The sequence below is a fragment of the Octopus sinensis genome, linkage group LG10, assembly GCF_006345805.1.
Source record: "Octopus sinensis linkage group LG10, ASM634580v1, whole genome shotgun sequence".
NCBI classification, from domain to species: Eukaryota; Metazoa; Mollusca; class Cephalopoda; order Octopoda; family Octopodidae; genus Octopus; species Octopus sinensis.
In genome coordinates, this window is record NC_043006.1 from 74,732,750 (window position 1) to 74,867,749 (window position 135,000).

A 135,000-nucleotide genomic window follows, 5' to 3' on the forward strand; every position below is an offset into this window, starting at 1 on the left:
TCCCCCTTATGTTATATATATATTATTACTTAGTAAATAAGGTTCAGCAAAGATTTGCTTTACCACACGCCGAAGTTTAGAAATAGCAACCAAAAAACGTTAGCTATTTCTTCTACGTTAAAAAGGGACTCCCGTTTTCAAGTATTTTGGTTTTTTCTGGGAGTCCCTTTTTAAAGTAGAAGAAATAGCTAACGTTTTGTGGCTGCTATTTCTAAACTTCGGTATGTGGTAAAGCAAATCTTTGCTGAACCCTGTTTACTAAGTATTACTTAAGTTTACTATGAAATGGTCCTTTTTTTCATGCCGAATTCTACTTGGTGAAATTATTGATTACTTCTCAATTAATTAATTTTACCCTTTGTTATTATATATATTATATGTATTGTAAACACACATATGTATTATGCATATAGGCGGACACATGATACGCATACGCGTGCGTATATGTGGTTGAGAAGGAAGCAGACAGCAGAGACAGACAGACACATTGATATTAAATTATCACTAATGCGTATACATGTGCGTCTACCAGCGGATACGAAATATACCAGCGTATTTCCACGCACACACATACTTTGTATTGAAACATGTAACTACTATTAATACTGATACTAATATTATACATTCGTACTGTTGTGAGTTTATTTGACATTTTTCTCCACTTCTTCGTAGACGTTGCTTCAAAATAAACATCTCTAAAACGTTACACAAATTTACCGTTTCCTGTATCAGCTACATACAAACATGTTCACATATACACTCACACACGTGCTCGCTTGCACACACACACTCACTCATTCTCACACACACACGCACGCATATACACACGCACAAACACACACACGTGCACATATTAGAGTTACCTAATCGTTAGACAATGAACAGAAAATAAACAGAACTTAAATTTTCTTACACCTCCAGACACACACGCGCGCGCATATGTGTAGTGTGTGTATATATATATTATATATATATATATATATATATATATATATATATATATATATATATACATATACACACACACAAACGCACATCGCGCATATATACAAACACGCACGTGCACACGCCACACGCCTTGTAGAAATGTCGCGTTCTTCAGCTTCTTCAAGCACCATCGCTATCACTATAACTGAATAGCTATGATATCTGTTACCATTTATACATACACACCTATATATATATACATACACACACACATGCATCAAATACATACATACATACATACATACATACATACATACATACATACATACATATATATATATATATATATATACACACACCACACACTACACACATACATATAAACCATAATATATATATATATATATATATATATATATAAAAACATATATAATATATATATACACACACACACATACACACATACCATATAACATATATATATATATATAATATATATATATATATAAGTATATATATATATAATATATAAAAAACAATATATATATATATTATATACACATACACACATACATATAAACATTATATATATATAATATATATATATATATATATATTATAATATATATATATATTATATATATATAATATACAGATACAACTTGTATGTATGTATGTATGTATGTATGTATGTATGTATGCATGTATGTATGTATGTGTGTATGTATGCATGTATGTATGTGTGTGTGTATGTATGTATGTATGTATGTCTGTATGTCTGTCTGTATGTATGTATGTATGTATGTATGAGACGACATACTTATTGTTTATTCCTCAATCACCAGAATCTACCACATTTCATTTCCGCAAAGTAACCAATAGACAGCACAATAATTCCACCTAGCCGTCACTCGCGAGCGAGAATTGCCTGGCAGCTTATACCATGCTTTCGCAAACTTCTGCAGGTGCCTATGTAGTCGTGGGTAGGTATAGACTTCCTTGATCTAACCCATAGATCCATCCTTGATCTAACCCAGTGGTTAGTCCATATGGTCCCTGAAGGTCCATATAAGATTTGGGGTTGGGGTCCACGCAGCAAAATAGTAAATTGAGGACCCACAATAGCATTTTAACCCTTATATACTCTTTACTCTCTTTTACACTTTTACTTGTTTCAGTCATTTGACTGTGGCTATGCTGGAGCACCGCCTTTAGTTGAGCAAATCGACCCCAGGACTTACTCTTTGTAAGCCTAGTATTTATTTTATCGGTCTCTTTTGCTGAACTGCTAAGTTACGGGGACGTAAACACACCAGCATCGGTTGTCATGCGATGTTGGGGGGACAAACACAGACACACAACACACACACACACACACACACATACTTATATACGACGGCCTTCTTTCAGTTTCCATCTACCAAACCACCAAATCTACCAGCTAATTTCATGATCACGTTCCGTTGATCGGATCAACTGAAATCCTCGTCGTCGTAATCGACGGAGTGTCTGCGTGGTAAGAAGCTTACATCCTAACCACATGGTTCCGGGTTCAATCCTACTGCGTGGCACCTTGGGCAAATGACTTCTACTATAGCCTCGAGCCGACCAAAGCCTTGTGAGTGGATTTGGTAGACGAAAACTGAAAGAAGCCCGTCGTATATATATATATATATAATATATATATATATATATTATATATATATATATATTATATATATATATATATACATCCATGTATGCATGTATGTATGTATGTATGTATGTATGTATGTATGCATGTATGTATGTATGTATTTGTTTGTCTGTGTTTGTCTCCCCACCATCACTTGACAGCTAATGTTGGTGTGTTTACGTCCCTGTAACTAGCGGTTCGGCAAAAGAAACCGATAGAATAAGTAATAAGCATACAAAAAATAAGTCCTGGGGTCAATTTGTTCGACTAAAGGTCGTGCTCCGGCATGGCCGAAGTCAAATGACTAAAAGAATATATATATATATATATATTAATCCCGTATAGGACGCCACACTTGGTTTGGCAATTATACATAAAAAAAAAGTTTTGTTTTATATGGAGGGAAATACGAATTCACTTGTCTTTATAAATGTGGATATGCTGGTTGGCCTTTATATCTTTCGATGTCGCTTGATCGAAAATATAAAAGGTAAGTTTTCCTAGTATTTCTATATTTATGGGAAATATTATGTTGATAAGGAAATGAACCTTACGATTCTAATCCAGAAACGTACGCCCATAGTTAATCCGAAGACTGTGTGATTTCATTGTTTTTCTTCTTTTTTTGCCATATGTGAGTTACAAATATTGTTGTCTGTGGAGACTTATTTTTGTAGTAAAAGGAAATAGTAGTCTGTTGGCTGCTATTTCTAATATTTTCGGTATGTGGTTTAAGCAACTTGTTGCAAAAAACCCTTATTATATATGGAATGGAAGCACTCCGTCAGTTACGACGACGAGGGTTCCGGTTGATCCGAATCAACGGAACAGTCTGCTCGTGAAATTAACGTGTAAGTGGCTGAGCACTCCACAGACACGTGTACCCTTAACGTAGTTCTCAGGGATATTCAGCGTGACACAGAGAGTGACAAGGCCGGCCCTTTGAAATACAGGTACGACAGAAACAGGAAGTAAGAGTGAGAGAAAGTTGTGGTGAAAGAGTACAGCAGGGATCACCACTATCCCCTGCCGGAGCCTCGAGGAACTTTAGGTGTTTTCGCTCAATAAACACTCACAACGCCCGGTCTGGGAATCGAAACCGCGATCCTATGACCGCGAGTCCGCTGCTCTAACCACTGGGCCATTGCGCCTCCATCCTTATTATATATATACAAGGGGGTGCCGAAAAGTTCCTGGCTTTGTGCAAAAGGAAATACAGGAGGATCAATCAGTTAAATACGATTTTATTCAACGTATTCCTCTCTCAAATTCACGCACTTGTTGCAGCGGTCCTTTAGCTTTGTTTGTTTTTTTTCGGTTTTTTTAAGCCCTGTCAAAGAACGCGGAAGGTTGGGCTTCATAGTAGGCCTTTTGCGATGCCCTTAAAGCCAGGAACTTTTCAGCACTCCCTCCTCTGTTTGTGTATATATATATATATATATATATATATATAAAATATTATTCGAGACAAAACCACTATTTTGCAAAACAAACAAGGAAAGACTTAATCAATACATAATTTTTTGACTATTTATTAAAATTTTATGTTACTTAGCGGTTCGGCAAAAGAGACCGATAGAATAAGTACTGGGCTTACAAAAGAATAAGTCCCGGGGTCGAGTTGCTCGATTAAAGGCGGTGCTCCAGCATGGCCGCAGTCAAATGACTGAAACAAGTAAAAGAGTAAAAGAGTAAATTGATTAAGTCTTTCCTTGTTTGTTTTGCAAAATAGTGGTTTTGTCTCGAATAATATTTTATAATATTTTACTATAAAATCGATTTAATCCTAAATCTGATTTTTTCCCTGTAAATTTGGATTTATTCCCTAATATTTATTATTTATATATATATATATATATATATGTGTGTGTGTGTGTGTGTGTGTATATATATGTGTGTGTGTGTCTGTATGTATGTGTGCATGTCTGTCTGTCTGTCTGTCTGTCTGGATGGATGGATGGATGTATATGAATATATATATTATATATATATATCACGAAGTGTTGCTGCTCGTGCAATGGATATCAGTAGGTGTTTGATATTTCTTTTAATTCTGACTAATCTTTCCACTCCGTTTTGAAATTTAACGTATGTCAAAATGTGTGTGTGTGTATTTGTGTGTGTGTGTGTGTGTGTGTGTAAGCGTGTATATATATATATATACACACATATATTATATATGCTTATATAGTATGAGCTTATGTATCGAAGTGCGCATGTATATATGCATGTACGTACCTCTGTATGTTTATACATGTACGTATGTGTTTGCCTATACCTATATACGCCTCTCTCTCTCTATCTATCTATCTCTATCTCTCTCTCTCTCTACACACACACACACACACACACACACACACACATATATATATATATATATATATATATACATATATACACACGCATATATCTATATATTGACTCAGAGGAATAGTGTTCAGAAAGAGTGGGACGGAAAGAATGTGACGTTGGCAAAAACCACAAAGGATTAAAATGGTTTACTGTATTTAGTTACGTCGTAATTTTGATTCCGAGTGGAATTCCAGTCAGGGCTTCTACCTTAACAGTTTTATAACTACAATTATTATTATTATTAGTTTCAAGGGGAAGGGAATTTGTGGGAAAGGGTGTTGTGACGGAAGGAAGTTTTTAGCAGGAAATGGGTCAATCAGTCAGCATAATAAAGTTAAAAAGATAATTTTCAGAATCTATCCACACACCTACATCGTACCATTCCCTTGAAAAAATTGATTAAGAAAATCAAAATTTTCGTTGTTGTTGTTATTGTTGTTGCTATTATTATTATTATTATTACTATTATTATTATTATTATTATTATTATTATTATTATTACTGTGTGAGAGAGCAGTGCATGCCATCAAAGTGACACTGGGGTAAAACATATGAAGCCCTGTATACCCATCATGAGTACCCACCTGATAAGTGTACATCAGACACAGGCATCACAACCATATGTGCGCGACATGGTGATCTCATATCAAGATAAACAGCACATGACCTTGCAGGTGGGGCCCAGTTAGAGTCGTCTTCAGGTCGAGTAGCCCATCCCGCTCAAAAGGTCCCTCAATAAGGGTTGTTTAAGGATGTTGAACGAAACACCCAAGTTTCCAGAGGTGAATTATTCAAATCCCAAAGAATTCCTCTCAACTCATGGCTATGATGCTTCCCCACTACTTCTGCTCGTGATCAGAGATGCACATATCGTCAGCCACTAACGGACATGCTCAACTGGTTAAGGTCAAGCAACTGTCAAGCAAATCTGTGGTATTGAGCAGAATATTTGCTGTAGCCCATCTTTTATACCAAGACAAAAACAATGTACATGATAACATTCCCCTTTTGGGAGTTTCATATTGTTTAATTCTAATTGATTTTTATTGTGTTACACGCGGAAAACTCTTAGTATTGTCTTGTGTTATTATTATATAGAGCAGCGAGCTGGTAGAATCGTTAGCACGTCGGGTAAAATGCTTAGCGGCGTTTCGTCTGTCTGTCTGCATGTTCTGTGTTCAAATTCTGCCGAGGTCGATTTTACCTTTCTTTCTTTCAGGGTCGATAAAATAAGTACCAGTTGAACTCTGGGGTCGATGTAATCGACTTAGACCATCTCCAGCAATTGCTGGCCTTGGGATAAAAGTTTAAACCACAATTAGTAAGACGACGAGCTTGCAGACTTGCAGAATCGTTCGCACGCCGTACAAAATGCGTTGCAAAATTTCGTCCATCTGTACGTTCTGAGTTCAAATTCTGCCGAAGTCAACTTCGTTTTTTATCTTTTCGAGGTCGGTAAAATAACTAGCAGTTAAGCACTGGGCTCGATGTAATGAACTTGCGCCAAATTTCAGGTCTTGCGCCCAGAGTAGAAAGGATGATGGGTTGGCAGACTAGTCAGAGCATCAGGAAAAATGCTATGCTGTTTTCTTCATGTTACAAGGTTTGGGTTCGTGCCCTATATTCTTCCTTCTAAATTTCAATGATCTACATCAGTGGTTCGCAAGCGTCTTCATGCTGCTTCCCCCTGGACACCGAAGTCACATACCTAGCACCTCTCCTCCACTCACCACAGACACAGACCACTTTCTGCAATAAATTTAAAACAACTGTATTTCACAAATAAAACTTATCCTAATTAACGTATTATTTCGTTGTTTTTCACATCCATTGCCCCTTTTGACTTCACCATTATCGCCCCACTTCTTCAACGCATCCCTCTGGATCTTTTCGCCGCTCCTAGAGGGGTAATATCGCCTACTTTGGGAATCACTAATCGACATAATTCTTCTCTAACCGTATAATCTAGACATATACTTTGGCCTTCACTATCGTCAAGCATTTCTCCTGGAGAAAGTACATCCTCAGCACAAATAAGGCCGTATCCCAACGACCAATCCTTCTCTTCAGAACTAGAAAATGCTTCAGTCTCTGACAGTTTTTAATAATCTGCAAAGCTTAAGCGAGTCCCACCTCACCTAAGAGTTTATACTCTTATTCGGCATCATGTTACTGACACACAGACAGACATCTTATATTACATCCAGAAAAGAACTACTTAACTAACCGGGATAAAGTCATTCACATAAGCGCTCCAACCTTTGAATCACAGGTGCACTGTCTCTTCTCTCTATTTTTTCTACAACTATTACAATGACCATTTCCCTCTGTTCTGACTGGTTCCTGTGACCTTCATTCACGTTGTTACCAGCCCACTGATATTTTCTCTTCTCATCACCCTTGTTGTCTAATCCCTCCAGGTCCGGTATTAGTCTCTATACCCAGTCCTCTTCTAGAACGTCCAGCCTCTGGAACTGCCTCCTTGCTCTTGTCTTCCCACTTAAAAATATCGCTCTCACGATGGCGGAGCTCCTTCTTGACAAGCAAGTATACGCGCGCGCACACACACACACACATACACATAATGTCATAGGAATATCGAAGCTTCGAGATAACGTAAAAAAACTTGTTTCGAACGGCTGAACTCGATTCGATTTTCGCTCCTTATTGAGGTCTCATCAGGCGTCTATATCACTGAACTCATCCCAAAGAAACAAGCAGCCGATCTATAAATAAACACAGAATATCCAGCAGCTTCAGCGAACTGGTGCTACGAATTTACATACGATAAGTGTCTAACATATCATTTAATATCAGCGAAACGCTATTCTCGTATCCCACGCGATATAGGTGAGTCACTCGAATGCCTTCATAAAAACGAACACATGCATAAGATATTTCCCTATAACATTTTTTTTAAACATTGCCTCTCTTAATCTTATAATTTGAATCCAGTGGCTTGAGAAAAATAACGAAAATCATATATATATGTAATTGTATTATGTCTACTCATCCTTTAGTTTCCACACATATATAAATGTGTATTTGTGTGTGTATGTGCGTGTATATATATGTATATATATATATTCTAGCAAAAACTGTCTGATGAACGGCAACGAGAAACTCAGAGTAACAGATTTTGTTGAATTTTCTGCTGCTTTAAATAAAGTATATATATATATATATTGTGTGTGTGTGTGTGTGTGTGTGTGTATACATACATACACAAGCATACAACCTGTATCATATACGAGTATGTGTGTATATGTAATATATCCACGTATATACTTTCACCAGTCTTTCAGCTTACCTGTTTTACCTGAGACAATATTTAAACGTGATACGTTTTTTCATTTCATAGTTGTCTGGAATTAGGTATGTGACACCACACACACCTCTATAAACACATAAATATATATATACATACGTGTGTGTATACACACACATATATATATGTATGTGTGTGTGTGTGTGTGTGTGTGTGTGTGTATACATACATACACAAGCATACAACCTGTATCATATACGAGTATGTGTGTATATGTAATATATCCACGTATATACTTTCACCAGTCTTTCAGCTTACCTGTTTTACCTGAGACAATATTTAAACGTGATACGTTTTTTCATTTCATAGTTGTCTGGAATTAGGTATGTGACACCACACACACCTCTATAAACACATAAATATATATATACATACGTGTGTGTATACACACACATATATATATGTATGTGTGTGTGTGTGTGTACACACACAGACACACATATATAGTGCTGCCTATGAATGAGACTTCCAATGTGGATGAAATAATATATTAAAGGAGTAGTGTGTGTGTGTGTGTGTGTATGTATGTATATTCTTTTATATGTTTCAGCACTAAAGCTGTGGCCATGTTGGGCCACTGCCAATACACGCACGCACACACACACACACATATATACATACATACATAATTACATACATATATATACACATACATATATATATATATATATGTAGATGGCCCTGCTCGATCTGTAGAAAAGGTGTAGGTAGAAACTCTATAAGATGCACCAAGTGTAAGCTATGGACACATAAGAGGTGCAGCAATGTCATAGGAAGGCTAACTAGGAAGATGGTTTTTGTATGTGGCAGATGCTCGGGAGCATTAACCTCTGAAAATCTGCAGAAAACAACTTCCGTCACTTTCCAGGGGGAAAAACTAGAAGTAGTTGATAGCTTCCGTTATCTTGGTGACCAAGTCAGTAGTGGGGGTGGGTGTGCTGAAAGTGTAACGGCTAGAGTAAGAATAGCCTGGACAAAGTTTAGGGAGCTCTTACCTCTGTTGGTGACTAAAGGCCTCTCGCTCAGAGTAAAAGGCAGACTGTATGATGCATGTGTACAAACAGCCATGCTACATGGCAGTGAAACATGGGCCGTGACTGCTGAGGACATGCGTAAGCTCGCGAGAAATGAAGCTAGTATGCTCCGTTGGATGTGTAATGTCAGTGTTCATAGTCGACAGAGTGTAAGTACCTTGAGAGAAAAGTTGGACCTAAGAGGCATCAGATGTTGTGTGCAAGAGAGACGATTGCGCTGGTATGGTCATGTGGCGAGAATGGATGAAGATAGGTGTGTGAAAAAGTGCCACACCCTGGCAGTTGAGGGGACCTGTGGAAAAGGTAGACCCAGGAAAACCTGGGTCGAGGTGGTGAAGCACGACCTTCGAACTCTAGGTCTCACCACGGAAATGACCAGAGACCGAGACCTATGGAATATGCTGTGCGTCAGAAGACCCGGCAAGACCAGTGAGAACAATCAAAATCAAATCATATATCAGAAAGCAGGGGTTAAGTGACCCATCTGTTCGTGTCCACTGTCAGCCTCGTCTGGCACCCGTGTCGGTGATACGTAAAAGCACCATTCGCTCGTGGCCGTTTGCCAGCCTCGCCTGGCCCCGTGCCGGTGACACGTAAAAGCACCGTCCGTTCGTGGCCGTTTGCCAGCTCCGTCTGGCCCCGTGTCGGTGGCACATAAAAGCACCGTCCGTTCGTGTCCGTTGCCAGCCTCGGCTGGCCCCCGTGCCGGTGACACGTAAAAGCACCGTCCGTTCGTGGCCGTTTGCCAGCTCTGGCTGGCCCCGTGTCTGTGGCACGTAAAAGCACCATCCGTTCGTGTTCGTTGCCAGCCTCGGCTGGCCCCCGTGCAGGTGACACGTAAAAGCACCGTCCGTTCGTGGCCGTTTGCCAGCTCTGGCTGGCCCCGTGTCCGTGGCACGTAAAAGCACCATCCGTTCGTGTTCGTAGCCAGCCTCGGCTGGCCCCCGTGCAGGTGACACGTAAAAGCACCGTCCGTTCGTGGCCGTTTGCCAGCTCTGTCTGGCCCCGTGTCGGTGGCACGTAAAAGCACCATCCGTTCGTGTCCGTTGCCAGCATTGCCTGGCCCCGTGCCGGTGACACGTAAAAACACCATCCGTTCGTGGCCGTTCGCCAGCTCTGTCTGGCACCTGTGCAGGTGGCACGTAAAAAACACCCACTACACTCGCGGAGTGGTTGGCGTTAGGAAAGGCATCCAGCCGTAGAAACACTGCCAAATCTGACTGGGCCTGATGAAGCCTTCCAGCTTCACAGACCCCAGTTAAACCGTCCAACCCATGCTAGCATGGAAAACGGACGCTAAATGATGATGATGATGATGATATTAGAAAAACATGTGTCATTAATACAAATCTGTAAATACACAACCATCCAGATTTCTGAGTACCGTATTTTTTCTAATATATAATACCTGTACTTCACCTCCAAACCTTCTAATACACACACATATATATATGCAACAGGCTTCTTTCACTTTCTATCTACCAAATCGGCTAACATACCTTTGGTCACCTCAGCTCAATTATGGAAGTCTCTAGCCCTAGGTAACATACAGTGGAACTCGAACCATGCAGACCCAAATCTACGTGTTTGCGAAACAAACTTATTATACAATATTTATTTCTTTATTGCTCGCAAGGGGCAAACATAGAGGGGACAAACAAGGACAGCCAATAGGATTAAGTCGATTACATCAACCCCAGTGCGTAACTGGTACTTATTTAATCGACCCCGAAAGGAGGAAAGGCAAAGTCGACCTCGGCGGAATACGAACTTCTTAATAACACAATATACAACCAGACCAGCATCATGCGAAATGCTGATATCTACTTATATATAAAAAAAAGCAAGAAATGATAAATGGATATAGCAACTGAGTGACCTACATAACTACAGTCATTCATGTGCTCCTCTGTGTGTGTGTGTGAGTATTCGTGCACGTACAAGTATCATCATTAATGGGCTGATCTCTGCCAGCAGGGTAAGTAGTTAAGAAGCTTGCTTTCCAACCATCTGATTCTGGGTTCAATTCTCACTTGGACAAATCCCGGGCCAACTAAAGTATTGTGAGTGAATTTGGTAGACGGAAACTGAAAGAATCCCGACGCATGTATGTGTGCGTGTGGCTTCCAAGCGAGGTAATAATTTCCCTGAATATTGAACAACAAACAACCTAAACATGGTTATGCAGTGAACTGCAAAAAAATGAGACTATTTTCTTGCAAACCAGAGCACACATGTGAAGATGTAAGGAAATACAAATTGACATCATCATCATTATTATTCAACATTCGTTTTCAATGCTGGCATGGGTTGGACGGCTTGACAAGAGCTGACAAGACAAAGGGACCCAACAGGTTCTATAGTGTTTCTGCTTGGTTTCTACAGCTAGATACCCTTCCTACCACCAACCACTTTACAGAATGTATCGAGTGCTTTATACATAGCATCATCACGTCACACACATGCAGCAGGTTTCTTTTAGTTTCCATCAACCAAATCTTCTCATAAAGGTTTTGGCTGGGCCAGGGAACCTGAAAGTACAATTAAGTGAACTTTTTCACCATACAGCCATGCTTAACAAAGCTAATATATAAAATATGATCAAAAACAGACACAAGGTTACAAAATGCCATTATTTATTTAATAATATTTTTCATAATTCTTTAATATGATACAAATATTGAAAACTCAACCAATATGGTGAATATAAGAGTGGATAAAGAAGATGGATGAATACAAAAAAAAGAAAGATGGTCAAAGAATGGATGACAAGAAGAACAAAGATGATAAGATGTCTTTGAGAAGAATCTCAGAAACATTTTTGGTGAATGCAATAATGAAATATGAAGATGCATAGAATAGTTAGCAGATTTAGAACTTGAGACTGAAGCCAGGCCCAACAGCTGATACACCTTTCGCTGCAGTCGCCATGTGGAACCCTCCAGGAATTGCAGCCTCATCACAGCCTTCTTCCTGCAAAATAAAAAGGAAATAATACATTTTTTTTATGGCAGGGTGGTGAGAAAAAGTGAAGAATAGAAAAACTGCAATTCATAGGTTACTTTCAGGAGGAAGGAAACAGAAAAGAAACTCAAAATATTGTTAGATCAGAGCTCGACTGAAGGCTTGCAATAGAATGGGGCCCACTCAAGGCACCTGCCCAAGTGCCAGGTGATTGTGTTAAACAGGGTGATGGATCAGGTCTATCAATCTATGACAAGCAGATCAAACATAAACAAATGAACAGGTTTCTGTACAGTTTATGTGTCCAGCTAATTTTACTCACAAGGCTCAAATCAACCTGAGACTAAAATAGGAAATAATTGTCCAAGGTGCTGCACAGAGAGATTGAACCCGGAACTATGTGATTAGGCAAAGTAAACTTCCTAAACACACAGCCATACCAGGACCCATCAAAAAGTAATATCTACTTATTTCAGCACAAGGCCATACTCTTTTAACACAGAGACAGGGTACAAAAGCTTACAAGCATTTAGGATGGGGGCAGAATACAGATGCATAGATTTTTAGGGTAGGGGCAATATTACTAAGCTGCAATTTGTTTGTGTTGATTCTAGAAAGATGAGGCATAAAGCTAAGACACACACACAATGATCAACACAGTTTCTGTCTACAAAATGCACTCACAGGGTGTTGGTCAGTCTGGGGTTATACTTAAAGACACTTGCCCAAGATGCCATGCAGTGGGACTGAACCCAAAACTATGTGGTTGCAAAGTGGGCATTTTAACCACAGGGCCATGCCTGTTTAAAATAAATAGTAATAATATATTGGGATCGACTTAATTCACACTGGGCCCATTGTATATATTTAAGACCTTACACCTATGTAAAAACAATAACTTTTGTTACTTAGCAGTGTAAACAAACCTACACTTGCTTGATTACAATGAAATATCATCATTTAATATCCATTCTCCATGTTTGTATGGGCTGGCAAACTGGAGGGCTGCAGCAGGCACCAGTCGTCTGTTTTGCAAGGTTCTATGACTGGATGCCCTTCCTAATACCAACCACTTTACAAAGTGTACAGGATGCTTTACACAAGGGGCCGGCATAGGTGCTTTTACGTGGCACCACCTCGGGTGATCTTTTCATGTGGTGCCAACATGAATGCTTTTGTACATGATGCCAGCACAAGTGTCCTTTTGCAGTTGCGTTTTTTATGTGGCACCAGCACAGGTTCTTTTTGTATGAGGTGCCAGCAAAGGTGCTTTTTGTATGTGGCAACAGCACAGGTTCTTTTTTTATGTGGAGCCAGCACAGGTTCTTTTTTTATGTGGCACCAGCACAGGTTCTTTTTTTATGTGGAGCCAGCACAGGTTCTTTTTGTATGAGGTGCCAGCAAAGGTGCTTTTTGTATGTGGCAACAGCACAGGTGCCTGCTCATGTAACGCCAGCACAGGTGCTTTTTACATGAAAAACAGCATGGGAATGGTATTAATAAAGCCTTAATAAATAAATCATGAGAACTAGTGTTAGTAAGCAGTGAAAGCTAGAACATACATGAAGACTGACATGGAAATCCAACAAATGAACTTTATGAAAAAACACTTACAATTAACTTGGCATATGCCTTGCCACCAGATGGCGGTTTTGGGGAGTTACCATGTTTACGTGGTTGCTCACTTTTAGCTGGCCATGTCGGAAACATCGAAGGACTTACAGGGGCTGGCGATTCCTTGAAATATTCATGAGATTTGGCTTCTTCAGCTGTTATTCTTTTGGAAGGATCAAACGTGAGAAATCTAGAAAGAAAAACACAGCAAACACTTAAGATTAGAAACACGGAGAGAGAAAGAACATCTTGGTATTTGCTGCTACACAAAAAGAACTATGGTGAATTTAGTTAATAGACAGTCATAACTAGGGGACACACAACACACACCATCTCCACTGCCACCACCATCATTTATAATCATCATTTAACATACACTTTTCTATGCTTGCACAGGCCAGATGAAACTTGTTGAGGCAGATTTTCTAGAGCCGACCCATATCTGTTCCCAAGCAAAGTTATATTTCACCAAAGCCAATGAACAACCTCACTTGTATGACAATGATGCACATGTGATGTCAAGACATGGAGACACACAAACACAAACACACACACGTATGCAAAACACAGATGAGAGGTTTCTTTCAGTTTCAGTCTACCAAATCCACACTCATAAGGCTTTGGCCACCCCTAAGGCTATAGCAGAAGACATTTACCCAAAATGCTACACAGTGGGACTGAACCCAGAATCATGTAGTTGGGAAGCCAGCTTCTTAACCACACAACTGTACCCGCACCTATACACACACTGTAAATTAGTTGGTGATAAAGAAGGGCAGAAATAGTGAAATGCATGAATGAGATGTGGAGTCCACAAGCCACAACATGGGTTGCCGATCTACACAGGAGGACCCAAGTAAGAATTGATGCAGAGTAGAGAAGATTCTTTAGGTCTTCTCATGAGACAACCTCTCTAATGCTGTTGGTGGTTTGATAAATGGCACCCAAGTCACACTGTAAAACAGGCACAACACTAGATATCTTTTATCTGTTATTTGTTTCAGTCACTGTTTTATCATGATTGTGAGCTCGACATTCTAACCACTGAGCCATGAAAAAAATAAATAAATGTAAAACTCAGATGATGATGAATTCAAAGGACCCAGTTAATCCATGCAGAACCACATATATGAACAGTTAATGACAAAAAAAGCAGAGAACTACTTACTTGTTAAGGAGATCAAATCCCAAATCTGTGAGGTAGGATCCAAAACGTACACGTAGCTTGTTGTAGGTATATTCCCCAAAGTTGACTTTGCGAAACACAGGCAGTTCACTAACACCAGGCCAGATTTTTTCATTTGGTGTTCCCAAATCCTGAAAAAAAAAGTCAGGTATTTTTATTAACGAAAGTCGTCAAAATTATGGTATTTTAGCAATAATGAATCTGATAGAGTGAGAAAATGGAGACATAATGAGGCATACATGACATACCAGCATACAAAGTTGTGAGGTCAGTTGTACAGATCTCACTGTACTAGCTGAAATGCTATTATGGGGATGCTGGCGTTGGAGGAATCGGTGGAACAGCTGGAGTGCGGTGGTATGGACATGAGTTGAGGAAGGATGAGGATCATGTTCTGAGGAGAGTGCTTGAGTTTAAAGTGAATGAACTGCAAAAGTGATGTCGACCAAAGAAAACGTGGAGGAGGAGATAGAGAAGAATGAGGATGCCCCAAACGGGGCAAGATGGTGTGAGAGCGGTTGCTGTAAGAGCAAGGTAGATCCAGCCACCCCCGTTAACAGATTTAAAATATTGGACATCAATCGATCGATTTATAAACCAAAAACAGAAATTAGTGATGTTATTTACTCAGAGATGCCATTCACATGACTAACCAACATCTCAACATATTTTTATCTTCTTTGTAACCAACTCACCTGAAACTGCCTTTGGCTCTGTAGTACGAATGTCTTGTTTTCAAAAGCTCTGAATTAAAATCTTCCACCAAACCTTAGTCACAATTTATGTTTTTAACACTAGCTGAATGATAACTAAATTATTTTACTAAATTCTTATATCTAAAATTAATTGAAAGAAATACAGAACATTTCAGCAGAAATATGGTAACAAAAGAGTTAATATAGTGAACACCAAAATTCTATCTAGAAACACTAATATGATGAAGCAATAAAAAAAAGAGGGAGAAAAGAAAAAAATATAAAAATATTAGCTAAAACAGTGCTTCTCAAGCTATCTGATGCGGTGCACCGGCATTGTTTTTTTCCAATGTGCCAGTAATATTAATCTATACTGGAAACAATGTATATAATGGATTCACTGAAGCTCCAGCGTCTGGCGATGGACTTGGTAAACACCCACAAAGTTATCAACCACCTCACCAACAACAACACTGAACACCTTTTTGATCTCCATGTGTCCAACACACATGGACATGCCTACAAAGTCAGAAAACGGCACAGCTCCATGACTTTCGGAACATTTTTTCACGCTCAGAGTTGCTGAAGCATGGAACAAACTGCCTGCGTCAGTTGTTGACTGCCATGACACTGCATCCTTTAAGGCCCTCATGCTTTCCGAAATCCGCCGAAACTACACCTGATTGTCCCCCTTCCATACTCATACACATATGTGTATGTCATGACTCATGCACTGTTCTTTTCCTGACGCTTGTACATTACCCTATGTACTATACATACACTTTAGATGAGTTGTAGTGCACCTGAGCACTGTACACAATGTTTTATTATTATTATTATTATTATTATAATAAAAGTTGACAATTTTTTTTATCTTATATTTATTTTGTGAACAAATAATCCAGTACTACATAAGCTGGTAAGTTTTTTTATTGTAGTGCATAAGGCGAAATTACTGAAATTATGTTACTGTTTCTTTCTCTTCTGGAAACTCATCGTGTACCGGCAGCTGATGGCTCACAGACCGGCACCAGTCTGCAGACCACCACTTTGAGTAGTACTGAGCTAAAAAACTAATACTATTACAAGTAGTCTAGCAAGTAAGGGAGACAAATGCAGACATGTTTCACTCTTATGAGACCTCCTCAGAAAAGACTATACTTTGCCATACCCTCATCATCATTGTTTAACATCCGCTTTCCATGCTGGCATGGGTTGGACGATTTGACCGAGGACTAGTGAACCAGATGGCACAGTTTCTACAGCTGGATGCCCTTCCTAACGCCAACCACTCCGAGAGTGTAGTGGGTGCATTTACGTGCCATTGGCACGAAGGCCAGTCAGGCAGTACTGGCAACAGCCATGCTCAAATGGTGTTTTTATGTGCCACCTGCACAGGAGCCAGTCCAGCAGCACTGGCAACGACCTCACTTGAATATTTTTTTCACGTGCCACTGGTACAAGTGCCAGTAAGGTGACACTGGTAACGATCAGGCTCAAATGGTGCTTTTTACATACCACCAGCATGGAAGCCAGTCAGCTGCTCTGGCAGGATGCCAGTCATGTAGAGCTGTCACAGAATTTGATGACATGGAATAAACTTTACTGAACTCAACAAAGAACAGATCTCACTATACTAGCTGAAATGCAAACTTTAAACACCTACACATGTACAATATTGTATATATAGTTAGTGATTCTCTCATCATTTCTATAAAGTCTAACAAGTCTGAAATATGTCCAGATTTATCTTCTATTTTTTTATTTTTGCCAAAATGAATAAAACGATAAACTATCATTAAACTAACTGCATTTTTCTTCACCACATAAGTCTTCCTATTTAGATTTTTCACAATAATTGAATATGTTAACACTAATTTTACAAGTCAGGAAGACCAGAAAAGCTCCAAGCCACACCTGTAGTTAGTTTATAACCGTCCACTAATGCATTATCTAGAAATCTTTCATCACTTTATTAGAAACAATTTTGGCTGAGTATTAATTTCTCTAAATCCCTGGAGCTGAAAACTATGTCTGGCCAGTTTAGCTGCGCAAAAAATCTTACAGCAGACTGCATCTAATACTGCAGATGTGCACTTCCAATGATGTATTAACATGGAAAGAAACTGCTTACCTGGGGCACAATATATTAAGTATGGGACATTAGTGGCAGCATATATAGGAGAGGTTTAAGCTTGTCTTATAAGAGAATTGTGTGAGTATATGAGCTACTCGAATTTTCTTTTGGGGCAAGCTCCTTAAACCCCTTTATTTTGTGAGACAACCCTTGGTTCCGTGAAACAAATTTCTCATTTTAAAGCGATCTAAATTAAAACCGTCCATCAAAATTTGTAACCCTTCAGTGTTTAAACCAGCCATATCCGGCTAAGACTGGTTTTATGTTCAAACTGGCAAGATCTGGCCTTTCATACCAACACTGCAATACCATTCTTAAAATAGACAGCCAGATTATCAATATCCCAAAGATACAAGATAATGTGAGAGGAATCTGAATGCTAAAGGGTTCAGGGATTAAGGTTTCAAACACTACTTAGTTCTCTCTTACTTGTTTCAGTCATTTGACTGCGGCCATGCTGGAGCACCGCTTTTTGTCAAGCAAATCGACCCCAGGACTTATTCTTTGTAAGCATATTACTTATTCTATCGGTCTCTTTTGCCGAACCGCTAAGTTACAGGGACGTAAGCACACCACCATCGGTTGTCAAGCAATGTTGGGGGGACAAACACAGACACACAAACATACATACATATATATATATATATATTATATATATATATATATATATACGGCGGGCTTCTTTCAGTTTCCATCTACCAAATCCACTCATAAAGCTTTGGTCGGCCCGTGGCTATAGTAGAAAACATTCACCGAAGGTGTCACGCAGTGGGAATGAACCTGGAACCATGTGGTTGGTAAGCAAGCTACTTACCACACAGCCACTCCTGCGCCTATTATTATAAAATTATTTATACCAGGTTCTTTATTATTTTCAAAATTAATTGAACCAAAGTATTTCAACAGAAATATGACAAGAAAAGGGTTAAACCACCAAAGAACACGGCAATCAAATCAAGCACTGTCATTCTGGGAGAGTTGGCTCAGCTCCAAGATATGCCAAGTGGATTCCCTAACACTTATACCTAATTGTCATACCAACACCTTCATATGTCAAGCTAGTAGCATCGGCTACCACCTAGCAACACCCAGATGTAGATAAAAAGAGCTCAGCTACTTCAACAGCCTGTGAGAGCAGACGTCAAGACAAAGATATTGCTGAGTTCCCCTACCCACCCCAATGGCTACATGCTATGATGCCAGCAGTCAATGACGAACATCAGGAAGAAAGAGAAGTTTGGGGCTGCAATGACAGAATGGAAATATACGACAACACAGAAAATACAGGTCAAATAAGGGAAAGATAAACAAAAGCATATAACTAAGAGAGCATAAAACATATAATAAAATGCCCTTTATATCGCTTTCAGTTACCTTTGGAAATCAAGAATTTTACGGGATTTCGCTTTGCCCTTATTAACCTTTTAGCATTTGGATTACTTTGTCAAACATCATCATCATCACAGTTTAACGTCCGCTTTCCATGCTAGCATGGGTTGGATGATTTGACTGAGGACTGGCAAACCAGATGGCTGCACCAGGCTCCTATCTGATCTGGCAGAGTTTCTACAGCTGGATGCCCTTCCTAATGCCAACCACTCGAAGAGTGTAGTAGGTGCTTTTACGTGCCACTGGCACGAGGGCCAGTCAGGCGGTACATGCTTGTTTATTTAAATTGGGTTTGAATTCATCATGAATTATCTTGTAGCTTTGAGATTTCAATAATGTGATAGTACATATTTAGATTGACATTGTACGTTAGATGTGAGAGGCTGAATCTGGTTGGCTAAATGTAAGACAGGTACACTATTTTAGCCTGATATGGCCAGTTTAAATTCTAAAGAATTAAGCTAGTTTTTGTAACATAACTTAAAGAAGGGTTCTTGTGGGTTTTAATTTAGATATTAACACTTTAAAATAGGAAAAGTGGCATCATAGATGCAGTGGCGCATTCAAGCAAGTTTGAAGTGTTTGAGGGGGGACATTTGGCAAAAGCAACTGGATCTGTGGAACGTAAAGAACTGGATTCCTCATTGAGTTCTCACTCGTGAATTTCTCACTCGTGAGTTTCTCATCAAAAACATGTTATCACTTCTGCACCCACCCTATTCACAAGATGTAGCACCTGCAGACTTCCATCCCTTTCCCAAGAAGAAGATGCTGCTCAAAGGTCATCATTTCAACACTGTTGTCGAGATCCAGAGTGAATTGCAGAAGGCCCTCGACTTGCTTACGGAAAACAACTTTCAGGCCGGATTCCCAAAACGGCAGGAACTCTGGGACCGGTGTACTGTCGTGTAAGGTGACTATTTCAAAGGAGATGATATTGTTGTTGATGTTGATGTACTAAGTCAAGTACATCAACATCAACAGCAATATCAAAATCAAATGAAATAGAAATTGTAGATGTGAGCCCCGTGCCAGTAGCATGTAAAAAGCACCATCCGAATGTGGCCGATGCCAGTGTCACTTTGGCTGACTTCCGTGCTGGTGGCACATAAAAAGCACCATCCGATTGTGGTCGATGCAAGCTCCTCTGGCCCCTGTGCTGGTGGCAAGTAAAAAGCACCCACTACACTCTCAGAGTGGGTGGCATTAGAAAGGGCATCAAGCTGTAGAAACACTGCCAGATCAGATTGGGGCCCGGTGCTGCCTACTGGCTTCCCACACCCCAGTCGAACCATCCAATCCAACACATGCCAGCATGGAAAACGGACATTAAACGATGATGATGATGATGATGTTAAAACCAAGGGAAATAAAGTATTTTTTATTAAAAATTACTAGTCCTGGAACTTTTTGATACCACCTTGTAATTAACAAGAAGCAGATTGCCAACATATAAACATTGCAGTGGGCATCCAGTCCTGAACAACACTGCAACTATTTCAAGGACAAGAGGGAATAAGGTTTCTCTCTTTCTTTCTTTTTCCTTGAAGTGTAACAACTTACCTTGAAAATTCTGGTCAGCTGGTCAACTTCAGATTTGCCTGGCCATAATGGCTTCATAGTGAGAAATTCAGCCATAATACATCCAACTGACCACATATCAATGCATGTTGTGTATTCCTGCAAAAAAAAAAATAATAACAATAATAGCGGTTCAGCAAAAGAGACTGATAGAATAAGTACCAGGCCTACAAAGATAAGTCCTGGGGTTGATTTGCTCGACTAAAGGCGGTGCTCCAGCATGGCCACAGTCAAATGACTGAAACAAATAAAAGAGTAAAAGAGTAATAACAATAATAATAATAAATGACACTGGCATCAGCTACGACTACAGTTTCACTTGGCTTAACAAGTCTTCTCAAACACAGCATATCACCAAAGGTCTCGGTCACTCATCATCGCCTCTGTGAAGCCTAACGTTCAAAGACCATGCTTCACCACCTCCTCTTGTGTATTCCCGGGTCTACCCCTTCCAGAGTTTCCCTCAACAGTTAGAGATCAGCACTTCTTTACACAGTTGTCCTCCTTCATATGCACCAAATGACCATACCAGTGCAGTTGTCTCTCTTGCACAACATATATATATGTATGTATGTGTGTGTGTATATATATATATATATAGGCGCAGGAGTGGCTGTGTGGTAAGTAGCTTGCCAACCAACGTCATGGTCCCGGGTTCAGTCCCACTGCGTGGCATCTTGGGCAAGTGTCTTCTGCTATAGCCCCGGGCCGACCAATGCCTTGTGAGTGGATTTGGTAGACGGAAACTGAAAGAAGCCTGTCATATATATATATATATATATATATATATGTATGTGTGTGTTTGTGTGTCTGTGTTTGTCCCCCTAGCATTGCTTGACAACTGATGCTGGTGTGTTTACGTCCCCGTCACTTAGCGGTTCAGCAAAAAGGGACCGATAGAATAAGTACTGGGCTTACAAAGAATAAGTCCTGGGGTCGATTTGCTCGACTAAAGGCGGTGCTCCAGCATGGCCGCAGTCAAATGACTGAAACAAGTAAAAGAGTAAAAAGAGTAATATATATATATATATACTGTATCACTGTATCAACCAAACAATTGAGTGCTGTTGTACACCATTGGTCATAATGTGCTTACTTGCAGTGTTGTAGCTTTCAAATGATGCCACCCGACTGGCTATGAAGGCTGGCCTATGGTGCATAAGTGACCAAGATCACAACATTCTCCCTCAATAAGAAGCTACTCCATCACAGGGTAACACTTTTACAGCTGAGTGAACCGGAACAATGTAAAATTGAAGTGTTTTGCTCAAGAGCATAACACACAATCCAATCCAGGAATTTAAACCATGATCTTGTGATCATGAGTACAACACCCTAACCACTAGGCCATGTGCCTTCACAAACACACACGTATGTATGAGTTTTGTGTGGGGGCACACGAGTGTGTCTGAGTCCCTTCATCCTGACATCATAAGATAGTTGTTAATGAGTATCACTATCATACAAGTGATATAATTTATTTCCTATCCTTTACAGAAATATTTTCATTCATGGGGGAAACATTAGCTTCTTTGGAAACAAGTAGTTTGGCACCAGGATGTGCCAAACAACTGTAAAAAATTTGCTTCAACAAATCCTGCCCAGCTCATGCAAGCTTGGAAAAATGGAAATTAAAAATGACAATAATATTGTTTTCAAATTTTGGCACAAGGCCAGCAATTTCAAAGAGAAGGTAAGTCAATTACATCAACCCCAGTATTTAACTGGTACTTATTTTACCGACCCCCAAAAGAACGAAAGGCAAAATCATTATTATTGGTTCGTAGTATTTTTTTTTCTGTAGTTTCAGCTCAGAGCTGCAGCCATGTTGATGCACTGCCATTAAAATATACAAAAATATATTACAAAAAAATGGCACATATACTGTAAATAATTCCAAAATAGCAAAATAGAAAACATCAAAATAATGAAATCAAGCAGATAAATAATTTTTTAAAAAACCCATTTCTCTTCATTTTCCTTTTTCTGGATTTATACCCCAAAACACAGATCTGTTTATCCAAGCTTAGAACAGGTTCCATGTGATGTTTACCGAGACAGACAAGAAACTATTTTAAGTTTTTCATGCTGATTAGCAGATTGCAATCATGCTGAAGCAGTTTGTGCGCTTCTGAGTGGTCAGTGAAGCTTGATTTTTATCTCTAAGCCCAACTAGTGATTATGTAGGAGTAGCAGTAGTAGTAGAAGCATATATCTTAACTTATGTAATTAATTTTCTTCAACTGCATCTTAGACGCAACACAGGTGAGTTTATGCATAACGGAGCTTTCATAAAATATAAACTCACATTCCACTTCTGAATGCTCTAATAAATAAATAAATAAATAAATAAATGAGAAAAAGAAAGAAAGCAAGAAGGAAAGTGATCTGTTGTTGCTTGTGTGCACATAACATTCTTCACAGCCAGGTATTGCTCTAACTTGGTTTCTAATGGGTTAATATGAAGAAAGCTATCCATTTTAAAAACATTTCTGTTAATAATTCAAGCAAATATCCGTGTTTTCTGAACAACTGCAGCCATGTTGCAAAAAGTAAAATAGATACATAAATAAAATAAAATTTAGGCACAAGCATGGCTGTGTGGTTAAGAAGCTTGTTTTGCAACCACATAGTTTTGGTTTGGGGTTCAGACCCATTGTGCAGCACTTTGAGCAAGTCTCTTCTACTATAGACCCTGGCTGGCCAATGCCTTGAGTGAATTTCATAAACAGAAACTGTGAGGTAACTGCATGCGCGCCTGTGTGTGTGTGTGTGTGTATTTAAAATTATAAATTAGGGTATCTACAAGATATTCTAATTTATAATTTTAATAATTATTACCTTTGAAGGTTATTTTTTCCATGCTGACCACTTGATAAAATTGTTATTATATTTTTAAATTAACGATCTTATCCTTATTTATATATATATATAAAAGGAGGTGGAAATAGAACAGAAATAAGTCTAAGACATTTCAATTTAAGAGGAAATTTAATAAAAATGTTCTTGGTGCCTCAGACAGAAGATAAACTGTTTTTCTTCAAATTTTTATAAATTTTTACTGATATTTGATAAGAAGAGATTCATTGAAACCGGTAATATTTTCTTTATATAAGAATTTTTAAAAAATCATTTCCATTAAATTCCCTCTTAAATTGAAATGTCTTAGATTTATTTCCGTGCTATTTCTACCTCCATCTTTTATAAATAAAAATTTAATTTGTATAGATCTCTAATCTTTTTCAACTATATATACATATATATATATATAATATATATATATATATATATATATATATATATATATACATATGTAGCATATTCAAAATTCTGGCATCTGTAGGTTGTAAAGAAACCTGTTGAAGAGGAATGGTCTTTTAATAAGGAACTGCAGCAGAATCTGATCTAAACAATGTCTTGGTTTAAGATGAAATTTCTTAAAGCTTCTTTGTGGTATTTGATGGATTTCAAACTGTCCAACCTCTCCAATACAGTTTCATGATTTGTTTAATTTCCTCCGAAATTTTAACTTTAACAAATAGTTAACCCCTAAGTATTAGATTGGCCAGTTTTGTGGAGCTGACAGGGACTACTCCAACAACAGGTAGGAAATACAGCTTCTCAATAAGGTTTGAATCAAGCTCCTTGTTACAAAACAATAACTAAAGATGACAGGTATGGCTGTATAGTTAAGAAGCTTGCTTTGCAACCCTGTGGTTTGGGGTTCAGTTCCACTGCATGGCATCTAGGGCAAGTGTCTTCTACTATAGCCCCAGGCCAGCAAATGCCTTGAGAGTGGATCTGGTATATGGAAACTGTGTGGAAGCTGGTCATGTACATGTGTGTGTGTTTGTGTGTACACATAGATGTATATATGTATACGCTTGAGTCTGAGCTTGTGTTCATCCCCTGGCCCCTTCACTGCTTGCTAACTGGTGTTGGTTTGATTATATCCCTTTAACTTAACAATTCAGCAAAAGAGTCTGAGAGAACAAGTACCAAAAAAAAAAAAAAAAAAAAAAAACCCCCAAGTACTGGGTTTGACCAAACCCTTCAAGACAGAGCTCCAGCATGACTGCAGATCCACGTCTGAAAGAAAAGCCAAGTAAAAGATAAAAGTTTAAAAAAACAAACAAACAAAAGAAACTAAAACCACTAACCTTGGTGCCCAGCAGTAACTCAGGTGCTCTATACCATAAGGTAACTACAACTGGTGTATAATGCTTCAATGGGGATCCATATTCTCTGGCAAGACCAAAATCGCCAACCTTAAAAGACAAAAAAGAAACATATAAATGATTATTTTATTTTTCCTTCAATTTCTGAAGTATGCATTAATTACAATTGGTATCCAGAAGATAGAAAGTGTTAGAATTAATTCCATTGCCAACTCTCACCTGTTTCCAATTAAGGTAATATTTCTCTTGTGATCAGGCATGTTTTCATGGAAGATTGGAAAGCCAATGCAAGTAGACAGAAACAGACACACATACACACAAACTCTCTCTCTCTCTCACACACATGATGGGCTCCTTTTCCACCGATAGAATCCACTCACAAGGATTCAGTCAATATGGGGGTTATAGCATAAGAAACTTGCTCAAGATGCCACACAGTGGGACTGAACCTGAAACCATGTGGTTGGGAAATAAATTTCTTACCACACAGCCACGCCTGCACAGCAGAATCCCAATACAGCTTCTGCCGACCAATTCTGCTCAGAAGATGCTGGTCAGCTTGAAGCAATAGAAGACACTTGCCCAAGGTGCCACGCAATGAAGCAACATTTAAGACCGTACAACAGTTATGACACCAACTCCATACCTATGTATCTGTATTTCACAATGCATAGGAAATAACTAAAACACTAACCTTGAGAATTCCTTTGTGACTCAGTAACAAGTTTGATGTCTTTAAATCTCGATGTAATATCCAGTTGTCGTGGAGGTGAGCTACAGCTTTGAGGAGCTGGAGCATCAGTGTTTTCACTTCACCTGTAAATGGAAGAACACTGCTTAAGAACAAATATAATAATGAGAGAAAATTCATTCTGATATCTTCTGTACCAAGCAAAATGCCAGCAGCATTTTGTCCATCTTCACATTCTTAGCCTAAATTCCACTGACAATGACATACTTTTCATCCTTTTTGGGGTCAATAAAATACCAGTTGAGCACTAGGGTCAATGTAATCAACTTACGCCCTGCCTTGAAATTGCGACCCTTGTGCCAAAATTTGAAACCAGTCTCCTAGGAACTAGCTTACTGCACTGGATGAAGGTGCTGTGCTCCTAGACTTTATGGGTCCTCCAAGATTGTAGAAATGCAGAATATATAATGTCCTTTACGGATAGATGAAAGAAAAAAATTAATCATGCAAACATCATTTTTTTTCTTTGTGCCATAAACAGAGGTCAATTTTGCCCTTCATGCATCAGTTTAAACCTTTAGCATTTAACCTGGGCATATCCAGCCAAAATACTCTACCTGTTTTAAGTTCAAACTGGCTGGATCTGGCCTCTCACACTTACCCTACATTCTGGAAATAAACAATCACATCATTGAAATCTTACAGCTACAAGATAATGTATGGCTAATTGATATCAATTGTACTTGTACTAGCATTCACCCTGGGTGGGTTGAGTCAGCTTCTTCTACCACCCTCGAGGCATCTTGAACCATGGCAGCCCATGCACAACGGTCCTGCGCCAGTTCACTGGAGATAACGAGCCAGTCACAGTTCCATTGGCGCAGGCTGATGTTGCCATTGTATTCACCATTGAGAATTCATGGAAGAAGTTTCGTGGGAATATGTGTATTTGACAAGCGGTCCCCAACAATCCCGCATGTAGAGACATCCTGTTTGCCGCAGATTGTCAGCAGACACAGGTGCAGAATGACTGAGGAGCCGCCGGTTGCCGAAACAGACACTCCAAGGATTTTCACCAGAGCCCTGTCTGCCGGGTTGTGGCCCTAATACCACTCGGTGTCAGACCAATCCACCTTGGGTGGCCTTACCAGGAACTGAAGTTCCTAACGGCATAGCTCTGACACTACCTGTTGCCAGCATCCCCATCACAGTGAGGAGGGGATGGACTTTGGGGACGCGATATCAATTATCATCATTTAACATCCATTTTTCATGCCAGCAAGGGTTGGATGGTTTGACAGTAGCTGACCAGCTGGAGACCTGCCCAGGCACCTATTGTCTGTTATGGCCTTCCTAACACCAACCACTTTTACAGAGTGTACTCTGGGTGCTTTTTATGCAACACCAGCACAGGTGCTCTTCTATGTGGCACTGGCATGGGTGCTTTGCACATGGAACCAGCATGGGTGCAAAACAGGTGCTTTTCAGGTAGTACCAGCACCTGCAAAACAAGGACTCACTGCCTGAGAGAGGGAGTCAGTGAGGCATGGTTGCATACATCCATCGAATCAATGTGAATAAATAAGCATAACATTTCACAGAGTAATATTAATGCTAAAAGGTCAAGGAAGTGAACTGGTGAAATTGTCAAAGGCTCAGACAGGATACCAAGCCATAGCTGTTCAAGCTCTTTGAGGTCTGAGGTTGAATTTTAAGATGACAGATGAAATATTAGAGGAAGATTTGGCTGGTATCTCTAACAGGTCCATGCAACAAAATATAAACCTGATTAATGGTGACTACAAAGAAAAACAGTAGCATATGAATGATACAGTAAATACAAAACTACAAGACAAGAAGGAGTTAGAACAAAAACAAGAGCGAAAGAGAAAAGTGATCCTCACCAACAAGGAATGGTTGTTTCATAGTTTCCATTAGGCCTTTTAAATCATGTTCCACATAATCCATCACTATGTAGATCTTGTCCATGTTACTACCAACAACAATTTCCTGTAAAGTTAAGAAAAAATAGATGCAAATTGTAATAGATGTTTGCGCAAGGTGTTTTGAACCCAAAACCAAATGGTTGCTAAGCAAATTCCTTAACCACACAGCTATGCCAGCGTTTTAAGTGAAATCTTTAGTAAATGACTATAAGTGTATCTCAAGCCTCAAGTGCTTGGATTCCATTGGTGAAGAAGCTTTCATCTTGTTGGTCAAAAAAAGGTCATCAACAGCAGATATGATGTCAGCATCACTATGATACTGGTTCCCAGTCAAGTGCTTTTTCATGTTGGGGGACAGATGACAGTCAGTTAAGGCCAAATCAGAATAAGGAGGATGATCAACCAGTTCAAAGCCAAAAAGGTGAACTGATGAAATTGTCAAAGGCTCAGACAGGATACATGCTGGCATAACAGGACAGGACACCAAGATCCAAGCCAGTCCTTATTTAGAGTTCCTGCCCTCCTAGATGCACTAGAGAACCACACCTCACTCGTATGTTCTATTAGTTGCATGGTTTCTATGGCTGGATGCACTTCCTAACACCAACCACTTTACAGAGTGTACTGGGTACATTTCATCATGACAACAACACCTAGGAAGATGTTATGTCCTCAATTAGGCTGAAGAAACCTGCTTCATTTTATATCTTCTCTGTTTGTTCACTAATCACTTTACAGAGTGCACAGGGTATATTTTATTAAGATATCAACACTAGCAAACAGCAAATAAATATCAACAAATAAAACAATTACAGGGATTGATGTGACCAACCATACTCTAACTACACGGTGGTGCGACGAGCTGGCAGAAACGTTAGCACGCCGGGCGAAATGCGTAGCCGTATTTTGTCTGCCGTTACGTTCTGAGTTCAAATTCTGCCGAGGTCGATTTTGCCTTTCATCCCTTCGGGGTCGATTAAATAAGTACCAGTTACGCACTGGGGTCGATATAATCGACTTAATACGTTTGTCTGTCCTTGTTTGTCCCCTCTGTGTTAAGCCCCTTGTGGGTAGTAAAGAAATAGGTGGTGCTTGGTCATAGCCATAATCCAATTACTGAAACCAGTAGAAGACTAAAAGAATCTTAGTTGATTATTGGTTACTTACTCTGACTGTGACTATATTTGGGTGTTGAGCTTTCAATAAGGTATTAATTTCTCTCAAAGATGTTATAGGGAAGCCTTCTTTCTCTTTCTCCATCTTTAATCTTTTCAGAGCGACAATTTCATCTAAAAAAAAAAAACGTAAATGTAGTACATTTATACATACATGTGTATATTTATATATGCAAATGAATATTTCAATCAACCATGAAAAATAATTATATAACATGAATCTAAATGTTGATTAAGATATTATTTTTCTACTACTTCAAATTAAAAACAACACAACAAAATTGTTTCTTGTAAATGTTTAACCTTCATCATAAATAATATTGTAACATCAAATATCATTAACATCCAATTTTCTATGCCTACATGAATCAAACAGAATTCACTGGGGTAGAGTTTCTATGGCTGGATGCTCTTCCAGCCACCAACCCATACCTGTTTTCTGGCAAGGTAACCCATGGCCAAACATGTCTTTCATGGAAGACTGGAAATGAGCAACACTGCTTCTATGATAGTGATGCCTGTTTACAACCATTGCAAAATGTCAAGACAAGGGAACACATGATGATGATGATGATGATGATAAAGATGACCACAAAAATATACATGACAGGCTTCTTTCAGTTTCCATCTACCAAATCCACTCACAAGGTTTTGGTCAGTCCACAGCTATAATTGAAGCCACATGCCCAAGGAGCTGTGCAGTGGGGCTGAACCCCAAACCACACAGTTGGGAAGCAAGCTTCTTGACCATGCAAGCATTTCTTTGCAATCACAAGTGCAGCACCTAGGACAAATGCCTTATCCTATTACATCAGGCTGACTGATTGGTTCCATGTGAGTGAAACTGGTAGCCCAGAAACTGAATGGAAGTCCATCCCATTTTCGATAAGCATACAGCCAGAAGCTTTCAGTGGTTTCATCACTCCTGATGTGTTAGAATCAGTGGAATGAAAATCCTTTATTTGGGAAACAGGTAAGGATTGGCAACAGGAAGAGTATCCAGTCACAGAAAATCTGCCTCAACAAGTTTTGTTAACCCTTTAGCACTTAAACTGACCATGTCCAGCCCAAATATTCTAGCTGTTTTAAGTTCAAACTGGTGCAATCTGATCTCTCACACCTACCCTACAATGTCATTCCAAAAATAAACAATTACCTCACTGGATTCTCAAAGCTACGAGAGAATGCAGGATTAATTCAATAAATGTGAATAAATAAGCATTACATTCAACAGACAAATAATAATAATAATAATAATCACCACCATCACCATCATCATCATTACTATTATTTAACATCTGTCGTCCATGCTGTTATGGGTTGGACAGTTTGACCAGGGCTGGTAAGCAGAGGGGCTGCACCAGATTCCAGTCTGATTGGCATGGTTTCTACAGCTGGATGCCCTTCCTAACACCAACCACTCCGAGAGTGTAATGGGTGCTTTTATGTGCCACTGGCAGGGGTGCCAGTTGCATGACACCAGTATCTGTCACGACTATGATTTCACTCGGTTGGATGGATCTCCCTTTGCAAGCAAAGGATATTGCTCAAGGTCTCAGTCATTTGTCATTGCCTCATGGAGGCAATGAAATCTGAATGCTAAAGAGTTAAACCCACACCAGCATGGAGAAACGAATGTATGGTGATGGTGACTCAAAGAACTTAACCCATTACTAAATTAAAATGTGAATATCACCAAAAAGCAAAGACTAGTGAGGTAAGCACTAGAACTTGAAGCAAGGAGAGAAATGGAAAGAAGGTTTACCAGATTTCTTGTCTTTAGCTCTGTAGACCACACCATAGGTACCTTCCTCGATTCGATTCAGACAGTTAAACTCCTCCACACTGCGACAGCCCTGGATGGCCGGCAGATAGGGGGGCAGGTCTGAGTCATCCTCGATGGGGGACGCAGGTGGACTTCCCTCCCTGAAAGGTGTTTCTTCATGTTCAGAGGGCTGCACTGAATCGGTACCACTTTCATTTTCTGAGTGGTCATCAAATTTAGACTTAGGATCTATATAAAAGAAAAAGAGGAAAAAAAAATAATAAATAAATAAATAGAAATAGAAATAAAAATTAACATAGAAGTGCTGTTGCCAACAGATATGCATTTGGCTAAGACTCCAAAGATGTGAAATACTATCAAGAAAAACCAAAGTTTTAGTTTGCAACAAGGAAAAATTACCAACAGATCTAGATTAATGTACACCATTCCACACTGTCCTAGAAGTTCTATGATTCTAGATACAGTATGATCCTAAATATGCTACAGTACTTCATTATACAACCATAATACACTATAAAGTACATTAAAGGTTTTCATAAGCCAATATTGTGTTCTACTGTGTTAGCAGTGCTATTAAATCACATGTTAAGGTCATCTCTACAGATTTTCCATAGGAATTATGGCCAGCACTGATTTCTGTTACAACATTTCAGATCCAAAATGCCAAATGTAAACAAACAATGAGATTGAAAATGGAAAATGGGTAATGGGCATATATACCATATTTCGGGAGTTTCTGCTCCTCCATTACACACCTCCAACCCCATTAATCATCCACAAACTCATTGCTTAGGTAGCCACAACATATAGCGGTGCAACACTATTGGATATATACATATTCTCTTCTACTCTAGGCACAAGGCCCAGAATTTTTAGTTAACATTGTCATTGCTGTCTTCTTCCTTCGTTTTCCAAGCTTCTCAATTTTGTGCCAGTCCAGGCTTCATAATAATAGCCATAAGTGTAAAACAACTAACCCGCTAATTGTGTCCCACCCCTGCCCACCACCACCACTCTACAACTAGGATGCCAATTACAGAAAATGTGCTGCAATGTGGAAGTCAAGTGAAAGCAGAACAAATCGACCCACAGGCTGTCTGTGGGTGGACGAATGGCAGTGGTGACATTCTCGGTGACATGTACTCCTTAGAAAAACGCCGCATGTGCTCGCACGCGCGCATGCGCACCCTGCTCCTCACACACACATACACCCGATTATCTTCTGTACAGTTTCAGTTTTACTGACATTCATTCACAAGGCACTGATTAACCCAAACGTCTGGTAGAAAACACCAACTCATGGTACCATGAGGCAGGATCAAATCCAGAACAACATGCTTGCAAAAGAAAAACTTTCTAATCACACAACTACGCTTGCATTTTTTTGCTGCAGTTCTTCCTAATCAAAGCTGACACAAACAGTTAACGAATAACTCGCATTCTTTTGCGCAGCCAAACCTATTTAAAGAAGAGTAAAAGAACAACAAAAACTCGCATGCGTCCAAGTGGAAAGTACAACAAATATAAGAAGTGAAAAAACACAAACCTGATTCCAGAATGAGACCTGTTTTTTCAGAAGAAATAGCTGTAAAAGACAATAGGAGTTTGTGTCACTTGACAGATTTTGGAACCATCAACAGCTACGATAGGCTGAATGGACACGACATAAAAGAAAGCTTTATTTCACACATCAATTTACTTGGAACACAACTTTTACGGGTATCATGTTGTGATGAGAAGTGTGTGAGGGAAAATGAGGTATGGAAGTGTTACTATGAAAGGCTATCAAGTGTGGAGAATGCAAAGGAGAAAGACAGACTTCCCAATGTGGACCCAACAGTAGGGCCAGCTACCCTTCTTGACAGCAATATGAGAGATCTAAAAATAAATGTTTCAGATATTTTTCTTTCTTTTTTTGTAGAAGGGGGGGAGTTGCTTCCCAAATGACAGTTTGATGGTGATGGCACAATGAGCAACCCTACTGATTTAATGTTAAGTGATTGAACCTTTTGTAATCTGCCTGGAGCTGTGATGCTTATATCCCTAGTTGGCAGTGTGACCCTTCGATTTGTGAATTTGAAAACCAGCTGAATTTTTTTTTCAAATCTCTTTCTTGAAATACTTTTTCTACTCTAGGAACAAAGCCCAAAATTTTTAGGGAGGGAGCCAGGTGAGTAGATCAACCCCAGTATGCAACTGGTACTTAATTTATCAACCCCAAAAGGAAGAAAGGCAAAGTCGACTTCAGTGGAATTTGAACTCAGAATGTAAAGACAGACGAAATACTGTTAAGCATTTCACCCAGTGTGCTACTGGTTCTGCCAGCTTGCTGCCTTTCTTTCTTGAAATACCATTAAGAGTTAGCAACATGAAGAGTATTCGGCTTTGTCTCAAACAATTCAATCAATGATTGGATTTAACCACATCTATTGCCAGCACAGTTGTGTTCAGGACAAGATGGTTAACGAGTAAGAGTCATTAGAACTTTGAGGAATATTTTCAGAGACTCAAACCAGACTAGAGAAGTTATAGAAGCTTAAAAATTCAATGGACAGTTAGAAATTTAGAGTAGTGCTAATTAAAACATTTGAAGAGAAAGAGGAGACGCAAACTTCTGAAGTAGAGGAGAATTGGATGTTTCTTTGGTAACTGAAGGTAACAGACCAAACCTGTGACTAGTGCAAATTTCCAGCTGGACTAAGGGTGATGTGGTGGTGGAACAGTGAAATAGACATGACCAAGAAGCAAAATAGACAGGCTTAGAAGAATGAGGGCAGCAAAAACTTTACCAGGTAGGTAGAAGAGAAGCTAGGCAACAGGTATAATTAGCAATGGGAGAAACGGAAATGATGAGGCTTGCAAATATTCTACAGCATGAATATTTTATAAGAATGCAGGGGATAAAGAGAGAATTCTCAAAATGGAATCAACAGAAGGACCAGCTATCCTAGTTGTCAGCTATATGAAAGACAAAGCAATCAAGGTTATGAAGGCAAAGAAAGTTCTCGGTTCAACAGACAGGGCTCTATTCCCATCAGGAAAATTGCCCTACTAAATAGGTAGGAAAGGTGTAGGTAAAAATTCCATACTGTGTACCCAGTGGAAGTTTCTCAAATACCCAGGAGATGCTCAAGAGGTACTAGATAATTCCTGTTACTTAACTGAGCTAATTAACAGTGAAAGAGGATGTTCTGAAAGTATAGCTGCTAGAATAAGAACCAGTTCCGTCTGTCTGACTACCTTTCTGTCAAAGCATTCATCTTTCCATCAAAGTTCAGAGAGCTTTTACCTCTGTTAGTAACAAAAAGTCTTTCTCTAAGAGCGCAAGGCAAACTTATCCTTGTGCATGGACAGCAATGCTACATGGTAATGAGACATGGGCCCTAAACGCAGAGGACATGCTAAGACCAGGAAGTAATGAAGCTAGATGCTCCAAACATCAATGACAGAATGCAAATGTGTTGAGAGAAAAATTGGAGATAAGGGAAATCAGATGGAGTGTACAAGAGAGAAGACTGCACTGGTACAGCCATGTGATGTGTATGACTGAGAATAACTATGAAGAAGTGCCGATTGCTAACTATGGATGAAACTTGTGGAAAGAAACCCAGGACGACATGGGAACAAGAAGTGAAGGTTGATCTCAAGGTGTTGAGCCTTACGGACGAGGATTGAGTTGACTAGCAATTTACTGTGTTCAAGAAGACATATCCATTTTGATGAATGTGAAGTCCTAAAAGCATTATTTATGCTATTTTATATCCATTCACTGACTAGGCCCTGTCACTACATGTAATCTGTCCCTGTCAAGCCTTTCTCATTTCTCATCTTCATAACACCCCAACTGGCCTCCGTGCCAGTGGCACGTAAAAAGCACCCACTACACTCACAGAGTGGTTGGCGTTAGGAAGGGCATCCAGCTGTAGAAACACTGCCATATCAGACTGGGCCTGGTGCAGCCTCCTGGCTTCCCAGACCCCAGTCGAACCGTCCAACCCATGCTAGCATGGAAAGCGGACATTAAACGATGATGATGATGATAACACCTATCTCTCCATACTTCTAAGGCACTGTTCAGCTACTATAATCATATTGAGAGCAGAAAATGAACATATTTCGCCCTTGATTGCACCTCCCCTCTGCCCAGAACCATATCCTTTTAAAACTCATCCCTCATTTTCAAAATCATTCCTTTCCACTTGTCACCCCTTTCTGTGCTTCCTTGAGATACATCTTTAGACTGCCATTTATTCAGCTTTAACACCTTCTTGAATCTGCGATTATTCTCATCCCCACCCACCGACATAACTGCTGTCAACAGCTTCCCCTCCACCTTTGTCCTTCAAACACTATAAACACCCCTACATACCTCTGACATCCATCTCTCTTTCACCCCTTCCCTCACACTCTCTACATATTTTCTTATCTTCCTATTAGTTTATGTTGTGGCTCTCCTCCCTTTCTGTCCTGCACTTACCACTGCCTCATTCCTAAACCACTCACTCCTATTCCTTCACCTTCTCCAACATAATAAGATTCACCATCAACCACCCCTCGATCGTTCCATTCATTACATTCATCTCCAAACCCATCTCTAACTATGTCACCCTCTTATCAGACTCTAATACACTTACTGACCCAACCTTCCCGATTCTTTGTTCCTATTCTCCCTTACATTCATCTACTTGTATCGTGAGAGTATGCTGACACTTTGTCACTACCATCGTCTACTTTCCAGTTACCCACACCCTCCCTTGCATAATGCAGGGTAATCAAGTGCTTCCTCTATAACAAAATACCTGTGCCTGTCCCTCTATTATACTTTAGCCTCTCACTACTGGCACTCCATCAGTTATGATGACAAGAGTTCCAGTTGATCCGATCAACGGAACAACTTACTTGTGAAATTAACATGCAAGTGGCAGAGTACTCCACAGACATGTGTACCCTTAACATAGTTCCCATGGAGATTCAATGTGACACAGAATGTGACAAGGTTGACCCTTCGAAATACAGGTACTACTCATTTTTGCCAGCTGAGTGGAGTGGAGCACCGTGAAATAAAGTGTCTTGTTTAAGGACACAACACATTGCCAGGATTTGAACTCATGACCTTACGATCGTGAGCTGAATACCCTAACCACTAAGCCAAGTGCCTTCACACCAAGCATAATGCCATCTTTCTCTGATGATGATAATGATCCTTTTTATTCTTTTATTTCAAATTCAATCTTCTAAATCATGAAAAATGATTATCTCCCTTGTACAAACTGTCTGCTCGGGCCCTCCATCTGTTCTTACTTCTATTTATCCATTTCTTTTTTATTATGCAGTACCAGAAAAAAAAAAGTCACGAATGGTCAGTGAATGCTCCTTAGATTAATTGATTGAAGGTTGTTTATTAAATAATTCTAACCCCCTTCACCCCAAACCCATTCAACTATGACTACAGGATTTAAAAATTGCAAATGTGGTAATACGGATAAGGAGTACACTTTGTAAATATTTGGTTTAGAGTTCTATCTCACAGCATGGCACCTTAAACAAGTTTCTTTTTCATTACAGCTTTAAGTCAACCAATGCCTTCTGAGTTGAACTAGTAGTTGGAAACCCCATCATACCTAAGTCTAGACACATGCACAAACACATATATATCTGTGTGTGTGTGTACATATGTGAGTGTCTGTGTGTGCATATGACAATGTATGTGTGAAAGTTCTGTCTTCGTGTGAAGTCGGTTGAGGAAAAACAGTGACAATAGGTTGATGACATTAGGTTGACATTGCTGTATCATCCAATAATCGCTGCGCTTTCAAACAAATATAAGTCCCTAACTTGAAAAGCTGATAAAGGTTAGTAACAGGAAAGGCATTCAGCTGTAAAACAACGCCTGGAATATTAAGTGTTCATCCAGCCCATGCTAGCATGGGAAACAGACCTAAAACAAAAACAAAAACAAAACTGTGGTTCTAAATCCTTAAAACTGGAAAAAAAAAAGCCATAAAGAAACATATACTTACGATGGTATTTGATATTGCGACTTTCAACGACACTGCAATCATTGTTTATTATTTCATCTTCACTACTGGAGCTTGATGCTGAACTTGGTGATCGTGAATCTAATAATGGAAACAAATGAATTTAAAATTGTTGTTGCTATTATTATTATTACCGCCGCCTTAGCGAAGGCAGGGGTATTGTTTTCAGTCATGTTTGTTTGTTTGTCTTTCCATGGGCAAGATATCTCAAGAACCAACAGAAGGTTTCGGATGAAACTTTCAGGGAGTTCTTGCCTTGTGACTGGCACAAACTGATTAAATTTTGGAATCGATCTGGTATCGGACAAGGATTCTGGATTATTTTCCTTGTTTTTTTACTTAATTTTTGAGAGCAGTCAGGTTCATTTTTAGTATTCTTGTTTGTGAGAGAAGCCGAGTTTATTTCCAATATTCTCATTTTAAAAATCATCTCCAGCTAATCGTTGAGAGGACGCTGGTGTTGCCTTGGTGGAGGTTTGCACTCTCTGAGAGCCCATTATCAGTGTTATTAAAGTAGCGAGATGGCAGAACTATTAGCACGCTGGATGAAATACTGCTAAGTATTTCATCTGTCTTTATGTTCTGAGTTCAAATTCTGCCAAGGTCGATTTTGCCTTTCATCCTTCCAAAGTCAATAAATTAATTACCAGTTGTGTACTGGGGTCAATCTAATCAACTGCTCCCACCAAACCTCCCCCAAAACTTCAGGCCTTGTGCCTACAGTAGGAAGGATTATTATTATGGTTATTAAGGTAGCGAGCTGGCAGAATTGTTGGCACACCAGTCGAAATGCTTAACAGCATTTTATTCATCATTATTTTCTGAGCTCAAATTCCGCCAAGGTCAACTTTGCCTTCCATCATTTCAGGGTTGATATTTATAAAATAAGTCCCAACAGAGCACTGGGGTTGATGTAATCAACTATTCCCCATCTCCCTAAATTTCAGGCTTTCTCCCTAAGTAAATAAGGTCATCGTCATTATTAAGGTGATGAGCTGGTGGAATCCTGCCACACAAAATCCTTAATGGTATTTCATGTCTTTATGCTCTGTGGGGTGAAGGCACATGGCTTAGTGGTTAGGGTATTCTACTCACAATCGGAAGGTTGTGAGTTCAATTCCAGGCGATGTATTGAGTCCTTTATTTCACGTTACTCCAGTTCACTCAGCTGGCAAAAATGAGTAGTACCTGTATTTCAAAGGGCCAGCCTTGTCACATTCTGTGTCATGCTGAATTCCCCAGTGAACTACGTTAACGTTACGCGTGTCCGTGGAGTGCTCAGCCACTTGCACATTAATTTCTCGAGCAAGCTGTTCCGTTGATCGGATCAAGTGGAACCCTTATCGTCATAACCAATGGATTGCTATTTTTTTTTTTTAATGCTCTGAGGTTAGATTCTGCCACGGTCAACTTTGCTTTTCATCCATTTGGAACGGAGGTAATCAACTTCTCCATCCCTTCAAAAACTGCTGGCCTTGTGCCAAAATTCGAAACCATTATTATTATTGTTAGCTTATCAGATCAATGTAATCAACTAGTCCACCTGCCTCAAAATTTCAGGCCTTGTGCTTATAACAGAAAGGATTATTGTTATTATTACTATTACTGTTATTATCAAGGTGGCGCGCTGGCAGAATCGTTAGCATGCTGGGCAAAATGCTTAGAAGTACTACATTCTGAGTTCAAATTTCGCCAAGGTCAACTTTGCCTTTCATCCTCTTAATGGGTTGATAAATTAAGTACCAGTTGAGTATTTGGGTCTATGTGATTGACTATCCCACTTCCCACAAAATCCAAGCCTTGTGCCTATAGTAGAAAGGATTATTATTATTATTATTATTATTATTAACCAATAATATTAATATTTAGGGAAAGGGTGGAGGAGATAACATTAACTTCATATGCTCAAAATCCAAATATCTTGCATACTGTCTCATAGCTGGCCTCTGAAATCCTTAACTGAGAAGCAGAAGTGGCACCCATTACCAGCCAAGTGAACTGATGTAAGCCATACAGTGGATGTTTCCTAGCAGCACAAGCCAGTCAGTGGCTTTAATTAAAGTTTTCTGTAAACTTTTGTTTAAATGAAACAAGGTGCAAAAACTCACGAGACATTGGACTGCTGAAGGCTGTGCTGTACTATGGGACCAAACCTGGAACCAGGCGGTCGCAAGGAAAGCTTCTTAACTACACAGCCATGCCTACACATATGAAAGAGAGAGAAAAAGAGCATAACCAAGATGAAACAAACGGGTGACGGAAGCTTACCTGATTCTGAATCTGAATGCGATGCCTCACTGATTTCTGAAACATATACTGGTTCAGCAGGCCTAATTTCGTATGGCTCCTCTGAACCATCAGATGGAATTTCCACATTAGTGTCGTCCACTTCATCTGGAGTATGGGGTCCAATCGGAGAATGGGCTTCTGTGAAATAAGCATTAATTAAAACCATATCATTAGGCGGACTTGTAGAAATTTTTAAACCTTGAATATATTTGGCGTATGTCTTGAATATTCATAGTGTGAAGTATGAAATAATAAAAATGTTGTGATATAATACCGTAAATCCTCGAGTATAGTCCACCCTTAAGTATAATACGCATGGGATTTTTAGGGAGCTGTACTTCTGAAAAACCTAAACCTTGTGTTGTATAATACGCACCCCTTCTCTAACTTGAGTCGTGCGTAATTAAGCCAGCAGCACCTAGTCAAACAAACACTTCTGTGCATGCGTAATACAATAATGGTGGTGTTCTTAATTGTTATATGGGAATGTAAATATGTTTGCAAATTGTTTTTGTTATATGTTATTCTGTGTTCTGAATACTTTTATTTTAATAAATGTTGCTTAATGCAAGTTATGGATGATTCTTTTACGATTTCATTGCTTTCTGGTTTAGCTTAAGGTATTTTCGCGCCCGACATCACAAAATGCGTCTGAATAAACATTGCCGGACAGCAAATAGAGACTCAGACATTGCTTTGAAAATATTTTTCACTTTTAACCTTGTATGTAGTACGCACTAGGGATTTTGACCTTTAAATTTGGGGGGGGGGGAATGCTGATTATACTCGAGGATTTACGGTAATATCTGTATGTATGTTTATATATGTGATCATTTATCAATGGAAATTGCAGCTGTGATACCAGTGCCGGTGACAAGTAAGCAAACCATCCGATCGTGGCCGTTGCCAGCGGCACGTAAAAAGCACCATCCGTTCGTGGCCATTGCCAGCCTCGCCTGGCCTCCGTGCCGGTGGCATGTAAAAAGCACCGTCCGTCCGTGCCGTCTGCCAGCTCCGTCTGGCACATAAAAAGCACCCACTACACTCACGGAGTGGTTGGCGTTAGGAAGGGCATCCAGCCGTAGAAACACTGCCAGATCAGACTGGGCCTGATGCAGCCTTCTGGCTTCACAGACCCCAGTTGAACCGTCCAACCCATGCTAGCATGGAAAGCGGACGCTAAATGATGATGATGATGATGATGATAATGTCTCCTTCTCCATGCTTGCCTGGGTCAGATGGAATTTATTGAGGCAGATTTATTTACAGCTGGATGCTCATCTTGTCGCTAACCCTCACCTGTTTCCAAACAAAGTAATATTTCTCCATGACTGAACATGTCTTCATGCAGGATTGGAAACAAATAACCTTGCTTGTATGATGGTGATGCTCGTTTACAACATCACAGAATCTCAAGACAAGGTACGCACAAACATACAGGTGTGTGTGTATCTGAGTGAGAGAGAGAGAGAGAGAGTATATTCTACCCATTTTTACATGAAACAGAGCAAAAGAAATTGATGAGGCAATGTTGATATTCCATGTCAACAAGTCTACGCTTTCAAAGAAAAATGGAATAAAAATATTTGTCATTTAAAAACAGTAAATGTTCATGACAGGAAGGGCATCTGTTTAATATATATATATATATATACCTCAATGATAAGTAATCATCCAACTCATGCAACCAAGAAAAATCAGATGTAAAAGGAACTAATGAATGAACAACAGAACTAAAACATGGAGTAAGGAGGAGATGCAAGTATGAATGAGTTGAAGAAAATATAGTCTAGAAGGCAGATCAAGAAAAGCTGAAATACATACGCTGTTCATCAGGAGATCTCTTTCTGGGCCGTGCCTTTGCATCCCATCGATTCAAATGGTCATGGTGTCGACTTTCTCGACTTGGACTTCGACTTCGGAAGTGCCGTTTCAACCGACGCCGCTCTGCCCGTTCCATTTCTACAAGAAGATAAAATGTCAAGTAAAAATGTTCTCAAAAAATAGTCTTCAATGAAATACACACGGAAGGAAGGAAAACCCCTTCTCAATAATAATAGCATCAAAAAATACCTCAGGAATGAGAACCCAGGTTCGAAATTTCCCCAAGACACCTGATGAAGGCTGGAGGGTGTATCAGCCAAAACGTTGTGTTAACAACAAACAAGATGAGGACAAATATCCGGCAAATGTAAATAATATAAATAATATAAATAATTACATGCGGGTGGCACGTAAAAAGCACCCACTACACTCACGGAGTGGTTGGCGTTAGGAAGGGCATCCAGCCGTAGAAACACTGCCAGATCTGACTGGGCCTGATGAAGCCTTCCAGCTTCACAGACCCCAGTTGAACCGTCCAACCCATGCTAGCATGGAGAACGGACGCTAAATGATGATGATGATGATGATGATGAATTCCTCATCTCTTAAATATAGAACTGTAAAAGCAGGCTGATTCTCACCTTCATTACGCAATGCTTGGTTCCTTCTTTCCTCTTTCTTTCGAGCCTGCCTTTCACGTTCCTTCTGCTGCTCTCGTATCTCTCGCTGTTCCCTCACTCTCCGTTCAAACTCCAGTCTCTCCAAACGGTCTCTGCAAAAATAGCAAAAACAAAATAAGGACAATTAAGGGAAACAAACCCTGACATATTAAACCTTAACAAAGCAATCTTAGTAATGACGATGCAAAAGGGAAACCATAAGGGACTACAGCTCTGACTGTACTATTAACACTTGGAGAATACAAAACCAATCAAACTTGCTTGAGATGTCTCCATTTCTCTAAATTCCTGTAAAAGAATCAATAATTTTAGTTCTGGTGTGATGATATCAAACAGACAATCACCCAAAAGAGCATGTTATCAGGCTGCAACTATATATCGACAGCAAAGCCGTTGTTCACAAACAGGGGATGAGTATGTGTAATCATGGGGTCAGATGGGGTAGAGTTTTCTACAGCCAGATGTCCTTCTTGCAACCAACAACCAACCTCCATTTGTTTCCAGGTGAAGTAACAACCTGCCCGTCTATCAAACAAACTGCCCATGCATGTTTACATGGAAAAATGGAAGCCAAAAAAAAAGAAAATATCAGAGAAATAAGCCCTTTCTTTACAAAGATCATGCTACATGTCAAGTCTTGTCAAGAAGCCTGAACAAGCTTTTGTGGTAGAATGCAAACAAATGGTATCAACAGTGAAGCCATTGTCCACAAACAGGAGAGGAACATGTGTCAGCAAGGAAATAGGAAGATAGTCACGCAAACACATGAACCTATATTTACAAATACGATGGGCTTCTTTCAGTTTTTGTCTATCAAATCTACTCACAAGGCATTGGTCAGCACAGCGCTATAGTAGTAGACCCTTGCCCAAGGTGCTAAACAGTGAAACTGAACTCCAAAACACCATGTGCTTGGGAAGTGAACTTCTTGACCACAGAGCCATATCTATCAATCTCTATATATACACACATGCAAACATGTATATATACACACATGCAAACATATATACATACACACACACACAAACATATACATGTATACATTCACACACACACACATCAACCTACCTGCCTTCTTACCTACATATTACTCATTCAATCATAGGTAACATTAACAGAAGACCTGACACCTACTCTTGGCAATTAGGTGAATGACTTGAGAAGAAAATGTCCTCTTCACAGTCAGAACAAAACACATGCAGTGGATATCATTTTGTCCAACCTATGCTCTCTGTCCAACCTATGCTAGCATGGAAAACGGTCGTTAAACGATGATGATGAAGTGTCACAGAACCCATGATGTTTGCAAATTCTCTTATATATATGAGAGTGATATACTTGATGTACAAGTAGAGAGAATTCCAAAGAGTTGGTGTTGTTTAGGTCTAGGTCAGACCCGTCTAAGCAGACTTATGACTGTAGATGTTCCAGATTTGAACATTTAATCTCAAATTTTAGAAATAATATATTTAAGATTATGTCAGCATCATTGTTTTTTAAAATTTGATTTGAAGGACAGTTGACTGCTTTTTCAAGCAAGTTGGCTGTTCATAGTTGAATCATGTAAAGGGTTGTAGTTTTCTGAAAGTCTTGCACAAGACATTAAACTGTATTCAGCGATGAGGCTCCAGCTTGTTGAGAGTTTGGGTGTTTTGGAAAGTGAGGAATTATCTCTTAATTACCACTACACCTATTCCACTCTGCTTCGGAATGGTAGTACCTTTCAAGGGTCCCCAACCATCATCATCATCATCATTTAGCATCTGTTGTCCACACTGGCATGGGTTGGACAGTTTGACCAGGGCTGGCAAGCTGAGGGGCTGCATCAGACCCCAGTCCAGTTTGACATGGTTTCTACAGCTGGATGCCCTTCCATTCCAAGAGTGTAATGGGTGCTTTTATGTGCCACCAGCAGGGGTGCCAGTAATGTGACACCCCAATATGGGTTAAATATCAGGCGATGGTCCTGTGGCTATGGTAAACAGAATGTGGAAGATGGCCGAACCCTTAAATATGTGCCACACAGACCCACTCATGTGTGGAGATGCACTGATGTCATGTGAATCAACCCCACTACTTAAGGATTAAAAAGATTCTGTGCTTCATGGGTAAGCTCAAGAGAGATGATCAAGCAGAAATGGGAAACTGCTGTCATATCTTCCCTTCACAGGATTCATCAATCTCCAGGCTTTTGCATGGAGGTACATGATTGCCAATGCCTGTAAAAAGGTATGGCACATAAGTTGGGGAGAAAGGGAGAGAGAGAGAGAGTGTTTCTTGGAAAGAAAGGATTGTAGCAGAATCAGCAAGGAGACAGAATAAGGGTAACAAATAGGGTTGGGGTGGAGAGAGAAAGGAAACAGTACATGTGTGTGTGTGTGCATGCCAGTTGTATCAATGAATATATCTTCACCATTCAGTAATATGGCCAGCCTCTGGATTTAGACAAGGACGTTTGTGTGTATGGCAGTAACAGTGTCACATATATGGAGAACAATACTTCCAGTATTGCTTGGGCTCCACAGAGGTCCAGCAAATGAAGTATTTTCTAATTCTAAAGGGAAATCCAACATTCTGTGATGCAGTTATAACAACGATATATATGTTAAGCGAACAAGCAAGATCATCAGAAATTGTGCAAATCATGTGTTGTACTAAGTCTGAGGGTTTCAACTGTATCTTGTTCAAATAGGTGCAGAGGTGGCTGTGAGGTAAGTAGAATGCTTAATAACCACATGGTTCCAGGTTCATTCCCACTGCATGGCACCTTGGGCAAGTGTCTTCTACTATAGCCTCGGTCCGACCAAAGCCATGTGAGTGGATTTGGTTGACGGAAACTGAAAGAAGCCAGTCATATATATATATATATATGTATGTATGTATGTGTGTGTATGTGTTTGTCCCCCCACCTTTGCCTGACAACCAATGGTGGTGTGTTATGTCCCCGTAACTTAGCTGCTCAGCAAAAGAGACCAATAGAATAAGTACTAGGCTTACAAAGAATAAGTCCTAGGGTCGATTTGCTCAACTAAAGGCGGTGCTCCAACATGGCCACAGTCATCATCATCATCATCATCGTCAAATGACTGAAACAAGTAAAAGACTAAAGAAAGGCAGAAAGAAGTATTTCCTTTATATTCTTCCTTTCAGATTCATTTTCCATGCATATTTATTTACAGCAGCAGCCAGTTGCCCTTCCTGTCACCAACCCTTCCATTTTTGTTTCAAATAAAGGAACAATTTTTGGAAGATTGCAAAAGCACAAAGTTTATGGTACATATTCTTAACAAGAATTGTAAAGATCACATCAAAGTTTCACTCAGGCAGTGACATGCAAAGCTGTGAAGTCAACATTTGCCCAGATAAACACAGATACACCCACACGCACATGATTATACATCAGGCTTCCATACAGTTTCTGTCAACCGATTCCAGGTATGGCAAGTAAATTTGTGAAGCACTCCATATGTTGTAATTCTTCTCTATACAACTTACTGTACCTAAAGGGTATGCTCTGATACCTCATCTTCACTTCCCTTTTCCTTTCCCTGCTGAGGGAGCCATGTATGTCCTCTACAATGAGACACCTGTTCCTGTCCCTCTTTCACACATTAGCTTCTCAGCATCTGGCACAAAGCCACCCCCACTCAATACTGCAAGCACTTTTTTGTGAATGGGTTTTGTCCTACACGTTACTTGGTGACCTCACTAGTGCTGGTACCACCCACTCCACTCTGTAAAGTGGTTGGCAGTAGGAAGGGTATCTTTCCATAGAAGCCATGACATGGCAAACACTGGAGACCAACACAGCCCTAAGGGTAGTCAGATCCTATCACACCATCCAACCCTTGCCAACGTGAAACATGGACATCAAACGATGATGATAATGGTTGGTTTAAGGTTATTGTAGAGACAATTGCCTAGTGTGTCAAGTCATGAGATACAACAACTCAAAGCTACATGTTTATGGAGGGTAGCTCTTATTCATGCAACTTGGTATGTTTAGTGATAATATCTTCAAGTTACTGAAAGAAACGAGAGCATCGTGTCCCCAATTAACATCTCAACTTATAGAAGCATTGTACATTTAGAAGGACATGTCCATCTATCTTATAAATGATGTTTGAGCGTAGTAAGTTAAGGAGGAGTAAAGGATGTTATGTTGGATTTAACCCCTTAAATCAATGCTACTCAAAGTGGTGGTCAGTGAGCCATCAGCTGCAGGTATGCAAGGAGTTTCCAGGAAAGAAAGAAACATTATGAAAATGCTTATGTAATATTGAATTATTTGTTTACAAAAGAAATATAAGATTTTTAAAAAATTCTCAACTTTTGTTATATTCATTATATATATTATTTCCAGTATAAATTAATATAACTAAGAAATATTACTGGTCCCTGGCACATTGGGGAAAAAAAATGCCGGTACGCCACACCAGATAGTTTGAGAAGCACTGCCTTAAATGACAAGGATGTAATTGAAACCTGCCCCTGGCTAATCTTTACTGAAATAGCAGTAACATTATTCAAAGGGCCAACAGGATTTGCCTACACACCTATGATATTCCAAGGCAATGATCATGCAAAAGGCTCCTAACCAATAGATTCTATAATAAAAACCAAAAGAAGTACACCAACTGAAATCAAAGGGTTTGCCTAGACTAGTTTTTTTAAATCTTACAGTGAGGAAGGAAGGCAGTAACCTTTTATAGAACCTCTGAGATTGATGGGAGGGAGAGATGGAGGAAGGGCCACAGACGATTTAGCTAAGAAATTCTTATGTCAAGCATTGTTGAAGAATTTAACAACACAGCTTACATTGAGAAATGGCTCCAATAAGAGGGGGGGGAAATTTTAATCTTTATTCCCCGCATTAGGATAAAGACTCAAACAAGTGAGATTGTGTGATGTTCATGACTTTCTGAAGGGTATCAGTAGTTTTTCAGTAATCCAGTATCAAGGCTGGACTAGTGTCTTGCTTCTAACCAACATACAAACAGTGTTATACATTTGGCAACCAATGTATGAAGCATGACCATAGGGTAAAATACCATGGAATCCAAATAGATGGAACCCGTGGAAGAAGATTTGAAGGCTGATCTCAGGATACTGAACTCCAGCAAGATGTTGTGGAACAAGCCTCAAGCAACATAGTGATGCATGAAAAATTGGATGCAAAATAATAACTATTAGGATATAACCTGTCTCTCCAGACACACCTGACTCTCAATGTCTCAGTCTACTAAAAAGTGAATATATTGCTTTACATATAGAGATGGCATCCTATGTTATAACCAGCAGCAATGCTGTAAGATTTATGTCAATATTTATACTGGGTTCTGGTAGAATCGTTAGCACACCAAGCGAAATGCTTAGTGGTATTTTGGCTGCCGTTACATTTTGAGTTCAGATTCAGCCGAAGTCGAATTTTTGTATTTCATCCTTTCGGGGTCGATTAAATAAGTATCGGTTACACACTGGGATCGATGTAATTGACTTAATCCCCTTGTCTGTCCTTGTTTTTCTCCCCTCTATGTTTAGCCCCCTGTGAGCAATAAAGAAATAAATATTTATACTGGGTTTGTAAAGTGCAGCTGGGCCCAAATATCCCATCTGCTTCAATTAAAACTTGAAAGAAATCCAGTTCAATGAAGTGGACTTTCTGTAGATAAATACATGCAAACAAGTTCTTCAATAGTGTCTTAACCCTTTTGGTACCACATTTCTATTGACATATACCGTTTTAGTTTCAATCCATTTAAAAATATTGAAGAATTTAGTAAAATAATTTTCGTATTATTAAGCTGCTGTCTGGAACAAATTAACATAAAATTTCGAGGGAAGGTTTTAATTTAGATCACACTAAAATAGTAAGCTTAGGTCATAGAACCAGGGGTATCCTTGGGTGGGTTTGTATCAAAAGGGTTAATTATTAAGATGATTACAGGACAGTCCCTTTTCTTGTCTGAAAATAGAAAGCTATGTAATGAAATCGTTGACATTAAAATTAGGATATCTCTCTACCATGCCCACTACCTAATGCAGGGAACATACTATGAACAAACAGAGAAGTTCTACAGTGATTTTTCAACCCTTCTTCATCCTGCAGCATAGTACAACATGGTGGTAAATGGGTTCTGACATCGGCATTGCACTTTGCTGCAATGGAATAAACATGTAATTGTGTGGCGCATTTTATCTGACAGTCTAACAATTCTGCCAGTCACCCACCCACTTTAATAATCCTTTCTATTATAGGCACAAGGCCTGAAATTTTGAGGGGAAGGGGAAGTCGATTACATTGACCCCAGTATGCAACTGGTACTTAATTTATCAACTCCAAAAGGATGACAGAAAAGTCAACCTCAGGAGAATTTGAACTCAGAACATAAGGACAGACAAAATACCACTAAGCACTTTGCCTGGCATGCTAACAGTTTTGCCAGCTCGCTGTCTAATCCTCTTTAATCATCATCATTATCTTTTAACGTCAGTTTTCCATGCTGGCATGGGTTGGATGGTTTGACTGGAGTTGACAAACTGGAGGGCTACACCAGGTTCCAGTCTGATTTGGCTTGGTTTCAACAACTGGATGCCTTTCCTAATGCCAACCACTTTACAATGTGTGCTGGGTGCTTTTAACATGCCAGCACAACCACCATGTGGTTGGCAAGCAAACTTCTTACCACAGTCATGCCTGCACCTATTAAGAACAGTAATAATTCAGACAACTCTACCTTTCTGTCTGATGTTACCACTGGAGTTTCTTTGCATTTAATAATAATCACTAATCTCTGCTAGCACCTCTTAACCTCATAATGAAAGTCCATAGTCTAGAAAGGTTGTTGTCATTGTCATCATCATTATTTTGAAGTGCCACATTTCCATGCTTGTTTGTGTAGGCCCAATGAATGCTGTTGGAGCAGGTTTTTCTACAGCTGGATGCTCTTCCTGTCAACAACCTTCATCTATTTCCAAATAAATGAGACTGTCTTTGTATGTCAGTTACTTTTGCTTACAATAAGAGCATACACAACAGCCACACACACACATTACATTAATATAAAAATATTAATGTGATGGTACAAAGGAAAACAAAACTTCTTAATGACTTGATAATGGAGGTTTCCCTGCTCTCCAAAACTGCCATCAGCTTTCTTCATTTCCAAACATTTCATTCCACTTTTTCATTTGTTGTGCTGTCGGCACTTCTAATGATGGAGAAGACTAACCCAAGCATAAAACACACATTTGCACAAATTTCAGCTAATAGATAGAGTGACAGAATTTTCATCTTCATTATTTGACCTCTTCATTTCTGCAATGCTCTTTTCCAAATGAACCGGCAACAGTCAAGATTGTCTGAAGGTAGAGTTTGCTAATCCACTGCTGGTTCTACTCAGGCTGAAGGTTGATGTTGCTCTTTCTCATAATCTGTTTGATTTGATCACTGCAACATTACAGAGGGCAGTATTTTGCCAGTGCTGAGTTCACTACAAAAGATGCAGCTGGGAAAAGCTGGATCATTTTCTTTCTCATATGGCACACATCGTCTGTCCATCTGAGACAATGTCTGGTGGCTTCAAAATGCTGTTGACCTGAGATTTCTCAAGGACAGTAGGATTGGAGATGCAGTCTTCCCATTTGATATCCATGATAGATTAAGGTAACAAATCAATAAATATTGCTCAATGCAACTATAACCATCAGACAAACTTTCTCTCAACAACAAAGGGGGCTTTTTCAACACACTATTTTCTCACCAACACACATCACACAAATCTATCCTAATTTGACAACTCTACTGAATGAATCATTGCCTACAGAGACCACCACTTTAGTTACCTCAGACCCTGGACTTAATAAAGCCATTTTAGTTATTATCCTAGTCAACACATTCTATAACAGGTATTTTGGAAACAGTGTCACTAGGTATAGATTTCCAATAACCCAATCACTGCATTTTCATTTCTAAGTGCTGGTGCCACATAAAAATTACCCATTGGTTCCACATACACATGCTAGTGCCATGTAAAAATTACCCAATGTTGGTACCACATAAGCACCTGTGCTGGTGCCACTTAAAAAGCACCTGTGCTGGACTATGTAAAGAGCACCCATGCTGGTGTCATGTAAAAAGCACCCAGTACATTCTGTGGAATGTTTGGTATTAGGAAGGGCATCCAGCTAAAGAAACCAAGCTAAATCAAACTGGAACCTGGTGCAGCTCTCCTGGTACCAGTTTGATCTGGTCAAATCAGCCAACCTATACCAGCATGAAAAATGGACATTAAATGATGACGATAAAAATGACAAGAGAATGTCTGTGTAACTTGAGCAGAACAAAAGTCACAATGTTGCTCTCACTTGAATACACCAACTTTCTCACACATGCATACTGACACAAGATATACACACATATACATGGCGAGCTACTGCAAAACTTCAGTCCATCAAATTTCAACCACAAACCATTGGTCAACCCAAAGCTGTTGTAGAAAAACTTGCCCAAAGTACCTCACAATGGAATCAAACCAATTACCATGTGATTGCAAAGCAGACTTATCCACATTTGCACACATGCTAGTTGGTCCATTCTAATTCTGCTTTTCCATGCTGGCATGAACTGGATGAAGATCTCATTGGGGACAGTATTTTACAGTCAGATGCTCATCCTGAGGCCAACCTCAACAAGTTTGGCAAGTATGGCTTTTATTGTTTTACCAGTCACCATAAGTCAAAAAACGCAAAACAACATAATGTATTGTTTGTAAGGGATGTAAACATGACATTACCATTTTACTCACACATAAAATGTAAACATTTACCCAGACTCACATACACAGATGTATATAGACACAAGCATTGGATTGAACTCGACTGGATTGCCCATGTTCAATCCACTGCAGTACAAAGACCTCCACATGCTCTCTCAACAACGGTCCAATGTGGAGGCAGTGAATATGAGCTTGAGATCATATTGGTCTAAAGAGCGCCTATTCTGCCACATGAGTTTGACATAGCCAGCCAGAGGGGTGCGGATTTATTATATTCATACCCAGGAGTAGTTAAGTCAATTACAAACATATATGTCACATGCGCACACACATGCTTGTATTATATATATATATATATATATATATATATTCTTTTATCCGTTTCAGTCATTTGACTGCGGTCATGCTGGTGCACCACCTTTAGTCGAACACTCATTCTTTGTAAGCCCAGTACTTATTCTATCAGTTCCTTTTGCCAAAACTCTAAGTTACAGGGACATGAACACACTAACATCGGTTGTCAAGTGATAGTGGGGGGGACAAACACACACAGATATATACATACATACATATATATATATGTATATATATACAACAGGCTTCTTTCAGTTTCCGTCTACCAAATCCACTCACAAGGCTTTGGTTGGCCCGAGACTATAGTAGAAGACATTTGCCCAAGGTGCCACACTGTGGGACTGATCCTAGAACCATGTGGTTGGTAAGCAAGCTACTTACCACACAGACACTCCTGCGCCTATATATATATATATAATGTTGCTATTATGTTAAACTGTTGTATGTCCAAATTTGGCCAAATGCATTTTTGCAATATTTACTTTTGCTTGCAATGACTGGTTCTTTTGGTTAACCTATCGCATCCCCAGCTGCCAAGATATCAAAAATTGTCAAAGTGTAGTACAATAGGTTTGTTATGGAATGGTGAAACTATTTTTTTCGTCTTCAGAAAAAGCAGTCTGGGACTTACAACACTTTTGCATAATAGTAATGTCTATATATATATAAATATATATATATATATATATATATATATATATACAAATTGAGATAGGGGTTGTAAATGCAACCCTCCATGGGATAACATATATCCAATATACTGCTAGTGAAGTTCCCAACAAAATTAATACATAAATGTTAAGGATTGCGATGCAATCAATTCATTTACTGTATTATATGGGCAAAGGTAAAATGATTTACCACAAATTACTAAAGTATGTGATTGAGTATTATCTGGTAATTGATATTTGATTTAGATGTATTTCTCCATTTCTTATCTTGTATATATATATATATATATACACACACACACACACTAGCTCAAAGTATCACGTAGGAAGATAGGAACTCAAATCATATAGTTTCAAAGTGAATACTGAGTAGTGTCTTATACAGCTTGCCAAACGTGAAATACATAGTTTAGCTAATGTTAAAAGATTTGGCTGATTAAAATACTATCAATATATGCGTGCAAGCAGATAAGGATATATTATATATATACATATATATATACTAGCACTATGACCCAGCAATGCCGGGTCATAGTGCTAGTGCATGCATACACAGCTGTGTGCGTGCACACATACACGCGAGTACTGTCCAAATCTCCGACTAATCACATACAGCTAGCCGGCATTCAATTGGCGTATCAAGTTTCGGGCATTTTGATTGGGTTTTGGATAGAAATTTCACAAAAAAGTCACTTCTATAAACTTTTTAATGACTTTGCGGGGTGACTGGGGAAATGTAAAGATGTGCACAACCACCCTTGGACAGTTTTGAATGACCATAGAAAGTGCGAGCCCTCTAACTGAAAAATTATGGATTTGTATAAAGGACACACACAGACATTTTGCCGTTTATATACATAGAGATACACACACACACACACACATATAATCACACACAAAAAAGGCAGGTGAACCAATAAAAAAAGGGGTGCTACCTATGGATTTTTGGTTGTTTGTTTATATTTTTTACTTTGGAACAGGTCATACATTTTAAGGGGAAGGGTCTTTAGATTGTTTTTAGACTGTTCAAGACATGGTCATACTTCAACACCACCTCCAAGGTGAAGTTGATTTAATCATGATTGGTAGTGGGGTGACAGCTTATGCTGGTCAGCCACATGGCTCATACAACAGACAAGGAAGTTTACCTCCCAGAGACGGGAACTGACAGGGTCACTGCTCAGAAGGTTGCCCAAGAAGACCCAAGCAGGTACTGACAAATGGTGGATGCAGTGACACACTACAATGGCATGTGCTTCCATACCTGACCCCAACCTGGCACATATACTATCCAGAAAGATAAAAGCAGATTCAAGGTCAGCAGGATATAAGCTCAGAATGTAAAGGGACTTAACTTAATACTATAAGGTACAAAGTACTCTTTAGTCTTAGGCAGCAGGTGCACTAATGCTGGTAGCATAAAATACACATTAGTTCATGGTGTAAAATGGTTGCAGATTTGAAGAGCATCATCATTTAGTGTCTGCTTTCAATGCTAGCATGGGTTGGACAGTTTGACAGGAGCTGGCAAACCAGAAGACTACACCAGGCTTCTGTGTCTGTTTTGGCATAGTTTTTATGACTGGATGCCCTTCCTAATACCAACCACCTTGCAGAGTGGACTGCATCCAGTTGTACAATTATACCCCAAATGAGGAAGAAATGTAGACCTCACATGCTGCAGCAATGGTAGCCTGTCTAGCAAGATAGTAATTCAGAATAAAAGCTAATTCAGAGGGGACAATTTAGTCTTGGCAGATAATCTCTCAAGTGTTGGTGGCAATATAAAATGCATCTAGTCGATGCTGTAAAGTGATTGGTGATAGGAAAATTTTGACAAGAAAAATAATAATAATAATGGTTTCAAATTTTTCCACAAGGGCAACAATTTGGGGGGAGGGGAGGAGTTGATTACATTGACCCAAGTTTTTAACTGGTACTTATTACATCCAATCGATGTCATAAAGTAGCTGCTAATAAGAAGGGCATTAATATTAAAGAAAACCATAGTACATAGTACACACAACATCAAAGATTGACGGTTTTCTGTGTTGTTGTATGTGTCAAATGATGACAGCCCATCACCAATGGCAAAACACAATGTTAGATCACACACCATCCAGTCCTTAGTAGCCAGTAAATGAGGACATAAAATCCTCCTGCTGCTGCTGTTGATGATGATGATGATGTAACATCTGGCACTGCTCTAAGAATGGTTTCAAATTTTGACACAAAGGCAGCAAGTTTGGGGGAGGTGCTTAGTCAATTAAACCGACTCCAGAGTTCAGTTGGTATTTATTTTATCGACCCTGAAAGGATGAAAGTCAAAGATGGCCTCAGTGGGATTTGAACTCAGAACGTAAAGACAGATCAAATGCCATAAAGCATTTTGCCTGGCATGCCAACGATTCTGCTAGCTAACTGCCTTGTGTATAATGATAATAATAATAATTATTATTATTATTATCCTTTCTACTGGAAGCACAAGACCTTAAATTTGTGGGGGAGGGATTAAGTCGATTACATCGACCCCGGTGTGTATCTGGTACTTATTTAATTGATCCCGAAAGGATGAAAGGCAAAGTCAACCCTGGCGGAATTTGAACTCAGAACATAGCGACAAGTGAAATACCGCTAAGCATTTCATCCAGTGCGCTAACGATCCTGCCAGCTTGATATCTTATATAATGATAATAATAATTGTTTCTTGTTTAGACACAAACGGTTGACAACTTTAGAGAGACCAAGTTGATTACGTTGACTCCCAGGACTCAACTGGTACTTTATTTCATCAACCACAGAGGGATGAAAGGCAAAGATGACCTCGGTGGAATTTGAAATCAGAATATGAAAAGCCAGAACAAATAATGCAAGGCACTTTCTCCAACACTATAACAGTACTCCCAGCTTACCACACTTCATAATGGTATTTGATTTATGCACAAGGTCAAGAATTTTAAGTGGAGATCAACTGATAGAATGAGAGAGCCGTAACACATCCAGCAAGACATTTAGCCCAATACTTTTAATGCTTCCATCAGCTTGCCACCCTTAAAATAATTGGTTTGTCCACATTACTTCATAAGGAGCATAGGGCCAATGTTCCGGTTTCTCTATTCCTCCCTGGACAGGACACCAAACCATAGCAGGCTTAGCTGTTTTTACCAGCCAGGTGGACTGGAACAATGTGAAATGAAGTGTTTTTGCTCAAGAACACAATGCATTGCCCAGTCCAGGAATTGAAACCACAATCATTATTTTAGTCTCCAATCCTAAAAAGATGAAAGGCAGTTGACTGTAGTAGGATTTGAACTCAGAACATGAAGAGCCGAAAGAAATAACGTGAAGCATTTTGTCCACTGCACTACTGATTCTGCCAAAAAGCAGGAGCAGTCATAATAATTATATAAAATTTTTGCCACAAGGGCAGCTTGGTGGAGGTGGTGATGAGTCGATTACATCAACCCCATCGTTTAATTGGTTCTTATTTTATCAACCCTGAGAGGATGAAAGGCAAAGTCAGCCTCAGCGGAATTTGAACTCAGCATGCTAACGATTCTGCCAGCTCGCCGCCTTAGTAGCAATAGTAAATAATAATGACTTTTCTTTTCAAATAATTATTTATGCTGAAAAGTATAAAATAAAGTGAGAAAAAAAAAAATAAAGCTTTCCACAAGATGCAAGTGGCGTTAGTGATACAGCGTGGTTAGGGGGATAAGGAGGAGCAGAGAGTACAGGGAAGGGGATTTACTTTGTAGTCGAGCAAACATTTTCTGCTGAGTGGGTAGAGAGAGGGAAAGCATTATGCAAAAAATAATATGAGGAGGAGAATTAAAAATAAGACGTACAAAGCCAAAATATCAAAGCTGGAAAAAAAGCTGCAAAATAAAAGAACAAAATAAAAGACATCTTTAACAGATCGTTTCACTGTTCTCAGATGATATTCTTTTCATAATGTCAGGAGATCTTTTGGTTAAAATAATCACAAAAAAATGACATGGTAAAATATATAAGAGAAATACAACGCACATCAAAGCTAATAATTAAACAATCACTTCATACACCCCCCAGCCCTCGTTTATTTTGGGTACCCAACCATTTGTAGTAACAACTAGTTAATTAGATGAGGCGTCAGTCAACCCTGCAAGTGAAAGGGTATCGACAACAGAGCATGTCTTGTGAAAAGTGCCAGTGAGTATGACATTTAACTCTAGAGGGTACAGTTTGCTTTTCTTATAAATATAAATGCTAGAATTAGATACCCTACCACTACACACTGGAAGTAGCAAAATGTACTAAAATACTGACAAATTTAGCAATGCCACCACCGCCACCGCTACCACCACCACTATCATTTAATGTCCGTTTTCCATACTGGCATGGGTTGGACTGTTTGACAGAAGCTGGTGAGGCCAGAAGCCACACCAGGTTGCACTCTAGCCATGCTGGAGCACTGTTTTAAAAGGTTTAGTCAAACAAATTGACTACAGTATATATATATATGTTTAAAGCCTAGTATCTACTGTATCAGGTACTTTTGCCAAACTTCTAGGTTATGGGAGACATAAACAAATCAACACCAGTTGTTAAATGATGTGGGGAGGGCAACCTTAAACTCTATCACACTCAAACATATACACACATATACATATATATATAAGGTACCATATATATATATATACACACACATACACATATAAATGTGTGTGTGTATGTGTATATACACACATACACACACAATAGGCTTCTAAACAGTTTCCATTTACAAATTCACTTGCAAAGCACTGGTAAGCTCAGGGCTACAATGGAAGACATTTGTCCAAGGTACCGCACAGTGGGTTTGAACCCCTAACCATGAAACCACATGGTTGAAAAGCAAGCTTCTTAATCACAAAGAGATGCCTTAGTTTACCACACCGATTCACAATCTCTTTATAATTGCAGCTTGGAGAAAGACAACTTCTATTAACTTCCACAGAAACAAGGTCTTCAAGGGATTATGGGACACTTTTTATCTGTGTACCATGCCTTCTAAATCAAGTTACAGAATATAATTGCTAATTACCAAAGCTACAGAATCACAAGGAAACTATTATTCATTCATCATTTAATGCCTGTTTTCCATGCTGCGTTTGGCTGGACGGTCTGACTGAATTAAGTAGGGGTGCCGCATCAGGTTCCAATCTGATTTGGCATGATTTTTACAGATGGGTGCCCTTCCCAATGCCAACAACTCCAAGAGTGAAGTCGGTGCTTTTTACATGCCACCAGCATGGGTGGCAGTTACGTAACACCAGCACTGGCCACGACACTTGACTTGATAGGTCTTCTCCAGCATGATATATCGCCAAAGGTCTCGATCACTTGCATTATTATATATTTTAATATAACAATCTAGCAGTCATAGGTTCAATTCCTGGATTAGGTAGTGCACTGTGTTCTTGAGCAAAGCACTTCATTTCATGTTGCACCAGTTCACCCAGTTGTAAATGGGTCACTCTATGACAGACTAGCATTCTGATCAGGGGCAATGTTGGCTTGCTCACCTAGCGAGTGGGGTGGCATCATTCAAAAGCTACAATGATACAAAGCGCATTGTGACCAGTGATGTATAACACCATCTGATAGTCAAGTCGATCACGCAATATCGTATATAATTCTTTTATTTGTTTCAGTCATCTGATTTCGAGCATGCTGAAGCACTGCCTTAAAGGGTGTTAGTCAAAGAAATTGGCCCCAGGACTTATTCTTCATAGGCCTAGTACTTATTCTATCAGTCTCTTTTGCCTAACCGCTAAGTTACAGAGACATAAATACACCAGTTTTGTTCTTTCATCCCACAGTAACATACATCTATCATCATTATTTATCATCTGTTTTCCATGCTGGCATGGGTTAGATGGTTTGACTGAGAACTGGTTAGCCAGGGAACTGCGCCAGGTTCCAATGAGGCTCAATGCTCGAACAGTGCTTTTTACATACCAGCAGCGGCTTGATCGGTCTTCTCAAGCACGGTATATTGACACAGGTCTCAATCATCTGTCACTGACTCCGTAAGGCTCAATGCTCAAATGGTGCTCTTCATGTACCACCAGCATCGACCACAATTATGATCTCAGTTGGCTCGACCAGACTTCTCAAGTATGGTATATCGACAAAGGTTTTGGTCATCTGTCACTGCTTCCATGATGCTCAATGCTCGAACGGTGCTTTTTAGATGCCACTGGCATGGGTGCTAGTCACAACTACAATTTCACTTGGCTTAAAAGGTCTTCTTAAGCACAGTACATCACCCAACGTTCAAAGGTGCCGTTTACGTGCCAGTTAAGCGACACTGGCATCAGCCACATCTATAAGTTTGAAAACAAGGACTGCCTGTGTGCATATGAGAGAGAAAGAGAGAAGTACAGTTGGCCAGATCAGTGCAGTCTGTATCCCTGTATCTACTGCTTCAGCTAAGATACTCAACAATTTACAGCAAAATGTTGTTAATGTTTAGCATCAGGTCAGTCCTGATTGAGCAGGCTTACGATCAAAGGTAATCTGGCCGTCATCAACCATCTTTCTCCTATGTCTAAGGAACCTAGAATCACATTACCTAATGTGTCGTTTCCTAAGACTATGGGGGTATGATTTGAAGGAGATTTAGCTACTATTTCTAGCAGATTGAGTGACCACGTTAAGGCTCCCTCTCATGTTGGGGCTGGCAACAGATATGACAAGCAGGTGTAGTAAACTGTAGTTAAAAAGCAAAGGTACAGAGTGCTTTGTTTTTCACTTCAGTTCAGTTCAGACCTGGCAGCAGGCTACACAGCTTATAGAGGCAACTCAACAGAAGTCAATAGAGCTAATCCCTCACTGATCAATACAATGCACAACTTATCACACAATGAGTAAATATTGATTACTGATATAAGCATAAGAACTCTCATTTGGCGGATTTCTAGTCAATTATGTTAACTGCAATGGCTGAGGTCTCTAACCCTCACCTGTTTTCAAGCAATGTAATATCAGACAGGTTTTTCACGAAAGACTAGAAAAGAGGAATACTGACATTTATTTATAACTACTGCATGATACCAAGAGGAGGCACAAACACAAACGTTCACTTGCAAAGGCTCCTTTCACTTTCTGTCTACCAAAGCCACTTACAAGGCTCTGATCAGCCCAGGGCTATAGTACAAAGGTACCATGCAGTGGAACTGGATCCTAAGCCACATGTTTGGGAAATGAACTACAAAGCCATATATATTGCAGGAGTTGCTTCCGGGCGTTGGACCTCATGGAGGCAAAGTGGCCGAGTTCCTTTTGAGCTTTGGACCTCATGGAGGCAAAGTGGCCGAGTTCCTTTCAAGTGTTGGGCCTCACGGAGGCAAGGACCGAGGCCTTTGGCATTATATTGTGCTTGAGAAGAAGACCCATCAAGCCAAGCAAAATCGCAGCCGTGGCAGATACTGGTGTCATGCAAATGGTACCTGTGCCAGTAGCACGTAAAAGCACCCATTACACTCTCGGAGTGGTTGGCATTAAGAAGGGCATCCAGCAATAGAAAACCATGCCAAATCAGACAGAAGCTTAGCGCAGCCTTCCAGTGTGCCAGCCTAGTCAAACCGTCCAACTCATGCCAACATGGACAACAGACATGATGATGATATACATGTACATATGTATGTATATATACTACTCATTCACTTTTCTGTGAGCTTTTCAATGCTAGTTAGACAAATATATTACTGAGGAATTATTTCAGAGACAGATGCCCTTCCTGACAACCTTACCAGTTTTTCAATTAAAGGACATTTTACTGCATGCAAAACCAGCAGCTGACCCACTGACAGGAGAATGGCTGCACTGTCAATGCTTGTAGATGAGTAATTTTCAGAGAAGTTCAAATGTATATATGACTGAATAAATATACACACACTAGTGGGACCCACGGAAATTCCACAGAACGAAAAAGATTAAGAGAAGCTATTTAAGATAGAAAGGATGATTCACATTTTTATTTTTATTTTGCTAAGTATTTCACTTCCAGTCACAATAATATTATATTTTAAACTTTCCCTCTACTTAGCACTTTATATTTCTCCCTACCCCTTCAAAAAACTTTTTTAACCATGTAATTCCCATCTTCATGTCTCTGACATTTCTCTCTTTCTCTTCGTCTCTCACTGCCACTAATTCTCTCTCAATATCTCTTTCTTTATGTAACTGCCTCCCCTACCTATCTGTCTTTATCTGCCTTCCTTTAATCTCACCACCAGAACATTACCCTCTGCTAAAAATATCCTAAACATATCTCTTTCTCTTTACCTTTCTCTCCCCACACTACAGCACGTCATTAACACTTCTCTCTCCCTCTTTTTTCTCACTCTTCACCTCTCCCTTCAACTAACCATGTGACACATTTGGCCTCATTGGCCTCTTTCTCTACTTTTTCCTCACTTCTTTCTTCTCTGCTCACACCCCTCACCCCCTCCATCTCTCTCACACACACACACTTTTACTCCACCTCCACCTCTCTAAATACAGTATAACAAGGCAAACAAACAAGCAGATTATTACATATATATATATATAAGGGTACTGCTGAAAGTAATGCAAAAGTGGACATAACATGTTTACTGCTACACATCGTTCAAACTGCACAAGTTAATCGAGTAACTCTTCCTCTATAGCCAGTCTTCTTCAGTGGAGGCCAATAATGGATTCCAAACAGAAGCAACAAGCAATAAATGAATTCTTGGAAAAAAAGAGGAAAGCAGGCTGTCTGACATCCACAGAAGCTATAAGTTGTTTTATGGAGATGACACCACAAAATGTGCAGAGATGGACAAAGGAAGTTTAAAGCAGGGGAAACCAGCACTGAAGACAAACGATGCAGTGGGCAACCATGAACTGTGGCCGCTGAGATGAATCAGCAGTGAATGGACAAAGTGATTCATATAGACTGACAAGTCAGAATCTACCACCTTCCTAACTGCAGCTCTTTGTTGAAACTACTTACTGCCCAGAACTTATTTACCCTTCATCTATTAATACTATTTTCTTCACCCATACTTTCTTTGATTGCACCACTGCCACCCCATTGAGTCAACAACACCCTCCCTTCCTCCACCACCATGTTTCTCACCCTCCTTATGCATGCTTGCCTCTCTCTTCCTCACCCACTCCTGTAACCTACCCAATATCATACCTCTCTCATCCTTCTCCTGTCTACTCTTCCATCATTACTATTCTGCTGTTCAGCACGATCAGTCATCTACTTCCCACCAATCACTCTCCATCAAGTCCCACCCAATTACTCCGACCTCTTCTTCTGAAATGTGAGTAGTCATGTAGCTCCTCTACAAGAAATCCTTTCTGCTCTGGTCCTTCCTCCTTACTTTCACCCACTTTTACCCCTCATCTTGTAATATAGGGTTTCCCTGTCAGAGCTCAGCCTTGCAACATTCCAAGATGACCTTACTAGTGCTAGTGGCACAAAAAAGCCACTTAATACAAAGGCATAAAGTGACTGGCATTAGGAAGGGCATCCAGCCATAGATGCCATGCCAAAGTAGTCAATGCAATCCTTGGGCCCATTAGATACTGTAAAATCTATGCCAGCATGAACTATGGACATTAAACACTCACGATGATAATACATTTTTTTAAAAATTTGTTTCAGTCATTTGACTGCAGTCATGCTGGAGCACCACCTTTAGTTGAGCAAATCGATCCCAAGACTAATTCTTTGTAAGCCTAGTACATATTCTATTGGTCAATTTTGCTGAACCACTAAGTTACAGGGACACAAATACGCCAACATCAGTTGTCAAGCAATGTTGGGGGAACAAACACAGATAAACATGTTCACATACACACACACACATGTATATATACGATGAGCTTCTATCAGTTTCCATCTCCAAAAACCACTCACAAGGTTTTGGTGAACCTGAGGCTATAGTAGAAGACACTTGCCCAAGGTGCCTGCAGTGGGACTGAACCCAGAACCATGTGGTTGGTAAGCAAGCTACTTACCACACAGCCACTCCAGTGCCTTATGACCATATAGCCACTCCTGTGCCTATATAGTCATAAGATATATAAACATATATATCAGGCATGTGCCATGAGTAATTACTCAGGATAGGCAGCTGGTGATGTTTATGGAGTAAAACACAGGCACGCGACTGAGTTGTAGGCAGATTTACTTCTGCCTTTATAATGCGTAAAGAAAACGTTGTAGGAATGTACGCAGCATGTGTACCACAGCAGTACTATGTGTAGTTTTAATACTGAGATTGAAAGACAGGGGTGAATTATGCCTACCTAATTTGCCAGTGCTGCCGGCACGTAAAAAGCACCAATCGATCGTGGCCGCTGCCAGCCTTCCCTGGTACCTGTGCCGGTGACACGTAAAAAGCACCCACTACACTCACGGAGTGGTTGGCATTAAGAAGGGCATCCAGCTGTAGAAACAATGCCAGATCAGACTGGAGCCTGGTGCAGCCTCCTGGCTTCCCAGACCCCAGTCAAACCGTCCAACGCGTGCCAGCACGGAAAACGGACGTTAAACGATGATGATGATGAATGTACAGAAAATTAAAATATTTTGCATTTTATGCATAGTAATCAGAGTAACCTTCATAATTTTATTGAATTAGGTGCATATTTTGTCATAAAAGGAAAATGTTGCAGCAATCAATCTATTTTATTCAGGGTAGGCACTGCCTACCTTGCCTACCCAGGCAGCACATCCCTGATATATATATATATATTTCTTTACTGCCCACAAGGGGCTAAGCATAGAGGGGACAAACAAGGACAGACGAAGGGATTGAGTCGATTATATCGCCCCCCAGTGCGAAACTGGTACTTTATTTATCGACCCCAAAAGGATGAAAGGCAAAGTTGACCTCGGCGGAATTTGAACTCAGAACGTAACGACAGACGAAGTACCGCTAAGCATTTCGCCCGGCACGCTAACGTGTCTGCCAGCTCGCCTATATATATATATAGTTAGATGTAAGACTGCTACAGTTGAGTTTAGAGTTCCAGGTTGAATATCATCAAGTTTGCTCCCTGTATAGCAGTACAGTTACTACTGTACTTGGCAGTATTACTGGTTATGATATGCAAAACAAATGTAGAAAACATTATGATAAAATGATAAACTCAAGTTTATATCATTTGCTCCTTACATAGGTTTCATCATTGTGATTATGTATAATCGCTACACTGGATGTTCCAAGTGTAATTGGATGCTGAACCTCAGCAGATCATCAGGGGAACGTGTCAATGTATTATGATGCAGAGATCAAATGTGTGTGGTTAAGCATCCAATTTGAACATGGAACATCCAATCCAGTGATTGCAAATAACCACAGTGGTGAAACATATGGAGGGAATAAATGGTATAAATTGTACTTACACTCTCTCATACAAATGTCTAAGAATATAAATACAAACATACATACGCACACACATTTACCCGTATATAAAATATATATACATATGCACACATAGACATACATACACAGATACATGCATATATATGTGTGTGTGTGCTGTTCTTTGATGATATGTTCAGCAATTGAAAATTTTCAATACCTTTATGAATTATAAATATGTTGTTATCTGTAACTTAATGCTTCCAAAGAGCAATTCAAGTTCATGATACAAAGGTATGTGGCCTAGTTTCATACAAAGTTTTTTGCTTCTTCAATTACTTCAGCCACCAGGCAATATCGCTGCCCTATGACCGAAGAATGCAATGATACTGTGTGAAAAGTAAGAAGCATATGCAAGAAAATGAAATTATTTTAGTAATACTAAGTGAGAAAAGTGAAACTATTTTGGTAACATTTGCCAAGAAAGCCAGGTGATTGAAGTAAGCTAAGAGGTCGAACCAGGCCAAATATCTTTGTTTGCAACATGAAGCTGGAGTTCCTCCTTGAGTGTACACACCACACACACTACACAAACACAAACCTAGATAGTAGAAATAGAAAAACAAAAATGGCAAATTCAACAATTCATCTATAGATTGATAAAATGATGAGCAGAATTAATTGATTTTCAAACCTTACTGGGTTCTCATCAGGTGTCTACATCGTTTGACCAATCTCAAAGAAATAAGCAGTCAGTGGTGAACCTCAACAGCAGATGAAGTTATAAATAACCAAAAGCAAATATTTGGTTTAAAAAAATATTTGGATAGTGAAAAAAAAAGTCAACTTTTTAAAACCTGTATCTACTAGCCATTATTTATAGCTTCTGCTGCTTCGAGGTTCACTGTTCCAATACGGAATTATTTCATGTTCTCTCAAAGGTTTCAAAGTTTTCATGAAGTCAACAATACATACACACACAATATATATATATATATATATATATATATATATACATATATATACATATATATATAATATATATATATATTTACTTATTTATATACATGCATCTATACATTTATACACACATATATACGAACATATCTCCATATATGTATGTGTGTGTGTGTATATATATATGTATATACACACACACACATGTACTAATGATAGAAGAGTCATGCAAATCCAAAAATAGCAAAAAAATAAAATGCGAACAAAGAAAAGTTAGAAAAAAAAAATAATAATAATAAAGGTGAGGATTATACAAGTTTGCTTGAAAGTAGTTAGTATACCAGGTGCACTGAGCAGAAATATAGAATTGTTGCAAGGTCAAATGGATTTAACGACCAGAGTTTGCAATCTGCATTAATTAGTGAAGGACAGCTTTGGCAGAGAGGAGAGAATTTTTCTAACAAGGAGATAATAGGTTAAGATTATGAAGAAAAATATAAAAACCCTAATCTGGAGCGTTGCCTTATTTGGCTGCGAGAGCTGGACTCTAAGCAAGAACGATCTAGATTGGTTGGGAGCCTTTGATATGTGCATCTGGAGAAAGAGAAAATTAAACGACAATAAAACCACTATGATGAAGAACTGGGGCAGGGGTGTTGGACAAAGAGGAAAAGTGGGGAGGCATATAGAGGAGAAGATGTTGATTAATGAAAGAGACAATCAAGTGAAAAATGTAATAATAAATACTATACTTTTAAAAGGCCAGCTAGAACATTATAAGTTTTATTATTATTATTATTATTATCATTGTTGTTGTACCAGTTGAACATTAGGGTTGATGTAATTGATTTATCCCCTTCCCTTAAATTTACTGGCCTTGTGCCAAAACTTGAAACCATTATTATTATTATTATTATTATTAAGGCGGAGAGCTAGCAGAATCATTGGCATACCAGACAAAATGATAAGCAGCATTTCACCCGTTTTATGTTCTGAGATCAAATTCCACAAGGTCAACTTAGCCACCCACCCTTTTGGGGTCAATAAATTAAGTACCAGTCAAGCACTGGGGTCGATGTAATCAACAAGCTCATTCCCCTATATTTAATGCCCTGTGCCTACAGTAGAAAGGATTATTATTATTATTATTATTGATTTTACTATTTGTTTACAGTTCCCAATGCACTCATTATTCTAGGTACATCCTTAACAATTTTCATATTCCAAACTCTTGCAATTTCAAATTTTAAGGGAATTATAATAATAATAATAATAATATTATTATTATTATCATTATTAAAAGAAATTATTATTTAAAAAAATAAAATAAGTCATTATTATTATTATTATTGCTATTTTTTAGCAGGTAGTGTGGAGAGAGTAACAGTAGTAACATGAAGGATTAAATACCAGCGCTGTTTAGCTAAATATATTCTCTTTTATTTATAATGAGAATTCAAATCCTACCAAGGACTAATTTAGCTTTTTGTCCAACTGGGTTAGATAAAATAAGTGACCAGTCGAGCTTCTATCATCATTTCACTCAACACGCACTTGCCTCTAACGTGTGAAAAACAAAATAGGAATTTTGAAAGAAGTATCTATAAAACTAGTTTTTAAACATCAAATGGCTATAGGGGTCCACCAGAATGAAATATTAATCAAAAGGGCCCATAGCCCCCCCCCAAAAAAAAACAGATGAGAACCCCTGGATTTACAGTTACTGAATCTCTTGCCATGATTGCAAAAAGGGGATACTTGCATAAGCTTTGTACAGCTTGCATGCCATGAGAAATGCAAAGCCTTAAACCTAGAGTTTAAAGAAACATCTTTCCTTCAGCTAGAATTAAAATAGCAGCAGATCAACCCATTAATATTCGGTGTTCCCACAAAACAAGACAATCATAAAACATGAAGTATTTTAATTGTAACTTTATGAACCCAAACTGATATCTTTTATCTTCCACTTGTTTCAGTTATTAGACTGCAGCTACGCTGGGTGCACTGCCTTGAAGAATCCTAGTTGAACAAATCGACCCCAGTACCTGATTTTTTTTTAAAGCCTAGTACTCATTCTATTGGACTCTTTTGCCAAAAACGGTAAGCAATGAGGACACAAACAAAGCAATACTGGTTGTCAAGTGGTGCCGGGGAAACAAACACAAAGACACACACACATACATAAGATAGTCTTCTTTTAGTTTCTGCCTACCAAATCCATTCACAAGGCTTTGGTTGGCCTGAAGCTTTAGTAGAAGACACTTGCCCAAGGTGACACACAGTGGGATTGAACTCAGAACCTTGTGGTTGGGAAGAAAACTTCTTACCACACAGCCATGCCTGTCTGGTAAGAAGTTTTATAACTTTTATCGCCCTCACTTTTTATTTTTCGTGTTATCAAGTTGTAATAAACTGAGAATGGAAATTAAACTTTATGCATTGATGGGTGAAAGTGTAAGGTAGAGTGTACAATGCAATTACTGAGAGGGTTTTACAAATGCAAAATCTTGCTTGGATAGCTCAGCAATTTGATCTTTCAAGACAACATGCCTTGCAGGATTGAAGATCAGTTCTTAGCCAAGTACCACTATGATCACATAAAAAAAAAAAAAAAAGTGACAGCAAAAATACAAGAGCTTAACAAACATGTTGAAACAATTGTCTCTCCCACTAGATATATTTTACAGCATTTACACCTCTTTATTTACGTAAGCTAATTAGCTAATGTTTGTGACACTAAAACCACACCTCAACTTTAATTAATTTAATTTCGAATTTAGAACTAATTCAATAAACTCTAGATTATTAGGGTAGTGCCAACAGCAAGTTTATCTAAAATATTTGTATGTGCGATGCCTATTTCTCTATGTTACCAGAGGTTAGATGGGTGAGTACTCAGTTTGGGTTTATTACAGGTAGAACCTAGCTTCTCTACCATGCTAGTGTACATATGCATAGCATACACATATACACACAGACACGTGTGTGCATGTATGTATGTGTATATATATATATATATATACTCTTTACTCTTTTAATTGTTTCAGTCATTTGACTGTGGCCATGCTGGAGCACCGTCTTTAGTTGAGCAAATCGACCCCAGGACTTACTTTCTAAGCCTAGTACTTATTCTATCGGCCTCTTTTGCTGAACCACTAAGTTACGGGGACAAACACAGACACACATGTATATATACGACAGGCTTCTTTCAGTTTCCATCTATCAAATCCACTCACAAGGCTTTGGTCAGCCCGAGGCTATAGTAGAAGACACTTGCCCAAGGTGCCACACAGTGGGACTGAACCTAGAACCATGTGGTTGGTAAGCAAGCTACTTACCACACAGCCACTCCTGCGCCTATATATATATATATATATATATATATATATATACATATACATACAAACACAATTTTAAAAAGATCAAATGTGTGCCGAACACTATCCTACTATCTCGCCTTCTATCCTCTTTTATTCTGGTATACCATCTCGTTTACATACAACATGTATGACTGGAGTGGACAAGGACATGCAACAAACATCATCTTGTGTTGTTTACAATAATACTGAGGAAGTGTGTGTCTATCATATAAAGCTTAAAAATACTAATTATGTTTTCTGTGTACCTTACAACAAAGTATGTGTGCATGTATAGACACACATACATCTATATAATGAATTACTTTGCATCACACAAGGAAATGAAAAGGTGCACAGATAATTTTAGTGAAAGCAAACATACAATAAGTGCGAGCAATATGTTTCTTAGAAGTAAGAAAGAAACAGAAGTTTTTAAAAAATCAATTAAAATGGAAATAAAATTCAAAGGAACATGAATGATATAAGAGAAAGCCAAAAGGAATATCAGGTTTTTACGTTCAAACAAAGCAGCATTCTGCTTTTGGCCTAAGGAAGCTGACTCGTTGACATCATGCCATCAGTGAGAAATTAGACATACATCATGAGGAAATTAACGAACGACTTTTCAAATGCTCTGAGGTCCAATGGCCTTCATCAGTAATGACGAGTCGTGGGAAGAAGCTGGTGTGAAGATGAGATGGCAAAAACAAATAGAAGTGTTTCAATAAAAGGAAAATGGTGAAATGATGAAAAAACGATGATGAGCTGAGGATGTATTCTTGAGCTTGGTTGTTGTTATTATAGCGACTCTGAGTTGGGCTTTGGTGGCACGCCTCAGTAAATGAGGTGGACATTTATGGAGAAGTAAATACTTGTGTCTTGAAATGAAGAGATGGATATGACAACATGAAATGAAAAAAAGAAGAAAAAAAAAAAAGAAAGCACAGACACGCACAAAAGAAAAATAACAACAATGACATGATTTGTCTAAATGGTTTCTCCAGGTTTCTATACTTTTAAATACTGTTTTTAACAATTAAACTATTTTAATGTCTATTGATAACATTTAAAATGAAAAGCATAACTAGAATCCAAGAAGAGACAAATCTGAAAAGATCCTACCTGAGCAAAGTTCCTTTGAGGTTTTAAACTTACCTACCAACCAACCAACCAACCAACCACGAAATACCTCTAAATCACTAAGTAGTATGTAGAAATCAACTAGAGCCTCTACATAGTCTCTTTACACTTGCTAGATATAGTAGCCAAATCTTTCTCTTACTAAAATTACATACACAACATCCATCTTAAAGACAGAAGGACACATCAGATAAGGTAGTTCTAGGCATGCAAAAAATGGTCATGGCTGCATGGTTTTGATCATAGGCCTGACTTGAGACTAAGTAACCAATAATTTGTAGTACAAGTAACCCATATGTAATCTATATACCCATTCCTTATTTTGGCACTAGGCCAGCAATTTTGAGGGGTGGGGAAGTAGACTACATCGACCCCTGCACATAACTGGTATTTATTTATCAACCCCAAAAGGATGCAAAATAAAGTCAACCATGGTAGCATCTGAACTGAGAACAGAAGGACAGCTGAAATGTTACTAAGCATTTTGCCTGGTATGCTAATGGCTCTGCCAGATTGCCGCCTTTACGAACACTATGTATTAACACCTCAAGCAATTTAACTGTATAATTTGAAATTGAAATCGAAATTAAATTCGATGACTGGCATCTGTGTTAGTGGAGCACCATTGAATGTGATCGTTGCCAGGGCAGCTAACTGGCTTCTGTGCCAGTGGCACGTAAGAAGCATCATTCGAATGTGATCGTTACCAGTATCACCTTACTGGCACTTGTGCTGGTGGCACGTGAAAAAAAACATTCGAGCGAGGTCATTGCCAGTGCCACTGGCCTGGCTCCTGTGTAGGTGGCACATAAAAAACACCATTTGAGCCTGACTGGCCCTCATGCCGGTGGCATGTAAAAGCACCCACTACATTCTCGGAGTGGTTGGCATTGGGAAGGGCATCAAGGTGTAGAAACTCTGCCAGATCAGATTGGAGCTTGGTGCAGCCATCTGGTTCGCCAGTCCTCAGTCAAATTGTCCAACCCATGCTAGCATGGAAAGCGGCTGTTAAACGATGATGATGATGAATTCTAGTAAACTATTTGACCACATACACAGAGAAAATTATTTCCACAAGAAAAAAAAAAATTTAAATGACTTAAAATGAAGTGTCATGTGATGTCTTGTAATTCACATTACAATCAACTTCAACATCATTCTTTTAACATATATCATGTCATGCTTGTGCCGGTCAAACAAAATTCATTGAGGCAGATTGGACACCCTTCCCATTGCCAGCCGATGCCTGTTTCTATGCAAAGAAACAGGCATCGGTTGGCAATGGGAAGGGTGTCCAGCTGTAGAAAATCTGCCTCAATGAATTTTGTCTGACCTGCACAAGCATGACATGATATATATGTTAAAAGTGCTTCAAACATGAACAGCACAAAGGTCAGACATGTTTTCACAGAAGACTGCAAATGAATGACACCATTAGTATAAGAGTAATGTTTGTTGACAACTATTGTACAATGTCAAGACAGAGACACATTACATATGCACACACGTAACAGGCTACTTTCAGTTTCTGCTTACAAAATCCACTCTTAAGGCTTTGGTTGGTTCTTAGCAATAGTAGAACAAACTTCCATGCAGTGGAACTGAACCTGAAACCAAATGGCAATTTTCTCAAACATTCAGCCATACTCCTTTTCTCTTTTACTTGTTTCAGTCATATGACTGTGGCCATGCTGGAGCACCGCCTTTAGTAGAAAAATCAACCCCAGGACTTATTCTTTGTAAGCCCAGTACTTATTCTATCGGTCTCTTTTGCTGAACCGCTAAGTTACGGGGGGCATAAATGCACCAGCATTGGTTGTCAAGCGATACTGTGGGGACAAACACAGACACACATATATATATACATATATACGACAGGCTTCTTTCAGTTTCCGTCTACCAAATCCACTCACAAGGCTTTGGGTCGACCCGAGGCTATAGTAGAAGACACTTGCCCAAGGTGCCATGCAGTGGGATTGAAACAGGAACCATGTGGTTTGTTAAGCAAGCTACTTACCACACAGCCACTCCTACACCTACAAACAATATTAAATCAGAGAACCTGTAAATCTTACGTAGCAGGTTTTAATAAGTTAAACAACCTTATCACTTCATTAATCAATAACCACATATTAATAATTACATGAAGATGGCATTCTTCATTTGTTTACTTTCACTTTCCATGTTAGTGGGGTTGGATGGGGGCATATCTGAGGGTGCATTTTTATGGGTAAATGCTCTTCCAATCACCAATCATAATGTGAACAGGCAATGCAAACATCACGTCACTGTTTTGTTCAGGCAGTGACTAGTAAAGCTGCAGCCATGAAATGTGAACACACACACAAATCTCACTTTCTCTCTACACACACATTATATCTTTATATATAAAAGTGAAGTTGTGTGTCTGTCTCCTACGATTTAGATTCCTAACTACTCCCACATTTTGCAGTGCAGTTTAACCAAAACCGGGTATCTTATAGTCGTGATTCATATCGAGCCCTTCTGGGTATTAGCGCGCGTCTACAATGAGTCTACAATTTAAAAAAAAAATTTACCATCGGTTTTTTCCATTTTAATGCATTTTTTCACTATTATATAAGGGAAGTAACTCTCTAAAAATGTCTATGATGAGTCAACGATTTAAAAAAAAAATTTACCATTATTTTTTTCCCATTTTTAATGCATTTTTTTGCTATTTTTTGGCTATAACTCTCTAAAAATGCTTATATAGTTATTTCCCTTACAAACCCAAGCAACGCCGGGCGATACTGCTAGTATATATATATTAGTGTACTGTTCTGTGATAGTAGGATCAACAACATTTTTAGTTCATTATGCCATGAGGGTAGTGCCTAATAATCTTAGGAAAAAATTAATAAATAAAACTGTCAGAATCACAAGAGCGCTGGACAAAATGCTTTGCAATATTTCTTCTGGTACCTTATATTCCAAGTTCAAATCCGGCCACGGTCAACTCCAACTTTTTTCATTCTGGGGGTCTATAAAATAAAGTATCGGTCTAATATTGAGATCAGTGTAGTTGATAAAGCCCCTTGCCTCAAAATAGCCATCTTTGAGCCTAAATTATAAACAATTATAAAAGAATGTAATCTGTAGCTTTCTATTTGATAATTTTGTCCAAAGTTATATAAAATCTTCTCTGTTTTCATCTCCTGTCTCTCTCTCCTTCCTGCTATCTAACAAGCGAACAGACTACATGTAATAAAGCAAAACTGTTCTTCTACAAGTAAAAGCATTTGAAAAGAAGAGAAATACATTCTAGCATGGCTGTTTGGTGGAGAACTTCACTTCCCAAACTCATAGTTTCAGGCAAGCGTCATCTACTATAACCCCAGGCTGGCCAAAGCCTTGTGAGTGGATTTAGTAGATGGAAACTAAAAGAAGCTTGTCAAAAGTGAGTGTCTGTGTGTGTTGGCTACATCTACACTTGCTTGTGCAAAAGTGCAGTATGTGGTGTTCTTAGTTATCCAGAAAATTTTTTCTTGAGGTCTTGAAAAACAGTTAAGAGTTAGCAACAGGAAAGGCATCCAACTGTGTAATAAAATGCCTCAAATAACATATTCATCTAACCCTGGCAAGCATGGAAAAATGGACATAAAACAAATGAATGAAGAAAATTTCAACCAAAATTTTGCTTTAGGATCTATAGCAGGTATTAGTTAAATAACCTGACATCATTATTAACGAATTAACATATATTAATTAAGAAAACTAATTACATTAAACCTGCTATATTACATTCATTCATTTTTCTATGCGAGCATGGGTTAGTTAAGGGCTTACCTGAAGCAGCATTTTACAGTCAATTAGTAAGTAAAATGTTGTCTCAGGAGTTAGTTGAGCTATAAAGGCCCCTTCAGTCATGAATGACCATGAGATTGCACCTAGCAAGTTCCCCTCCGAAGCACAGGCAAGGTTGCTTATGGAAGACCAGCAATCAACCCTGAATATCAATCCCCACCAATGTTATCCAAGGGAAAGGCAAAGGCCAATACAGTTTGGCACCAGTGACATTGCAACTGATTTCCACGGTTGAGTGAACTGTAGCAGTGTGAAATAAAGTGTCTTGCTCAAGAACACAACACACAGCCCAGTCTGGGAATTGAACTCACTACCTCATGATTGTGAGCCTGACACTCTAACCACTGAGCTATGTGCCTTCACACAGAACTTTTTCAACAGTAAATAGTCCGTTGCCCAACAAACTGAATAATCTATTTGTTGAATTAGCATGTAAGCGGTTGAGTATTCCACACACATGTATTCTTCATGTAATTCTCAAACAGCATATCACAGTGTATGACAAAGGTGTACTCTTGAATTACAGGTACAGACAATCTGACAAGTTTCTGCGCGGTTAACATTGATTCAATTTCTCTCACAAGGCATGGATTGATGCAAGGCTATAGTAAAAGACACTTGCTCAAGAGGCCATGGACTGGGATCAAACCTAGAACCGCATGCTCTTGAAACAAATTTCTTAACCATTTCATCATGTTGCAAATTCAAAGTTGTAGGGAGCCTCTACATGGGGACTCAACTTGCTAGAAATAATAGCCAAATCACTCCCAAAGGATACTATAAGAGCCTTTAATAAAATAAAGAAATACAAGATAATGTAGTCTAAGATATACTATGCCTTCACTACATTCACCTCTACCCTCATCTCAAACCATCTGTTACTCTCCCCTTCACTCTCTTATGAAACTACCTACCATCTCTTTCCACCACCCGACCTCACCCCAATCCAGTGTCCAGATCCTCTCTTATGCTTACCTTCTGGTACCTTGACAGCTGGCTCCAGCACTCCAATCTTTATCTTCTACCCAAAGCAGGGTGGCTATTTATCTCTTTTATAAGAAGACACCTTTGCTTCTCCCTCTATCATACTTCAGCCTCTCAACACCTGGCATAAAGCCAACCCCTGCCTCACACATACTGTCCTCCACTTAGTTGAGGGAGCTTTTCCTGTTCTTTCCTTGTCTTGCATGTCACTCGGCGACATCACTAGTACTGGTAGTGCAAAAACAGTAAAAAAACAACAACAACAACAAAAAGAAACACACTAAATACACTCTGTAAAGTGGTTGGCATTATGAAGGGTGTCCAGTCATTGAAACCATGCCAAAAGCTGACTTTGGAGCTTGACACAGCCCTACAGCTTGCCAAATCCTGTCAAACCTGTGGTTCCCAACTTAAGTCCATATAAGATTTTGTTGCAATAAATTGCTTACACTTCTACAGCACACAAAATATTTTAGTCTTTTTTATACAATTCCTAATAATATTAATCATAAAAATACAACAGGATTTTTTTGTATACATAGGCGCAGGAGTGGCTGTGTGGTAAGCGGTTTGCTTACCAACGACATGGTTCCAAGTTCGGTCCCACTGTGTGGCACCTTTGCCAAGTGTCTTCTGCTATAGCTTTGGGCCAACCAAAGCCTTGTGAGTGGATTTGGTAGACGGAAACTGAGAGAAGCATGGTTGAGTGGTAAGTAGCTTGCTTACCAACCACATAGTTCCGAGTTCAATCTCACTGCATGGCACCTTGGATAAGTGTCTTGGGCTGATCAAAGCCTTGTGAATGGATTAGGTAGATGGAAACTGAAAGAAGCCTAATGTGTATGTGTGTGTGTACCTGTGTTTGTCCTCCCACCATTGCTTGACAACCGATGCTGATGTGTTTACGTCCCCGTAACTTAGCGGCTTGACAAAAGAGAACCAATAGGATAAGTACTAGGCTTACAAAGAATAAGTCCTGGGGTCGATTTGTTTGACTAAAGGCAGTGCTCCAGCATGGCCACAGTCAAGATGACTGAAACAAATAAAAGGATAAAAGAATAGAAATGGCTATGGAGGTCTATCAGAGCACAACAGAAAACGAAGGGTTCCACAGGTAAAAAATGGTTGAGGACCACTGCATTAAACCATCCAACACATGCCAGCAGGGAAAACAGATGTTGAATGATGATGATGATGATGATGATGAAAATGGTGCTTATGATGAGAGTTGGAATGCTTTCAGTCATAGGTCAACTCAATTAGGGCACACCTGGATCATAAATACAATAACAACAACCAAGTAATGGAGTAAGTAAGAAAAGGATGGAAACATGTCTGATTGAGGGTCACCTACCAGACTAGAAATTATATGTAGTGAGAAGAGCCAGAGATCAGAGATCAAATCTGCTACAAGGTACTAAAGACCACACTGGCAATTTCATAATTGATCATTATAATTCATTGTGGATTATCATTAGCATTAAAATTCATGATAAAAAGACAGTGGATTGGCAGAAACGTTAGAGCATCAGAAAATCTTGTTCTGGCTCTCTATGTTCTGAGTTCGAACCCCACTAAGGTCACTTTGTGCCTTTTAGGATCAATGAATAAAGTACGGTCAAGTACTGGATATGATTCTATCAACACATCCCTTCCCTCAAAAATTGCTGACCTTGTGCTTAAAATAATTCATAGCAGATATATTTTAGAGACAAAAAGACACTTTGAAATTTGTAAACATAGCCGTAATATAATAAAATTGTTTTATAACTATGAATCATAAAGACACTACCTATTCAACAACCCAGCCCCCCATACAAACAATTAGATATATATTCATGTAAAAGAAAAATTGAACAGAAAGAAGAAAGGGCAACAAAACAGGCAGTTACCACAACCTATCATGCTGCACAGTTATATATATAACATAGATGTGTAAATTAACTGCAGGTTTAATTAGCAGCAAAATGGATTTTGAAACATCAAGAAAAAAAAAATAAACAAAAAAAATAATTCATGCAGTTACCTTTCTCGTCTAGATTCCTCTCGTTTGCGTGCTTCTCGTACCTCGTCTTTCAGACGTCGTTCACGTTCTTTCTCCTTGTCCTGTTGACGCTGCAGTTCATGAGCATGCCGATCTTTACCTGCAGACCGCATGTGTAGCCTGTCTCCTGTAAGCACAGAACCAATAAGGACAATTACACAATAAATAGACAATGACACACACAACGTCAACACATACAATACAGCACATAATATATATATATATAGTTAATCCAAACAAGAAAACACAAAAAAACACAACAACGTGAGGACGTGGAACAAATATAGTATTATGGGACGCTCAGGAAAGAAGGAGGGTTTAACGTTTCGAGCGGAGCTCTTCGTCGGAAACATAGGAGAAGGAAAGATCCAGAGAAGGGAAGACAGAGGAAAAAAATTGCCAACGGTACACACGAGGTCTACATTTTATATATATATATATATGAGGGAATATTAATCCTAACTTACAGGGAAAAAATTCAATTTAGAAATACTAAATCAAATTTCACACAATATAATATATATATATATAAAAAATTAGAAAAAAAAACATCTTTTATCAATTCAAAATGAACAATAAAATTACACCATATAGAAAATTACATATAATAGAAATATTAAAATTAAAATAACAATAAAATACCAATGATTAAGTAAATTGCAAAAAAATAATAAAAATGTATATAACTGGTAGAATAACGACACGTGTTTCGTGACTATATTTAAGAAATGATTATAGTAAAAAAAATTTATAGTAGTAGTAAAATCACTTCGATATATCTATCTAATATATATATATTAGATAGATAGATAGATAGATACATACGTACTTACAAATACACACACACATGCACATATAAATAAAAAACATCATTGTCATTTTTTTATCAATCTGTTTTCCTCCCATGCTAACAGAGGCTGGAAGGATCACTCAAAGTACATTTGAACATTTCTCTTGCATACCCACACTGAGATATTCCTGAAGTGAAACTTAAACAACTGCCATTCCTTAGCCTTTCAGCTCAAGTGACCATCACTACTTTTCCCCTTAGTAAATGTTCCCTCAGAAGAAAATACACAATATAAGAAATTTCAGTAATACCTCAAATCTATGAAAAAGAAACATAAAAGACACTGGGCCTCCATGCCGGTGGCACGTAAAAAGCACCATCCGATTGTGGCCGTTGCCAGCCTTGCCTGGCCCCATGCCGGTAGCACATAAAAAGCACCATCTGATCGTAGCCGTTTGCCAGCCTCGTCTGGCACGTAAAAAGCACCCACTACACTCACGGAGTGGTTGGTGTTAGGAAGGGCATCCAGCTGTAGAAACTCTGCCAAATCAGACTGGGCCTGGTGCAGCCTTCTGGCTTCCCAGACCCCAGTTGAACCGTCCAACCCATGCTAGTATGGAAAGTGGACACTAAATGATGATGATGATGTTGATGATGTAGACAGTAATCTGTAGCTTTCCATTTCATACTTTTACCCTAAAGTTATAAAACACTTCTCTCTTTCTTTCTTTCTTTCCAATAATCCAACAGAAAGGCCACATGTCATCATCATCATCATTTATCGTCCATTTTCCATGTTGGCATGGGTCAGACAGTTTGACAGGAGCTGGCAAACTTGAGGTCTGCACCAGGCTCCAATTGTCTGATTCAGCACAGTTTCTATAGCCTGATGCCCTTCCTAACATCAACCACTTTACAGAATGTACAGAGTGCTTTTCATGTGGTCCCATCATGGGTACTTTTTACGTGGCTCCAGCACGTAGTAAAACAAAATTGTCCCTCTACTTCCAAACAAACACCAAGACCTGAAGCATTAAACTACTCTCCCCTAATGGTAAATCAACTTCACTCCAAGTGAACATCCCTACAGATTGATTCCTACAGGCAGAGATCATCTCCAGTCACTCCCACCAGTGATTCCAAATTTGAAACCCACTACTTTCTAATTTGTTGAGGCACATGGCCTAGTGGTTAGAGCAGCGGACTCCCTTGAAAACACGGCCATAGTTTTCACGTAACCTATGGTGGCGTTGCTGTTTCTAAAGTTTTATTTTCGTTTCTCTATTAGTAATTTTACTCGCGTATCTTTACTTACAAGAAACTGATGGATAAAGAGATCAAACATACGCAGCGAAACAGTTCAGATATTAAATGACACTAACATATTCAAGGGTCGCTAAAAGCAGCAGCAGCAGCAGAGGCGGAGGCAGCGGTAGCAAAAACTGATGCTGGACCCTTGAGGGATGATTGATACTATACTGACCACAGAGGGATGTAAAGTAGGTAGGTAGGTTTAGTTTGGTATGGTTAGGGGTCTTTTTTAAAAATCATATGGATGTGCTATTTTTTTTTACCCCCGCCAAGGAGGTTATGTTTTTGCCGGCATTGGTTTAGGAAATTGGGCGATTTTCAGCATATATGTATATGGGTGGAAATGAGCTGCTTGGCAGAGGTCTGTACTCTCCGAATGCTTTTCTAGTTTCTATTGTAATTATCACTAATCAATAAATAGATCACATCAGTTTCTTCACTGAGCATGACTCATTCATTTGCATTGACATTTCTCCATCTTGTTCACATGTCAGAAAAATAACAGTTTGCAGTCAGTCACTCAACTAAGTTCATTTTGTGGTCAGCTCAAATCAAACAGGCCCATGCTCAAAAATATTTCAGCTGTAACTATCATGTCTGTCTTTTTAAGTATATTGTTTCTAGGGGTGTAAAACTCATGTTTAAATTAATTCTTCATACATAAGCATAATTAGCTAATTGTGATGGTACTACTACTAATCCTTTCTACTGGAAGCACAAGGCCTCAAATTTGGGGGAAGGGATTAAATTGATTACATTGACCCCAGTGCATAACTGGTACTTGTTTAACTGACCCCAAAAGGGCAAAAGGCAAAGTCAACCTCGCTGGAATTTGAACTCAGAACATAACAGCAGGCAAAATACTGCTAAGCATTTTGCCTGGTATGCTAACAATTCTGCCAGCTCGCCACCTTAACAACAACAACAACAATCCTTTCTACTAAACGTGCAAGACCTGAAATTTTGTGGGAGGGGAAAAGTTGATCACATCGACTCCAGTACTTGACTGGTATTTAATTTTATCGACCCTGAGTGGATGAAAGGCAAAGTCAACCTCAGTGGAATTTGAACTCAGAACATAAAAATAGATGAAATACTGCTTATCATTTTGTCTGGTAAGTTAATGATTCTGCCAGCTTACCTCAATAATAAAAATAATCTTTTTCTACTATATGCACAAGGCCTGAAATTTGGTGGGAGGGGCTAGTCATTATATTGACCCCAGTGTCCGATTAGTACTTATTTTATCAACCCCAAAAGGATGAAAGTCAAAGCTGGCCTCAATGAAATTTGAACCAAGAACATAATGAGCCAGATAAAATGCTGCCAAACATTTTGTCCAACTCACTAATGACTACCAAAAAACACATTTAATGTAGGTACAAGGATAGAAATTTGGGGAGTAGGGAACAGTTGTTTAATTCAAGTAAAATTCCTAATTGGTACTTTATTTTATTGATCCTGGCACATTCTGTCAATGCACTGCCCTGCTACAACTACTACTAATAATAATTTTGAGGGAGAACAACTAATTAAACAGGCCCCAGTACTTGATTGGTACTTTATTTTGTCGACCCTAAAAGGATGAAAGGCAAAAGTGTGTTCAGTGGGAGAATGTAAAAAACAGAACTAATACCCTGAGGTACTGTGTTCCACCCTCTAATAATTTGGCAAATCAACAGCCCTTTTTATAACAATCGTTTCTAATTTAAGAACAAGGCCAGTAATCCTAACCTTAATTTTGGAGGAGGTGTTCAGCCCTTAAGCATTTAAACTGGCCATATCCTGCCCAAATATTGTACTTAACTTATGTTCAAACAAGCCATATCTGGCCTCAGACACCTACCCTACAATGTTATTTTAAAAATAAACAATCACGTCATCAAAATTTCAGAGCTAAAAGATGATGTGAGACCACTTCAAAAAATGTGCATCAAATAAGTATTACATTTGACAAGGATTCTGAATGTTAAAGAGTTAGCTAATTACACTGTTCCCAGTATTTGACACTAGTACACTGCTACTTTATTTAATCAACAGCAAAAAGATAAAAGGTAAATAAAGTTGCTTTTGGCAGGATTTGAACTCAGAACACAAACTCTAAGGCATTTTTTTCTGATACACTAATGACTGCCCTTTATACTGGTTTTAGTTGCATGTATGCATGTAAGCATAGATTGGCATATTTTGGTCATATTATGCGGAAGAAATCCCTGGAGGACATCATGCTCAGTGGCAAGAGAGGAAGAAGCCAACCAAGAATCCGCTGGCTTGACACCATCAAGAGTGACACGGGAATGGCCATAGCCAATCTGAAAGAAGCGACCCAGGATAGAACTGGCTGGAGAACACTGATCCATCGAGTAACCAAGAGTCGACTTCGACTGAACGGATAGATAGATATGCATGCATAATAATAATTTCAATGTTTTGGCACAAGGCCAGAAGTTTCGGGGAAGGGAATAAATGACCTACATCAACCCCAATGTTCAACTGGTACTTGTTTCATCAACCCTCAAAAGATGAAAAACAAAATTTACCATGGCAAAATCTGAACTTAAAACATAAAGACAGATGAAATGCAACTGAGCATTTTCCATAGCGTGGCATTAATTTATTGGACAGCTGTCAGGACTACTTAAACAACATGAAATATATTTTATGTTTATTGTTCACGTTTTTATTTAGAAACTTCAAGAGATGAGAAACAAATCATTTTAATAGTGGAACTCGATGTAGGCCAAGTCATAACAGCCTGCAGAATATTAGGCTAAGAATCCTTTTGGATAGGAATAGGTTGATCACTGCTTTTGGGGCATAAACCCACATTTTCTGTAAACACAACAGATGTGATACCATTATATCATTAACCCTTTCGTTACTATATTTCTGACCAAAATACAACCCTCATGAGTTTCAATTAAATTCTAAAATAATCATGAATTTAGACTAGTTTCATTAAATAACTGTAACTTTTTTACTTATCAACATATTAATGTGATATTTGGAACATAATTAAAGAAAGGGTTCTTAATCAATTCTATTGCATAACTTTTGTCTCAAAGTGACTTTAATTACAGGTAAATCCAGGTAAACTGAGCAAAAGGTAAAAATATCAAAATTTTGTTTAATAACCCTACACAAACAGCCATCAACCATTTTTCTATTCAAGAGTTTTTTTTTTTAAGCTAGTACTCCACATGTTAATATTTACAGCTTTATCAAGGCAACGAGATGGCAGAATCATTAGCACACCAGGGAAAGTGCTTAATGGCATTTTGTCCCTCTTTACATTCTGAGTTCAAATTCTGGTGAGGTCAACTTTGCCTTTCATCCTTTCGGGGTTGATAAAATAACACTAGGGTCGATGTAATCAACTTACTCTTTGACAAAAATTGCTGGCCACATTCCAAAATTTGAAACCCTTATTCATAGCTTTATCTAAGGCAACAAATTGGCAGAATCGTTAGCATGCCAGAAAAAATGTCAAGTAATTTTTCTAGCTGTACATTCAAAGTTCAAATGCTGCCAAGGCTGACTTTGTTTTGCATCCCTTCAGGGTCAACCAGAGTCAAATGTGATTGACAATCCCTTCCCACAAAATTTCAGGTCTTGTACCTATAGCGGAAAGGGTTTTTTTCCCCCAGCTTCACCTTTAGAATGATTTACTATTACCTGTGCCTTAGCAAAGGCAGAGGTATTCTTTTCAGTAGTATTTGTTTGTTTGTCCATGCACAAGACATCTCAAGAACCACTGGATGGATTCAGATGAAACTTTCAGGTATATTTGGCCTCATAACTAGCACGTACTGATTAGATTTTGGGATCGACCTAGTACCCGGACAAGGATTCTGGATTATTTTTTCTTTTTTTTTTTACTTAATTTTTGAGAGCAGTCAGGTTCATTTTTAGTATTCTCGTTTGTGATATCAGTCAAGTTTACTTCAGATATTCTCATTTTAAAAATCATCTCTGGCTAATCGAGAGGACATTGGTGTTGCCTTGGCAGAGGATTGCAGTCAGAGTGTGCAAAACTCTGCCAAGTTTTATAAATATTTCTCTACCAGATGTATGTCTTCTGAAGTATTTATTTTGTATGTATTGCTGCAATATTGTAACCGGCACTCCGTCGGTTATGATGACGGGTGTTCCAGTTGATCCAATAAACAGAACCACCTGCTCGTGAAATTAACATGCAAGTTAATAGTTCTCAAGGAGATTCAGTGTGACACAATAACAGGACAGAGCCAGTCCTTTGAAATACAAGTACAAATCATTTTCGCCAGCAGGGTGGCATGGAACAATGTGAAATAAAGCGTCTCGCTCAAGGACATAATGTGCCATCCGGAATTGAACTCACAACATTATGATCACAAGCTGAATACCCTAACCACTAAGCCATGTACCTACAATATTGTAAAACTTAAATAGAGCAGCTTTTACAAAAGGGCTGTTTTATTTCTTCCTAACATTATCGCAAATAGCTGGGTTAACTACATACAACATAGCAAAGGAGATCCTACATGATCACCACACTAGTTAACCATAACAGCCAAACCTGCCCTCATATCACACTCCAGTAGAATGATAGGTACAGGCATGGCTATGTGGTTAACAAAGTGAAACAACTTTACAAAAAGAATACAAAGTAACAGACATTTAACATTTGTCTCGTATACACCTGTCGTCAATTATGTAATTATTTATTGAGTAAAAAAGTAATAGTTTCTTTTGTACTTACGGTGAACATACATCAATTAGTGTTGAAATGCAACCAGCTTAATGGCTTGCATGCATTATCTGCAAACTACGAGACTACTAAAGAGTGAGTGATGGGGACAACAGCTGTCACTTAGCTGCATGTCTGACACCAACCAAGTCATTAATATGATGCAGCATAAGAGATGTACCAGCTGTGGCCATGTTATTGATTTTTTCCCCCTTTTCTCAAGTCAAGTTTATCTAGGACAACATCATCCAATGTTTGTTTTCTCAACTTGTTTTTCACACTCACATTCTTGGATTGATACATATTATGGAGGCCTTGTTTTACAGCCAGATACCCATCATATTACTATCCATTACCTATTTATTTAAACCTTTTTGTTACCACATTTCTGTCGAGATACTTTGTGTTTCTTTTAATTAATTTTAAATATAATGAAGAATCTGGCGTTAGGAAGGGCATCCAGCGGTAGAAACTCTGCCAAATCAAGATTGGAGCCTGGTGCAGCCATCTGGTTCGCCAGCCCTCAGTCAAAATTGTCCAACCCACGCTAGCATGGAAAGTGGACGTTAAACAATGATGACTTTGTTATCATTAAGCTAGTGTTAGGAACGTAAATTGTGACTACAGTTTGGGGGAAAATTTTAATTCAGAACTTTTGAAAACAAGACATTTGTACTACAGAGCCAGAGGCGGTTTTAGCCAGGTTGCTATTGAAAAGGTGAAACAACGGAGTTTCCATTCCATTCATCTTACAAAGTACAGAGCTGTCGGATGAGTTGTTGATGTCACCATCCATAGGTAATAGTTTACTTGTTTAAGTCTTTAGACTACGGCCATGCTGGGGCATCACCTTGAATTTTCAGTTGAATAAATTGATCCCAGTACTTATTCCATCAGTCTCTTTTCTCAAACTGCTAAGTTACAAGGATGTAAACATACCAATACCTGTTGTCAAGGGAGGGGAGATACAAACAGACTGAAAGACACACACAGATATATATACAACAGGCTTCTTTCAGTTTCTGCCTACCAAATCCACTCACAAGGCTTTAGTCAGCCTGAGGCTACAGTAGAAAACACTTGACCAAAGTGTCACACAGTTAGGACCGAACCTGGAACCATGTGGTTGGTAAGCAAGCTTTTTACCACACCCCCACACCAGCAATTTTTCAAAGCAACATCATCATCATTTAAGATCCATTTTCAATGCTACCATGGGATGGATAGTTTGACAGGAGCTGGTAAGGTCAGGGGCCAAGCTAAGCTCCATTATCTGTTTTGCCATGGTTTCTATGGTTGGATGCCTTTCCTAACACCACTAGTGCTGTGGGCAAGTAATTACAGGCTTGGCTTGGTGGTCAGAAAATTTGCTTTGAGCTTCCAGGTTCAATCCCACTGCACATCATTTAAGGAGAAATGTCTTTTTATATAAGCCTTGGTTCAATCTAAGCCTTGTGAATGGATAAGGGGATATGAAAACTGTGAGGAAGCCTGTTACACTGAAGGACTGTGCCTGTAGTTCATAAGTCCAGCCTTCTCATTGTGGGATACTAATTCTGCCTGAGTATTACATGAAACATATATGTGAGAGTGAGGAATACTCAGCCATTTATAAGCTAATTCAATAAAGCTGAGCAACTCCAGTCGGCCAAACAAGTGAAATTCACCACTGAAACCAATGGAAATCTGATTATGCCACCAAGAAGAAAAATCCACTTTTCTCATAATGCTGGGTTTTAATCCTTATTCTTATTTCTTTATTGCCCACAAGGGGCTAAACAAGGACAGAGAGAGGGGTTAAGTCGATTACATCGACCCCAGTGCGTAACTGGTACTTAATTTATCGACCCCGAAAGGATGAAAGGTAAAGTCGACCTCGGCAGAATTTGAACTCAGAACGTAATGGCAGACGAAATACCTATTTCTTTACTACCTACAAGGGGCTAAACACAGAGGGGACAAACAAGGGCAGACAAACGGATTAAGTCGATTATATTGACCCCAGTGTGTAACTGGTACTAAATTTATCGACCCCGAAAGGATGAAAGGTAAAGTCAACCTTGGCAGAATTTGAACTGAGAACGTAACGGCAGACAAAATACTGCTTAGCATTTCGCCCGGCGTACTAACGTTCCTGCCAGCTGTCATTAGCATTCAGGTTATTCTGTCATATGTAATGCTTATTTATTCACATTGTTTTAAATTTATCAGGCATTATCTTGTAGCTTAGAAATTTTAATGATGTGATTATTTATTTTCAGAACGTCACAGTAAGGTATGAGCCAGTGCCAAGTAAAGAGAAACTGTGCCAGCGCCACGTAAAGAACACCAGTGCCGGCACCAGGTAAAAAGCACCTGTACAAGTGTCACGCAAATAGCACCCAGTACATTCAGTAAAGTGATTGGCATTAGGAAAAGTATCTAGCAGGGAGGTGCCACGTGGGTAGGCAAGGTAGGCAGTGCCTACCCTAAATAAAATAGTTCGATGGTAATATTTTCTTTCCATGGCAAAATATGCACATCATTGTCATCATCGTTTAACGTCCGCTTTCCATGTTAGCATGGGTTGGACAATTTGACTGAGGACTGGCGAACCAGATGGCTGCACCAGGCTCCTATCTGATCTGGCAGAATTTCTACAGCTGGTTGCTCTTCCTAACTCCAACCACTCCAAGAGTGCAGTGGGTGCTTTTACGTGCCACTGGCACGAGGGCCAATCAGGCGGTACTGGCAACGGCCACGCTCAAATAGTGCTTTTTGGTTACTCTGATTACTATGCATAAAATACAAAATATTTTATTCTTTTGTAGATTAGGTAGGCATAATTTACCCTTGCTTTTCAATCTCAGTATTAAAGATACGCATAGTACGGCTGCAGTACATGTGCCATGTATATTCCTACGACAATGTTTTCATTACGTACTAAAAAGGCAGAAGTAAATCTGCCTCCAACTCAGTCGCGTGCCTGTGTTTCGCTTATTTTTTTCTGTGTTTTACTCCATAAATGTCACCAACTGCCTACCCTGGTACCTAGCAGTACAAACCATGCCTAGTATTTAGTTATAGAAACCATGCCAAAATAGACAACTGGAATCTGGTGAAGCCCTCTGGTTGGCCAGCTCCTGTCAAACCATCCAATCCATGCCAGCATAGAAAACAGACGTTAAATGACGACGACAATGATGATGAGTAAGAGGCTAGACCTGGTGTCTGGTACGAGCATAAGCCATGTAGAATATTTGTGCCTGATGGGACCAGTTTAAATTTTAAAGGATTAAGGGTCTCTTTTTACTGACAAAGACTTTAGTTTTGGCCATAGTTGTCTTCACTTATGAAGTAGAGAGACGAGGGGGGTAATTATGAAAATATTCTTTCTGATTCCAGCACAAGACCAGCAATTTTTTTCTGCCTTAATTTTAGAGAGATGGAGGATCCGAGTATGAAGAAAGAAAGAAAAAAAGAAAAAGAGGGAAAGAAAGAAAGGGAAGGAAGAAAGGAAGGAGGAAAGAAAGGGAAGGAGGAAGGAGGAAAGAAAGGGAAGGAAGGAAGGAAGAAAGAAAGGAAAAATAAAAGAAGGAAGGAAAGAAAGAGGGGAAGAAAGAAAGGGAGGAAGGAAGGAAGGAGGGGAGGAAGAAAGGAAGGACACTTACTGTCCCTTTCTTTTTCATGTCTGCTATTTCGTTCTCGCCACCGTTCTTCTTTGTGTTTATGTTTGTGTTTATCTTTCTTCATAGCATGAGCCTGCGGAGGCTTTATGTCTAACGACTCGCTGTCATCCATGTAATCGTCTTTGCTGAAAGATAAGAAACACAGAGGGACCATTAAATGCAAAAAAACACTTGGGTGAATCTCTTCTAAGAAACTACAAACAATAAAAAAACAAAAACGTTGTTGATTTAGCATTCGGTAACTCCGTCAAATGGAATGCATATTTATTCACACTGTTTTGAATTAATCATGCATTAGCTTTTAGCTTAGAGAGTTAAATGAGGTAATTGGTTATTGCCAGAATGACATTGTCAGGTAGGTGTGAGAGGACAGAGCAGGATGATTTGAACATAAAACAGGTAGGATATTAGAGCCGAATATATGGACAGTTTAGATGCTAAAGGGTTAATTCTTTCAGAACCATATATCTAAAGAAATAATACTTTGCATGTTTTGCAGTAAATTTTGAAAACAACAGATGTTAAAAGTGCATTCATCTTTATGCCAAATATATAGATAATGAATTCTTCATGTTTGTCTTTTGTCTATAGGTGCAGGCATGGCTGTGCAATAAGAAGTTCACTTTGCATTCGCATAGTTCCAGGTTCAGTCCCAGATGTGGCATTTTGGGCCAGTGTCTTCTACTATAGCCGTGGACAAAGCCGTGAGCGGATCTGATAGAAGTCCATCGTATATATATATATATGTGTGTGTGTGTGATCATCATCATCATCGTTTAACGTCTGCTTTCCATGCTAGCATGGGTTGGACAATTTGAATGAGGACTGGCGAACCAGATGGCTGCACCAGGCTCCAATCTGATCTGGCAGAGTTTCTACAGCTGGATGCCCTTGTGTATGTTTTTGTCTGTGTTTGTCCCCTTCCACTGCTTGACAACTGATGTTGGTTTGTTTATGCCCCTGTAACTTGACAGTTCGGCAAAAGAGTACCAGACTTAAAAAGAAAATAAGAACTGGGGTTAATTCGTCTGACTAAAATTCCTCAAGGTGGGGTCCCAGTAAGCGATAAACGCAGTGGTATATTTTTATAATTTGAGAAACTATTTTATTCTGTATCTTTGGCAGGGTTTTAAGGATATTTAAATAACACAAATACTAAATATTGATTTCAAATTTTGGCACAAGGCCAGAAAGTTCGGGAGAGGGGATAAGTCGATTACATCCGCGAGTCCGCTGCCCTAAACCACTGGGCCATTGCGCCTCCACTACCTCGCTGTTGTTTACCATTCCCTATTAAAACTGCATTTATCAGAATACCAATTTTGAGAACGGTAACAATTTCAAAATGCAATTCAAATTCCAATTACAACTTGTTCATCGTTGTCTCCCTTCCTTGATATTAATCCTTTCTACTTACTAAAGGCACAAAACCTGGAATTTGGTGGGAAGAGTTAAGTCGATTACATCGACCCCCAGAGACCTCCCAGTGCTCAGCTGGTACTTATTTTCATCGACCCCGAAAGGATAAGAGGTAAAGTTGATTTTGGTGGAATTTGAACTCAGAGCATAAACACAGAATGAAATGCTGCTAAACATTTTACCTGGAGAGCTAACGATTCTGCTAGGTGGCGAGCTGGCAGAATCATTAGCACGCCAGGCAAAATGCTTTGCAGTATTTCATCCATCTTTATGTTCAGAGTTCAAATTCCACCAAGGTCAACTTTGCCTGTCATCCTTTCAGGATTGATAAATTAAGTACCAGCGACACACTGGGGTTGAGGTGATCAACTATACCCTCTCCTCAAATTTCAGGCCTTGTGCCTTTAGTAGAAATTATTATTATTATTATCTGGCCCTTAACCCCTCCTTTCTACCACCCTCTCCAACCACATTTTTTGGAATTCTTTTTAATTTTCCCCACTACCTTTCCTCGTTCTTTTTGTTTTTTTCTTTTTATTCTAATGAAGGACTAGTGTCTTTCCCTTCACTTAAAGCATTACACAGATATAACATTCGTTAAAAACTCACCCCACCTCCCGCAAACCACGACATCTTGTTTTTGTGCTCAATAGCTAACATATTAACAGTAGTTTCCAAAAACTTACTTGTCCTTAAGATAGTCATCTTCGTCAAGGGCTTCCTTTGAATGCACTGAAAAAGAAACGAGGCTCTGTTTGTCATCGTCGTCCTCCTCATCTTCATCATCTGGATCCAACATATGTCTTTCTGGACTAGAAGCTAACTCTCCTTGTTCATAAGGGCTTCGAGAAAGGTCAGTACCAGACATTTTGACTGCAATAAATATCAAACAGTAACACATCATTTCTTTTACTCTTATATTCAGGGAAAGGAAAAGAAGGAAAAAAAAAAACTTTAATTCAATGGCAAAAATAAATCCATTGAACCAAAGTTTTTCAACCATCTATTTAGGTCAATGCCCTCTTTCACCAAATACATTTTTACAAATGCCATCCAACCAAGAAAAAAAAAACTCACACCAGGTTTTTTATAATCGAACGGAGCTTAATTTTGCAAAGCAATTTATTATCAGTCACATTTCTGCTCACTGATAACAATGCCTAAATCATATTCTAATCTCAACTAAAATACTTTTGAAAATGAGTTTAAAATATAGGACCAGGTTTAATATCTTATTTCTAAGAAAAATAGCAACTCCAGCCTAAACACCCCAATGATCAAAGGAACTCCAAATTCATATTCCTGAATGCCACGCTTCCTTTAAAACTGTTCCAACCATGACCAGCTCATCTATATTTGAGTGAAAATTTCATCTCAAGTCATACCCTAAATTTGCTTCTCAATCATGTAGCTTTTGGGTTCAATCCCACTGCAGGGCACCTCTGGTATGTGTCTTCTATTATAACCCTGGGCCAACCAAAGCCTTGAGACCAGATTTGCTATACAGAAATTGAAAGAAGCTCGTCATACACACACACAAGTATGTTTGTGTACTCTTCCCTGGACACCACGTGAAGGTTGTAAATGAGCATCATCATCACGAGAAGTTGTTCGTTTTTAGTCCTCTGTGAAAAAAGTAGAGAAATATTGCCTTACTTGGAAACTAGCAAGGGTGTCCGGCTGTAGTAAATCTGCCACAACAAATTCCATCTGACCCATGTAAGCACAGGAAAGTAAACAGTAAAAATTGATGATGATGATGATGATGACAATGACACATCAAATAATGTAGACCAGAATATGCTTCTTTGAAAAATAAAAACAATCTGCTGGACTGGCTCCTGTGCAGGTGGCACGTAAAAAGCACCATTTGAGCGTGGTTGTTGCCAGTACCGCCTGACTGGCCCTCGTGCCGGTGGCATGCAAAAGCACCCACTACACTCTCGGAATGGTTGGCATTAAAAAGGGCATCCAGCTGTAGAAACTCTGCCAGATCAGATTGGAGCCTCGTGCAGCCATCTGGTTCGCCAATCCTCAGTCAAATCGTCCAACCCATGCTAGCATGGAAAGCAGATGTTAAATGATGATGATGATGTGAATGAGGGGGTGGTCTTTTTAAGCAACAATAACAAGTGAGATTCTTATATATTTATGTGCTTGCAATTCTGTGTTTGTATAAACTGCTGTCAACCAGTATGCGTGAAACAACAGATACATTCATGATCAACATAAAACTTTCTCTGCCAAATTAATCTGAAGAAATAGGCACAGGCACGGCTGTGTGGTAAGAAGTTTGCTTCCCAACCACATGGTTCCAAGTTCAGTCACATGGCATAGCACCTTGGGCAAGAGTCTTCTACTATAGCCTGAGGCTGTGAGTGGATTTGGAGATGGAAACTGAAAGAAGCCTGTCATATATATGTTTGCTTATTTAAATGGAGTGTGTGTCTGTTTGTCACCCACCACCGCTTGACAACTGGTGTTTTACGCCCCCCATAACTTAGAGTTTCGGCAAAAGAGACCAACAGAATAGGTACCAGGCTAAAAACAAAATAAGTACTATGATCAATTTGTTCAACTAAAATTCTAGACGGTGCCCCAGCATGGCACGTCTAATGACTAAAACAAGTGAAAGATAAAAGAAATGCTGAAAACGAGATATTATTTTAAAGTACAAGAGATATATTTTGACATAATTTCATCATCATCGTTTAACGTCCGTTTTCCATGCTGACATGGATTGGACGGTTTGACTGAGGTCTGGACACCCAGCGGCTGCACCTGGCTCCAGTCTGATCAGGCAATGTTTCTACAGCTGGATTCCCTTCCTAACGTCAACCACTCCGAGAGTGTAGTGGGTACTTTTTATGTGCCACTGACATGGGAACCAGTGAGGGGGTACTGACATAACCACGTTCGGATGGTCGTTTTTAATGATTTTTAGCTAAATAGAGGCCATCGATTGGTTAAAATTCGAAAAATTAAACTACGTTAAACTTACAAATTACAATTTTCTCAAGAAAGCCAAGAGAAAAAAATGTTTTATTTTGACACATTCTACCAGTATACGAAGTTTAAAAGTGTTTAGTTACTAGAAATTGTGTTGAAAACTGCCGTTCAAAAGGAAAAAATCCCCAAGGACTCCTTTTAATATGCTTATCCTTTAGATATGAAATTTTGAATTTAGATCACGAACCCCCAGTACTATCATTGCGGACCATAGGCTGGGAACCACCGGATTAAACTCTTCAAATGGGTCCTCCAGCATTGCCACAGCTCAACGACTGAAACAAAGAACAGCATGTAACCCATAAGACTTGACTGTGAAAAAATGCTACTGTACGACAGAGATTTCGTCATTAAAATCTCACGCATAGAACGCTGTGCGATTCAACTGGAAACTAAAGTTTCATAAAAACCACAATGGAGAAAACGAAACGTACCAGAGAAGAAATACATATCTGTGAATTTCATTTCACTTACAAAAGAAATTATGTCTTCAAATGAAGATATTTTATACGTGCAATTTTAAATTCATTTAAAAATGAAGATAATATTTTAAAGTTTTACTTTCTAAGTTAAAAGTTTGTTTCGTAGTGAAAAATCTTTTGTATCTAAAGTTACGATTTCTGAAAATTTTGAGAATTCTATTGAGTTGTTGAATTCTAAGTAAAAATTTCAGAGTTTTTGGTACATCTGACAGTGCGTGCTCTTTCAAGTACATAAAATAGTGCGTATTCATATAAAAGTTTTTGAAATAACACATATTTCATATTGATCTAGCAGTGGATGGACACAGAAACTTTTCGTTTATTTCCGAGTCAGCTTTTACGTAAAAAAAAAATTGTTGCAAAATTTTAATTCCGGTTGAATCAAAAGGTGATGAAATAAGAAATTTGCCACACTTAAAAAAAAGAAGACTATGCAGCCATGGTTAGAACGCTTTTTAAAAGACATGATGGTCACGACTGGAACACCTTTAAACAACGCGAGAATTTGGAAATTGTTAAGCGAATCTAGGCATGCGCAAGAAAATCAGACGTTTTATTTACAATTTAAATAAAATTTAAAAAAAAACAATTTATCCTTTTGTATTTTGGATTTTCAACTGTAAGATAACAAAAACAATTATAGTCAGAAATTTTAGAAATAATTAGCAATATATTATCTCGAATTTCAATCAATATTTCATAATACGAAGGAATATTTTGAAATATCAGTTAATCAACATCATCAGAATAAGGATGTATATTCAAAGATGTTTTTTACTTTACCATTTCCAAAATTTATATTATATTAGAAGAAAAATAAGTGCAACATATTGGATGTCTAGTATTAAGATGTGTAGTTTATGAAAGAGTTACATCATATTCTTTCAGATTTATCTGAAGGAATTGATTGTTTGGGTGAAACAAATCTGTGGATCTGCGTGTGAATATAAATATATATATGTGTAGGTTTCCGTTATGTTCTCCGGTCAAATCCCACCAAAGTCAGCATTGTTTTTTTCATCATCCCAAGGGTTGATAAAATGAAATATTAACCAAGTACTTTAATCGATGTATACTTCATTGTTTCTGTTCTAAATTTTGAGTACTTGTGCAAGACATCATGACTTTCCCTAATTCCCAGTTGTATATACACACATCGCATGCGTATGTATGTGTGAGTACTCTATAACACTATAAAATGTCCAAAAATTTTCCCACGGGAACTTGGTTCAATTTGAAAAATCCACCAGAAGGGACGAAAGCGCTAATAGATGATATATGATGTATAAAAACATGTAATATGCTACGACATGCGAAACATCGCCAGTGGGGCGATCTTTCGTCTCTAGTAGTGGATTTCTAATGGGTGTTTTTTATAGCTTAATTAGCGGGAAAGGGCAATCCACAGATACCCCTACGTCGGTGGAAAGGTGTGAAGGAGAGATGGGGTATCTTGAACTCAGGGACATGGTCCGATTGTTTACTAACAATAGAGAAAATTCCGCCAAAGAAAAAAACCCCAAGGACAGGATCAGATTATAGTGTTTAGTTAACATGGGCTTATGAAGAAGGATACGAAAAAATGAGAATTAACAAAGGATATAAAATACACAATAAGAATTTTCAGCGTAAGACAATTACTATTTTTAAAATATGAGCGAGATCAAAGTCAAAAAATTCATGTAAAATAGATATAACTGAAAAATAAATGAGAAATTTAAGACAATTACCTGTTTCTCGAACGTAAATTGTAAAAAAACTAAAGAAGACTTCCTATACGCATGCGCAGTGACGGAGGTCAATTTCCTCCGAATTAAATGACGTTGATTCGTAAACACAAAGAGAAAAGCTACGTTTTAAGAAGGCACTGTTTGTTAATTAAATCGATAACAATAATTAACAGGCACTCCATTTCGTCATAGCTTACAGTTATTTCTGTAGATGGACCGACCAATTGTTGTTGATATAGAGCTAATACATTCATAATATTTATTTTTTTTTTTTGCCGTGGTGTGTTTTTTTTTTTTTAATTTATTTTATCTAGTTTCAGCTCACGAGCTGTGGCCATGCTGGGGCACTGTCATTTGGTGTTGCTACATGGTTTTACTTCACGAATGCTTTTTAGCAACTGCCATTCGGTGCATGAGAGAGTTTGATGCAGCTGCCCTCATCTGCACCTCCTGCCGTGAAGTTGGTTCATCTGGGATACCTGACAAGAAGAGATCCAGTTTCATTTTAAAGACATCTGCATCCACCCCATGCATGTCTCTTAGGTTCTTCGGGAGGATATTGAAGAGCCGTGGGCCTCGGAAGCCCAGGCTATCACAGTATCTTGTCCTACATCTTGATGGCAAATTTGTGTATATATTTTTTATATATATTTATATATGATTTAATAAATACAATGGAAAGACTATCTCTCACCATATGGAGTACTTTTTTTGTCCATCTTACTATCACGGAACATTCTTTTTTTATTCTTTCATTTGTTTAAGTCGTTTTGACTGCGGCCTTGCTAGAGCACCACCATTAGTCGAACAAGTTGACCCCAGGTCTTATTCTATAGGTCTCTTTCGCCGAACCGCTAAGTTACGGGGACGTAAACACACCAACATCGGTTGTCAAGCGATGGTGGGAGACACATACACACACACACACAGATATATATATATATATATATATATATATATATATATATACGATGGGTTTCTTTCAGTTTCCGTCTACCAAATACACCCATAAGGCTTTAAATACACCCATAAAACCCCTTAAGGTGGTGCTCCAGCGCGGTTGCAGTCAAATGACTGAAACAAGTAAAAGAATAAAAGATTAAATATATGTAATAAAAGACAGGTAATAAAAAAAGGAGTTTATTGAGTGTCACAATTTTTACAAAATCCGAAAGCCAAAGAATATGATATACATACATATGAAATAAGCAAGCCTAATGCTTTGTGTTCGACAGCGTGGACAAATAGAAAAAGTATATAAGGTCATCACAGGTGTGGTAAGTAGCTTACTTACAAACCACATGGTTCCAGGTTCAGTCCCACTAAATGGCACCTTGGGCAAGTGTCTTCTACTATAGCCTTGCGCCGCCCAAAGCCTTGTGAATGGATTTTGTAGACGGAAACTGAAAGAAGCCTGTCCTATATATGTATATATATATATATAATATATATATATATATATATATACGATGGGTTTCTTTCAGTTTCCGTCTACCAAATACACCCATAAGGCTTTAAATACACCCATAAAACCCCTTAAGGTGGTGCTCCAGCACGGTTGCAGTCAAATGACTGAAACAAGTAAAAGAATAAAAGATTAAATATATGTAATAAAAGACAGGTAATAAAAAAAGGAGTTTATTGAGTGTCACAATTTTTACAAAATCCGAAAGCCAAAGATATGATATACATACATATGAAATAAGCAAGCCTAATGCTTTGTGTTCGACAGCGTGGACAAATAAAAAAAAGTATATAAGGTCATCACAGGTGTGGTAAGTAGCTTACTTACAAACCACATGGTTCCAGGTTCAGTCCCACTAAATGGCACCTTGGGCAAGTGTCTTCTACTATAGCCTTGCGCCGCCCAAAGCCTTGTGAATGGATTTGGTAGACGGAAACTGAAAGAAGCCTGTCCTATATATGTATATATATATATATATATATATATATATATATATATAGGATAAAATTAAAAGATGTATATATATATATGTATGTGTGTATGTTTGTCCCCACCCCCCAAAATCGCTTGACAACCGATGCTGGTGTGTTTACATCCCTGTAACTTAGCGGTTCAGCAAAATAGACCGATAGAATAAGTACTTGGCTTACAAAGAATAAGTCCTGGGGTCGATTTGCTCGACTAAAGGCAGTGCTCCAGCATGACCACAGTCAAATAGCTGAAACAAGTAAAAGAGTTAAGAGTCATGTTGTCCAATCTGTCGGACAGACTAAAAAAATTTGTTTTGTTGAATAAACATTGACGTTTTTTTTTATTATAAACGTTGTTCAAAATTCAATATATTTAATTTTTGGCGTGAATAAACAAAAATTTTGCTATCACTAGATAAAAAAATAGCAATTTACTTACCTCTGTGGGATTTACATGAAAATGCAGCCATCCTCTATGACTTGTGAACAAACAGTGCATCAGAGTCACATGGTCTTGGTTATATATGCGTTTTAGAGGTGTCCAATGAATTGGCAACTGTGACTCAGCTTAATTATAATCCATATTTGTTTTGTAATTTATGATGAAAACTTGTCCAATATATTAAACCAAGTGACTGAAGGTCTATACTACTTCAAAACGTCTAAATTCTTAAGCTGGAAACTCAACACCTGTTGCAGTAAAATGCTCTCAAAAGAACATGTCATTACTGACACTTCAAAGCAACTTTATTTTGTATGATTAAGTAAACATTTAGAAATTATTCAAATAATTTCCAAGACCTTCTACAGAAACTTAAGAACTATCAAACTTTCCAATCACATGTGTGCATCTTTTTATTTGGAAATATGCAGTGTGTGAGAAGACCCGGCAAGCCAAGTGAGACCATAACCCGTGGCCTATGCCAGGGATGTAACCAGCCCACTTATGCGTACCTTTCCTTCATTGGACACTGAAACTCTGCTTGTGAAGACCTGTTGAGGCAAGTGAAATTGAAATTGAATCAAATTCGATGACTGGCACCTGTGCCAGCGGAGCACTAAGCGCACCATCCGAGTGTGATTGTTGCCAGAGCTGCTGACTGGCATCCATGTTGGTGGCACATAAAAAGCACCATCCAAATGTAATCATTACCAGCGTCGCTCTACTGGCACTTGTGCTGGTGGCAAGTGAAAAATCATTTGAGCGAAGTCGGTGCCAGTACTGCTGGACTAGCTCCTGTGCAGGTGGCACATAAAAAACACCATTTGAGTGTGGCCATTGCCAGTACTGTCTGACTGGCCCCCGTGCCGGTGGCACGTAGAATCACCCACTACACTCTCAGAGTGATTGGTGTTAGGAAAGGCATCCAGCTGTAAAAACTCTGCCAGATCATATTGGAGCCTAGTGCAGCCATCTGGTTCGCCAGTCCTCAGTCAAATCGTCCAACCCATGCCAGCATGGAAAGCAGACGTTAAACGATGATGATGATGATGTGTGCATCTTTTTATATGACAAAAAAAATTTATGAAACGATAATTTAATTTGCTTAAAAATTTTTTTTTTAACAATATCAGAAAAACCTACATCATCTTCATCATCATTTAGAATCTGTTTTCCATGCTGGCATGGGTTGGATGGCTTGACTGGAACTAGTAAGCTGGGGAGCTGTACCAGACTCCAGTCTGATTTGGCATGGTTTGCTATGGCTGGATGCCCTTCCTAACGTCAACAACTACAAAAGTGTAATGGGTGCTTCTACAAGTCACCAGCATGAGTGTCTCCTTCATGTCACTGGCACGAGTGCCTTCTAACATGTTATCGACACTGGTCACAACTACAACTTCAGTTGGCTTGATGAGTCTTCTCACGCACAGCAAATCGCCAAAGGTCTCAATCACTTGTCATCACCTCCATCAGACCCAGCATTCGAAGATCATGCTTCATCACCATGTCTTCCCATGTCTTCCTCGGCCTTTCGTATTTTTTCTTTCTTTTTCATTTGTTTCAGACTGCAGCCATGATGCAGCACAGCCTTAATAGGTTTTAGTTGAAGAAATCAACCCCCAGGAGTTTGTATGCTTAGTGCTTATTCTGTCAGTCGCTTTTGCCGAACCGCTAAGTTACGGGGATGTAAATATACCAACAAAGGCTGTCAAGTGATGGTGGTGAGGACAAAAAGACACATGCATATATTTATATATTATTTATATTATTATATCATCATCGTCATCATCATCGTTTATTGTCCGCTTTCCATGCTAGCATGGGTTGGACGGTTTGACTGAGGACTGGCAAACCAGATGGCTGCACCAGGCTCCAGTCAAATCTGGCAGAGTTTCTACAGCTGGATGTTCTTCCTAAGACCAACCACTCCGAGAGTGTAGTGGGTGCTTTTATGTGCCACCGGCATGAGGGCCAGTCAGGCAGTACTGACAACAGCCATATGCAAATGGTGTTTTTTATATGCCACCTGCACAGGAGCCAGCCCAGTGGCACTGGTAATGACCTCACTCAAATGTTTTCCACGTGCCACCAGCACAAGTGCCAGTAAGGTGACACTGGTAACGATCATGCTCGAATGGTGCATTTTACTCACCACCAGCACGGGAGCCAGTCAGCGGCCCTAAATATATGTAAAAAGCACCATTCGAGTGTGATCGTTACCAGCATCACCTTACTGGCACTTGTGCTGGTGGCACGTGAAAAACAACATTTGAGTGAGGTCGTTGCCAGTGCCACTGGACTGGCTCCTGTGCAGGTGGCATATAAAAAACACCATTTGAGTATGGCTGTTGCCAGTACCGCCTGACTGGCCCTTCTACCGGTAGCACATAAAAGCACCCAATACAATCTCGGAGTGGTTGGTGTTAGGAAGGGCACCCAGCTGTATATATATTTATATCTTGTATTCAATAACAAGAAAATGGAGAGATTTATCTGATAAACATCAATTTATCAATGTATTGTCAAAATTCTCTGCTACCTACAATTGTTTCCATATTCAACTCGCTCAATAACAAAATCAATAAATTAAAATTGAATTTTGAAAATAGCATGTTAAATACTTCATCAGGGTGAGAATTAAAGAGCTGAAGGAATTGATCGGGTGACCATCAACATGTAAATATTTGTATATATACATATACAAGCAAAACACACCCCGTTCATTGGACGATGCTGAATCATATCTGCTGAATATAAAGCAATCAGTGTTTTCTTTTCATTAGTAAATAATTAAGCATGCCTTTATTTCAATAAAATTTTTGGTTTTGTTAAACTTCTTGAGAAACCAAATAGTCTTTCTTTCCTTCATGCCAAGTTTGAAGAAAATATCTCTTTTGCATCTAACTTTTTTGGTCTCTTAAATATACTGCATTATTTCAAGCTAGCCAGCTTTTTTTGTGCAAACTGCACATGCATTTTTCTCGCATACACGTAGTATCAATCACTATAGCTGATGTACTTGCGCATACAAATGCACGTTCCCATGACTTTATCGATCGCATTCTCACCTGGAATCGATTTTGTAATTTTTTCAAGACTTATACATGTCCTGATACCGTTGGTGTCTACATATCAAATTTGAGCACAATTGGATGGAGGATGTCCAAGATCATAGAAGACACACACATACAGACAGACAGAACAGATTTTATATAATAGATATGTGTGTGTGTGTGTGTGTGCACATGATAAGTTTTTAAAAAAACGTTAAGTATGTATATGTCTTTTGTTTATATTTATTTCTGTGTGTGTGTGTGTTAAATTTGCTTTCACGTGTGTGTGTTATTATTTAAAGAAAAATATACCATTTCTAGTGTTTTTGTTCTTGTTTTTTGTGCATATATGTGCACTAATATGCATGATCACATGATAGCATTGTAAACTATTCTACTTACTGTATATATGGCATTTGTATTTTACATCATCAAAGTATGTGTTGCAAATATTTTTACCATTAGATAAATTTTGAAAGTCAATACACAAGACAAATATTATTATTATTATCATTATTATTATTATTATTATTATTATTATTATTAAGAAGGCAGTGAGCTGACAGAATTGTTAGTATGCTGGTTGAAATGCTTTCTGGTATTTCGTCTGCTGCTACATCCTGAGTTCAAATTCCACCAAGGTCAATGTTGCCTTTCATTCTTTTGGGGTCAATCAAATAAGTACCAGTTATGCACTGGGGTTGATGTAATCAACCTAATCTACTCCCCCAAGCTGCCCTTGTGGCAAAATTTGAAATCATTATCATCATCATTATTATTATTATTAATATTCAATTATATCCATTAATTAATTATTTTATCATATTTTTTTATTATTGAATACTATATTGGAATATAACCTTATATATTGAAGTGAAACAATCATTGATCTCTGTAATATACTTTATTGGTGCCTATTATTAATCAATAAACATCAATACTATTAAGTAATATTGGACTCCTGAACATTTCATAGATATTGGGTTGGTACATAATTATTGCAGCTTTTTTTCAATAAATTTTTTCAAGAAAAACAATAACAATATTTAACAAAAACATCTTTAAATGATGGTCTGACTGTATGCCAAGCAAATGGGAAGCAGTAAATGAAGTAGATGGTGAATATGTTCCGGAATGATCATTTAAAGTTGTATTTGTTACATGTTGTTATTGTTTTCGTGGAATAGAATTTGTTGAAAAAAAGCTGCAATGATTATGCACCAAACCAATATATAAAATTAAACCGGTGAAGCTCGGATGTTTCCATCCCTTTTTAAAAGGTATCTGTTTTCTTCAAAATAATATATGTATGTATATACGATGGGCTTTCACTTTTCTTCTATCAAATCCACTCACAAGGCTTTGGTTGGCCTGTGGTTATAGTAGAAGACACTCACCTAAGATGCCATGCAGTGGGATTGAACCACAGAGCCATACCTACATGATAAATTTATTTTAAAGACATAGACACAAGCAACAAGCCTTAACAGATGATAGAAAAGAGTTCCTGGGCATGTGTAGACTTATATAACTTATAAACTATTGCAAGCATATTTTAGATTCTATTAATTGTAATACTTAATAAGCCATTTACTTTATTGATTAGGAATAGCATCCCAGTAATTAGGTGGTTGTATAATACAGACACAGCAGAAACTGCTTCAATGTGGCTATAGATTAGAAGTGAGGAGTTGAAGAGGGAGCTATGTTAAATAGACACAAGCCAGGGATTGATAAGGCCTGAAATAGGTTACCTGGGTGAGGATGTCTGATTGCTGGAAACTCAAACATCAAACAACCCCAAGTACTATCCTGATGATAATCCCGAATAATAAATTCTTTAAAAAAATAATAATTGTAGATATATTAATTTTTACATATCCATTCATAACAAGCTACAAAAATGTTAAGGGTTCAGCATAAATTAATGATAGAGATATCAATATTATAATTTAAGCTTTGCCAGTGGCACGTAAAAAGCAACTACTACACTCATGGAGTGATTGGCATTAGGAAGGGCATCCAGCCGTAGAAAAACTGCCAGATCAGACTGGAGCCTGGCGCAGCCTCCTGGCTTCCCAGACTCCGGTCGAACCATCCAACCCATGCTAGCATGGAAAATGGACGTTAAACGATGATGATGATAATGATGCTAGAAATTTTTTTTTTTTTAAAGAACTATTTGATATATAGGTAGACCAGATAGCATAGAGAAGAATGGTCAATGTGATTTCAGTGCACAGAACATAAGAGAACAAGACATGACATCAATGAGATACCATAATGATGAGGAAATATAAATTAGATTTGTATAGAGATAATGGTTATACATTCTCATGACTTCAGGAAACATTTTTTCACGCTGAGAGTTGCTGAAGCATGGAACAAACTGCCGGCATCAGTTGTTAGTTGTCGGAGCACTGCATCCTTCAAAACTTCCATGCTTCCTGAGATTCGCCAACACTACACTTGATTTTCTCCCCTCCATACACACACAGGCATGTATCTGACTCATACATTGTTCGCTTTCCAGACATTTTTACGTTACTGCATGTACTTTATATGCACTTTCTGACAAGTTGTGGTGCACCTGAGCACTGTATACAATAATTTCATTATATTATTACTGCATGAACACTCTGAAAAATCTAACTGACACATTTAGAAAATTTACTTTAAAAAAATTACTGTGAATACCATTATAAGCATTATCAATATTTTAGATATATTAAGCTTACTTAAATACAAGCAAATACAGGCTTATACAAAACTGAAATACATAAACATTTTCTTATAGTCATACAGAACTTAACCTCATTAGCAAAAATATATCTTTTGACTTTGACATCTTCTCTCTGATTCCAGTTTTCTTTCTCACTACCCGGAATTCACTTGATATGAATTCACTTGATATCCATCCTTCATGCTTAATGCTGTCCCTCTCCACCCAGATTTTACATTGATCACCTTTCTGTGCTGCCAGATTATCTCTCTTCCTCCACCATCATACATTTCTCACTTTTCCCATGCAGTACATCTGCCTTTCCTCCCACACTCTTGCAACGTGTCCATCCAGACATCAAGACATCATCTCTTTTTTTCTCATCCTTTCCTTATCTCTTGCATCATTATTACTATTATTACTTTTATTACTATTTTGTTGCTCACCCCCCCCTTCCATACTGTCAGTGATTACCTCTCATCTTCTCCAGCCACTTAAGAACGTTCCTGTAACCTAGTGGTTCAGTAAAGAGAACTTTGGTATAAGTCCCAAACTTGAGAAAAAGTAAGGGATCTTTTCGGTTTGAATGGCAAGTTCGTAACATAATTTCTAGGTAACTAAAAAATTTTTAATTTCGTATATTGGTAGAATGTGTTTATTAAACATCTTTTTCTCTTGGCTTTATTGAGAAAATTCTATAGTTTGTAAGATATTTGTTGTTTTTTTTCTTCAATTTCTGCAATTTCAACCAATCAATGACGTCTATTGAGGTGAAAACATTCTGTGCCGTATGACTATGTCCCTCGTTTAAGAAACAGATTGGGTTTATTTACATTTCTGAAGAAAAAAGAAACCCTTCCTCCCCACCTCTAACCCTAACCCTAACCCAGATTGAAATGCAATAGATCGATACTAGGGTCATAATTATGGGTGACAATTTCATATGACACCGCTAGAAAAAACTGCCGTTCAAACCGAAAAGATCCCAGTGTGTTTCCCCAGCATGGCCACAGTCCAATGTCTGAAAACAAGAAATGATCGACAGAGTGAAAGTGAAGATCGATATAATCTGCCGCCGTCGCAGACAACGTATTCATCAAGGGACGTAACTCTAAAATTCCATGAATTATCATGGCTCTCCAACAAATAATAGTTTCGTACACATTCAAGATTATTCGACAACCGTACTTACAATAATTCCAAGTTATTCCTCCAACCGGATAAACGCGAGTGGCGTGTTTCGTTACTTGATTACATGATGTTTTGGTTTTATGATATGATCCAGAAATTAAAATCACTGACGTCGATTCAATAAAATGATTTTCTGTAGTACTAATAAATTTAACTCGGTAGTGAAATGAAACTGGGAGACTTTTATTTATTATTTGAAACTGCAAGTTTGTTGCAAAATTGTTTATGTAGGGAAAACTTGGTTTACTTTGTTATATGACGAATGCATGTGAGAACTGTACGCAACTGACTGAAAGAAATGTCATACAGGATATTTGTTGGCATACACACAAGTATGTACCCTCCACCGACTTAGTTTCCTTCCAGAGAAATGGATGTTTTTAAATGAAATTTTCTACTGACATGCTTCAGATGGTGTAGATTCTGAATATATCGAAATTTGCTCCGAAAATGTTTTTTTGTTTTTTTTTACTTTTCGAGGGTAGGAAGAGGATTTCGGAAAAATTCACCCGAATTGGTATTGTTTCCTCATAACTTGCCGAAAAATGGATATCCTTTTTTATTGAAATTTTCTATAAATACTTTTCAGATGGTGTGTAATACGATTACATCAGAATTTAAATTAAAAAAAAAATGGTAGGCTCGTACACATAGATACGGACACAATTTTTTTTTTTTGAAATCTCAAGTTTCATTTCGTGATGTGTATCAGTATTTATGTTATGTATGTATGCGAGTTCATCAGTTATTTTTTTCCAAATTAAACTTTGATATTATTGTAATATACACCACCTGAAAGGTATTTATCGAAAATTTCATTAAAAAATATTCATTTTTTGTGGAAGTTATGAGGAAACAAATCGAGGTAACACACTTGTGTCACTATGTCCATTTATTCTATGTAAACACTCATATACGACGGATTTCGGAAAGCATGAGGGCCTTAAATGATGCAGTGTCATGGCAGTCAACAACTGACGCAGGCAGTTTATTCCATGCTTCAGCAACTCTGAGTGTGAAGAAATGTTTCCGAAAGTCATGGGAGCTGTGTATTATTGTATTAGGTTATCTGATAAATTCGTCTTTTTCTATTAATTTTAATCCTTTCCAATGTTTATTTGAAATAGCACGAACAATTTATTATCGTCGTATTTTATAGATTTTTTTTTGTAGCTATATACTTTCTACAATTTTTGTTTATTGCTTTTGAAATTTAAATAAATATTTCTTCTTTTCGTTGAGATCTATGACGATGGTGTGCCATATCTTTATATATAAAACTGTAATTGTGTGAGTGTCTGTCCCCTTCGATTTAAATTCCTAACTACTCCCACATTTTGCGGTGCAGTTTAACCAAAACCGGGTATCTTATAGTCGTGATTCATATCAAGCCCTTCTGGTATTAGCGCGCGTCTACGATGAGTCTACGATTTTAAAAATAATTTACCATAATCTTTTTCCATTTTAACGCATATTTTTTTTAATATAAGGGAAGTAACTCTCGGTACTTGTCTATTGTCGTGGTCCCGGTTTCTCACAGCGAATTCGCGCGCGCGCGCGCACCAGACGTAGGTACTCGATACTCGAGATCCTACGAGGTGACTTGCGCATGCGCAGTGCAGAATTCGCGCATGCGCGTAAACCCCCCCCCCCCCCCAAAAAAAAGGTGTTGGATTTCACTAAAAATATGTGTGTGTGTGTGTGTGTGTGTGTGTGTATATATAACATTTTCAATTTTACACAAAAAAATTACATAGTCGCTTTCCTCGCGGATTTACAGATAAATGAATTAATTACTATTTTACAGAATAAAATTAATGAATTAATTATATAAATTAAATAATTCTTGAAAATTAATTAATATTAATAATATTTTTTGAACAAAGTAAATAATTTATAAAACTTGGTTAATAATTTTTTTTACACAAACGCGAACGTATATAATTTGTGAAACTTTTTTTTTTTTACAGACGTATATAATTTGGTAAACTTAATGAATTAATTTCTTCTCATCATCATCATCGTTTAACGTCCGTTCTCCATGCCAGCATGGGTTGGACGGTTCGACCGGGGATCTGGGAAGCCAGAAGGCTGCACCAGACTCCAGTCTTATCTGGCAATGTTTCTACAGCTGGATGCCCTTCCTAACGCCAACCACTCCGAGAGTGTAGTGGGTGCTTTTTACATGCCACCCGCACAGGTGCCAGGAGAGGCTGGCAACGGCCACGGTCGGATTGGTGCCAGTCGAGGCGGCTCTGGCATCGGCCACGATTCGGATAGTGCTTTTTACGTACCACCAGTCCAGGGGTCCTGGCATTTGCCGGGTGCCACACTTGCCCCAACATGTCTTCGCAAGCAAAGGGGGTTGGCGTGGGTGCCTGTCGTGGGATGAGGTTCGATATCAACTTCGCTTGCCTCAACAGGTCTTTGTGTATAAATGTATAAATTTTTCGCACTAAATTCTTTCCGTAGAATTTATCAAAAAACGCGCAAAATTATTCCGTAGAATTTATCAAATTAAAAAACGCAAAATTAATATATTTTTTGAAATTGCAAATTATTTAGAATATAAAACAAATGAAGTTAAATTTAAAAAATAAATGTCATATACTTATACTCTGTAAGGTGCTGTGTTCACACTTCATTTACTATTTTCTAGAAATGTTGCTTTTCTAATTGAAACAATTTTTCTCAATCTCCATTTAAAAGTCCATAATGCCTCTTGAGACATATCAAAATGAACAACTTTGAATTACGCGGCGGCGGTGGTGGTGGTGTGTGAGGTTCTAATTTTTTTCTGATCTCTCTTTGCCCCCCTAGATGGAGGTGTGGTGGGGAGACAGATGAAAGATGTTTCATTCTCTTATATATATATATATATATTATATATATATATTTCTTAAACCTACACGATATAGTCTATAAATTGGGATGTTTTTGAAAGATAATATATTTTGTCATCAGAATATATATACTTTCTCACACTACAATTAAGATATATTTATTTTAAATCGTTCATCTTTTCCCGCGACAACAAAAATTGGGCGCGAAAATTTTTCTAAATATTAGCGGAATGAACAACTGAGATAAAAGGGGGGCAAAGAGAGATCAGAAAAAAAATTAGAACCTCACACCACCACCGCCGCCGCGTAATTCAAAGTTGTTCATTTTGATATGGCTCAAGAGGCATTATGGACTTTTAAATGGAGATTGAGAAAAATTGTTTCAATTAGAAAAGCAACATTTCTAGAAAATAGTAAATTGAAGTGTGAACACAGCACCTTACAGAGTATAAGTATATGACATTTATTTTTAAAATTTAACTTCATTTGTTTTATATTCTAAATAATTTGCAATTTCAAAAAATATATTAATTTTGCGTTTTTAATTTGATAAATTCTACGGAATAATTTTGCGCGTTTTTTGATAAATTCTACGGAAAGAATTTAGTGCGAAAAATTTATACATTTATACACAAAGACCTGTTGAGGCAAGCGAAGTTGATATCGAACCTCATCCCACGACAGGCACCCACGCCAACCCCCTTTGCTTGCGAAGACATGTTGGGGCAAGTGTGGCACCCGGCAAATGCCAGGACCCCTGGACTGGTGGTACGTAAAAAGCACTATCCGAATCGTGGCCGATGCCAGAGCCGCCTCGACTGGCACCAATCCGACCGTGGCCGTTGCCAGCCTCTCCTGGCACCTGTGCGGGTGGCATGTAAAAAGCACCCACTACACTCTCGGAGTGGTTGGCGTTAGGAAGGGCATCCAGCTGTAGAAACATTGCCAGATAAGACTGGAGTCTGGTGCAGCCTTCTGGCTTCCCAGATCCCCGGTCGAACCGTCCAACCCATGCTGGCATGGAGAACGGACGTTAAACGATGATGATGATGAGAAGAAATTAATTCATTAAGTTTACCAAATTATATACGTCTGTAAAAAAAAAAAAAGTTTCACAAATTATATACGTTCGCGTTTGTGTAAAAAAAATTATTAACCAAGTTTTATAAATTATTTACTTTGTTCAAAAAATATTATTAATATTAATTAATTTTCAAGAATTATTTAATTTATATAATTAATTCATTAATTTTATTCTGTAAAATAGTAATTAATTCATTTATCTGTAAATCCGCGAGGAAAGCGACTATGTAATTTTTTGTGTGTAAAATTGAAAATGTTATATATACACACACACACACACACATATTTTTAGTGAAATCCAACACCTTTTTTGGGGGGGGGGGGTTTAACGCGCATGCGCGAATTCTGCACTGCGCATGCGCAAGTCACCTCGTAGGATCTCGAGTATCGAGTACCTACGTCTGGTGCGCGCGCGCGCGCGAATTCGCGTGTGAGAAACCGGGACCACGACAATAGACAAGTACCGTAACTCTCTAAACATGTCTACGATGAGTCAACGATTTAAAAAAAATTACTATAATTTTTTTTTCCATTTTTAATGCATTTTTTTGCTATTTTTGGCTATAACTCTCTAAAAATGCTTATATAGTTATTTCCCTTACAAACCCGAGCAACGCCGGGCGATACTGCTAGTATATATATAAATTAGAGAAAAACTACTATTATGTAATTCAAACAATGATAGACATAAACCAAGTCATAAAGAAAAAATAAAATATATTATAAAACATTTAACTAGATCACAAAAAGTACCAAAACAATAAATAAACAATATATAAGTAAAAGGACGAGCAAATTGATCTGACAGCACAATAATATGCTGAACATAGAAGGTACGATTAACTTGCATGCATCGTTGGAACTAATTAATAATTCAGCTGAAGATTACAATAAATCAACACATTTGGTGAATCACCACACATTGCCTCGTAGAGTTTATGTGTTGATGGACAGCAGTTAACCGCCTTCGACGGTATTATCCTGTCTAATTGCTTATTTTTTAATCATATCTTCTATCTTTTACTCGTTTCACTCATTGGTCTGCGGCCATATTGGGGCACCAGTCTGGATGCTTTTTTTTTTTCGGATAAATCATCTCCATTATTTATTTTAGTACTTATTGTATTGGTTTCTTATGTCGAACCTCTCTGCTACGGGGACGGAAATAAACCAACACCAGTTAGTTGTGAAACAGTGGTGCTGGTGGTAAGGACAAACACAAAGACACAGGTGTATGTACGCTATGATAGATCGTTAGCCACTACATACTTTTTTTTCTCTCCTTGTTTTTTCGATGTCTCTTTCTGTAGAAGAGCGTAGGCTCGAAACGTAAAAGACTTTTTCTATTCCTGAGCGTTATACTAATACATCTGTTTGTTTTGTACACCACCTGTCTTCGTCTTTTGTTGTTTTTTTTGTAAACTCTCCCTATATATATATATATATATATTATCTTTTGTTTAATCATATTAGATTGTGGCCATGCTGGAGCACTGCCTTGAAGAATTTTACTTAAACGAATCTACCCCAGTGCGTCTTTTCTAAGCCCGGCACTTACGCTATCTCTCCGTTTTGTCGACCTAATAATTTACGGCGATGTAAAAACACCAACACCGGTTTCGAGCGTTGGTGGGGAAGAAATACACACACTCCCACACGCACGCACACACACATGCCCGACGGGCTTCTTGCAGTTTCCGTCTACCAAATCCAGTCATAATATCCGCCCGAGGCTACAGTGGAAGACACTTGCCCAAGGTGCCACGCAGTGGGACTGAACTCTGTACCATATGGTTGTGGAGCAAGCTTCTTACCACACAGCTATACTCAGACTATACAGGGTAGCTCAAAAGTATGTTTACATTTATCACGTTGGCACTTTAAATTTCTTTTAAGACATTTTATTACATTTAAATTTCTATCTTACAAACTCAAAAGGGAGCTTGACAAAATTAGCCAAATTGGCGCAGAACAAAGGTTTCATTTATTTTTATAATTAAGGTCTAAGCTGTTAATATATGAATGCGACAGAGATAGTTCAATAACTGTAAACCTACTTTTGGGCCACCCTGTATATAAAAAATTAAAAAAATCAAAGCGTTTTTGAAAAATCAAATTTTACAGTTAAGTTTTTTTGTTTCAAGTTTTTACCATTTTACTTCATGTCAAAGAAAAGAATTCTTTCACTCGTTTCATTGCCCAGTTTCAGACAAATCACGATCTCTGTTGAATTCAGTAGTCTCACTCTGGTGATCATAAAACGAAACATCGCCATTGATTGATTGATTGATTATTGGAGAGAGAGAGAGAGAGAGAGAGAGAGAGAGAGAGAGAGAGGTTGTGGAAATCGAATTTTTTGATAGAAATTAGTCTTGTGGCTGTGGCTGTGTGGTAAGAAGCTTGTTCCTAATCACATGCTCCCGGATTCAGTCTCACTTCGTAGTACCTTGGGCAAGTGTCTTTTACTATAGCCTCAGGCCGACCAAAGCCTTGTGAGTGGATTTGGAAGACGGAAACTAAGAGAAGCCTTTCATATGTGTGTGTATATATATATATATATATATATATATATATATATCACCGTGATCACCTTAACCGACCAGGCTATCAGATGTTGCTACACATCGCTGGTCATAATGCGCTTCGCATTGTTTTAGCCTTCAAGTGACGCCAACCCCGCTGGCAGAGCGAGCAGGCCAACAGAAGAAAGAGTGAGAGAAAGTTGTGGCGAAAGAGTACAATAGGGGTCGCCACCCCACCCCCTGCCGAAGCCTCGTAGAGCTTTAGGTGTTTTTGCTCAATAAACACTCACAACGCCCGGTCTGGGAATCGAAATCGCGATCCTACGACCGCGAGTCCGCTGCCCTAACCACTGGGCCATTGCGCCTCCACACACACACAAACACATACACACACGTGTGTGTGTTTGTCACACATACACCCAACGCGTGATAACCGATGCTGGTGCGTCTGCGTCTCCTGTAACTTAGCAGTTCGGCATAAGAGATTGATAAAATAAGTACCAGGCTTAGCAAAATAATTAAGTGCTGGATTAGACTCATCCGACAAAACAACTCTGAACGGTATTGCTCCATCATGACCGCAGTCAAATCACTGAAACAAATAACAAATAAAAGAAATATATGTATGTGTGTATTATTGAAGAAAAAAAAGAACATCGGAGTTACGTCCCTTATAAGCTAGACCTACAGAACCTCGTTCCACAAACATCATAGATTTTCATCAAGAATATGTTCACCGTTTAGAGGCAATTTTTAGATAGAGTTACTTCCCTTATAACATAGAAAGAACTACTTGTAATTATTGATCGAATTTGACACAAGGACACTGGCGCAGTGTCTATGGATATTATGTAATATTTTCTGTGCATATGTGTGCATAGGGAGGGGCTTAAGGACCGAGTGACACAAACTCTAGTTGCGTCATTGCATACATTGCTTATCGACTCGCTATGGAATACTCGGTTTGCTAGAAATAGCAGTCGGTTTTTCTCAATTACAAGAAAAAAGAGACACATTAGACAAATGATAAATTACTTGCTCCCGCCAAATAGTTGTGACTTTTAAAACATTTATTTCTCTTTTCTTCTTTTTATCTATGAGAAGACTAAAATAATTTGCTTCCATATAATTCTTATTCTTTTCAACTCTAGGCACAAGGGCCGAAATTTTGGGGGAGGGAGCCAGTCGATTACATCGACCGCAGTACGCAACTGGTACTTAATTTATCGATCCCGAAAGGATGAAAGGCAAAGTCGACCTCGGCGGAATTTGAACATAGAACGTAAAGCATTTCTCCCGGCGTGCTAACGTTTCTTATTTCTTTACTGCCCACAAGGGGCTACACTCAGAGGGGACAAACAAGGACAGACAAACGGATTAAGTCGATTATATCGACCCCAGTGCGTAACTGGTACTTATTTAATCGATCCCGAAAGGATGAAAGGCAAAGTCAACCTCGGCGGAATTTGAACTCAGAACGTAGCGGCAGACGAAATACCGCTAAGCATTTCGCCCGACGCGCTAACGTTTCTGCCAGCTCGCCACCTTCCCTATAATCCTTATTTGTCACAGTGTTGAACAGGTTTAAAAAGGAATATCACAGCAGGTCCCTGAAGCTGTAACTCTGCCCCTGCGTAACCCCATCATTTCCACTGGATAACAGCATCTCATGACGCTCTACTTTCAAACGAATCTTTGTCTGTTGTTTTTGAACGGTCATATAGAGTCCCGGTTACGTAGAAGGACAGCATTTTGAACCCGCGAACAACACCCTGGGAAGCAGTTCTATTACCTGTCTCATAATTCTGATTCTTTTTCTAAGTCAGTTATTTTACAATGCTCGAGTTAACACAATTTGGAAAAACTCATTTTTATTTCGTTTAGTTTCAGCTCACGAGCTGTGGCCATGCTGGGGCACCGCCATTAAAAATCATTTGAGGATTTCGAGTACGCCAGGAACCGAACCTGATGTCTCCTGATCTGTTGCCAGGTGCGTTATTCATTGCGCCACGAGTTCAGCCACATTGGTGATTTTTTTTTTTTTTACAGATTTTCTGCTTACAAGGAGTAACGCCATTTGTGATTGTGGCTTCTGCTTTTCGGAATTTCGTTGATCTCGTTCCATCTCCCATCTGTATATTCTCAACAGATTCGCCTCTTCTCCTCTCAAAGCCGACGCGGCGTTCAAAGTCCTGCACTGATCATTGCACCTAGTCCTTCCTCCACAGAACATCGGCCCTCTGGAATCTTCTCGCTGCTCATGTCTTTCTTGCATTCGCCTTGTGTGTGTGTGTGTGCGCGCGCACGCGTCCCAATGTGTGTGTGGTAGAACACGTGAACGTAATCTACGTGTGATTTTTTCCTAGCCCTCTTCTCTCTTCTTTTATCTCTTGTCTCTCCGCTTTGAAGTTACTTTCTTCTCTCACCCCACCATCCACGGAGGCCCTTTAATGGTTCATGAGCTCTAATAAAACCGAAATATGTCCATTATTTTCACAGTAGCTTTTAACAGCAACAGTATTAATTCTCATCTATATGATCTTCGTTTTTCTAAAAAAACCCTATTGGTTTATATAATTGGAATTATCTCCATGATTGTTACCTTCAAATTTTAAGCACCCTTAGAAGTCTTTGTCAGCAAATCACAATGATAATTTTAGCTAGTCTAAATTTTTATCAACCCATTATATTCATATGTGAATATTTTATGTGCAGAACAATCCCCGAGGTATTTTCCCTCACTTCTATCGATACCAGCTTTTGTTCGTTGGGATGGTCACACCGATGCATAGAACAGGGATTTTTAACTTTATGTGGCTCAGCAGCCCTTTCCCAAAAAAGAAAACCGATAAAATTTTACGAAGGTCCACCCCCAATGAATAGTTCCCCATCTCAAAAACAAAACCCTTTATTTAACGAAGTGGAAGCCAATTTTACGCATTAGTTTCCCATGGGTCTTATTTTTACCCATATTCTAATTCCGACCCCAAATTTTTGTTCATGTGTTTAACATACAAATATTACCCGGTTTAAATATCTTATTTCTAAACATATAACTCCTTTTGAGACCCTACCACCCTCAACCAAAGAGGACCCCTGTACCCTTGATATTTGCCGCCCCTTTCTTAGCTCACAACGTCTTCAAGGGATCAAGGTTAGGCTCCAGCTGTTTTTAAACTCCTAAGTTATAAACCACTAAGCTAGAGAAATATTGCAGATAGATAGAGAGAAAGTAACGTGTTTTATTTTTATTCTGAGCTTCTAAAGACTCGGTCAATAATATTAAACCGCAATGGACGAAGCGATCTGTCAGAAGGTAACACTGGCTTACTTCACCAACCAATCAATACTGTTTTATAACTCGCCTATATACGCAAGTAGTGGAGTAGGAGAAAGCGTAAAACAGGAAAAATATAGCATTGCGGTATTTAGCTGTTCACTTACTTTGTGAGTGCAAATACTGCACAGAACTGGCTTTACCTTTAATATCTTCAAGGAGGCAAAAATTAATACCAGTAATACACTGGTACTCGGTTTTATTGATCATATACTTTCGTTTCAAGTTTGTGACCTTTGCCAAATGAAACAGACAATCAATTGTATAAATTAATCCGTTTAAAAAAAATGTGGAACATCTTCCATCTTTCTTCTTCCATTTGCTTCAGTCATTAAACTGTGGCCATGCTAGAACACTACTTTGAGGGGTTTTTTGTTGAACGAATCGAATCCGCTACTTAAACGATTTTTTAAAAAAGTCTAGTACTTATTCTAATAGTCTGCCCAACCGCTAAGTGGTGGAAACGTAAACAAACCAACACCCGCTGTTAAGCAATAGGAGCACTCCGTCGGTTACGACAACGAGGGTCCCAGATGATACGATCAACGGAACAGCTTGCTCGTGAAATTAACGTGCAAGTGACTGAGCAATCCGCAGACACGTGTACCCCTAACGTAGTTCTCAGGGAGATTCAGCGTGACACAGAGTGTGACAAGGCCGGCCCTATTTTGAAATACAGGTACAACTCATTTTTGCCAGCTGAGTGGAGTGGACTGGAGCAACGTGAAATAAAGTGTCTTGCTCAAGGACACAACTCACGACCTTACAATCGTAAACCGAATGCCCTAACCACTAAGCCACGCGCCTTCACTGCTAAGCAATAGTTGGGAACAAACACACACATATACGCGCGCATGCGCATATGCGTATGTATGTATATGTGTGTGTGTGTATGTGTGTGTGTGTGTGTGTGTATGTGTATGCTACTAATATTTAGCAGAAGCAGCAGAGTGACTCGGTCCCCTCCCCCAATTTTAGGCCTTGTGCTTATAGGAGACAGGATCATTATAATTATATATCATACACATGTATATCATATATAATTTAGAATATTTTATTATATATATTTTATAAATATAAGCATATATGCATATGTATTTATATACGTTTATATATGTTTTATGGATATAAGCATAAATGTATATGCATTATACATACATACATACATACATACATACATACATACATACATACGTATGTATGTATGTATGTATGTATGTATGTATGTATGTATGTATGTATGTATGCATGTATGTATGTATGTAGATATATATATATATATATATATATATAAATTTATGTATATTATATTGCGTTAACATTTATCCAACGCACGGAACTCTCGGTCCATGAGTCACTGTCTTGCTTATGCTAAATGTTACTAAACAATATATATATAGTCATGTTTTGAGTTTATTTTTTCCTGCTTGCATCGCCAAACCCACGCATATTTACATACATACATGCATGCATGCATACGTCCGTACGATTGGCTTCCACGCAATTTCTGCCTACCAAATTCACTCGCAAGGCATTGGCCAGCCTGGCACTATTGTTTAAAAAAAAACCCAACACTTACCCAAGATGCTGCATAATGAGACTGAACCCACATCCACATGGTTGCAAAGCGAGCGCCTTAATTACATAGCCAAGGCTACGACACAAGATAAATACTCTTTTACTCTTTTACTTGTCTCAGTCATTTGACTGTGGCCGTGCTGGAGCAGCGCCTTTAGTCGAACAAATCAACACCAGGACTTATTCTTTGTAAGCCTAGTACTTATTCTATCGGGTACTTTTGCCGAACCGCTAAGTTACAGGGACGTAAAAACACCAGCATCGGTTGTCAAGCAACGTTGGGGGTAGGGGACAAACACAGACACACAAACGTATATACACACACACACACAAACATACATGCATACATACATACATACATACATACGTACATACATACACACATACATACACACATACATACACACATGCATACACATATATATATATATATATATATATATATATATATATATATATATATATATATATATATATATATGTATATATATATATATTATATATATATATATATTATATATATATATATATATACATATATACGACGGGCTTCTTTCAGTTTCCATCTACCAAATCGCCTCACAAGGCTTTGGTCGGCCCGAGGCTATAGTAGAAGACACTTGCCCAAGGTGCCACGCAGTGGGACTGAACCCGGAATCATGTGGTTGGTAAGCAAGCTACTTACCACACAGCCACTCCTACACCTATGTAATTACTTTCCTAGATAATTATCTGCTGACTTATGGAATTTCCCCGTCTTATAAGGTTTTTCTTAATTATATTTTGATGCACGACTTTACAGATCGACATAACATTGTTTCATTATTTAAAAAATAACGATTGTCTCTTCGATTTCGTTCCATAGTTAAGGTTTCTTAAAGCGTAAAACACGAAATTGCTTCATTTCAATTGAGATTTTGTTTTCGATTTCGTTTCATATACATAACACTCTCATGAAGATCGACAAAAACACGCAGAATAATATTCGCTACAGTAATCAATCAAAATTACCATATTTTATAATTGATCTTATTTCTAGTTTGATGTAAACATTTACGAATGTATTTTCATCATTTAGTTTCATTTGGTTAAATATTTCGATTATGCCTTTAGTTTTGTAACCTAGTTAAGGTTGTTTGGAGCATAACACTTGAACACGAGTGTTGTACAGAAAAAAGGGAAAAAAAACAGAAAACGATTGGGTGCGGCTGTTTAGGCGCTGACGACTTGGGATGGCTGGCTGCACATTGTGTCTGGTTTGGCGATAGTAATTTTTGGCACTGGAGGCAAACACACACCAACGCACACGCATGAGCATGCAGAAATATACACATACAGATAGAATGAAGTGAGAGAGGGGGAAACGAGGAAGAGAGAGAGGGGGAAGCGAGGAAGAGAGAGAGAGAGAAAGAGTTACAATTTGTTAATTGAAGTCGATTGAGATAAACGCTATCTTTTCATACACATGAAGAGAAGTATGTTCACACACGTAACACAGGGAGATATATATATATATAGAGAGAGAGAAAGCGTGAGGGAGGGAGAGAGAGTGTGTGTATGTGTTTGAAAGAGAGAGAGAGAGAGAGAGAGGAAGAGTATGTGAGCGTGTCAAAGAGAGAGAGAGTGAGAGAGGGAGGTAGAGTGTGCATGCTTGTGTGAGAGAAGTGTATACCTCTGTGTGTGTGTGAGTGAGAGAGAGAGAGAGAGGAGAGAGAGAGAGAGAGAGAGAGAGAGAGAGACAGACAGACAGAGACATTACAATTCATTAATTGAATACATTTCATATAAAAACACTTTCCTTCTCTTCAGAGACATAAAAGAAATATGTTCGCACATAAACAGAGAGAGAGAGAGGGGGGATGAGGGAGGAGAGAGGGGGGGAGAGAGAGAGGAACATTAGAACATCTGATATGAAATAATCAGCATCGAAACAGCGACGCTAACTAGGGCATGTCCTATGCTTCCGCTGATTGTTTTAGGAATCCATTTGGTGGAGAGCAGGGATAGATAGGCATCCTCTTTGGTTTTCCATCATTGATTGGCCCAAACGGAACATCCAGGATGCGATAGATACAACAAGCGACGGCTTCACCAGCACCCAGTTTGTACTCATTTCCGCTGAGAAGATTGCAAATGAAGTATCTTGTTTAAGGACGCAATGCACCGTATGATCTAGCGCTCGAACAAGCGAAACTTCGGTCATGTGATCGTTTACGCAATACAGCAAAAATTAAGTTACGCATCGTTGTGACCAACAGCATAACGTTACATACGATTGCAGTGTCATTAATACATGAAGTGGGCATTGTTGCTTGAATAAGAATTCTAATGTGTGTATGTGTGTGTGTGTGTGTGTGTGTGTGATTGCTTGCACGGGCGTGCATGTTATATTTCAATATATATATATTTATAGTTAATCCAAACATGAAAACACCAAGAAAAAACACAACGCGAGGACGTGGAACAAATATAGTATTATTGGACGCTCAGGAAGGAAGGGAAGCAGGAGGGTTTTACGTTTCGAGCAGAGCTCTTCGTCAGAAACATAGGAAAAGGAAAGATCCAGAGAAGGAAAGACGGAAGAAAAAAAATCGCCAACGGTACACACGCGGTCACATTTATTTATTTACATCTAATATAGGATAAAATTTTTCGAAAAAAATTCTATCAATGGCCAGCATATTAAAAAATACCTTTAGAGGTAATTTTTTTCTTTTGCCCTTGTTTATAAGCTGTTTATAAATTTAACCTTTAAAGGTATTTTTTAATATGCTGGCCATTCATAGAATTTTTTTCGAAAAATTTTATCCTATATTAGATGTAAATTTAATAGTGTTCACTTCCGGACTCTCTCACTCTATGAGAGTTTTCAGTCCGATTGCACGTGTCTCGAGGTGTGCTGGAGAATTTCTATTTTGGATATATTTGGGGTACTTAAGTGTGCGCATGTGTTTGCTTCTTCCATGGGTATAAGTAAGTATTTCATTTATTTCTTACCGTATTTATCGCTGAAAATTCTTATGAATTAACTCTGAAATTGGGACCGATACGATAATAACGGAATCTTTTAGAAATTTCTGTCGGCTTACTCCGAGACGCGTGCTATTAGCGATAAATTATATGGTTATTGACGATTTGTCTATTTTCGGCATATTTGGCATTAGAATTTTTTTCTTTTGCCCTTGTTTATAAGTTGTATATATATATATAATTTACATTATTTACATTCGAGGAATATTTGTCCTCATCTTGATTGTTGTTAACACAACGTTTCGGCTGATATACCCTCCAGCCTTCTTCAGGTGTCTTGGGGAAATTTCGAACCTGGGTTTCATTCCTAAGGTATTTTTCGTCGTCGTTGTCGTTGTTGTTGTTGTTCAGGTCACTGCTTGTAATCGAACTCGGAATCTTGGGGTTAGGAGCCCGTGCTATAAACCACTTCGCCATATACTATAATAATACTTTCTGCCCTTCGCACAAGGCCTGAAATTTGGGGGAGATTATATCGACCGCAGTACGCAACTGGTACTTAATTTATCGACCCCGAAAGGATGAAAGACAAAGTCGATCTAGGCGGAATGTAAAGACAGAACTCAGAATGTAAAGACAGACGAAATACTTATTTCTTTACTGCCCACAAGAGGCTACACACAGAGGGGACAAACAAGGACAGACAAACGGATTAAGTCCATTATATCGACCCCAGTGCGTAACTGGTACTTAATTTATCGACCCCGAAATGATGAAAGGCAAAGTAGACCTCGGCGGAATTTGAACTCAGAAAGTCACGGCAGTCGAAATACCGCTACGCATTTCGCCCGGCGTGCTAACGTTTCTGCCAGCTCGCCGCCTTAATATAATTTATATTGTAATATACATTTATATATATTTTATACATATAAGCATAGTATATATGTATATGTATTTATATACACCTTGCTTAGTAACCACATGCTTCCGGGTTCAGTCCCACTGCGTGGCACCTTGGACAAGCGTCTTCTACTATAGTCTCTTGCTGACCAAAGCCTTAGAACTGGATTTGGTAGACGGAAACTGAAAGAAGCCTGTCACACACACACACACACACACACAACACACACACACACATATATATATATATATTATATATATATATTTTCAGTAAAAGCAATTAAGATTCAAGTGAGTTCCAATTAATTCACATGAATGCGGTACTTAACTTAGATGCACCAGAAATCTATATGGTATTAACCATAAAGTAATGTGGGGTGATTATAAACAAGAAAAAAGCAACAAGAATGGATTAGTTTTTCAGTACAATTGTTTCATACGAAGAACAGCTTTATTAAAAGCTGCAAATATTGCAGCAAATACAAGTGTCCCATACTCATCAGCCAAAACACATATGAGTTTTCCAAACATCCTAGGGGGTGAGGCTACACTCATGAAGTATCGAAGAGAGTTCTATAAAAAGCAAATTTAGATTGTAAGCAGACTTCCAAAATTTCTCTAATGATGCACAGTTTTATAAAAGGTTTTAAAAAAGCTTGTTAGCTTCACAGAAAAGGTAAATCCATCCATAGTAATGTAGGTGTAATTTCCGTAGATGTGAGAAGATATTTCATACTCAGAGACGATGAATTTATCCATAATAAAGTGGGTATAATTTCCTGATATATGAGAAGATGCCGATCACTCTTCGATACTTCATGAGTGTAGCCTCACCCCCTAAGATGTTTGGAAAACTCATATGTGTTTTGGCTGATGAGTATGGGACACTTGTATTTGCTGCAATATTTGCAGCTTTTAATAAAGCTGTTCTTCGTATGAAACAATTGTACTGAAAAACTAATCCATTCTTGTTGCTTTCTTCTTGTATATATAATTATATATATAATATATATATATATATATATATATATATATATATATATATATATGCTTGTGTGTCTGTGTTTGTCCCCCCTCTAACGCCACCATCGCTTGACAAATGTGTTTACACCCCGATAGAATGAATACTAAGCTTACAAGAATAAGTCGATTTGTTCGGCTAAAGGCAATGCTCCAACAAGGCCGCAGTCAAATGGCTGAAACAAATAAAGGAATAAGCATATATGCATATGTATATATATATATATATATATATATATATAAATTTATGTATATGCATATTGTATTGTATTTTATATCGTATAATACACACATATATACACAACATATTTGTATAGTATATATATATATATTATATATATATATATATATATATATATATATATATAGATAGATAGACATTTTAGGTACTATTTAAGAAGAATGGTCCTGGTGCGCGCACTCGTGTACTCGCGTATCCGCGCTAGCTAGTCGTGACTAGTCGATCTTTACTTTGTGTTTTTGTGTTTTATTTACATTGTTTCAAAATTTATTTACTTTGTTCTTTTATGTTTTATATCCTTTTTTTAAAAAAATTATATATTTTGTGTTTTATTTACTTTGCTAGGTAGTCGTTGTAGTATCGACTAGTCACGACTAGCTAGCGCGATGCGCGAGTACACGAGTGCGCGCACCGGGACCACTCTTCTTAAACAGTACCGACATATAAGTATCTTATAAACACAAACGCGGACACACAGACACACGCATACACACACACATGCGCACATACGTGTACGCGTATGTGATTACACTTGTTCGCGTATGCGTGCGTGCGTGCGGGTGGCGTATCATTCATTCGCTTCCCGTCGAGAGGCGCGTAACAACGACAGGAAAAGACGTAAAAACTACTCTCTGAAGCAGGAAATAACCAGACGAAGATGTTCGTCATCACATTAGTCTATAAATAGCCTTTGTCTAGAAGTACAAGTAGATTCCTAACCTCATTGCAGAAGAACTCTGCTGCATGACAGATGCTGCTTTGATTCTGGCTGCGTCGAACTTGGCCGATGCGAGAGAGAGAGAGATATTTGTTTCCACAAGGTTAGCACATCTGTGCGTGCGCACGTGCACGTGGATATACGCGCGTATACGCTCATAAGCTTGTACTTGCGCATGCACGCAGACATACACACACACCCTTCATATACGGATGCACATCCGAATACGTATGTGTATATATATACGTGTATGATGTATATATACACGTGTGTGTGTGTATACATTTTGATGTACATATATATATATACAATTGGATGTAAATACCTATATATATATATATATACACATACACACACGCATATATATATATATGTGTGTGTGTGTGTGTGTGTGTGTGTATACACACACACACACATCTATACTATGCCTATATTATGATGGAGAAAGCTGCTTATTAATTAGGTAAGTAATACTTACTAGTGGAGCCACATGGCCTAGTGATCAGAGCAGCGGACTCGCAGTCGAGGGATCGCGGGTTCGAATCTCAGACCGGGCGATGTGTGTGTTTATGAGCGAAACACCTGAGCTCCACGCGGCTCTAGCAGAAGGTAATGGTGAATCTCTGCTGACTCTTTCGCCACAACTTTCTCTCACTCTTTCCTCCTGCATCTTGCAACTCACCTACGACGGTCCGGTGTTCCGTCCAGGTGGGGAACCTATATTCCAAGGAAACCGAGAAACCGGCCCTATGAGCCAGGCATGGCTCGTGGAAGAACAAACATACAGTACTTACTAAATGTACTAAAAGAAAGAAATTATTAAAGCGTTGATCGTCTGGAAATATTTTTTATAAATTCATGTTCGGATCTTTTCGGTTTGAACGGCGTTTTTTTCTAGCGGTGTCATATGAAATTGTCACCCATAATTATGACCCTAGTATCGATCTATTGCATTTCAATCTGTTTTAGGGTTAGGGTTAGGGGTGGGGGGCAAGGGTATCTTTTTTTCTTCAGAAATGTAAATAAACCCAATCTGTTTCTTAAACGAGGGAATATTCATACGGCACAGAATGTTTTCACCTCAATAGACGTAATTGATTAGTTGAAATTGCAGAAATTGAAGAAGAAAAACAACAAATATCTTACAAACTATAGAATTTTCTCAATAAAGCCAAGAGAAAAAGATGTTTTATAAACACATTCTACCAGTATACGAAGTTTAAAATTTTTTAGTTACCTAGAAATTATGTTAAAAACTGCCGTTCAAACCGAAAAGATCCATTTCCTATAATTTCGATTTGTCAAGTTTATTGATTCTTTTAAAATTCCAATTTCTCGTAAATTTAAATATTCATTGCATTCACTGCGGAGTATTCCATTCTCATTTGCAAAGTCTCTCACTTTCTCTTTTAAGTTTTAATTTGCTATTAATATATACGTAATGTAAAAACCTTATTTATTGAATAAAAATTTTAAAAAATACCCGGGATCTTTTCACTTTGACCGGAAGATTTTTTAAAATAATTTCTTTGTAACTAAACACTTTTAAAGTTCGTATACTGGTAGAATGTGTTTATAAAACATCTGTTTCTCTTATCTTTCTTGAGAAAATTCTGTTGTTTGTAAGCTATTTGTTCTTTAATTTCTTGCATTTCGGCAATTTCAACCAATCAATGACGTCTATTGAGGTGAATCCAATTTGTCTGAAATCGTTGTCAACAATTAAAAATGCAAGAAATTAAAGAACAAATAGCTTACAAACTATAGAATTTTCCCAATAAAGCCAAGAGAAAAAGATGTTTTATAAACACATTCTACCAGTATACGAAGTTTAAAAGTGTTTAGTTACAAAGAAATTATTTTAAAAATCTGCCGGTCAAAGTGAAAAGATCCAAATATCCGTATAATTTTTGAACGCGGGATAGCCGTAAGAAGAGTTTGGTAATTACTATTAGAAGACGAGGAGAAAAGAGAAACCAAAACGTTACCGACAAGTACTCGAAACTTGCACTTTACAGTTTCCAAATACAACTTCGAGAGTGACACACACACACACACACCAATACACGCTCGTTCACACATACACACAAATGAAAGGCAATAAATGTGTGTGCGTATGTGTGTGTGTGCGTGCGTGTGTTTGTGTGCATGTGTGTGTGTGTGTGTGTGTGTGTGTGTATGTTGTTCACTGACAAAACTTCGTGCTGTATCGCTTTTGTGGAGGTTTGTCAGTGAACAGGTTTCAAAGCAGTTTGAAAGCGACGAAAATATCTTTATATATAAAAGTGAAGTTGTGTGTCTGTCTCCTACGATTTAGATTCCTAACTACTCCCACATTTTGCGGTGCAGTTTAACCAAAACCGGGTATCTTATAGTCGTGATTCATATCGAGCCCTTCTGGGTATTAGCGCGCGTCTACGATGAGTCTACGATTTAAAAAAAAATTATGGTAAATTTTTTCCATTTTAATGCATTTTTTCGCTATTATATAAGGGAATTAACTCTCTAAAAATGTCTACGATGAGTCAACGAATTAAAAAAAATTTACCATCATTTTTTTTCCATTTTTAATGCATTTTTTTGCTATCTTTTTGGCTACAACTCTCTAAAAATGCTTATATAGTTATTTCCCTTACAAACCCGAGCAACGCCGGGCGATACTGCTAGTTTTGACATAAATGAAGTTTTAATATTGAAGTGAAACTAATAATATTTGTGTTCTTGAATGGTTTACAAACGTCTTCCATGCTGCAATAGCTTTTGTTCAGTACACGATCTCAGATCAGGTTACTTGCTATGCAAATACATCTCACTGTGGATAAATGCCAGCAATGACCTTCTCAGGCTCTCCAATACTTTAATTTCTAAACAGAAACAATCGGAGGCAGGGAGTGGGGTTGCAAATAATTCATGCTTTCTTACATTTTTGTTTTTTATAGCAGAGAAATGCATTTATGGGGGGAAATATTGAAAAACACCAATACATGCGATAGAGAAACGAGGAGGGTTGACTTTGGATGTGCTAGAATCAACAGTCAAACCACCCTTAAATCACATTTCCCCTGAAAATATTAACAATTTTTTTTCTTCCGAAAATGCGAGTTTCGTCTATTTCCTGAGCATCCAGTCACATTTAGTGACGATTAAATTTTTCCTTTTTGGTATTATATGGCGCCTAGCTGTTTATATTAACTTTGAATATACGCATTATCATTTCGTTAAATCATCCATCAATTTTTATGGTAATTAAATATATACTGGCAATTGGATTTAGCCAAACTATCGACCGTTTGAGTAGTCACTGGATGGAAGCACTCCGTCGGTTATGACGACGAGGGTTCCGGTTGATCCGATCAACGGAACAGCCTGCTCGTGAAATTAACGTGTAAGTGGCTAAGCACTCCACAGACACGTGTACCCTTAACGTAGTTCTCGGGGATATTCAGCGTGACACAGAGAGTGACAAGGCCGGCCCTTTGAAATACAGGTACAACAGAAACAGGAAGTAAGAGTGAGAGAAAGTTGTGGTGAAAGAGTACAGCAGGGATCACCACCATCCCCTGCCGGAGCCTCGTGGAGCTTTAGGTGTTTTCGTTCAATAAACACTCACAACGCCCGGTCTGGGAATCGAAACCGCGATCCTACGACCGCGAGTCCGCTGCCCTAACCACTGGGCCATTGCGCCTCCATAAAGTAGTCACTGCTGATGGTGCCAACGAAATAGTTGAAACAAGTCTAGTGATTCTTGAGACGGTTGAGGGGCGTTTACCTCCCCTGTCAGTGAATATATATTGCGCTCATCTTACAGCATTAAGAGATTTTAACTCTCTCTCTCTCTCTCTCTCTCTCTCTCTCTCCCCTGACAGAAATCTGCAGTGGTCAAACATATAAAGCAGTGCTTTTCAACCTTTTTGCTGGAGCGGAACCCCAAGTGAAACATTCCACTGGCTCGAGGAACCCCTGTGCAATAATTTAATAGTCTTATGCACACATATCTGCACAGGAGAATTATAAATTACTGCTGATTTTAGCAGTTTTGTAACTTTTTGCGGAACCCCTGGACTGTACTAGCGGAACCCTAAGGTTCCGCGGAACCCTGGTTGAAAGCCACTGATATAAAGGAATGGCTGAGTAGCTATATAAATGCCACTTGGGGCGGCGAGCTAGCAGAATCGTTAAAGCATCGGAAAAAATGCGGTGTTTCTTCCTTCAAAATTTTCCTTGTGTTTAAATTGTCTACCATTATTACAGTACTCCCTCCCCTTTGACCGCGGTGGGATTTGAACTCAGAACGTAAAGAGCTTGAAGAAAGGCCGCTGAACATTTTGTCCGTCTTGCTAATGATTGTATCAGCTTGCCACCTTTAATATTGATTTCAGATCAAAGCGGCGAGCTGGTAGAATCATTAGCACGCTGGGCGAAATGCTTAGCGGTATTTCGTCTACCGCTACGTTCTCAGTTCAAATTCCGCCGAGGTCGACTTTGCCTTTCATCCTTTCGAGGTTGATAAATTAAGTATCAGTTACGCACTGGGGTCGATGTAATCGACTTAATCCGTTTGTCTGCCCTTGTTTGTCCCCTCTGTGTTTAGCCCCTTGTGGGTAGTAAAGAAATAGGTATTTCGTCTGCCATTACGTTTTGAGTTCAAATTCCGTCGAGGTCGACTTTGCCTTTCATCCTATCGGGGTCGATTAAATAAGTACCAGTTATGCACTGGGGTCGAGATAATCGACTTAATCCGTTTGTCTGTCCTTGTTTGTCCTCTCGGTGTTTAGCCCCTTGTGGGTAGTAAGGAAATATGTATTTCGTCTGTCTTGATGTTGTGAGTTTAAATTCCACCGACGTCAACTTTACCTTTCATCCATTTCGGGGTCAATAAAATAAATATCAGTTGAATACTAAAGTCAATGTAATTGACTTACCCATCCCCTAAACTTGGTGGCTTTGTGCTAAAGTTTGAAACTAATATTAATAAAGAATTAACAAAAAAACCTTCGTTCGATCACTTGCTCTCATTTTCCTTTCTTTATTAAAAATCTATTGTTTTGTACTGACTTCCTCTGATGATTTACTTCCACTGAAAGCAACAAGATGTCCATTGTCTAATAAATACACTTACTCTTACTTTTTCTTTTCGTTTTCTTCCAAATTTTTCTTCGTCTTTTTTTCCCTCTTTACTAGACTCTAGCTGCTCACTCGACTTAATTGGTAGGTATCGGCCAATATGTGCTTGAGATGGAAATTCAGTGTTTTCGTATGATATGTACTCTTTGGCTGCAGTCCAAATACATCTGACTTGATATTTATTTCAGTCTAAATTATAGGTTCAAGGTATATAGCGTAAAAGTAACAATGGGCAATGCGCAATTTTCCGTCTAAGCATCAACTTGTTTGGCAATTTTAGCAGTTATTACGATAGAAATTAATAATTTACATTTGACCTGTCAACTAACATATATTTAGAGACATTTCCTCTCACCGAAGCAATATAATTATACATTTGTGGAAGGCGCCGTGGCCTAGTGGTTAAGGTTCTTTTAGTCGTGTTTATAAGTTTGCAGGTTCAATGCTTAAACCAGGTGGTGTATTGCGCCCTTGAGTAAGGTACTTCGTTTCACATTGCTCCAGTTTACTCAGCTGTAAAAAGTTCTAACTGCTAACAGAATGAGTGGGGCCGTTTTCTTACTTTTCTTCTTTCTTACTCTCTCTCTCTCTCTCTCTCTCTCCCTTCCTCTCTCTCTCTCTCTCTCTCTCTCTCACTCTCTCTGTCCTCAGCTGTCACGTCCTGGATATTCTGTTGGTTCGATGTGAGGAGGTCGAGAGAGTGTCCATCAGCGCCGCCTGAAGGTATTGGAACACTGGGCAGTTGTACGGGTACCCCACAGGCACAGGGACTCAATTCTAATCTATGTATGATGTAGCTTGCTGTCAATAAGTAAATGCTATTGGCCCCAATGCACGGATATGCTCAGGGGATCTATAATGCTGTTAAGAGGCCCTGCTATCTATGTCCATTCGCAATATTGTGAGCACCTAAAACCATTAGGGAAAGCACGGTACATCCTACAAAGCCTTACCGTTCGACTTTAAAGTCAGGCATCGTCGAATAGAAGACACATGATCGAATGCGTTCCAGCCGTGATCATCCTGTATGGGAGTGGGAATGAGTGAGTGTGTATATGTGAGTGTGGATGTGTGTAGAGGTGTGTGAAAGTGGGTAAGAAAGAAAGAGAGAAATAGAGAGGGAGAGAAAAAGAGAAAGAAAGAGAGAGAGAGAGAGAGAGAGAAACGGAAAGTGTACGGCAGCTCTTCAAAATGACCCACATATAAAAGTTTAAATTTCCCAATGACATAATATTAAATCTTTGTTATTTGAACAAACGAAGATCTTATTAAAGCAAGCATATTATTGCTAATATACATACTTATACTTATTAATCACGTTATGTATAAAAGGCTATTATATGACGTCTCTAGATAGGTTCTGGAGTAACTTGTCTCGCGAGTCGGAGTAGTTCACCACATTTATTTGTTTATAAAAGAAAACTTCCAATCATATAAATATAATCGTCTCTAAAGTCACAAAATCTTAAAGGAAATGAATTTTTGACCAGCCTTGGATTCACAGACTAAAACATACTTGAAAGTAAATCTAGTTATCGATAAGATGCATTTCCATTAGATTTAGAATCTATTTCGCTAGAAGACTTCTTTGAAAACAGAGGTGTATTTGTTTGACGATTTGAATTGATGAGAAACTTTGTTTAAAACTGAAACAAATATATATATAAAGGAAGAACTATTTTAACCATTTAAAGAATACACAAAAGACATTTACGTTCAGTTGTGGTTTATTTGTTAAATAGTACCGGCAACTATGAAGTCTTAAATAGTTCCATCGTATTTTTGCTATCTGATTATTGACACAAATTGATTTCTTAAAACTTTATTTGAGCTTTTAATGCCTTTTAGCTATACAAGAATGTCAGTTGCCATAGATTTTATTCTTCTGCATCAACTAGGTTAATATAAACTAACGTATTTTACAAAATTGTAGCGTCACCCAAGAATATTTTCTCTATAGCCATATCTCTAATAATTTTTATTTTTATTTTTAAGATCTGATTCCAACGAAGATTGATGTTCTTCTACAATGGTTTTGCTTTCCAGATTTTTATTTTTAGATCAACTTTTTAAAATCTATTTTCGCGTCTTTTTATTAAGTTTTGGAAATATTAACTTCCGCTTTTGAATCACACCTTGTGATTGCTCAACAGTTTTTGAATCCATTGGTTCTTGTTCTTCCTGTTTAAGTGAGGCGCTCCACCGAGGAGAATTGTCACCGGAAGAATCTTTTATTCTTTTAATCATATTTGATGGATCTTGGGAAGAAAAACTTCCTTTAACAGGATGGTGCGATTTACTTTGCATTTTGAGATTACGTTGGGGCGATTTGGAACGAATCGATTCATCTTCGTCAGAACTCCACAGAACAGGACCAGGAAGATTGTCAAAAGTTTTTGTTAATTCTAACACTTGAGGGAGATCCTCTTTAACAGAATCATTATCATGAAGACTTCGATTATATCCCGACAACAAGAATCTAGAGACAGAATGTAATGGAGTAACGGGTTCCTCAGATATCTGAGATTCAGTAGTACCAGATTCTTCCAAATTTTTCGAAGACGGCACAGTTTGCTTTTTATTATTTCCTTCTGATGTCGAGTTTTTAACAGCTGAGCTTTCATTTTTAATGTGTTTTTGCTTTTCCGTTTTATTATTATCATCTTTATCGAGTGATTTCATCTTTTTAACTTTATTCTCAATACTTGCTCCATTTTTCTTTTTGTTGCTAGATTTTGTATTTATAGGTTTCCTATTGATGGCCTTTTGGCTTGTGGAATTCGAGCTGTTAACTTTCGAATTTTCAGTAGTTGTATCATTCTTTGCTGTATTCTTGCAAATGCTGCTTTTTTCACAATACAAAACAACCAAGCGGTAAAATTGAAGCAAAATGACGAGAGTGTTTTTAGAAGTAAAGAATATATTGGTGTAGCTTAAGACGTTGTATCGAAATATTAGTAACATACGTAGCACAAGGAATGGTCCATCCTGTAAGATAATAGTTGTCAAGATTGATATAATGTCTGCAGTACAGCAACAACAACACAAGCCCTTGTTAGTCTTATTTGAATTAGTTTCTTCTAAGTTTTCTACCTTTTCTTTAACATAGAGTGGGCGTGGACGGCGCGCTTTCGATGTGGTGACCACAAATGTAAATTGCAGCAAACTGGCCGTCCAAAGGGAGAGAATAACGATGGTCAAGGTCCAGTTGTATTTGACCACTTCTTCTTTGAATGCTTCGAATAGTTCAATTATATCAGCTGCCATACCAATATAGACCAGTAGCAATTGGGAAAGCTGTTCTCTTGAGATCTTTCCTTTCGGTAGCAGCCAACGGCCAATAATAAGCAGGAGGAGAAGCACTTGCTGAAGAATTCGCACCCACTTTTCTGGATCCAACATAATTTTGAACTGAAAATAATAATAATAATAATAATAATAATAATAATAATAATAATAATAATAATAATAATGATGATGATGATGATGATGATGATGATGATGATGATGATGATGATAATAATAATAATAAAACAAAACAATAATAACAACAACAACAACAACGATGATGATGATGATGATGATATTGGGAACTCTGTGGAAATTACGGCCTACAAAGAGCAAAGACGTGGTATCAGCAAACCCCAGGAGTCACCGAAAATGAGAATTGCAAAATCCTGTTGGATGCAATGATCCAGTGCGATCACCTGACCAGACATCGGAAACTGGATATTGTTGTGGTGAATAAAAAAAAGAAAGAACATAGCATGCCCCGGTGACGACAGGATAAATGTGAAAGAAGAAGCGAAAATAAATAACTATGATGATTTGAAGTGGGGAAATACGAAGGTTGTGATCAGTGAAGAGAGAAGACATGATAACAATAGTAATTGGTGCACTTGGAAGTATCATCACTCAACTACCAACATGGCTGAAAAAGACTGGTGCAAATGTGAAGTTAGAACACCTACAAAAAAAATCAACATTGCTTAGAACTGCAAGAATTCTTCGCGGGGTTCTTGAAGCATGACCAGTAAACAAATGTCACCTTAGTCTGCCTGCTGTGGACAGCTGACACTTTCCATCATACCCAGCAAAATAAGCTGTGAATTTTCAACAGATAATAATAATAATAATAATAATAATAATAATAATAATAATATCCTTTTTAACCAATGCTCAAAGCCAGATTGGACTCGAAAATAGTATGTTGTAAAACGTTGGAATAGGAAGTCAATCGGCTATCTTTTGCACATGGACGACCTCGTGTTATACATCGCAGATGATAAACAACTAGATATACTGCTACAGACAGTACATTGATTTACTCAAGGAACTGATAAGTGCTTCTCCAAGTGGAAAAATGCGCTAATGTAATCTTGTAGAAGGGAAAATTAAGTACATTAAATTTCATACTAGAAATAGACTCTGTGATAAGATAATTACAATAAACACAGAGTTACAAGCACTTAGGAATCAATGAACTGGGCAAACGAAAGAAAAAGTTAGGAAGAATATTATAGATTTATCAAATAAATACTCAGAACAGAACTAAATACAGACGGTAAGATAATCGGATTCAAATATCCTAGTTATTATTATAATATTCTTAACGCCGCCAAGTAAGTTAACATTTATATACAAGTAAATTAAAACACATACAATGGGATATAATAAGTGTATTCAGAAAACACCACTCAAAATATAATGCAGAAAGATTCTATTTTTCCCTGAATACAAGATGGTAAGGTCCTTATGCGACTAGAGAACTATTGTGGGATTACGAAAATATCTAGTAAATAAACGAAATAGAACAAGAAAACTAATACAAGGAATTGAATAAATATAAAACAAAAACTGAAATGATAGATTGTTTTGAAGGAAAGGGAAAAAGATAAAACTGACATTAAAGGCTGCCATTCGAAAATGATGGTAAAATGTTCGTTTGAGATCAAAAAATGGTAAAACAAAATAAGAGAGATAAATCGACAAAGAAACATTGTAGCATTGGTTGAGAAGCATAGACTCAAAGCTGAAATTGAAGGACTCCTAGCTGCAACATATGAGCGAAATCTACTTGCCAGAAATCACCAAAAGGCGCTTATTAAAGCAGAGTATGTTAACTAAATGGAGAATAGATGTGGAGGTCAAGTAGAAACACTTGGCCGAATTATCTCTGCTCAGTCTTAGTCACGAGAGAAGACATCTGCACTCACTCAAATTATGACGGACAGAAACGAATGGTATTTCGAAGCCTTCTGACGAAAACATCACCAGGAAGGTTGTCGAGAAGTTGTAAAATTAGATGGATCTTGAACCAGAAATAAGCAAAACCTGTGGTATGAGAGTGAAATCAGTACTAACATCCAAAATGTACCAGAACCAAAATAAATCGATCCTTTTTCTAAATTTAAGTCGCTGATTACAATGACCATACTCGTTTCTTTTAAGATTTGCTAAAGTTTTTGAATTACAGAAACTATCCCCTTTTTCGATTTCTCCTCAAGAGCATGTCAAAATGATCCTTCCATAAAATGAGACCATTTGCTGTGCCTGAAAATGAATGTGTCAATTCTTATAGACCCTTAGTTACAAATCACGGAAATGATACTAATTTTTTTCAAAATTCCTTAATGTTTTGGAAAATCAGGATTAAAACCCATCTGAATTTCTTCAAAATCTATAGAAGAGGCATAATGCAGTAAAGATCAAAAACGAATGTGACATACGAGCACAATCATCTTCTTCCAAGATTCAATGCTGTACACATTTAAAGAACACGGAGGTGCAACAGAGAATGCAACAGAAACTAATATAAAAACTGTTAAAACTTGAAGATGATACGGAAAATAAAGGCAGCGCATCGGCCGAAAGCGTTGGTTAAAATGCCTCCGGCTTTCTATGCGCCCTGAATTCAAATCCCATCATGGTCAACTTTGCTTTTTATCTTTTTGGGGTCGTTTGGAGGAGCACCAATCCTAGGAGGTAGATTAGCAGAACTGTGAGAACGGCGACTGTGGAGGCGCAATGGCCCAGTGGTTAGGGCAGCGGACTCGCGGTCGGAGAATCGCGGTTTTGAATCCCAGACCGGGCGTTGTGTGTATTTATTGAGCGAAAACACCTAAAAACTCCACGATGCTCCGGCAGGGGGGGGGTGACCCCTGTTGTACTCTTTCGCCCCAACTTTCTCTCACTCTTTCTACCTGTTTCTTGAGTAACGCTGCGATGGACTGGCGTCCCGTCCAGCTGGGGAGAACACAGAAACCGGGAAACCGGGCCCCTGAGCCTGGCTAGGCTTGAAAAAGGGCGAAAAGAAAAGAAGAACGTCGACCGGATGCCTTGCGGTATTTGTTCCGGCTCTTGTATCTTAATAATGCTGGGATTGTTACCTTAGCCATTCTGCTGGGCCATACTGGCTCCTACATATTGTTCGTGATGCTTTTATTTCTGCCCTACATTGCCTTTGTCTACTTGGGACTGCATTATTCCAAATGGTATTTTCTACCTCTCTTAACCGTGTTTGAATCCTTTAAATTGGAGAGATATTTTCGTTACCGTCACTTGGAACAATTGCCTCGGAAAGTGGCACGGTTGAATTTTATTTTTGGGCTTCTTTATGTTATAGCTTGTATATTGGCACTAAAACACTGACCAAACATTCGCAGCAAGATCCATCGAAAGGCAAAGTATTTATTATTGTTATTTTTATACTTGTTTTTATTATTGTTTTTTGTTATTGATGGAGAAACAGATTTGGTAAAGCCTTGCAGTATTCATAGCGTGTTTTTCAGCCTTTCGCGATCGATAAAATGAAGTACCAGTCAGATACTGGGGTCGATTTTGTACTGTGCCACTCTGCCATGTGAGGTCCTGTGGGTGAATTGTGTTGAGAAGGCGAAATCAGTAAAGCGGCCGACAAAATTCTTGCGGTATTTCATGTTCCTTTACGTCGAGGACAAATACTGACAGGGTTTCCGTTTTTGTATCAATAAAATAAACACCTGTAATTACTAGTTACGATATAATCAGGTACATCGATTATACTCTCACCAATAGTTGAAATAATAGTTATTAGTGAGACTTTAGAGTGGTTGAAACGGAATGCTAGGTTAACAGGTTCCCTTATGTTCTGAGTTAAAATCATATTGAAATAAGGACTTGTCACATACTAGTACCGGTTTCATCGAATAAACCTTTCTACTGTAATTTGTGGCCTTCTATCAATTATGATAGTGTAGTCGTATCCTTGTTTATGATGTCTTCAGAATAATTAAAATGCTTCAAAATTTCAAATCAAATTACGCGACTGTTCCACCTGCTAGAAATGGTAGTCATATCACACCCTACGAAGGCTGAGGAACCATGTCTGAGTAATAGACAGGATGGTCACAACTTTTATGATTAACGATTTACCTACTCGACACAATAATTCACATCCAAGACTTTATATGTTGATTGTAGAGTGCGGAATCGATTATATTGATCTCAGTATTTGACTGGTACTTTATTTTATCGATCTGACTTGTAGGACTTTTTGACCAACGATTCGTTCTCCTTCAATTAAAACTGACTCGGTGCTAAACAACAATAATGACTTCGACCGTTCGTCATGATTAGCATGAATTATCAATATTATTGGCAGAATTGTTGAAGTGTGGAAGAAATACTTTGCAGTATTTATTCCAGCTCCTTATTTCTGAGTTCAAATCTCTCTAAGGTCAAGTTTATCTTTCATTCCAAGATCGATAAAATAAAGTATCAATCCAGTAGTAAGGATCGGTTTATTCGACTAACCATCTTCTTTCAAGATTGTTGGCCAAAATCAGAAATCAGTTTTCTTCAGGTGCTGCACAAATTATTTAGCGCTATTTCCTCCGGCTCTTTATGTCCTGAGATCAAATACTGTCGGAGCCGACTTCGCGTTTCATCCTTTCGAGGTCGATAAGATAAGCAGCATTTGAGCACCGGGGTCGATGTGAAGATCCTAATCGACCTCGCTCACCCCTCAAAAAATTCATTTATTTTCAAGACAATATTCTCAGTTGAGATAACTAATCTTGGTGCTTTACGTTTTCTTCTTTCTTCCTCTCATCTTCTTTAGTTCGCGATCTTTTGTTTCGTGTTCAAACAATCTTTACCACATCCATAATCTTGATACAAACTAATGTTTCAAGTTCTAGGCTGTAGTTATTGCACAAGGGCATATCTTCTTAAGAAGGTAATTGGTTATATGATTTCTCCACCCAGCTGATATTTTATATAACCACGAATAACACGGGGCATTACTAATTAGTTAATTATATATTTACCACGAGTTAGTTTATGACGATAGACATACACCTGAGAGATACATATGTCAAGTTTTAATACCCCTATTTTTTTTTTTGTTTTTCACAGTTGCTAATTTTGTTTTGTAAATGACATGTGCTGTTTTCTGAATTATTCTAGTGTGTTTACAAAAATGCCTCTGTAGCAGATTTTTGCCTCAACTATCGGGGACGGGAGGAAGTCTTTCTAAAATCTGAGTCCCTCTGAATCTACTGAGGCCCTTTTAAGTTTTAGGGCATCTACATTTAGTCGGGCCCTCTCTGCTATTTTATGTTCTAAGTTAGCAAAACCGTAGCCCCCCCCCCCGGAAAATGGCCTCGATGTCCCATCAGACCTATTCCAGCCCTACTTACGAAGATCCCTAGCAACTCTTTCCTAAGTTGTACTTCACTGTGTCGCCTGAAATGTTTTTCATCACGTTTGCTCCATAACCTGTGGCTGAAGAAAAATAACAAATAATACGGCAAGTACAGCATCATCAATGATTCTTACGCTGATTACACGAGTCTCCAAGTCAGGGGTCGGGGAACTTTTTTGGTAACCAATTACACCAAAATATATTTATTTACTCCGACTTTATCCCCCTTAATTTGAAAAGAAGAAAATCGCAGATTCTTTGAATTCAAAAGGTTTATTGAAAGAACTCGTTTTCTATGTAATTTTACTTACGTCTAATGAGTCCTCATTACCCCTAAGAATTTTATTCTTACCCCACTTCGGGTAATTTATCCCGGTTCACCTGCCCTAAGCGGGTGCGTGATCTTTTAGAAATAGTTAGAATTTTCCCTAAAACCACAACCTGCCGTATTAAAAGAGAATGGTCACAGTGTATAATAATGTATGTATGCATACACACTCCTGGTCTAATTTAGTCTCTTTTAATATGGTATACGCACACTTAAGCACGGTCGAATAGTTATGAAGTGTGCTCCATCGACTTTGTTTCGTCAAAAGTTCCAGAAAAGTACTTTTTAGTGAAATTTTCTCCAACTATCTTTCATGTGGTGTAGATTGTGATTCTATTGGAATTTGTTGTGAAAAGGTGTTTTCGGGGGTGGGGGGGAGTTTCGGGTAATTCCACAATGTTGGATTTGTTTCCTCGTTACTTTATGGAAAATTAATATTTTTGTGATAACACTAGTGCCAAACTAGATTAATGGTTTTTCTCTGGGAAAAATATCAATGGAGTAAAGACAGAAGATTTGCATGCATGGTTATGCTTGTTTAAATCAAAAAATTTTGCCCATGTGGTCACATATACGTATGGATGTATAGTCAGTATTAATCGACAGGGATCCTACAATAAGGATTATAAAAAAGGATGATAAGGATTTCTGACTTTACACAAAGCCACATATTTGTAAGGAAGTGATGTGGGCGATAAACCAACCCCAACATTTAACTGGTATTACTTCGTCAAACTTGCTAATTGAGAAGTAAAGTATCGCATTCTGAAGGTCCTATAGCGTACCATCCCAAAATAAAAATCTTATTTTATTTTAGACACACACACAGAGACACAAACACACACACACACACACACACACACACACACACAACACACACACACACAACACACACACACACACACACACACACACACACACACACACACACACACACACACAACACACACACACACACGCACGCACGCACACACACACACACACACACACACACACACTTACACACACATACACGCACTCACACACACATATATGCGCAGGCGTGGCTGTGTGGTAAGAAATTTGTTTCCCAGCCACATGGTTCGGGTTCAGTTCCACTGCGTGACACATTGGAGTGAGTGTCTTCTACTGTAGCTTCGGGCCGACTAAAGCCATGCGAGTGGATTTGGTAGACAGAAACTGGAAGAAGCGCGTCTTGTGTGTGTGTGTGTGTGTGTGTGTGTGTGTGTGTGTGTGTGTGTGTGTGTGTGTGTGTGTGTTTGTGTGTCTTTGTTTCTTTGTCCTGCACCACCGCTTGAAAAACCGGTGTTGGTGTGTTTACATTCCCATAACATAACGGTTCGATAAAAGGCGACTGATAGAATAACTATCAGGCTTTAAAAAGTCCTGGGGTTGATTCGTTCGACTAAAAACTATTCAAGGCGGTGCCCCAGCATGGCTGCAGTCTAATGATTGAAATACGTTTAACATGACAGATTAAAGATATATGATAAGACCTGTACGTAGCTGTCCTTGTTGGTGTCCAGTGCATTCTATGCTTTAATTAGATGAAATATAATTCTATGCAGCCAGAGTAACACCGGTGCGAAATAAATTGAAGGTTGTTGGCAATTCTTTTTTTTTTAAGCACTCCGTCGGTTACGACGACGAGAGTTCCGGTTGATCCGAATCAACGGAACAGCCTGCTCGTGAAATTAACGTGTAAGTGGCTGGGCACTCCACAGACACGTGTACCCTTAACGTAGTTCTCGGGGATATTCAGCGTGACACAGAGAGTGACAAGGCCGGCCCTTTGAAATACAGGTACAACAGAAACAGGAAGTAAGAGTGAGAGAAAGTTGTGGTGAAAGAGTACAGCAGGGATCACCACCATCCCCTGCCGGAGCCTCGTGGAGCTTTAGGCGTTTTCGCTCAATAAACACTCACAACGTCCGGCCTGGGAATCGAAACCGCGATCCTATGACCGCGAGTCCGCTGCCCTAACCACTGGGCCATTGCGCCTCCACATGTTGGCAATTAATAAGATATGGTTCATGCGTTTTGATTCAAGATTCATTAGGTTTCAGCGCCAGTTCATAATATAAAGAAGAAAACGTGCAACAAAGCGAATACCCGTCTTCAGGCATCTACCATACTCTGAACGTCTTGCTTCCTTGGGTATGGACAGGTTGAAGCTCAGACGTCTGGT

The 135,000-nt window shown here is 38.5% G+C and overlaps 2 protein-coding genes across 7 annotated transcripts in view; both read right to left on the reverse strand.

The window, feature by feature from the left end:
• Positions 1–11,935: 11,935 nt before the first annotated feature.
• LOC115216397 (cyclin-dependent kinase 11B) lies at positions 11,936–94,566 on the reverse strand. 5 transcript variants are annotated; one of them, XM_036506818.1, is made up of 19 exons: positions 94,491–94,566; positions 87,582–87,768; positions 85,459–85,601; positions 74,961–75,105; positions 64,149–64,220; positions 41,451–41,581; positions 40,810–40,947; positions 38,965–39,123; positions 36,679–36,777; positions 32,205–32,243; positions 30,638–30,886; positions 28,865–28,986; positions 27,656–27,761; positions 25,755–25,876; positions 25,043–25,150; positions 20,865–20,981; positions 15,063–15,211; positions 13,895–14,084; positions 11,936–12,289 (listed from the first exon to the last, which is right to left on the reverse strand). In XM_036506818.1, exons 1-19 carry the CDS (start codon positions 94,519–94,521, stop codon positions 12,188–12,190), a joined length of 2,409 nt encoding a protein of 802 aa, XP_036362711.1. In that variant the 5' UTR covers positions 94,522–94,566; the 3' UTR covers positions 11,936–12,187. The 5 variants fall into 5 exon arrangements, with proteins under 5 accessions (XP_036362711.1, XP_036362710.1, XP_029641554.1 ...); XM_036506817.1 differs by having other exon boundaries at positions 64,131–64,220; XM_029785694.2 differs by lacking the exon at positions 94,491–94,566 and adding an exon at positions 92,117–92,261 and having other exon boundaries at positions 64,131–64,220.
• Positions 94,567–125,507: 30,941 nt separating this feature from the next.
• The window catches only part of LOC115216257, a 61,621-nt gene continuing 52,128 nt past the window's right edge, over positions 125,508–135,000 (reverse strand). For both annotated transcript variants that reach the window (XM_036506822.1, XM_036506821.1), the window contains exon 4: positions 125,508–127,209. In XM_036506822.1, the coding sequence (XP_036362715.1) occupies positions 125,875–127,209 (1,335 nt within the window). In that variant the 3' untranslated portion in view covers positions 125,508–125,874. The remainder of the gene's footprint in view (positions 127,210–135,000) is intronic.

What these genes read in the sequence shown, in the direction of transcription:
- LOC115216397 (XM_036506817.1), bottom strand. Translation starts at nt 94,521, where the DNA reads ATGGCTGCATTTTCATGTAAATCCCACAGAG. An exon ending in TTCATGTAAATCCCACAGAG is followed by an intron (nt 87,769 to 94,490) that starts GTAAGTAAATTG and finishes TATTTATTGCAG; the next exon opens with TCAAAATGTCTGGTACTGAC. An exon ending in GATGACTATCTTAAGGACAA is followed by an intron (nt 85,602 to 87,581) that starts GTAAGTTTTTGG and finishes CTTATCTTTCAG; the next exon opens with CAAAGACGATTACATGGATG.